This window comes from Paroedura picta, chromosome 17 (assembly GCF_049243985.1).
Source record: "Paroedura picta isolate Pp20150507F chromosome 17, Ppicta_v3.0, whole genome shotgun sequence".
NCBI lineage: Eukaryota > Metazoa > Chordata > Lepidosauria > Squamata > Gekkonidae > Paroedura > Paroedura picta.
This window is the reverse complement of record NC_135385.1, coordinates 15,125,787-15,269,965: the sequence shown is the minus strand read 5'-3', so window position 1 is coordinate 15,269,965 and position 144,179 is coordinate 15,125,787.

Genomic DNA, 144,179 nt, shown 5'->3' with positions numbered 1-144,179 from the left:
TGACATCACAAAGAGCTCACCTCTGTTGCCTGGAGAGGAAGGCATGCCGATTACAGGCCTTGTTATGGGGGGGGGGATCTCTAAGAACATTATAAGTCACGCAGTGGTCCAACCTCCACAGAGAAAGTGGAGAGCAACGGACATGACATCACAAAGAGCTCACCTCTGTTGCCTGGAGAGGAAGGCATGCCGCTTACAGGCCTTGTTATGGGGGTGGGGGATCTCTAAAAACATTATAAGTCAGACAGTGTGCATACCTCCACAGAGAAAGTGGGGAGCGACAGACATGACATCACAAAGAGCTCACTGCTGTTGCCTGGAGAGGAAGGGATGCCGCTTACAGGCCTTGTTATGAGGGGGCGGTATCTCTAAAAATATTATAAGTCAGACAGTGGTCCAACCTCCACAGAGAAAGTGGAGAGCAACGGACATGACATCACAAAGAGGTCACCTCTGTTGCCTGGAGAGGAAGGGATGCCGCTTACAGGGCTTGTTAAGGAGGGGGCGGACTCTAAAAACATTATAATTCAGACAGTGGGCCTACCTCCACAGAGAAAGTGGAGAGCAACGGACATGACATCAGAAAGAGCTCACCTCTGTTGCCTGGAGAGGAAGGGATGACGCTTACAGGCCTTGTTATGGGGGGGGGGGATCTCTAAAAACATTATAAGTCAGACAGTGGGCCTACCTCCACAGAGAAAGTGGAGAGCAACGGACATGACATCACAAAGAGCTCACCTATGTTGCCTGGAGAGGAAGGGATGCCGCTTACAGGCCTTGTTAAGGAGGGGGGGGGGACTCTAAAAACATTATAATTCAGACAGTGGGCCTACCTCCACAGAGAAAGTGGAGAGCAACGGACATGACATCACAAAGAGCTCACCTCTGTTGCCTGGAGAGGAAGGCATGCCGCTTACAGGCCTTGTTATGGGGGGGGGGATCTCTAAGAACGTTATAAGTCACGCAGTGGTCCAACCTCCACAGAGAAAGTGGAGAGCAACGGACATGACATCACAAAGAGCTCACCTCTGTTGCCTGGAGAGGAAGGCATGCCGCTTACAGGCCTTGTTATGGGGGTGGGGGATCTCTAAAAACATTATAAGTCAGACAGTGTGCATACCTCCACAGAGAAAGTGGGGAGCGACAGACATGACATCACAAAGAGCTCACTGCTGTTGCCTGGAGAGGAAGGGATGCCGCTTACAGGCCTTGTTATGAGGGGGGAGGTATCTCTAAAAATATTATAAGTCAGACAGTGGTCCAACCTCCACAGAGAAAGTGGAGAGCAACGGACATGACATCACAAAGAGCTCACCTCTGTTGCCTGGAGAGGAAGGGATGACGCTTACAGGCCTTGTTATGGGGGGGGGGGATCTCTAAAAACATTATAAGTCAGACAGTGGGCCTACCTCCACAGAGAAAGTGGAGAGCAACGGACATGACATCACAAAGAGCTCACCTCTGTTGCCTGGAGAGGAAGGGATGCCGCTTACAGGCCTTGTTATGAGGGGGGGGGGACTCTAAAAACATTATAATTCAGACAGTGGACCTACCTCCACAGAGAAAGTGGAGAGCAACGGACATGACATCACAAAGAGCTCACCTCTGTTGCCTGGAGAAGAAGGGATGCCGCTTATAGGCCTTGTTAAGGAGGGGGGGGACTCTAAAAACATTATAATTCAGACAGTGGGCCTACCTCCAAAGAGAAAGTGGAGAGCAACGGACATGACATCACAAAGAGCTCACCTCTGTTGCCTGGAGAGGAAGGGATGCCGCTTACAGGCGTTGTTAAGGAGGGGGGGGGACTCTAAAAACATTATAAGTCAGACAGTGGTCCAACCTCCACAGAGAAAGTGGAGAGCAACGGACATGACATCACAAAGAGCTCACCTCTGTTGCCTGAAGAGGAAGGGATGCCGCTTACAGGCCTTGTTAAGGAGGGGGGGGACTCTAAAAACATTATAATTCAGACAGTGGGCCTACCTCCACAGAGAAAGTGGAGAGCAACGGACATGACATCAGAAAGAGCTCACCTCTGTTGCCTGGAGAGGAAGGGATGACGCTTACAGGCCTTGTTATGGGGGGGGGGGATCTCTAAAAACATTATAAGTCAGACAGTGGGCCTACCTCCAAAGAGAAAGTGGAGAGCAACGGACATGACATCACAAAGAGCTCACCTCTGTTGCCTGGAGAGGAAGGGATGCCGCTTACAGGCCTTGTATGAGGGGGGGGGACTCTAAAAACATTATAAGTCAGACAGTAGGCCTACCTCCACAGAGAAAGTGGAGAGCAACGGACATGACATCACAAAGAGCTCACCTCTGTTGCCTGGAGAGGAAGGGATGCCGCTTACAGGCCTTGTTATGAGGGGGGGGGACTCTAAAAACATTATAATTCAGACAGTGGGCCTACCTCCACAGAGAAAGTGGAGAGCAACGGACATGACATCAGAAAGAGCTCACCTCTGTTGCCTGGAGAGGAAGGCATGCCGATTACAGGCCTTGTTATGGGGGGGGGGGATCTCTAAGAACATTATAAGTCACGCAGTGGTCCAACCTCCACAGAGAAAGTGGAGAGCAACGGACATGACATCACAAAGAGCTCACCTCTGTTGCCTGGAGCGGAAGGCATGCCGCTTACAGGCCTTGTTATGGGGGTGGGGGATCTCTAAAAACATTATAAGTCAGACAGTGTGCATACCTCCACAGAGAAAGTGGGGAGCGACAGACATGACATCACAAAGAGCTCACTGCTGTTGCCTGGAGAGGAAGGGATGCCGCTTACAGGCCTTGTTATGAGGGGGGCGGTATCTCTAAAAATATTATAAGTCAGACAGTGGTCCAACCTCCACAGAGAAAGTGGAGAGCAACGGACATGACATCACAAAGAGCTCACCTCTGTTGCCTGGAGAGGAAGGGATGCCGCTTACAGGCCTTGTTATGAGGGGGGGGGGACTCTAAAAACATTATAATTCAGACAGTGGACCTACCTCCACAGAGAAAGTGGAGAGCAACGGACATGACATCACAAAGAGCTCACCTCTGTTGCCTGGAGAAGAAGGGATGCCGCTTATAGGCCTTGTTAAGGAGGGGGGGGACTCTAAAAACATTATAATTCAGACAGTGGGCCTACCTCCAAAGAGAAAGTGGAGAGCAACGGACATGACATCACAAAGAGCTCACCTCTGTTGCCTGGAGAGGAAGGGATGCCGCTTACAGGCGTTGTTAAGGAGGGGGGGGGACTCTAAAAACATTATAAGTCAGACAGTGGTCCAACCTCCACAGAGAAAGTGGAGAGCAACGGACATGACATCACAAAGAGCTCACCTCTGTTGCCTGAAGAGGAAGGGATGCCGCTTACAGGCCTTGTTAAGGAGGGGGGGGACTCTAAAAACATTATAATTCAGACAGTGGGCCTACCTCCACAGAGAAAGTGGAGAGCAACGGACATGACATCAGAAAGAGCTCACCTCTGTTGCCTGGAGAGGAAGGGATGACGCTTACAGGCCTTGTTATGGGGGGGGGGGATCTCTAAAAACATTATAAGTCAGACAGTGGGCCTACCTCCAAAGAGAAAGTGGAGAGCAACGGACATGACATCACAAAGAGCTCACCTCTGTTGCCTGGAGAGGAAGGGATGCCGCTTACAGGCCTTGTATGAGGGGGGGGGACTCTAAAAACATTATAAGTCAGACAGTAGGCCTACCTCCACAGAGAAAGTGGAGAGCAACGGACATGACATCACAAAGAGCTCACCTCTGTTGCCTGGAGAGGAAGGGATGCCGCTTACAGGCCTTGTTATGAGGGGGGGGGACTCTAAAAACATTATAATTCAGACAGTGGGCCTACCTCCACAGAGAAAGTGGAGAGCAACGGACATGACATCAGAAAGAGCTCACCTCTGTTGCCTGGAGAGGAAGGCATGCCGATTACAGGCCTTGTTATGGGGGGGGGGGGGATCTCTAAGAACATTATAAGTCACGCAGTGGTCCAACCTCCACAGAGAAAGTGGAGAGCAACGGACATGACATCACAAAGAGCTCACCTCTGTTGCCTGGAGCGGAAGGCATGCCGCTTACAGGCCTTGTTATGGGGGTGGGGGATCTCTAAAAACATTATAAGTCAGACAGTGTGCATACCTCCACAGAGAAAGTGGGGAGCGACAGACATGACATCACAAAGAGCTCACTGCTGTTGCCTGGAGAGGAAGGGATGCCGCTTACAGGCCTTGTTATGAGGGGGGCGGTATCTCTAAAAATATTATAAGTCAGACAGTGGTCCAACCTCCACAGAGAAAGTGGAGAGCAACGGACATGACATCACAAAGAGCTCACCTCTGTTGCCTGGAGAGGAAGGGATGCCGCTTACAGGCCTTGTTATGAGGGGGGGGGGACTCTAAAAACATTATAATTCAGACAGTGGACCTACCTCCACAGAGAAAGTGGAGAGCAACGGACATGACATCACAAAGAGCTCACCTCTGTTGCCTGGAGAAGAAGGGATGCCGCTTATAGGCCTTGTTAAGGAGGGGGGGGGACTCTAAAAACATTATAATTCAGACAGTGGGCCTACCTCCAAAGAGAAAGTGGAGAGCAACGGACATGACATCACAAAGAGCTCACCTCTGTTGCCTGGAGAGGAAGGGATGCCGCTTACAGGCGTTGTTAAGGAGGGGGGGGGACTCTAAAAACATTATAAGTCAGACAGTGGTCCAACCTCCACAGAGAAAGTGGAGAGCAACGGACATGACATCACAAAGAGCTCACCTCTGTTGCCTGAAGAGGAAGGGATGCCGCTTACAGGCCTTGTTAAGGAGGGGGGGGACTCTAAAAACATTATAATTCAGACAGTGGGCCTACCTCCACAGAGAAAGTGGAGAGCAACGGACATGACATCAGAAAGAGCTCACCTCTGTTGCCTGGAGAGGAAGGGATGACGCTTACAGGCCTTGTTATGGGGGGGGGGATCTCTAAAAACATTATAAGTCAGACAGTGGGCCTACCTCCAAAGAGAAAGTGGAGAGCAACGGACATGACATCACAAAGAGCTCACCTCTGTTGCCTGGAGAGGAAGGGATGCCGCTTACAGGCCTTGTATGAGGGGGGGGGACTCTAAAAACATTATAAGTCAGACAGTAGGCCTACCTCCACAGAGAAAGTGGAGAGCAACGGACATGACATCACAAAGAGCTCACCTCTGTTGCCTGGAGAGGAAGGGATGCCGCTTACAGGCCTTGTTATGAGGGGGGGGGACTCTAAAAACATTATAATTCAGACAGTGGGCCTACCTCCACAGAGAAAGTGGAGAGCAACGGACATGACATCAGAAAGAGCTCACCTCTGTTGCCTGGAGAGGAAGGCATGCCGATTACAGGCCTTGTTATGGGGGGGGGGGGATCTCTAAGAACATTATAAGTCACGCAGTGGTCCAACCTCCACAGAGAAAGTGGAGAGCAACGGACATGACATCACAAAGAGCTCACCTCTGTTGCCTGGAGCGGAAGGCATGCCGCTTACAGGCCTTGTTATGGGGGTGGGGGATCTCTAAAAACATTATAAGTCAGACAGTGTGCATACCTCCACAGAGAAAGTGGGGAGCGACAGACATGACATCACAAAGAGCTCACTGCTGTTGCCTGGAGAGGAAGGGATGCCGCTTACAGGCCTTGTTATGAGGGGGGCGGTATCTCTAAAAATATTATAAGTCAGACAGTGGTCCAACCTCCACAGAGAAAGTGGAGAGCAACGGACATGACATCACAAAGAGCTCACCTCTGTTGCCTGGAGAGGAAGGGATGCCGCTTACAGGCCTTGTTAAGGAGGGGGGGGACTCTAAAAACATTATAATTCAGACAGTGGGCCTACCTCCACAGAGAAAGTGGAGAGCAACGGACATGACATCAGAAAGAGCTCACCTCTGTTGCCTGGAGAGGAAGGGATGACGCTTACTGGCCTTGTTATGGGGGGGGGGGATCTCTAAAAACATTATAAGTCAGACAGTGGGCCTACCTCCACAGAGAAAGTGGAGAGCAACGGACATGACATCACAAAGAGCTCACCTATGTTGCCTGGAGAGGAAGGGATGCCGCTTACAGGCCTTGTTAAGGAGGGGGGGGGGACTCTAAAAACATTATAATTCAGACAGTGGGCCTACCTCCACAGAGAAAGTGGAGAGCAACGGACATGACATCACAAAGAGCTCACCTCTGTTGCCTGGAGAGGAAGGCATGCCGCTTACAGGCCTTGTTATGGGGGGGGGGATCTCTAAGAACGTTATAAGTCACGCAGTGGTCCAACCTCCACAGAGAAAGTGGAGAGCAACGGACATGACATCACAAAGAGCTCACCTCTGTTGCCTGGAGAGGAAGGCATGCCGCTTACAGGCCTTGTTAAGGAGGGGGGGGGGACTCTAAAAACATTATAATTCAGACAGTGGGCCTACCTCCAAAGAGAAAGTGGAGAGCAACGGACATGACATCACAAAGAGCTCACCTCTGTTGCCTGGAGAGGAAGGGATGCCGCTTACAGGCGTTGTTAAGGAGGGGGGGGGGACTCTAAAAACATTATAAGTCAGACAGTGGTCCAACCTCCACAGAGAAAGTGGAGAGCAACGGACATGACATCACAAAGAGCTCACCTCTGTTGCCTGAAGAGGAAGGGATGCCGCTTACAGGCCTTGTTAAGGAGGGGGGGGACTCTAAAAACATTATAATTCAGACAGTGGGCCTACCTCCACAGAGAAAGTGGAGAGCAACGGACATGACATCACAAAGAGCTCACCTCTGTTGCCTGGAGAAGAAGGGATGCCGCTTATAGGCCTTGTTAAGGAGGGGGGGGACTCTAAAAACATTATAATTCAGACAGTGGGCCTACCTCCAAAGAGAAAGTGGAGAGCAACGGACATGACATCACAAAGAGCTCACCTCTGTTGCCTGGAGAGGAAGGGATGCCGCTTACAGGCGTTGTTAAGGAGGGGGGGGGACTCTAAAAACATTATAAGTCAGACAGTGGTCCAACCTCCACAGAGAAAGTGGAGAGCAACGGACATGACATCACAAAGAGCTCACCTCTGTTGCCTGAAGAGGAAGGGATGCCGCTTACAGGCCTTGTTAAGGAGGGGGGGGACTCTAAAAACATTATAATTCAGACAGTGGGCCTACCTCCACAGAGAAAGTGGAGAGCAACGGACATGACATCAGAAAGAGCTCACCTCTGTTGCCTGGAGAGGAAGGGATGACGCTTACAGGCCTTGTTATGGGGGGGGGGATCTCTAAAAACATTATAAGTCAGACAGTGGGCCTACCTCCAAAGAGAAAGTGGAGAGCAACGGACATGACATCACAAAGAGCTCACCTCTGTTGCCTGGAGAGGAAGGGATGCCGCTTACAGGCCTTGTATGAGGGGGGGGGGACTCTAAAAACATTATAAGTCAGACAGTAGGCCTACCTCCACAGAGAAAGTGGAGAGCAACGGACATGACATCACAAAGAGCTCACCTCTGTTGCCTGGAGAGGAAGGGATGCCGCTTACAGGCCTTGTTATGAGGGGGGGGGACTCTAAAAACATTATAATTCAGACAGTGGGCCTACCTCCACAGAGAAAGTGGAGAGCAACGGACATGACATCAGAAAGAGCTCACCTCTGTTGCCTGGAGAGGAAGGGATGACGCTTACAGGCCTTGTTATGGGGGGGGGGGGATCTCTAAAAACATTATAAGTCAGACAGTGGGCCTACCTCCACAGAGAAAGTGGAGAGCAACGGACATGACATCACAAAGAGCTCACCTATGTTGCCTGGAGAGGAAGGGATGCCGCTTACAGGCCTTGTTAAGGAGGGGGGGGGACTCTAAAAACATTATAATTCAGACAGTGGGCCTACCTCCACAGAGAAAGTGGAGAGCAACGGACATGACATCACAAAGAGCTCACCTCTGTTGCCTGGAGAGGAAGGCATGCCGCTTACAGGCCTTGTTATGGGGGGGGGGATCTCTAAGAACGTTATAAGTCACGCAGTGGTCCAACCTCCACAGAGAAAGTGGAGAGCAACGGACATGACATCACAAAGAGCTCACCTCTGTTGCCTGGAGAGGAAGGCATGCCGCTTACAGGCCTTGTTAAGGAGGGGGGGGGGACTCTAAAAACATTATAATTCAGACAGTGGGCCTACCTCCAAAGAGAAAGTGGAGAGCAACGGACATGACATCACAAAGAGCTCACCTCTGTTGCCTGGAGAGGAAGGGATGCCGCTTACAGGCGTTGTTAAGGAGGGGGGGGGACTCTAAAAACATTATAAGTCAGACAGTGGTCCAACCTCCACAGAGAAAGTGGAGAGCAACGGACATGACATCACAAAGAGCTCACCTCTGTTGCCTGAAGAGGAAGGGATGCCGCTTACAGGCCTTGTTAAGAAGGGGGGGGACTCTAAAAACATTATAATTCAGACAGTGGGCCTACCTCCACAGAGAAAGTGGAGAGCAACGGACATGACATCAGAAAGAGCTCACCTCTGTTGCCTGGAGAGGAAGGGATGACGCTTACAGGCCTTGTTATGGGGGGGGGATCTCTAAAAACATTATAAGTCAGACAGTGGGCCTACCTCCAAAGAGAAAGTGGATAGCAACGGACATGACATCACAAAGAGCTCACCTCTGTTGCCTGGAGAGGAAGGGATGCCGCTTACAGGCCTTGTATGAGGGGGGGGACTCTAAAAACATTATAAGTAAGACAGTAGGCCTACCTCCACAGAGAAAGTGGAGAGCAACGGACATGACATCACAAAGAGCTCACCTCTGTTGCCTGGAGAGGAAGGGAGGCCGCTTACAGGCCTTGTTATGAGGGGGGGGGGAATCTAAAAACATTATAATTCAGACAGTGGGCCTACCTCCACAGAGAAAGTGGAGAGCAACGGACATGACATCACAAAGAGCTCACCTCTGTTGCCTGGAGAGGAAGGCATTCAGCTTACAGGCCTTGTTATGGGCAGCGGGATCTCTAAAAACATTATAAGTCAGACAGTGGTCCAACCTCCACAGAGAAAGTGGAGACCAACGGACATGACATCACAAAGAGCTCACCTGTGTTGCCTGGAGAGGAAGGCATGCCGCTTACAGGCCTTGTTATGGGGGGCGGGATCTCTAAAAACATTATAAGTCAGACAGTGGTCCAACCTCCACAGAGAAAGTGGAGAGCAACGGACATGACATCACAAAGAGCTCACCTCTGTTGCCTGGAGAGGAAGGCATGCCGCTTACAGGCCTTGTTATGGGGGGGGGGGAATCTCTAAAAACATTATAAGTCACACAGTGTGCATACCTCCACAGAGAAAGTGGAGAGCAACGGACATGACATCACAAAGAGCTCACCTCTGTTGCCTGGAGAGGAAGGGATGCCGATTACACGCCTTGTTAAGGAGGGGGGGGGGACTCTAAAAACATTATAATTCAGACAGTGGGCCTACCTCCACAGAGAAAGTGGAGAGCAACGGACATGACATCACAAAGAGCTCACCTCTGTTGCCTGGAGAGGAAGGGATGCCGATTACACGCCTTGTTAAGGAGGGGGGGGGACTCTAAAAACATTATAATTCAGACAGTGGGCCTACCTCCACAGAGAAAGTGGAGAGCAACGGACATGACATCACAAAGAGCTCACCTCTGTTGCCTGGAGAGGAGGGGATGCCGCTTACAGGCCTTGTTATGGGGGGGGGGGGACTCTAAAAACATTATAATTCAGACAGTGGGCCTACCTCCACAGAGAAAGTGGAGAGCAACGGACATGACATCACAAAGAGCTCACCTCTGTTGCCTGGAGAGGAAGGCATTCCGCTTACAGGCCTTGTTATGGGGAGCGGGATCTCTAAAAACATTATAAGTCAGACAGTGGTCCAACCTCCACAGAGAAAGTGGAGACCAATGGACATGACATCACAAAGAGCTCACCTCTGTTGCCTGGAGAGGAAGGCATGCCGCTTACAAGCCTTGTTATGGGGGGCGGGATCTCTAAAAACATTATAAGTCAGACAGTGTGCATACCTCCACAGAGAAAGTGGGGAGCGACAGACATGACATCACAAAGAGCTCACTGCTGTTGCCTGGAGAGGAAGGGATGCCGCTTACAGGCCTTGTTATGAGGGGGGCGGTATCTCTAAAAATATTATAAGTCAGACAGTGGTCCAACCTCCACAGAGAAAGTGGAGAGCAACGGACATGACATCACAAAGAGCTCACCTCTGTTGCCTGGAGAGGAAGGGATGACGCTTACAGGCCTTGTTCTGGGGGGGGGGGATCTCTAAAAACATTATAAGTCAGACAGTGGGCCTACCTCCACAGAGAAAGTGGAGAGCAACGGACATGACATCACAAAGAGCTCACCTCTGTTGCCTGGAGAGGAAGGGATGCCGCTTACAGGCCTTGTTATGAGGGGGGGGGGACTCTAAAAACATTATAATTCAGACAGTGGACCTACCTCCACAGAGAAAGTGGAGAGCAACGGACATGACATCACAAAGAGCTCACCTCTGTTGCCTGGAGAAGAAGGGATGCCGCTTATAGGCCTTGTTAAGGAGGGGGGGGACTCTAAAAACATTATAATTCAGACAGTGGGCCTACCTCCAAAGAGAAAGTGGAGAGCAACGGACATGACATCACAAAGAGCTCACCGCTGTTGCCTGGAGAGGAAGGGATGCCGCTTACAGGCGTTGTTAAGGAGGGGGGGGGGACTCTAAAAACATTATAAGTCAGACAGTGGTCCAACCTCCACAGAGAAAGTGGAGAGCAACGGACATGACATCACAAAGAGCTCACCTCTGTTGCCTGAAGAGGAAGGGATGCCGCTTACAGGCCTTGTTAAGGAGGGGGGGGACTCTAAAAACATTATAATTCAGACAGTGGGCCTACCTCCACAGAGAAAGTGGAGAGCAACGGACATGACATCAGAAAGAGCTCACCTCTGTTGCCTGGAGAGGAAGGGATGCCGCTTACAGGCCTTGTTATGAGGGGGGGGGACTCTAAAAACATTATAATTCAGACAGTGGGCCTACCTCCACAGAGAAAGTGGAGAGCAACGGACATGACATCACAAAGAGCTCACCTCTGTTGCCTGGAGAGGAAGGCATTCCGCTTACAGGCCTTGTTATGGGCAGCGGGATCTCTAAAAACATTATAAGTCAGACAGTGGTCCAACCTCCACAGAGAAAGTGGAGACCAACGGACATGACATCACAAAGAGCTCACCTGTGTTGCCTGGAGAGGAAGGCATGCCGCTTACAGGCCTTGTTATGGGGGGCGGGATCTCTAAAAACATTATAAGTCAGACAGTGGTCCAACCTCCACAGAGAAAGTGGAGAGCAACGGACATGACATCACAAAGAGCTCACCTCTGTTGCCTGGAGAGGAAGGCATGCCGCTTACAGGCCTTGTTATGGGGGGGGGGGAATCTCTAAAAACATTATAAGTGACACAGTGTGCATACCTCCACAGAGAAAGTGGAGAGCAACGGACATGACATCACAAAGAGCTCACCTCTGTTGCCTGGAGAGGAAGGGATGCCGATTACAGGCCTTGTTAAGGAGGGGGGGGACTCTAAAAACATTATAAGTCAGACAGTGGTCCAACCTCCACAGAGAAAGTGGAGAGCAACGGACATGACATCACAAAGAGCTCACCTCTGTTGCCTGGAGATGAAGGCATGCCGATTACAGGCCTTGTTAAGGAGGGGGGGGACTCTAAAAACATTATAAGTCAGACAGTGGTCCAACCTCCACAGAGAAAGTGGAGAGCAACGGACATGACATCACAAAGAGCTCACCTCTGTTGCCTGGAGATGAAGGGATGCCGATTACAGGCCTTGTTAAGGAGGGGGGGGGGACTCTAAAAACATTATAAGTCAGACAGTGGTCCAACCTCCACAGAGAAAGTGGAGAGCAACGGACATGACATTACAAAGAGCTCATCTCTGTTGCCTGGAGAGGAAGGGATGCCGCTTACAGGCCTTGTTATGAGGGGGGCGGGATCTCTAAAAACATTATAAGTCAGACAGTGGTCCAACCTCCACAGAGAAAGTGGAGAGCAACGGACATGACATCACAAAGAGCTCACCTCTGTTGCCTGGAGAGGAAGGGATGCCGATTACAGGCCTTGTTAAGGGGGGGGGGACTCTAAAAACATTATAAGTCAGACAGTGGTCCAACCTCCACAGAGAAAGTGGAGAGCAACGGACATGACATCACAAAGAGCTCACCTCTGTTGCCTGGAGAGGAAGGGATGCCGCTTAGAGGCCTTGTTATGAGGGGGGCGGGATCTCTAAAAACATTATAAGTCAGACAGTGGTCCAACCTCCACAGAGAAAGTGGAGAGCAACGGACATGACATCACAAAGAGCTCACCTCTGTTGCCTGGAGAGGAAGGGATGCCGCTTACAGGCCTTGTTATGAGGGGGGGGGGAACTCTAAAAACATTATAATTCAGACAGTGGGCCTACCTCCACAGAGAAAGTGGAGAGCAACGGACATGACATCACAAAGAGCTCACCTCTATTGCCTGGAGAGGAAGGCATGCCGATTATAGGCCTTGTTATGGTGGGGGGGATCTCTAAAAACATTATAAGTCAGACAGTGGGCCTACCTCCACAGAGAAAGTGGAGAGCAACGGACATGACATCACAAAGAGCTCACCTCTGTTGCCTGGAGAGGAAGGGATGCCGCTTACAGGCCTTGTTATGAGGGGGGGGGGACTCTAAAAACATTATAATTCAGACAGTGGGTCTACCTCCACAGAGAAAGTGGAGAGCAACGGACATGACATCACAAAGAGCTCACCTCTGTTGCCTGGAGAGGAAGGCATTCCGCTTACAGGCCTTGTTATGGGGAGCGGGATCTCTAAAAACATTATAAGTCAGACAGTGGTCCAACCTCCACAGAGAAAGTGGAGACCAACGGACATGACATCACAAAGAGCTCACCTCTGTTGCCTGGAGAGGAAGGCATGCCGCTTACAGGCCTTGTTAAGGAGGGGGGGGGACTCTAAAAACATTATAAGTCAGACAGTGGTCCAACTTCCACAGAGAAAGTGGAGAGCAACGGACATGACATCACAAAGAGCTCACCTCTGTTGCCTGGAGAGGAAGGGATGCCGATTACAGGCCTTGTTAAGGAGGGGGGGGGGGACTCTAAAAACATTATAAGTCAGACAGTGGTCCAACCTCCACAGAGAAAGTGGAGAGCAACGGACATGACATTACAAAGAGTTCATCTCTGTTGCCTGGAGAGGAAGGGATGCCGCTTACAGGCCTTGTTATGAGGGGGGCGGGATCTCTAAAAACATTATAAGTCAGACAGTGGTCCAACCTCCACAGAGAAAGTGGAGAGCAACGGACATGACATCACAAAGAGCTCACCTCTGTTGCCTGGAGAGGAAGGGATGCCGATTACAGGCCTTGTTAAGGGGGGGGGGACTCTAAAAACATTATAAGTCAGACAGTGGTCCAACCTCCACAGAGAAAGTGGAGAGCAACGGACATGACATCACAAAGAGCTCACCTCTGTTGCCTGGAGAGGAAGGGATGCCACTTACAGGCCTTGTTATGAGGGGGGCGGGATCTCTAAAAACATTATAAGTCAGACAGTGGTCCAACCTCCACAGAGAAAGTGGAGAGCAACGGACATAACATCACAAAGAGCTCACCTCTGTTGTCTGGAGAGGAAGGGATGCCGCTTTCAGGCCTTGTTATGGCGGGCGGGATCTCTAAAAACATTATATGTCAGACAGTGGTCCAACCTCCACAGAGAAAGTGGAGAGCAACGGACATTACATCACAAAGAGCTCACCTCTGTTGCCTGGAGAGGAAGGGATGCCGATTACAGGCCTTTTTATGAGGGGGGCGGGATCTCTAAAAACATTATAAGTCAGACAGTGGTCCAACCTCCACAGAGAAAGTGGAGAGCAACGGACATGACATCATAAAGAGCTCACCTCTGTTGCCTGGAGAGGAAGGCATGCCGCTTACAGGCCTTGTTATGGGGGCGGGGGATCTCTAAAAACATTATAAGTCACACAGTGTGCATACCTCCACAGAGAAAGTGGAGAGCAACGGACATGACATCACAAAGAGCTCACCTCTGTTGCCTGGAGAGGAAGGGATGCCGATTACACGCCTTGTTAAGGAGGGGGGGGGGCTCTAAAAACATTATAATTCAGACAGTGGGCCTACCTGCACAGAGAAAGTGGAGAGTAACGGACATGACATCACAAAGAGCTCACCTCTGTTGCCTGGAGAGGAAGGCATGCCGATTACAGGCCTTGTTATGGGGGGGATCTCTAAAAACATTATAAGTCAGACAGAGGTCCAACCTCCACAGAGAAAGTGGAGAGCAACGGACATGACATCACAAAGAGCTCACATCTGTTGCCTGGAGAGGAAGGGATGCCGCTTACAGGCCTTGTTATGAGGGGGGGGGGACTCTAAAAACATTATAATTCAGACAGTGGGCCTACCTCCACAGAGAAAGTGGAGAGCAACGGACATGACATCACAAAGAGCTCAACTCTGTTGCCTGGAGAGGAAGGAATGCCGCTTACAGGCCTTGTTATGGGGGGGGGGATCTCTAAAAACATTATAATTCAGACAGTGGACCTACCTCCACAGAGAAAGTGGAGAACAACGGACATGACATCACAAAGAGCTCACCTCTGTTGCCTGGAGAGGAAGGGATGCCGCTTACAGGCGTTGTTAAGGAGGGGGGGGACTCTAAAAACATTATAAGTCAGACAGTGGTCCAACCTCCACAGGGAAAGTGGAGAGCAACGGACATGACATCACAAAGAGCTCACCTCTGTTGCCTCGAGAGGAAGGGATGCCGCTTACAGGCCTTGTTAAGGAGGGGGGGACTCTAAAAACATTATAATTCAGACAGTGGGCCTCCCTCCATAGAGAAAGTGGAGAGCAACGGACATGACATCAGAAAGAGCTCACCTCTGTTGCCTGGAGAGGAAGCGATGACGCTTACAGGCCTTGTTATGGGGGGGGGGATCTCTAAAAACATTATAAGTCAGACAGTGGGCCTACCTCCACAGAGAAAGTGGAGAGCAACGGACATGACATCATAAAGAGCTCACCTATGTTGCCTGGAGAGGAAGGGATGCCGCTTACAGGCCTTGCTAAGGAGGGGGGGGGGACTCTAATAACATTATAATTCAGACAGTGGGCCTACCTCCACAGAGAAAGTGGAGAGCAACGGACATGACATCAGAAAGAGCTCACCTCTGTTGCCTGGAGAGGAAGGGATGCCGCTTACAAGCCTTGTTATGAGGGGGGCGGGATCTCTAGAAACATAATAAGTCATACAGTGGTCCAACCTCCACAGAGAAAGTGGAGAGCAACGGACATGACATCACAAAGAGCTCACCTCTGTTGCCTGGAGAGGAAGGGATGCCGCTTACAGGCCATGTTATGAGGGGGGGGGGACTCTAAAAACATTATAATTCAGACAGTGGGCCTACCTCCACAGAGAAAGTGGAGAGCAACGGACATGACATCACAAAGAGCTCACCTCTGTTGCCTGGAGAGGAAGGCATTCCGCTTACAGGCCTTGTTATGGGGAGCGGGATCTCTAAAAACATTATAAGTCAGACAGTGGTCCAACCTCCACAGAGAAAGTGGAGACCAACGGACATGACATCACAAAGAGCTCACCTCTGTTGCCTGGAGAGGAATGCATGCCGCTTACAGGCCTTGTTATGGGGGGCGGGATCTCTAAAAACATTATAAGTCAGACAGTGGTCCAACCTCCACAGAGAAAGTGGAGAGCAACGGACATGACATCACAAAGAGCTCACCTCTGTTGCCTGGAGAGGAAGGGATGCCGATTACAGGCCTTGTTAAGGAGGGGGGGGGACTCTAAAAACATTATAAGTCAGACAGTGGTCCAACCTCCACAGAGAAAGTGGAGAGGAACGGACATGACATCACAAAGAGCTCACCTCTGTTGCCTGGAGAGGAAGGGATGCCGCTTACAGGCCTTGTTATGAGGGGGGCGGGATCTCTAAAAACAATATAAGTCAGACAGTGGTCCAACCTCCACAGAGAAAGTGGAGAGCAAGGGACATAACATCACAAAGAGCTCACCTCTGTTGCCTGGAGAGGAAGGGATGCCGCTTACAGGCCTTGTTATGGGGGGCGGGATCTCTAAAAACATTATAAGTCAGACAGTGGGCCTACCTCCACAGAGAAAGTGGAGAGCAACGGACATTACATCACAAAGAGCTCACCTCTGTTGCCTGGAGAGGAAGGGATGCCGATTACAGGCCTTTTTATGAGGGGGGCGGGATCTCTAAAAACATTATAAGTCAGACAGTGGTCCAACCTCCACAGAGAAAGTGGAGAGCAACGGACATGACATCACAAAGAGCTCACCTCTGTTGCCTGGAGAGGAAGGGATGCCGATTACAGGCCTTGTTAGGGGGGGGGGGGGACTCTAAAAACATTATAAGTCAGACAGTGGTCCAACCTCCACAGAGAAAGTGGAGAGCAACGGACATGACATCACAAAGAGCTCACCTCTGTTGCCTGGAGAGGAAGGGATGCCGCTTACAGGCCTTCTTATGAGGGGGGCGGGATCTCTAAAAACATTATAAGTCAGACAGTGGTCCAACCTCCACAGAGAAAGTGGAGAGCAACGGACATAACATCACAAAGAGCTCACCTCTGTTGCCTGGAGAGGAAGGGATGCCGCTTTCAGGCCTTGTTATGGCGGGCGGGATCTCTAAAAACATTATATGTCAGACAGTGGTCCAACCTCCACAGAGAAAGTGGAGAGCAACGGACATTACATCACAAAGAGCTCACCTCTGTTGCCTGGAGAGGAAGGGATGCCGATTACAGGCCTTTTTATGAGGGGGGCGGGATCTCTAAAAACATTATAAGTCAGACAGTGGTCCAACCTCCACAGAGAAAGTGGAGAGCAACGGACATGACATCATAAAGAGCTCACCTCTGTTGCCTGGAGAGGAAGGCATGCCGCTTACAGGCCTTGTTATGGGGGCGGGGGATCTCTAAAAACATTATAAGTCACACAGTGTGCATACCTCCACAGAGAAAGTGGAGAGCAACGGACATGACATCACAAAGAGCTCACCTCTGTTGCCTGGAGAGGAAGGGATGCCGATTACACGCCTTGTTAAGGAGGGGGGGGGGCTCTAAAAACATTATAATTCAGACAGTGGGCCTACCTGCACAGAGAAAGTGGAGAGTAACGGACATGACATCACAAAGAGCTCACCTCTGTTGCCTGGAGAGGAAGGCATGCCGATTATAGGCCTTGTTATGGGGGGGATCTCTAAAAACATTATAAGTCAGACAGAGGTCCAACCTCCACAGAGAAAGTGGAGAGCAACGGACATGACATCACAAAGAGCTCACATCTGTTGCCTGGAGAGGAAGGGATGCCGCTTACAGGCCTTGTTATGAGGGGGGGGGGACTCTAAAAACATTATAATTCAGACAGTGGGCCTACCTCCACAGAGAAAGTGGAGAGCAACGGACATGACATCACAAAGAGCTCAACTCTGTTGCCTGGAGAGGAAGGAATGCCGCTTACAGGCCTTGTTATGGGGGCGGGATCTCTAAAAACATTATAATTCAGACAGTGGACCTACCTCCACAGAGAAAGTGGAGAACAACGGACATGACATCACAAAGAGCTCACCTCTGTTGCCTGGAGAGGAAGGGATGCCGCTTACAGGCGTTGTTAAGGAGGGGGGGGACTCTAAAAACATTATAAGTCAGACAGTGGTCCAACCTCCACAGGGAAAGTGGAGAGCAACGGACATGACATCACAAAGAGCTCACCTCTGTTGCCTCGAGAGGAAGGGATGCCGCTTACAGGCCTTGTTAAGGAGGGGGGGGGACTCTAAAAACATTATAATTCAGACAGTGGGCCTCCCTCCATAGAGAAAGTGGAGAGCAACGGACATGACATCAGAAAGAGCTCACCTCTGTTGCCTGGAGAGGAAGCGATGACGCTTACAGGCCTTGTTATGGGGGGGGGGATCTCTAAAAACATTATAAGTCAGACAATGGGCCTACCTCCACAGAGAAAGTGGAGAGCAACGGACATGACATCACAAAGAGCTCACCTATGTTGCCTGGAGAGGAAGGGATGCCGCTTACAGGCCTTGTTAAGGAGGGGGGGGGGGACTCTAATAACATTATAATTCAGACAGTGGGCCTACCTCCACAGAGAAAGTGGAGAGCAACGGACATGACATCAGAAAGAGCTCACATCTGTTGCCTGGAGAGGAAGGGATGCCGCTTACAAGCCTTGTTATGAGGGGGGCGGGATCTCTAGAAACATAATAAGTCATACAGTGGTCCAACCTCCACAGAGAAAGTGGAGAGCAACGGACATGACATCACAAAGAGCTCACCTCTGTTGCCTGGAGAGGAAGGGATGCCGCTTACAGGCCTTGTTATGAGGGGGGGGGGACTCTAAAAACATTATAATTCAGACAGTGGGCCTACCTCCACAGAGAAAGTGGAGAGCAATGGACATGACATCACAAAGAGCTCACCTCTGTTGCCTGGAGAGGAAGGCATTCCGCTTACAGGCCTTGTTATGGGGAGCGGGATCTCTAAAAACATTATAAGTCAGACAGTGGTCCAACCTCCACAGAGAAAGTGGAGACCAACGGACATGACATCACAAAGAGCTCACCTCTGTTGCCTGGAGAGGAATGCATGCCGCTTACAGGCCTTGTTATGGGGGGCGGGATCTCTAAAAACATTATAAGTCAGACAGTGGTCCAACCTCCACAGAGAAAGTGGAGAGCAACGGACATGACATCACAAAGAGCTCACCTCTGTTGCCTGGAGAGGAAGGGATGCCGATTACAGGCCTTGTTAAGGAGGGGGGGGACTCTAAAAACATTATAAGTCAGACAGTGGTCCAACCTCCACAGAGAAAGTGGAGAGGAACGGACATGACATCACAAAGAGCTCACCTCTGTTGCCTGGAGAGGAAGGGATGCCGCTTACAGGCCTTGTTATGAGGGGGGCGGGATCTCTAAAAACAATATAAGTCAGACAGTGGTCCAACCTCCACAGAGAAAGTGGAGAGCAAGGGACATAACATCACAAAGAGCTCACCTCTGTTGCCTGGAGAGGAAGGGATGCCGCTTACAGGCCTTGTTATGGGGGGCGGGATCTCTAAAAACATTATAAGTCAGACAGTGGGCCTACCTCCACAGAGGAAGTGGAGAGCAACGGACATTACATCACAAAGAGCTCACCTCTGTTGCCTGGAGAGGAAGGGATGCCGATTACAGGCCTTTTTATGAGGGGGGCGGGATCTCTAAAAACATTATAAGTCAGACAGTGGTCCAACCTCCACAGAGAAAGTGGAGAGCAACGGACATGACATCACAAAGAGCTCACCTCTGTTGCCTGGAGAGGAAGGCATGCCGCTTACAGGCCTTGTTATGGGGGGGGGGATCTCTAAAAACATTATAAGTCACACAGTGTGCATACCTCCACAGAGAAAGTGGAGAGCAACGGACATGACATCACAAAGAGCTCACCTCTGTTGCCCGGAGAGGAAGGGATGCCGATTACACGCCTTGTTGAGGAGGGGGGGGGGACTCTAAAAACATTATAATTCAGACAGTGGGCCTACCTCCACAGAGAAAGTGGAGAGCAACGGACATGACATCACAAAGAGCTCACCTCTGTTGCCTGGAGAGGAAGGGATGCCGATTACACGCCTTGTTAAGGAGGGGGGGGGACTCTAAAAACATTATAATTCAGACAGTGGGCCTACCTCCACAGAGAAAGTGGAGAGCAACGGACATGACATCACAAAGAGCTCACCTCTGTTGCCTGGAGAGGAAGGCATGCCGATTATAGGCCTTGTTATGGGGAGGGGGATCTCTAAAAACATTATAAGTCAGACAGTGGGCCTACCTCCACAGAGAAAGTGGAGAGCAACGGACATGACATCACAAAGAGCTCACCTCTGTTGCCTGGAGAGGAAGGGATGCCGCTTACAGGCCTTGTTATGAGGGGGGGGGGACTCTAAAAACATTATAATTCAGACAGTGGGCCTACCTCCACAGAGAAAGTGGAGAGCAACGGACATGACATCACAAAGAGCTCACCTCTGTTGCCTGGAGAGGAAGGCATTCCGCTTACAGGCCTTGTTATGGGGAGCGGGATCTCTAAAAACATTATAAGTCAGACAGTGGTCCAACCTCCACAGAGAAAGTGGAGACCAACGGACATGACATCACAAAGAGCTCACCTCTGTTGCCTGGAGAGGAAGGCATGCCGCTTACAGGCCTTGTTATGGGGGGCGGGATCTCTAAAAACATTATAAGTCAGACAGTGGTCCAACCTCCACAGAGAAAGTGGAGAGCAACGGACATGACATCACAAAGAGCTCACCTCTGTTGCCTGGAGAGGAAGGGATGCCGATTACAGGCCTTGTTAAGGAGGGGGGGGGACTCTAAAAACATTATAAGTCAGACAGTGGTCCAACCTCCACAGAGAAAGTGGAGAGCAACGGACATGACATCACAAAGAGCTCACCTCTGTTGCCTGGAGAGGAAGGAATGCCGCTTACAGGCCTTGTCATGGGGGGGGGGGATCTCTAAAAACATTATAATTCAGACAGTGGACCTACCTCCACAGAGAAAGTGGAGAACAACGGACATGACATCACAAAGAGCTCACCTCTGTTGCCTGGAGAGGAAGGGATGCCGCTTACAGGCGTTGTTAAGGAGGGGGGGGACTCTAAAAACATTATAAGTCAGACAGTGGTCCAACCTCCACAGGGAAAGTGGAGAGCAACGGACATGATATCACAAAGAGCTCACCTCTGTTGCCTGGAGAGGAAGGGATGCCGCTTACAGGCCTTGTTAAGGAGGGGGGGGGACTCTAAAAACATTATAATTCAGATAGTGGGCCTCCCTCCATAGAGAAAGTGGAGAGCAACGGACATGACATCAGAAAGAGCTCACCTCTGTTGCCTGGAGAGGAAGCGATGACGCTTACAGGCCTTGTTATGGGGGGGGGGATCTCTAAAAACATTATAAGTCAGACAGTGGGCCTACCTCCACAGAGAAAGTGGAGAGCAACGGACATGACATCACAAAGAGCTCACCTATGTTGCCTGGAGAGGAAGGGATGCCGCTTACAGGCCTTGTTAAGGAGGGGGGGGGGGACTCTAATAACATTATAATTCAGACAGTGGGCCTACCTCCACAGAGAAAGTGGAGAGCAACGGACATGACATCAGAAAGAGCTCACCTCTGTTGCCTGAAGAGGAAGGGATGCCGCTTACAAGCCTTGTTATGAGGGGGGCGGGATCTCTAGAAACATAATAAGTCATACAGTGGTCCAACCTCCACAGAGAAAGTGGAGAGCAACGGACATGACATCACAAAGAGCTCACCTCTGTTGCCTGGAGAGGAAGGGATGCCGCTTACAGGCCTTGTTATGAGGGGGGGGGGGGACTCTAAAAACATTATAATTCAGACAGTGGGCCTACCTCCACAGAGAAAGTGGAGAGCAACGGACATGACATCACAAAGAGCTCACCTCTGTTGCCTGGAGAGGAAGGCATTCCGCTTACAGGCCTTGTTATGGGGAGCGGGATCTCTAAAAACATTATAAGTCAGACAGTGGTCCAACCTCCACAGAGAAAGTGGAGACCAACGGACATGACATCACAAAGAGCTCACCTCTGTTGCCTGGAGAGGAATGCATGCCGCTTACAGGCCTTGTTATGGGGGGCGGGATCTCTTAAAACATTATAAGTCAGACAGTGGTCCAACCTCCACAGAGAAAGTGGAGAGCAACGGACATGACATCACAAAGAGCTCACCTCTGTTGCCTGGAGAGGAAGGGATGCCGATTACAGGCCTTGTTAAGGAGGGGGGGGACTCTAAAAACATTATAAGTCAGACAGTGGTCCAACCTCCACAGAGAAAGTGGAGAGGAACGGACATGACATCACAAAGAGCTCACCTCTGTTGCCTGGAGAGGAAGGGATGCCGCTTACAGGCCTTGTTATGAGGGGGGCGGGATCTCTAAAAACAATATAAGTCAGACAGTGGTCCAACCTCCACAGAGAAAGTGGAGAGCAAGGGACATAACATCACAAAGAGCTCACCTCTGTTGCCTGGAGAGGAAGGGATGCCGCTTACAGGCCTTGTTATGGGGGGCGGGATCTCTAAAAACATTATAAGTCAGACAGTGGGCCTACCTCCACAGAGAAAGTGGAGAGCAACGGACATTACATCACAAAGAGCTCACCTCTGTTGCCTGGAGAGGAAGGGATGCCGATTACAGGCCTTTTTATGAGGGGGGCGGGATCTCTAAAAACATTATAAGTCAGACAGTGGTCCAACCTCCACAGAGAAAGTGGAGAGCAACGGACATGACATCACAAAGAGCTCACCTCTGTTGCCTGGAGAGGAAGGCATGCCGCTTACAGGCCTTGTTATGGGGGGGGGGATCTCTAAAAACATTATAAGTCACACAGTGTGCATACCTCCACAGAGAAAGTGGAGAGCAACGGACATGACATCACAAAGAGCTCACCTCTGTTGCCCGGAGAGGAAGGGATGCCGATTACACGCCTTGTTGAGGAGGGGGGGGGGACTCTAAAAACATTATAATTCAGACAGTGGGCCTACCTCCACAGAGAAAGTGGAGAGCAACGGACATGACATCACAAAGAGCTCACCTCTGTTGCCTGGAGAGGAAGGGATGCCGATTACACGCCTTGTTAAGGAGGGGGGGGGGACTCTAAAAACATTATAATTCAGACAGTGGGCCTACCTCCACAGAGAAAGTGGAGAGCAACGGACATGACATCACAAAGAGCTCACCTCTGTTGCCTGGAGAGGAAGGCATGCCGATTATAGGCCTTGTTATGGGGAGGGGGATCTCTAAAAACATTATAAGTCAGACAGTGGGCCTACCTCCACAGAGAAAGTGGAGAGCAACGGACATGACATCACAAAGAGCTCACCTCTGTTGCCTGGAGAGGAAGGGATGCCGCTTACAGGCCTTGTTATGAGGGGGGGGGACTCTAAAAACATTATAAGTCAGACAGTGGTCCAACCTCCACAGAGAAAGTGGAGACCAACGGACATGACATCACAAAGAGCTCACCTCTGTTGCCTGGAGAGGAATGCATGCCGCTTACAGGCCTTGTTATGGGGGGCGGGATCTCTAAAAACATTATAAGTCAGACAGTGGTCCAACCTCCACAGAGAAAGTGGAGAGCAACGGACATGACATCACAAAGAGCTCACCTCTGTTGCCTGGAGAGGAAGGGATGCCGATTACAGGCCTTGTTAAGGAGGGGGGGGACTCTAAAAACATTATAAGTCAGACAGTGGTCCAACCTCCACAGAGAAAGTGGAGAGGAACGGACATGACATCACAAAGAGCTCACCTCTGTTGCCTGGAGAGGAAGGGATGCCGCTTACAGGCCTTGTTATGAGGGGGGCGGGATCTCTAAAAACAATATAAGTCAGACAGTGGTCCAACCTCCACAGAGAAAGTGGAGAGCAAGGGACATAACATCACAAAGAGCTCACCTCTGTTGCCTGGAGAGGAAGGGATGCCGCTTACAGGCCTTGTTATGGGGGGCGGGATCTCTAAAAACATTATAAGTCAGACAGTGGGCCTACCTCCACAGAGAAAGTGGAGAGCAACGGACATTACATCACAAAGAGCTCACCTCTGTTGCCTGGAGAGGAAGGGATGCCAATTACAGGCCTTTTTATGAGGGGGGCGGGATCTCTAAAAACATTATAAGTCAGACAGTGGTCCAACCTCCACAGAGAAAGTGGAGAGCAACGGACATGACATCACAAAGAGCTCACCTCTGTTGCCTGGAGAGGAAGGCATGCCGCTTACAGGCCTTGTTATGGGGGGGGGGATCTCTAAAAACATTATAAGTCACACAGTGTGCATACCTCCACAGAGAAAGTGGAGAGCAACGGACATGACATCACAAAGAGCTCACCTCTGTTGCCCGGAGAGGAAGGGATGCCGATTACACGCCTTGTTGAGGAGGGGGGGGGACTCTAAAAACATTATAATTCAGACAGTGGGCCTACCTCCACAGAGAAAGTGGAGAGCAACGGACATGACATCACAAAGAGCTCACCTCTGTTGCCTGGAGAGGAAGGGATGCCGATTACACGCCTTGTTAAGGAGGGGGGGGGACTCTAAAAACATTATAATTCAGACAGTGGGCCTACCTCCACAGAGAAAGTGGAGAGCAACGGACATGACATCACAAAGAGCTCACCTCTGTTGCCTGGAGAGGAAGGCATGCCGATTATAGGCCTTGTTATGGTGAGGGGGATCTCTAAAAACATTATAAGTCAGACAGTGGGCCTACCTCCACAGAGAAAGTGGAGAGCAACGGACATGACATCACAAAGAGCTCACCTCTGTTGCCTGGAGAGGAAGGGATGCCGCTTACAGGCCTTGTTATGAGGGGGGGGGACTCTAAAAACATTATAATTCAGACAGTGGTCCAACCTCCACAGAGAAAGTGGAGACCAACGGACATGACATCACAAAGAGCTCACCTCTGTTGCCTGGAGAGGAAGGCATGCCGCTTACAGGCCTTGTTATGGGGTGCGGGATCTCTAAAAACATTATAAGTCAGACAGTGGTCCAACCTCCACAGAGAAAGTGGAGAGCAACGGACATGACATCACAAAGAGCTCACCTCTGTTGCCTGGAGAGGAAGGGATGCCGATTACAGGCCTTGTTAAGGAGGGGGGGGGACTCTAAAAACATTATAAGTCAGACAGTGGTCCAACCTCCACAGAGAAAGTGGAGAGCAACGGACATGACATCACAAAGAGCTCACCTCTGTTGCCTGGAGAGGAAGGAATGCCGCTTACAGGCCTTGTTATGGGGGGGGGGATCTCTAAAAACATTATAATTCAGACAGTGGACCTACCTCCACAGAGAAAGTGGAGAACAACGGACATGACATCACAAAGAGCTCACCTCTGTTGCCTGGAGAGGAAGGGATGTCGCTTACAGGCGTTGTTAAGGAGGGGGGGGACTCTAAAAACATTATAAGTCAGACAGTGGTCCAACCTCCACAGGGAAAGTGGAGAGCAACGGACATGATATCACAAAGAGCTCACCTCTGTTGCCTGGAGAGGAAGGGATGCCGCTTACAGGCCTTGTTAAGGAGGGGGGGGGACTCTAAAAACATTATAATTCAGACAGTGGGCCTCCCTCCATAGAGAAAGTGGAGAGCAACGGACATGACATCAGAAAGAGCTCACCTCTGTTGCCTGGAGAGGAAGCGATGACGCTTACAGGCCTTGTTATGGGGGGGGGGGGATCTCTAAAAACATTATAAGTCAGACAGTGGGCCTACCTCCACAGAGAAAGTGGAGAGCAACGGACATGACATCACAAAGAGCTCACCTATGTTGCCTGGAGAGGAAGGGATGCCGCTTACAGGCCTTGTTAAGGAGGGGGGGGTGACTCTAATAACATTATAATTCAGACAGTGGGCCTACCTCCACAGAGAAAGTGGAGAGCAACGGACATGACATCAGAAAGAGCTCACCTCTGTTGCCTGGAGAGGAAGGGATGCCGCTTACAAGCCTTGTTATGAGGGGGGCGGGATCTCTAGAAACATAATAAGTCATACAGTGGTCCAACCTCCACAGAGAAAGTGGAGAGCAACGGACATGACATCACAAAGAGCTCACCTCTGTTGCCTGGAGAGGAAGGGATGCCGCTTACAGGCCTTGTTATGAGGGGGGGGGGACTCTAAAAACATTATAATTCAGACAGTGGGCCTACCTCCACAGAGAAAGTGGAGAGCAACGGACATGACATCACAAAGAGCTCACCTCTGTTGCCTGGAGAGGAAGGCATTCCGCTTACAGGCCTTGTTATGGGGAGCGGGATCTCTAAAAACATTATAAGTCAGACAGTGGTCCAACCTCCACAGAGAAAGTGGAGACCAACGGACATGACATCACAAAGAGCTCACCTCTGTTGCCTGGAGAGGAATGCATGCCGCTTACAGGCCTTGTTATGGGGGGCGAGATCTCTAAAAACATTATAAGTCAGACAGTGGTCCAACCTCCACAGAGAAAGTGGAGAGCAACGGACATGACATCACAAAGAGCTCACCTCTGTTGCCTGGAGAGGAAGGGATGCCGATTACAGGCCTTGTTAAGGAGGGGGGGGACTCTAAAAACATTATAAGTCAGACAGTGGTCCAACCTCCACAGAGAAAGTGGAGAGGAACGGACATGACATCACAAAGAGCTCACCTCTGTTGCCTGGAGAGGAAGGGATGCCGCTTACAGGCCTTGTTATGGGGGGCGGGATCTCTAAAAACATTATAAGTCAGACAGTGGGCCTACCTCCACAGAGAAAGTGGAGAGCAACGGACATTACATCACAAAGAGCTCACCTCTGTTGCCTGGAGAGGAAGGGATGCCGATTACAGGCCTTTTTATGAGGGGGGCGGGATCTCTAAAAACATTATAAGTCAGACAGTGGTCCAACCTCCACAGAGAAAGTGGAGAGCAACGGACATGACATCACAAAGAGCTCACCTCTGTTGCCTGGAGAGGAAGGCATGCCGCTTACAGGCCTTGTTATGGGGGGGGGGATCTCTAAAAACATTATAAGTCACACAGTGTGCATACCTCCACAGAGAAAGTGGAGAGCAACGGACATGACATCACAAAGAGCTCACCTCTGTTGCCCGGAGAGGAAGGGATGCCGATTACACGCCTTGTTGAGGAGGGGGGGGGGACTCTAAAAACATTATAATTCAGACAGTGGGCCTACCTCCACAGAGAAAGTGGAGAGCAACGGATATGACATCACAAAGAGCTCACCTCTGTTGCCTGGAGAGGAAGGGATGCCGATTACACGCCTTGTTAAGGAGGGGGGGGGACTCTAAAAACATTATAATTCAGACAGTGGGCCTACCTCCACAGAGAAAGTGGAGAGCAACGGACATGACATCACAAAGAGCTCACCTCTGTTGCCTGGAGAGGAAGGCATGCCGATTATAGGCCTTGTTATGGGGAGGGGGATCTCTAAAAACATTATAAGTCAGACAGTGGGCCTACCTCCACAGAGAAAGTGGAGAGCAACGGACATGACATCACAAAGAGCTCACCTCTGTTGCCTGGAGAGGAAGGGATGCCGCTTACAGGCCTTGTTATGAGGGGGGGGACTCTAAAAACATTATAATTCAGACAGTGGGCCTACCTCCACAGAGAAAGTGGAGAGCAACGGACATGACATCACAAAGAGCTCACCTCTGTTGCCTGGAGAGGAAGGCATGCCGCTTACAGGCCTTGTTATGGGGGGGGGATCTCTAAGAACATTATAAGTCACGCAGTGGTCCAACCTCCACAGAGAAAGTGGAGAGCAACGGACATGACATCACAAAGAGCTCACCTCTGTTGCCTGGAGAGGAAGGCATGCCGCTTACAGGCCTTGTTATGGGGGTGGGGGATCTCTAAAAACATTATAAGTCAGACAGTGTGCATACCTCCACAGAGAAAGTGGGGAGCGACAGACATGACATCACAAAGAGCTCACTGCTGTTGCCTGGAGAGGAAGGGATGCCGCTTACAGGCCTTGTTATGAGGGGGGCGGTATCTCTAAAAATATTATAAGTCAGACAGTGGTCCAACCTCCACAGAGAAAGTGGAGAGCAACGGACATGACATCACAAAGAGCTCACCTCTGTTGCCTGGAGAGGAAGGGATGACGCTTACAGGCCTTGTTATGGGGGGGGGGGATCTCTAAAAACATTATAAGTCAGACAGTGGGCCTACCTCCACAGAGAAAGTGGAGAGCAACGGACATGACATCACAAAGAGCTCACCTATGTTGCCTGGAGAGGAAGGGATGCCGCTTACAGGCCTTGTTAAGGAGGGGGGGGGACTCTAAAAACATTATAAGTCAGACAGTGGTCCAACCTCCACAGAGAAAGTGGAGAGCAACGGACATGACATCACAAAGAGCTCCCCTCTGTTGCCTGGAGAGGAAGGGATGCCGCTTACAGGCCTTGTTATGAGGGGGGGGGGACTCTAAAAACATTATAATTCAGACAGTGGACCTACCTCCACAGAGAAAGTGGAGAGCAACGGACATGACATCACAAAGAGCTCACCTCTGTTGCCTGGAGAAGAAGGGATGCCGCTTATAGGCCTTGTTAAGGAGGGGGGGGACTCTAAAAACATTATAATTCAGACAGTGGGCCTACCTCCAAAGAGAAAGTGGAGAGCAACGGACATGACATCACAAAGAGCTCACCTCTGTTGCCTGGAGAGGAAGGGATGCCGCTTACAGGCGTTGTTAAGGGGGGGGGGGGACTCTAAAAACATTATAAGTCAGACAGTGTGCATACCTCCACAGAGAAAGTGGAGAGCAACAGACATGACATCACAAAGAGCTCACTGATGTTGCCTGGAGAGGAAGGGATGCCGCTTACAGGCCTTGTTATGAGGGGGGCGGGATCTCTAAAAACATTATAAGTCAGACAGTGGTCCAACCTCCACAGAGAAAGAGGAGAGCAACGGACATGACATCACAAAGAGCTCACCTCTGTTGCCTGGAGAGGAAGGGATGACGCTTACAGGCCTTGTTATGGGAGGGGGGGGATCTCTAAAAACATTATAAGTCAGACAGTGGGCCTACCTCCACAGAGAAAGTGGAGAGCAACGGACATGACATCACAAAGAGCTCACCTATGTTGCCTGGAGAGGAAGGGATGCCGCTTACAGGCCTTGTTAAGGAGGGGGGGGGACTCTAAAAACATTATAAGTCAGACAGTGGTCCAACCTCCACAGAGAAAGTGGAGAGCAACGGACATGACATCACAAAGAGCTCACCTCTGTTGCCTGGAGAGGAAGGGATGCCGCTTACAGGTCTTGTTATGAGGGGTGGGGGGGACTCTAAAAACATTATAATTCAGACAGTGGACCTACCTCCAAAGAGAAAGTGGAGAGCAACGGACATGACATCACAAAGAGCTCACCTCTGTTGCCTGGAGAGGAAGGGATGCCGCTTACAGGCGTTGTTAAGGAGGGGGGGGGACTCTAAAAACATTATAAGTCAGACAGTGGTCCAACCTCCACAGAGAAAGTGGAGAGCAACGGACATGACATCACAAAGAGCTCACCTCTGTTGCCTGGAGAGGAAGGCATGCCGCTTACAGGCCTTGTTATGGGGGTGGGGGATCTCTAAAAACATTATAAGTCAGACAGTGTGCATACCTCCACAGAGAAAGTGGAGAGCAACAGACATGACATCACAAAGAGCTCACTGCTGTTGCCTGGAGAGGAAGGGATGCCGCTTACAGGCCTTGTTATGAGGGGGGCGGGATCTCTAAAAACATTATAAGTCAGACAGTGGTCCAACCTCCACAGAGAAAGAGGAGAGCAACGGACATGACATCACAAAGAGCTCACCTCTGTTGCCTGGAGAGGAATGGATGCCGCTTACAGGCCTTGTTAAGGAGGGGGGGGGACTCTAAAAACATTATAAGTCAGACAGTGGTCCAACCTCCACAGAGAAAGTGGAGAGCAACGGACATGACATCACAAAGAGCTCACCTCTGTTGCCTGGAGAGGAAGGGATGCCGCTTACAGGCCTTGTTATGAGGGGGGGGGGGGACTCTAAAAACATTATAATTCAGACAGTGGACCTACCTCCACAGAGAAAGTGGAGAGCAACGGACATGACATCACAAAGAGCTCACCTCTGTTGCCTGGAGAAGAAGGGATGCCGCTTATAGGCCTTGTTAAGGAGGGGGGGGACTCTAAAAACATTATAATTCAGACAGTGGGCCTACCTCCAAAGAGATAGTGGAGAGCAACGGACATGACATCACAAAGAGCTCACCTCTGTTGCCTGGAGAGGAAGGGATGCCGCTTACAGGCCTTGTTAAGGAGGGGGGGGGACTCTAAAAACATTATAATTCAGACAGTGGGCCTACCTCCACAGAGAAAGTGGAGAGCAACGGACATGACATCAGAAAGAGCTCACCTCTGTTGCCTGGAGAGGAAGGGATGACGCTTACAGGCCTTGTTATGGGGGGGGGGATCTCTAAAAACATTATAAGTCAGACAGTGGGCCTACCTCCACAGAGAAAGTGGAGAGCAACGGACATGACATCACAAAGAGCTCACCTATGTTGCCTGGAGAGGAAGGGATGCCGCTTACAGGCCTTGTTAAGGAGGGGGGGGGACTCTAAAAACATTATAATTCAGACAGTGGGCCTACCTCCACAGAGAAAGTGGAGAGCAACGGACATGACATCACAAAGAGCTCACCTCTGTTGCCTGGAGAGGAAGGCATGCCGATTACAGGCCTTGTTATGGGGGGGGGGATCTCTAAGAACATTATAAGTCACGCAGTGGTCCAACCTCCACAGAGAAAGTGGAGAGCAACGGACATGACATCACAAAGAGCTCACCTCTGTTGCCTGGAGAGGAAGGCATGCCGCTTACAGGCCTTGTTATGGGGGTGGGGGATCTCTAAAAACATTATAAGTCAGACAGTGTGCATACCTCCACAGAGAAAGTGGGGAGCGACAGACATGACATCACAAAGAGCTCACTGCTGTTGCCTGGAGAGGAAGGGATGCCGCTTACAGGCCTTGTTATGAGGGGGGCGGTATCTCTAAAAATATTATAAGTCAGACAGTGGTCCAACCTCCACAGAGAAAGTGGAGAGCAACGGACATGACATCACAAAGAGCTCACCTCTGTTGCCTGGAGAGGAAGGGATGCCGCTTACAGGCCTTGTTAAGGAGGGGGCGGACTCTAAAAACATTATAATTCAGACAGTGGGCCTACCTCCACAGAGAAAGTGGAGAGCAACGGACATGACATCACAAAGAGCTCACTGCTGTTGCCTGGAGAGGAAGGGATGCCGCTTACAGGCCTTGTTATGAGGGGGGCGGTATCTCTAAAAATATTATAAGTCAGACAGTGGTCCAACCTCCACAGAGAAAGTGGAGAGCAACGGACATGACATCACAAAGAGCTCACCTCTGTTGCCTGGAGAGGAAGGGATGCCGCTTACAGGCCTTGTTAAGGAGGGGGCGGACTCTAAAAACATTATAATTCAGACAGTGGGCCTACCTCCACAGAGAAAGTGGAGAGCAACGGACATGACATCAGAAAGAGCTCACCTCTGTTGCCTGGAGAGGAAGGGATGACGCTTACAGGCCTTGTTATGGGGGGGGGGATCTCTAAAAACATTATAAGTCAGACAGTGGGCCTACCTCCACAGAGAAAGTGGAGAGCAACGGACATGACATCACAAAGAGCTCACCTATGTTGCCTGGAGAGGAAGGGATGCCGCTTACAGGCCTTGTTAAGGACTCTAAAAACATTATAATTCAGACAGTGGGCCTACCTCCACAGGGAAAGTGGAGAGCAACGGACATGACATCACAAAGAGCTCACCTCTGTTGCCTGGAGAGGAAGGGATGACGCTTACAGGCCTTGTTATGGGGGGGGGGGGATCTCTAAAAACATTATAAGTCAGACAGTGGGCCTACCTCCACAGAGAAAGTGGAGAGCAACGGACATGACATCACAAAGAGCTCACCTCTGTTGCCTGGAGAGGAAGGGATGCCGCTTACAGGCCTTGTTATGAGGGGGGGGGGACTCTAAAAACATTATAATTCAGACAGTGGACCTACCTCCACAGAGAAAGTGGAGAGCAACGGACATGACATCACAAAGAGCACACCTCTGTTGCCTGGAGAAGAAGGGATGCCGCTTATAGGCCTTGTTAAGGAGGGGGGGGACTCTAAAAACATTATAATTCAGACAGTGGGCCTACCTCCAAAGAGAAAGTGGAGAGCAACGGACATGACATCACAAAGAGCTCACCTCTGTTGCCTGGAGAGGAAGGGATGCCGCTTACAGGCGTTGTTAAGGAGGGGGGGGGACTCTAAAAACATTATAAGTCAGACAGTGGTCCAACCTCCACAGAGAAAGTGGAGAGCAACGGACATGACATCACAAAGAGCTCACCTCTGTTGCCTGAAGAGGAAGGGATGCCGCTTACAGGCCTTGTTAAGGAGGGGGGGGGACTCTAAAAACATTATAATTCAGACAGTGGGCCTACCTCCACAGAGAAAGTGGAGAGCAACGGACATGACATCAGAAAGAGCTCACCTCTGTTTCCTGGAGAGGAAGGGATGACGCTTACAGGCCTTGTTATGGGGGGGGGGGATCTCTAAAAACATTATAAGTCAGACAGTGGGCCTACCTCAACAGAGAAAGTGGAGAGCAACGGACATGACATCACAAAGAGCTCACCTATGTTGCCTGGAGAGGAAGGGATGCCGCTTACAGGCCTTGTTAAGGAGGGGGGGGGACTCTAAAAACATTATAATTCAGACAGTGGGCCTACCTCCACAGAGAAAGTGGAGAGCAACGGACATGACATCACAAAGAGCTCACCTCTGTTGCCTGGAGAGGAAGGCATGCCGCTTACAGGCCTTGTTATGGGGGTGGGGGATCTCTAAAAACATTATAAGTCAGACAGTGTGCATACCTCCACAGAGAAAGTGGAGAGCAACAGACATGACATCACAAAGAGCTCACTGCTGTTGCCTGGAGAGGAAGGGATGCCGCTTACAGGCCTTGTTATGAGGGGGGCGGGATCTCTAAAAACATTATAAGTCAGACAGTGGTCCAACCTCCACAGAGAAAGAGGAGAGCAACGGACATGACATCACAAAGAGCTCACCTCTGTTGCCTGGAGAGGAAGGGATGCCGCTTACAGGCCTTGTTAAGGAGGGGGGGGGACTCTAAAAACATTATAAGTCAGACAGTGGTCCAACCTCCACAGAGAAAGTGGAGAGCAACGGACATGACATCACAAAGAGCTCACCTCTGTTGCCTGGAGAGGAAGGGATGCCGCTTACAGGCCTTGTTATGAGGGGGGGGGGGACTCTAAAAACATTATAATTCAGACAGTGGACCTACCTCCACAGAGAAAGTGGAGAGCAACGGACATGACATCACAAAGAGCTCACCTCTGTTGCCTGGAGAAGAAGGGATGCCGCTTATAGGCCTTGTTAAGGAGGGGGGAGACTCTAAAAACATTATAATTCAGACAGTGGGCCTACCTCCAAAGAGATAGTGGAGAGCAACGGACATGACATCACAAAGAGCTCACCTCTGTTGCCTGGAGAGGAAGGGATGCCGCTTACAGGCCTTGTTAAGGAGGGGGGGGGGACTCTAAAAACATTATAATTCAGACAGTGGGCCTACCTCCACAGAGAAAGTGGAGAGCAACGGACATGACATCAGAAAGAGCTCACCTCTGTTGCCTGGAGAGGAAGGGATGACGCTTACAGGCCTTGTTATGGGGGGGGGGATCTCTAAAAACATTATAAGTCAGACAGTGGGCCTACCTCCACAGAGAAAGTGGAGAGCAACGGACATGACATCACAAAGAGCTCACCTATGTTGCCTGGAGAGGAAGGGATGCCGCTTACAGGCCTTGTTAAGGAGGGGGGGGGGACTCTAAAAACATTATAATTCAGACAGTGGGCCTACCTCCACAGAGAAAGTGGAGAGCAACGGACATGACATCACAAAGAGCTCACCTCTGTTGCCTGGAGAGGAAGGCATGCCGATTACAGGCCTTGTTATGGGGGGGGGGGATCTCTAAGAACATTATAAGTCACGCAGTGGTCCAACCTCCACAGAGAAAGTGGAGAGCAACGGACATGACATCACAAAGAGCTCACCTCTGTTGCCTGGAGAGGAAGGCATGCCGCTTACAGGCCTTGTTATGGGGGTGGGGGATCTCTAAAAACATTATAAGTCAGACAGTGTGCATACCTCCACAGAGAAAGTGGGGAGCGACAGACATGACATCACAAAGAGCTCACTGCTGTTGCCTGGAGAGGAAGGGATGCCGCTTACAGGCCTTGTTATGAGGGGGGCGGTATCTCTAAAAATATTATAAGTCAGACAGTGGTCCAACCTCCACAGAGAAAGTGGAGAGCAACGGACATGACATCACAAAGAGCTCACCTCTGTTGCCTGGAGAGGAAGGGATGCCGCTTACAGGCCTTGTTAAGGAGGGGGCGGACTCTAAAAACATTATAATTCAGACAGTGGGCCTACCTCCACAGAGAAAGTGGAGAGCAACGGACATGACATCAGAAAGAGCTCACCTCTGTTGCCTGGAGAGGAAGGGATGACGCTTACAGGCCTTGTTATGGGGGGGGGGGATCTCTAAAAACATTATAAGTCAGACAGTGGGCCTACCTCCACAGAGAAAGTGGAGAGCAACGGACATGACATCACAAAGAGCTCACCTATGTTGCCTGGAGAGGAAGGGATGCCGCTTACAGGCCTTGTTAAGGAGGGGGGGGGGGGACTCTAAAAACATTATAATTCAGACAGTGGGCCTACCTCCACAGAGAAAGTGGAGAGCAACGGACATGACATCACAAAGAGCTCACCTCTGTTGCCTGGAGAGGAAGGCATGCCGCTTACAGGCCTTGTTATGGGGGGGGGATCTCTAAGAACGTTATAAGTCACGCAGTGGTCCAACCTCCACAGAGAAAGTGGAGAGCAACGGACATGACATCACAAAGAGCTCACCTCTGTTGCCTGGAGAGGAAGGCATGCCGCTTACAGGCCTTGTTATGGGGGTGGGGGATCTCTAAAAACATTATAAGTCAGACAGTGTGCATACCTCCACAGAGAAAGTGGGGAGCGACAGACATGACATCACAAAGAGCTCACTGCTGTTGCCTGGAGAGGAAGGGATGCCGCTTACAGGCCTTGTTATGAGGGGGGCGGTATCTCTAAAAATATTATAAGTCAGACAGTGGTCCAACCTCCACAGAGAAAGTGGAGAGCAACGGACATGACATCACAAAGAGCTCACCTCTGTTGCCTGGAGAGGAAGGGATGCCGCTTACAGGCCTTGTTATGAGGGGGGGGGGACTCTAAAAACATTATAATTCAGACAGTGGACCTACCTCCACAGAGAAAGTGGAGAGCAACGGACATGACATCACAAAGAGCTCACCTCTGTTGCCTGGAGAAGAAGGGATGCCGCTTATAGGCCTTGTTAAGGAGGGGGGGGGACTCTAAAAACATTATAATTCAGACAGTGGGCCTACCTCCAAAGAGAAAGTGGAGAGCAACGGACATGACATCACAAAGAGCTCACCTCTGTTGCCTGGAGAGGAAGGGATGCCGCTTACAGGCGTTGTTAAGGAGGGGGGGGGACTCTAAAAACATTATAAGTCAGACAGTGGTCCAACCTCCACAGAGAAAGTGGAGAGCAACGGACATGACATCACAAAGAGCTCACCTCTGTTGCCTGAAGAGGAAGGGATGCCGCTTACAGGCCTTGTTAAGGAGGGGGGGGACTCTAAAAACATTATAATTCAGACAGTGGGCCTACCTCCACAGAGAAAGTGGAGAGCAACGGACATGACATCAGAAAGAGCTCACCTCTGTTTCCTGGAGAGGAAGGGATGACGCTTACAGGCCTTGTTATGGGGGGGGGGGGGATCTCTAAAAACATTATAAGTCAGACAGTGGGCCTACCTCAACAGAGAAAGTGGAGAGCAACGGACATGACATCACAAAGAGCTCACCTATGTTGCCTGGAGAGGAAGGGATGCCGCTTACAGGCCTTGTTAAGGAGGGGGGGGGGACTCTAAAAACATTATAATTCAGACAGTGGGCCTACCTCCACAGAGAAAGTGGAGAGCAACGGACATGACATCACAAAGAGCTCACCTCTGTTGCCTGGAGAGGAAGGCATGCCGCTTACAGGCCTTGTTATGGGGGTGGGGGATCTCTAAAAACATTATAAGTCAGACAGTGTGCATACCTCCACAGAGAAAGTGGAGAGCAACAGACATGACATCACAAAGAGCTCACTGCTGTTGCCTGGAGAGGAAGGGATGCCGCTTACAGGCCTTGTTATGAGGGGGGCGGGATCTCTAAAAACATTATAAGTCAGACAGTGGTCCAACCTCCACAGAGAAAGAGGAGAGCAACGGACATGACATCACAAAGAGCTCACCTCTGTTGCCTGGAGAGGAAGGGATGCCGCTTACAGGCCTTGTTAAGGAGGGGGGGGGGACTCTAAAAACATTATAAGTCAGACAGTGGTCCAACCTCCACAGAGAAAGTGGAGAGCAACGGACATGACATCACAAAGAGCTCACCTCTGTTGCCTGGAGAGGAAGGGATGCCGCTTACAGGCCTTGTTATGAGGGGGGGGGGACTCTAAAAACATTATAATTCAGACAGTGGACCTACCTCCACAGAGAAAGTGGAGAGCAACGGACATGACATCACAAAGAGCTCACCTCTGTTGCCTGGAGAAGAAGGGATGCCGCTTATAGGCCTTGTTAAGGAGGGGGGGGACTCTAAAAACATTATAATTCAGACAGTGGGCCTACCTCCAAAGAGATAGTGGAGAGCAACGGACATGACATCACAAAGAGCTCACCTCTGTTGCCTGGAGAGGAAGGGATGCCGCTTACAGGCCTTGTTAAGGAGGGGGGGGGACTCTAAAAACATTATAATTCAGACAGTGGGCCTACCTCCACAGAGAAAGTGGAGAGCAATGGACATGACATCAGAAAGAGCTCACCTCTGTTGCCTGGAGAGGAAGGGATGACGCTTACAGGCCTTGTTATGGGGGGGGGGGGATCTCTAAAAACATTATAAGTCAGACAGTGGGCCTACCTCCACAGAGAAAGTGGAGAGCAACGGACATGACATCACAAAGAGCTCACCTATGTTGCCTGGAGAGGAAGGGATGCCGCTTACAGGCCTTGTTAAGGAGGGGGGGGGACTCTAAAAACATTATAATTCAGACAGTGGGCCTACCTCCACAGAGAAAGTGGAGAGCAACGGACATGACATCACAAAGAGCTCACCTCTGTTGCCTGGAGAGGAAGGCATGCCGATTACAGGCCTTGTTATGGGGGGGGGGATCTCTAAGAACATTATAAGTCACGCAGTGGTCCAACCTCCACAGAGAAAGTGGAGAGCAACGGACATGACATCACAAAGAGCTCACCTCTGTTGCCTGGAGAGGAAGGCATGCCGCTTGCAGGCCTTGTTATGGGGGTGGGGGATCTCTAAAAACATTATAAGTCAGACAGTGTGCATACCTCCACAGAGAAAGTGGGGAGCGACAGACATGATATCACAAAGAGCTCACTGCTGTTGCCTGGAGAGGAAGGGATGCCGCTTACAGGCCTTGTTATGAGGGGGGCGGTATCTCTAAAAATATTATAAGTCAGACAGTGGTCCAACCTCCACAGAGAAAGTGGAGAGCAACGGACATGACATCACAAAGAGCTCACCTCTGTTGCCTGGAGAGGAAGGGATGCCGCTTACAGGCCTTGTTAAGGAGGGGGCGGACTCTAAAAACATTATAATTCAGACAGTGGGCCTACCTCCACAGAGAAAGTGGAGAGCAACGGACATGACATCAGAAAGAGCTCACCTCTGTTGCCTGGAGAGGAAGGGATGACGCTTACAGGCCTTGTTATGGGGGGGGGGGATCTCTAAAAACATTATAAGTCAGACAGTGGGCCTACCTCCACAGAGAAAGTGGAGAGCAACGGACATGACATCACAAAGAGCTCACCTATGTTGCCTGGAGAGGAAGGGATGCCGCTTACAGGCCTTGTTAAGGAGGGGGGGGGGACTCTAAAAACATTATAATTCAGACAGTGGGCCTACCTCCACAGAGAAAGTGGAGAGCAACGGACATGACATCACAAAGAGCTCACCTCTGTTGCCTGGAGAGGAAGGCATGCCGCTTACAGGCCTTGTTATGGGGGGGGGGATCTCTAAGAACGTTATAAGTCACGCAGTGGTCCAACCTCCACAGAGAAAGTGGAGAGCAACGGACATGACATCACAAAGAGCTCACCTCTGTTGCCTGGAGAGGAAGGCATGCCGCTTACAGGCCTTGTTATGGGGGTGGGGGATCTCTAAAAACATTATAAGTCAGACAGTGTGCATACCTCCACAGAGAAAGTGGGGAGCGACAGACATGACATCACAAAGAGCTCACTGCTGTTGCCTGGAGAGGAAGGGATGCCGCTTACAGGCCTTGTTATGAGGGGGGCGGTATCTCTAAAAATATTATAAGTCAGACAGTGGTCCAACCTCCACAGAGAAAGTGGAGAGCAACGGACATGACATCACAAAGAGCTCACCTCTGTTGCCTGGAGAGGAAGGGATGACGCTTACAGGCCTTGTTATGGGGGGGGGGGATCTCTAAAAACATTATAAGTCAGACAGTGGGCCTACCTCCACAGAGAAAGTGGAGAGCAACGGACATGACATCACAAAGAGCTCACCTCTGTTGCCTGGAGAGGAAGGGATGCCGCTTACAGGCCTTGTTATGAGGGGGGGGGGACTCTAAAAACATTATAATTCAGACAGTGGACCTACCTCCACAGAGAAAGTGGAGAGCAACGGACATGACATCACAAAGAGCTCACCTCTGTTGCCTGGAGAAGAAGGGATGCCGCTTATAGGCCTTGTTAAGGAGGGGGGGGACTCTAAAAACATTATAATTCAGACAGTGGGCCTACCTCCAAAGAGAAAGTGGAGAGCAACGGACATGACATCACAAAGAGCTCACCTCTGTTGCCTGGAGAGGAAGGGATGCCGCTTACAGGCGTTGTTAAGGAGGGGGGGGACTCTAAAAACATTATAAGTCAGACAGTGGTCCAACCTCCACAGAGAAAGTGGAGAGCAACGGACATGACATCACAAAGAGCTCACCTCTGTTGCCTGAAGAGGAAGGGATGCCGCTTACAGGCCTTGTTAAGGAGGGGGGGGACTCTAAAAACATTATAATTCAGACAGTGGGCCTACCTCCACAGAGAAAGTGGAGAGCAACGGACATGACATCAGAAAGAGCTCACCTCTGTTGCCTGGAGAGGAAGGGATGACGCTTACAGGCCTTGTTATGGGGGGGGGGATCTCTAAAAACATTATAAGTCAGACAGTGGGCCTACCTCCAAAGAGAAAGTGGAGAGCAACGGACATGACATCACAAAGAGCTCACCTCTGTTGCCTGGAGAGGAAGGGATGCCGCTTACAGGCCTTGTATGAGGGGGGGGGACTCTAAAAACATTATAAGTCAGACAGTAGGCCTACCTCCACAGAGAAAGTGGAGAGCAACGGACATGACATCACAAAGAGCTCACCTCTGTTGCCTGGAGAGGAAGGGATGCCGCTTACAGGCCTTGTTATGAGGGGGGGGGACTCTAAAAACATTATAATTCAGACAGTGGGCCTACCTCCACAGAGAAAGTGGAGAGCAACGGACATGACATCACAAAGAGCTCACCTCTGTTGCCTGGAGAGGAAGGCATGCCGATTACAGGCCTTGTTATGGGGGGGGGGGATCTCTAAGAACATTATAAGTCACGCAGTGGTCCAACCTCCACAGAGAAAGTGGAGAGCAACGGACATGACATCACAAAGAGCTCACCTCTGTTGCCTGGAGAGGAAGGCATGCCGCTTACAGGCCTTGTTATGGGGGTGGGGGATCTCTAAAAACATTATAAGTCAGACAGTGTGCATACCTCCACAGAGAAAGTGGGGAGCGACAGACATGACATCACAAAGAGCTCACTGCTGTTGCCTGGAGAGGAAGGGATGCCGCTTACAGGCCTTGTTATGAGGGGGGCGGTATCTCTAAAAATATTATAAGTCAGACAGTGGTCCAACCTCCACAGAGAAAGTGGAGAGCAACGGACATGACATCACAAAGAGCTCACCTCTGTTGCCTGGAGAGGAAGGGATGCCGCTTACAGGCCTTGTTAAGGAGGGGGGGGACTCTAAAAACATTATAATTCAGACAGTGGGCCTACCTCCACAGAGAAAGTGGAGAGCAACGGACATGACATCAGAAAGAGCTCACCTCTGTTGCCTGGAGAGGAAGGGATGACGCTTACAGGCCTTGTTATGGGGGGGGGGGATCTCTAAAAACATTATAAGTCAGACAGTGGGCCTACCTCCACAGAGAAAGTGGAGAGCAACGGACATGACATCACAAAGAGCTCACCTATGTTGCCTGGAGAGGAAGGGATGCCGCTTACAGGCCTTGTTAAGGAGGGGGGGGACTCTAAAAACATTATAATTCAGACAGTGGGCCTACCTCCACAGAGAAAGTGGAGAGCAACGGACATGACATCAGAAAGAGCTCACCTCTGTTGCCTGGAGAGGAAGGGATGACGCTTACAGGCCTTGTTATGGGGGGGGGGGATCTCTAAAAACATTATAAGTCAGACAGTGGGCCTACCTCCACAGAGAAAGTGGAGAGCAACGGACATGACATCACAAAGAGCTCACCTATGTTGCCTGGAGAGGAAGGGATGCCGCTTACAGGCCTTGTTAAGGAGGGGGGGGGACTCTAAAAACATTATAATTCAGACAGTGGGCCTACCTCCACAGAGAAAGTGGAGAGCAACGGACATGACATCACAAAGAGCTCACCTCTGTTGCCTGGAGAGGAAGGCATGCCGCTTACAGGCCTTGTTATGGGGGGGGGGATCTCTAAGAACGTTATAAGTCACGCAGTGGTCCAACCTCCACAGAGAAAGTGGAGAGCAACGGACATGACATCACAAAGAGCTCACCTCTGTTGCCTGGAGAGGAAGGGATGCCGCTTACAGGCGTTGTTAAGGAGGGGGGGGGGACTCTAAAAACATTATAAGTCAGACAGTGGTCCAACCTCCACAGAGAAAGTGGAGAGCAACGGACATGACATCACAAAGAGCTCACCTCTGTTGCCTGAAGAGGAAGGGATGCCGCTTACAGGCCTTGTTAAGGAGGGGGGGTACTCTAAAAACATTATAATTCAGACAGTGGGCCTACCTCCACAGAGAAAGTGGAGAGCAACGGACATGACATCAGAAAGAGCTCACCTCTGTTGCCTGGAGAGGAAGGGATGACGCTTACAGGCCTTGTTATGGGGGGGGGATCTCTAAAAACATTATAAGTCAGACAGTGGGCCTACCTCCAAAGAGAAAGTGGAGAGCAACGGACATGACATCACAAAGAGCTCACCTCTGTTGCCTGGAGAGGAAGGGATGCCGCTTACAGGCCTTGTATGAGGGGGGGGACTCTAAAAACATTATAAGTAAGACAGTAGGCCTACCTCCACAGAGAAAGTGGAGAGCAACGGACATGACATCACAAAGAGCTCACCTCTGTTGCCTGGAGAGGAAGGGAGGCCGCTTACAGGCCTTGTTATGAGGGGGGGGGAATCTAAAAACATTATAATTCAGACAGTGGGCCTACCTCCACAGAGAAAGTGGAGAGCAAAGGACATGACATCACAAAGAGCTCACCTCTGTTGCCTGGAGAGGAAGGCATTCAGCTTACAGGCCTTGTTATGGGCAGCGGGATCTCTAAAAACATTATAAGTCAGACAGTGGTCCAACCTCCACAGAGAAAGTGGAGACCAACGGACATGACATCACAAAGAGCTCACCTGTGTTGCCTGGAGAGGAAGGCATGCCGCTTACAGGCCTTGTTATGGGGGGCGGGATCTCTAAAAACATTATAAGTCAGACAGTGGTCCAACCTCCACAGAGAAAGTGGAGAGCAACGGACATGACATCACAAAGAGCTCACCTCTGTTGCCTGGAGAGGAAGGCATGCCGCTTACAGGCCTTGTTATGGGGGGGGGAATCTCTAAAAACATTATAAGTCACACAGTGTGCATACCTCCACAGAGAAAGTGGAGAGCAACGGACATGACATCACAAAGAGCTCACCTCTGTTGCCTGGAGAGGAAGGGATGCCGATTACACGCCTTGTTAAGGAGGGGGGGGGGACTCTAAAAACATTATAATTCAGACAGTGGGCCTACCTCCACAGAGAAAGTGGAGAGCAACGGACATGACATCACAAAGAGCTCACCTCTGTTGCCTGGAGAGGAAGGGATGCCGATTACACGCCTTGTTAAGGAGGGGGGGGGACTCTAAAAACATTATAATTCAGACAGTGGGCCTACCTCCACAGAGAAAGTGGAGAGCAACGGACATGACATCACAAAGAGCTCACCTCTGTTGCCTGGAGAGGAGGGGATGCCGCTTACAGGCCTTGTTATGAGGGGGGGGGGACTCTAAAAACATTATAATTCAGACAGTGGGCCTACCTCCACAGAGAAAGTGGAGAGCAACGGACATGACATCACAAAGAGCTCACCTCTGTTGCCTGGAGAGGAAGGCATTCCGCTTACAGGCCTTGTTATGGGGAGCGGGATCTCTAAAAACATTATAAGTCAGACAGTGGTCCAACCTCCACAGAGAAAGTGGAGACCAACGGACATGACATCACAAAGAGCTCACCTCTTGCCTGGAGAGGAAGGCATGCCGCTTACAGGCCTTGTTATGGGGGGCGGGATCTCTAAAAACATTATAAGTCAGACAGTGTGCATACCTCCACAGAGAAAGTGGGGAGCGACAGACATGACATCACAAAGAGCTCACTGCTGTTGCCTGGAGAGGAAGGGATGCCGCTTACAGGCCTTGTTATGAGGGGGGCGGTATCTCTAAAAATATTATAAGTCAGACAGTGGTCCAACCTCCACAGAGAAAGTGGAGAGCAACGGACATGACATCACAAAGAGCTCACCTCTGTTGCCTGGAGAGGAAGGGATGACGCTTACAGGCCTTGTTATTGGGGGGGGGATCTCTAAAAACATTATAAGTCAGACAGTGGGCCTACCTCCACAGAGAAAGTGGAGAGCAACGGACATGACATCACAAAGAGCTCACCTCTGTTGCCTGGAGAGGAAGGGATGCCGCTTACAGGCCTTGTTATGAGGGGGGGGGACTCTAAAGACATTATAATTCAGACAGTGGACCTACCTCCACAGAGAAAGTGGAGAGCAACGGACATGACATCACAAAGAGCTCACCTCTGTTGCCTGGAGAAGAAGGGATGCCGCTTATAGGCCTTGTTAAGGAGGGGGGGGACTCTAAAAACATTATAATTCAGACAGTGGGCCTACCTCCAAAGAGAAAGTGGAGAGCAACGGACATGACATCACAAAGAGCTCACCTCTGTTGCCTGGAGAGGAAGGGATGCCGCTTACAGGCGTTGTTAAGGAGGGGGGGGGACTCTAAAAACATTATAAGTCAGACAGTGGTCCAACCTCCACAGAGAAAGTGGAGAGCAACGGACATGACATCACAAAGAGCTCACCTCTGTTGCCTGAAGAGGAAGGGATGCCGCTTACAGGCCTTGTTAAGGAGGGGGGGGACTCTAAAAACATTATAATTCAGACAGTGGGCCTACCTCCACAGAGAAAGTGGAGAGCAACGGACATGACATCAGAAAGAGCTCACCTCTGTTGCCTGGAGAGGAAGGGATGCCGCTTACAGGCCTTGTTATGAGGGGGGGGGACTCTAAAAACATTATAATTCAGACAGTGGGCCTACCTCCACAGAGAAAGTGGAGAGCAACGGACATGATATCACAAAGAGCTCACCTCTGTTGCCTGGAGAGGAAGGCATTCCGCTTACAGGCCTTGTTATGGGCAGCGGGATCTCTAAAAACATTATAAGTCAGACAGTGGTCCAACCTCCACAGAGAAAGTGGAGACCAACGGACATGACATCACAAAGAGCTCACCTGTGTTGCCTGGAGAGGAAGGCATGCCGCTTACAGGCCTTGTTATGGGGGGCGGGATCTCTAAAAACATTATAAGTCAGACAGTGGTCCAACCTCCACAGAGAAAGTGGAGAGCAACGGACATGACATCACAAAGAGCTCACCTCTGTTGCCTGGAGAGGAAGGCATGCCGCTTACAGGCCTTGTTATGGGGGGGGGCGGAATCTCTAAAAACATTATAAGTCACACAGTGTGCATACCTCCACAGAGAAAGTGGAGAGCAACGGACATGACATCACAAAGAGCTCACCTCTGTTGCCTGGAGAGGAAGGGATGCCGATTACACGCCTTGTTAAGGAGGGGGGGGACTCTAAAAACATTATAATTAAGACAGTGGGCCTACCTCCACAGAGAAAGTGGAGAGCAACGGACATGACATCACAAAGAGCTCACCTCTGTTGCCTGGAGAGGAAGGGATGCCGATTACACGCCTTGTTAAGGAGGGGGGGGGACTCTAAAAACATTATAATTCAGACAGTGGGCCTACCTCCACAGAGAAAGTGGAGAGCAACGGACATGACATCACAAAGAGCTCACCTCTGTTGCCTGGAGAGGAGGGGATGCCGCTTACAGGCCTTGTTATGAGGGGGGGGGGACTCTAAAAACATTATAATTCAGACAGTGGGCCTACCTCCACAGAGAAAGTGGAGAGCAACGGACATGACATCACAAAGAGCTCACCTCTGTTGCCTGGAGAGGAAGGCATGCCGCTTACAGGCCTTGTTATGGGGAGCGGGATCTCTAAAAACATTATAAGTCAGACAGTGGTCCAACCTCCACAGAGAAAGTGGAGAGCAACGGACATGACATCACAAAGAGCTCACCTCTGTTGCCTGGAGAGGAAGGCATGCCGATTACAGGCCTTGTTAAGGAGGGGGGGGACTCTAAAAACATTATAAGTCAGACAGTGGTCCAACCTCCACAGAGAAAGTGGAGAGCAACGGACATGACATCACAAAGAGCTCACCTCTGTTGCCTGGAGATGAAGGGATGCCGATTACAGGCCTTGTTAAGGAGGGGGGGGGGACTCTAAAAACATTATAAGTCAGACAGTGGTCCAACCTCCACAGAGAAAGTGGAGAGCAACGGACATGACATTACAAAGAGCTCATCTCTGTTGCCTGGAGAGGAAGGGATGCCGCTTACAGGCCTTGTTATGAGGGGGGCGGGATCTCTAAAAACATTATAAGTCAGACAGTGGTCCAACCTCCACAGAGAAAGTGGAGAGCAACGGACATGACATCACAAAGAGCTCACCTCTGTTGCCTGGAGAGGAAGGGATGCCGATTACAGGCCTTGTTAAGGGGGGGGGGACTCTAAAAACATTATAAGTCAGACAGTGGTCCAACCTCCACAGAGAAAGTGGAGAGCAACGGACATGACATCACAAAGAGCTCACCTCTGTTGCCTGGAGAGGAAGGGATGCCGCTTAGAGGCCTTGTTATGAGGGGGGCGGGATCTCTAAAAACATTATAAGTCAGACAGTGGTCCAACCTCCACAGAGAAAGTGGAGAGCAACGGACATGACATCACAAAGAGCTCACCTCTGTTGCCTGGAGAGGAAGGGATGCCGCTTACAGGCCTTGTTATGAGGGGGGGGGGGACTCTAAAAACATTATAATTCAGACAGTGGGCCTACCTCCACAGAGAAAGTGGAGAGCAACGGACATGACATCACAAAGAGCTCACCTCTATTGCCTGGAGAGGAAGGCATGCCGATTATAGGCCTTGTTATGGTGGGGGGGATCTCTAAAAACATTATAAGTCAGACAGTGGGCCTACCTCCACAGAGAAAGTGGAGAGCAACGGACATGACATCACAAAGAGCTCACCTCTGTTGCCTGGAGAGGAAGGGATGCCGCTTACAGGCCTTGTTATGAGGGGGGGGGACTCTAAAAACATTATAATTCAGACAGTGGGTCTACCTCCACAGAGAAAGTGGAGAGCAACGGACATGACATCACAAAGAGCTCACCTCTGTTGCCTGGAGAGGAAGGCATTCCGCTTACAGGCCTTGTTATGGGGAGCGGGATCTCTAAAAACATTATAAGTCAGACAGTGGTCCAACCTCCACAGAGAAAGTGGAGATCAACGGACATGACATCACAAAGAGCTCACCTCTGTTGCCTGGAGAGGAAGGCATGCCGCTTACAGGCCTTGTTAAGGAGGGGGGGGGACTCTAAAAACATTATAAGTCAGACAGTGGTCCAACCTCCACAGAGAAAGTGGAGAGCAACGGACATGACATCACAAAGAGCTCACCTCTGTTGCCTGGAGAGGAAGGGATGCCGATTACAGGCCTTGTTAAGGAGGGGGGGGGGACTCTAAAAACATTATAAGTCAGACAGTGGTCCAACCTCCACAGAGAAAGTGGAGAGCAACGGACATGACATTACAAAGAGTTCATCTCTGTTGCCTGGAGAGGAAGGGATGCCGCTTACAGGCCTTGTTATGAGGGGGGCGGGATCTCTAAAAACATTATAAGTCAGACAGTGGTCCAACCTCCACAGAGAAAGTGGAGAGCAACGGACATGACATCACAAAGAGCTCACCTCTGTTGCCTGGAGAGGAAGGGATGCCGATTACAGGCCTTGTTAAGGGGGGGGGGACTCTAAAAACATTATAAGTCAGACAGTGGTCCAACCTCCACAGAGAAAGTGGAGAGCAACGGACATGACATCACAAAGAGCTCACCTCTGTTGCCTGGAGAGGAAGGGATGCCACTTACAGGCCTTGTTATGAGGGGGGCGGGATCTCTAAAAACATTATAAGTCAGACAGTGGTCCAACCTCCACAGAGAAAGTGGAGAGCAACGGACATAACATCACAAAGAGCTCACCTCTGTTGTCTGGAGAGGAAGGGATGCCGCTTTCAGGCCTTGTTATGGCGGGCGGGATCTCTAAAAACATTATATGTCAGACAGTGGTCCAACCTCCACAGAGAAAGTGGAGAGCAACGGACATTACATCACAAAGAGCTCACCTCTGTTGCCTGGAGAGGAAGGGATGCCGATTACAGGCCTTTTTATGAGGGGGGCGGGATCTCTAAAAACATTATAAGTCAGACAGTGGTCCAACCTCCACAGAGAAAGTGGAGAGCAACGGACATGACATCATAAAGAGCTCAGCTCTGTTGCCTGGAGAGGAAGGCATGCCGCTTACAGGCCTTGTTATGGGGGCGGGGGATCTCTAAAAACATTATAAGTCACACAGTGTGCATACCTCCACAGAGAAAGTGGAGAGCAACGGACATGACATCACAAAGAGCTCACCTCTGTTGCCTGGAGAGGAAGGGATGCCGATTACACGCCTTGTTAAGGAGGGGGGGGGGCTCTAAAAACATTATAATTCAGACAGTGGGCCTACCTGCACAGAGAAAGTGGAGAGTAACGGACATGACATCACAAAGAGCTCACCTCTGTTGCCTGGAGAGGAAGGCATGCCGATTATAGGCCTTGTTATGGGGGGGATCTCTAAAAACATTATAAGTCAGACAGAGGTCCAACCTCCACAGAGAAAGTGGAGAGCAACGGACATGACATCACAAAGAGCTCACATCTGTTGCCTGGAGAGGAAGGGATGCCGCTTACAGGCCTTGTTATGAGGGGGGGGGGACTCTAAAAACATTATAATTCAGACAGTGGGCCTACCTCCACAGAGAAAGTGGAGAGCAACGGACATGACATCACAAAGAGCTCAACTCTGTTGCCTGGAGAGGAAGGAATGCCGCTTACAGGCCTTGTTATGGGGGGGGGGATCTCTAAAAACATTATAATTCAGACAGTGGACCTACCTCCACAGAGAAAGTGGAGAACAACGGACATGACCTCACAAAGAGCTCACCTCTGTTGCCTGGAGAGGAAGGGATGCCGCTTACAGGCGTTGTTAAGGAGGGGGGGGACTCTAAAAACATTATAAGTCAGACAGTGGTCCAACCTCCACAGGGAAAGTGGAGAGCAACGGACATGACATCACAAAGAGCTCACCTCTGTTGCCTCGAGAGGAAGGGATGCCGCTTACAGGCCTTGTTAAGGAGGGGGGGACTCTAAAAACATTATAATTCAGACAGTGGGCCTCCCTCCATAGAGAAAGTGGAGAGCAACGGACATGACATCAGAAAGAGCTCACCTCTGTTGCCTGGAGAGGAAGCGATGACGCTTACAGGCCTTGTTATGGGGGGGGGGATCTCTAAAAACATTATAAGTCAGACAGTGGGCCTACCTCCACAGAGAAAGTGGAGAGCAACGGACATGACATCATAAAGAGCTCACCTATGTTGCCTGGAGAGGAAGGGATGCCGCTTACAGGCCTTGCTAAGGAGGGGGGGGGGGGACTCTAATAACATTATAATTCAGACAGTGGGCCTACCTCCACAGAGAAAGTGGAGAGCAACGGACATGACATCAGAAAGAGCTCACCTCTGTTGCCTGGAGAGGAAGGGATGCCGCTTACAAGCCTTGTTATGAGGGGGGCGGGATCTCTAGAAACATAATAAGTCATACAGTGGTCCAACCTCCACAGAGAAAGTGGAGAGCAACGGACATGACATCACAAAGAGCTCACCTCTGTTGCCTGGAGAGGAAGGGATGCCGCTTACAGGCCATGTTATGAGGGGGGGGGGACTCTAAAAACATTATAATTCAGACAGTGGGCCTACCTCCACAGAGAAAGTGGAGAGCAACGGACATGACATCACAAAGAGCTCACCTCTGTTGCCTGGAGAGGAAGGCATTCCGCTTACAGGCCTTGTTATGGGGAGCGGGATCTCTAAAAACATTATAAGTCAGACAGTGGTCCAACCTCCACAGAGAAAGTGGAGACCAACGGACATGACATCACAAAGAGCTCACCTCTGTTGCCTGGAGAGGAATGCATGCCGCTTACAGGCCTTGTTATGGGGGGCGGGATCTCTAAAAACATTATAAGTCAGACAGTGGTCCAACCTCCACAGAGAAAGTGGAGAGCAACGGACATGACATCACAAAGAGCTCACCTCTGTTGCCTGGAGAGGAAGGGATGCCGATTACAGGCCTTGTTAAGGAGGGGGGGGACTCTAAAAACATTATAAGTCAGACAGTGGTCCAACCTCCACAGAGAAAGTGGAGAGGAACGGACATGACATCACAAAGAGCTCACCTCTGTTGCCTGGAGAGGAAGGGATGCCGCTTACAGGCCTTGTTATGAGGGGGGCGGGATCTCTAAAAACAATATAAGTCAGACAGTGGTCCAACCTCCACAGAGAAAGTGGAGAGCAAGGGACATAACATCACAAAGAGCTCACCTCTGTTGCCTGGAGAGGAAGGGATGCCGCTTACAGGCCTTGTTATGGGGGGCGGGATCTCTAAAAACATTATAAGTCAGATAGTGGGCCTACCTCCACAGAGAAAGTGGAGAGCAACGGACATTACATCACAAAGAGCTCACCTCTGTTGCCTGGAGAGGAAGGGATGCCGATTACAGGCCTTTTTATGAGGGGGGCGGGATCTCTAAAAACATTATAAGTCAGACAGTGGTCCAACCTCCACAGAGAAAGTGGAGAGCAACGGACATGACATCACAAAGAGCTCACCTCTGTTGCCTGGAGAGGAAGGGATGCCGATTACAGGCCTTGTTAAGGGGGGGGGGACTCTAAAAACATTATAAGTCAGACAGTGGTCCAACCTCCACAGAGAAAGTGGAGAGCAACGGACATGACATCACAAAGAGCTCACCTCTGTTGCCTGGAGAGGAAGGGATGCCGCTTACAGGCCTTCTTATGAGGGGGGCGGGATCTCTAAAAACATTATAAGTCAGACAGTGGTCCAACCTCCACAGAGAAAGTGGAGAGCAACGGACATAACATCACAAAGAGCTCACCTCTGTTGCCTGGAGAGGAAGGGATGCCGCTTTCAGGCCTTGTTATGGCGGGCGGGATCTCTAAAAACATTATATGTCAGACAGTGGTCCAACCTCCACAGAGAAAGTGGAGAGCAACGGACATTACATCACAAAGAGCTCACCTCTGTTGCCTGGAGAGGAAGGGATGCCGATTACAGGCCTTTTTATGAGGGGGGCGGGATCTCTAAAAACATTATAAGTCAGACAGTGGTCCAACCTCCACAGAGAAAGTGGAGAGCAACGGACATGACATCATAAAGAGCTCACCTCTGTTGCCTGGAGAGGAAGGCATGCCGCTTACAGGCCTTGTTATGGGGGCGGGGGATCTCTAAAAACATTATAAGTCACACAGTGTGCATACCTCCACAGAGAAAGTGGAGAGCAACGGACATGACATCACAAAGAGCTCACCTCTGTTGCCTGGAGAGGAAGGGATGCCGATTACACGCCTTGTTAAGGAGGGGGGGGGGGCTCTAAAAACATTATAATTCAGACAGTGGGCCTACCTGCACAGAGAAAGTGGAGAGTAACGGACATGACATCACAAAGAGCTCACCTCTGTTGCCTGGAGAGGAAGGCATGCCGATTATAGGCCTTGTTATGGGGGGGATCTCTAAAAACATTATAAGTCAGACAGAGGTCCAACCTCCACAGAGAAAGTGGAGAGCAACGGACATGACATCACAAAGAGCTCACATCTGTTGCCTGGAGAGGAAGGGATGCCGCTTACAGGCCTTGTTATGAGGGGGGGGGGACTCTAAAAACATTATAATTCAGACAGTGGGCCTACCTCCACAGAGAAAGTGGAGAGCAACGGACATGACATCACAAAGAGCTCAACTCTGTTGCCTGGAGAGGAAGGAATGCCGCTTACAGGCCTTGTTATGGGGGCGGGATCTCTAAAAACATTATAATTCAGACAGTGGACCTACCTCCACAGAGAAAGTGGAGAACAACGGACATGACATCACAAAGAGCTCACCTCTGTTGCCTGGAGAGGAAGGGATGCCGCTTACAGGCGTTGTTAAGGAGGGGGGGGACTCTAAAAACATTATAAGTCAGACAGTGGTCCAACCTCCACAGGGAAAGTGGAGAGCAACGGACATGACATCACAAAGAGCTCACCTCTGTTGCCTCGAGAGGAAGGGATGCCGCTTACAGGCCTTGTTAAGGAGGGGGGGGGACTCTAAAAACATTATAATTCAGACAGTGGGCCTCCCTCCATAGAGAAAGTGGAGAGCAACGGACATGACATCAGAAAGAGCTCACCTCTGTTGCCTGGAGAGGAAGCGATGACGCTTACAGGCCTTGTTATGGGGGGGGGGATCTCTAAAAACATTATAAGTCAGACAGTGGGCCTACCTCCACAGAGAAAGTGGAGAGCAACGGACATGACATCACAAAGAGCTCACCTATGTTGCCTGGAGAGGAAGGGATGCCGCTTACAGGCCTTGTTAAGGAGGGGGGGGGGGACTCTAATAACATTATAATTCAGACAGTGGGCCTACCTCCACAGAGAAAGTGGAGAGCAACGGACATGACATCAGAAAGAGCTCACCTCTGTTGCCTGGAGAGGAAGGGATGCCGCTTACAAGCCTTGTTATGAGGGGGGCGGGATCTCTAGAAACATAATAAGTCATACAGTGGTCCAACCTCCACAGAGAAAGTGGAGAGCAACGGACATGACATCACAAAGAGCTCACCTCTGTTGCCTGGAGAGGAAGGGATGCCGCTTACAGGCCTTGTTATGAGGGGGGGGGGGACTCTAAAAACATTATAATTCAGACAGTGGGCCTACCTCCACAGAGAAAGTGGAGAGCAATGGACATGACATCACAAAGAGCTCACCTCTGTTGCCTGGAGAGGAAGGCATTCCGCTTACAGGCCTTGTTATGGGGAGCGGGATCTCTAAAAACATTATAAGTCAGACAGTGGTCCAACCTCCACAGAGAAAGTGGAGACCAACGGACATGACATCACAAAGAGCTCACCTCTGTTGCCTGGAGAGGAATGCATGCCGCTTACAGGCCTTGTTATGGGGGGCGGGATCTCTAAAAACATTATAAGTCAGACAGTGGTCCAACCTCCACAGAGAAAGTGGAGAGCAACGGACATGACATCACAAAGAGCTCACCTCTGTTGCCTGGAGAGGAAGGGATGCCGATTACAGGCCTTGTTAAGGAGGGGGGGGACTCTAAAAACATTATAAGTCAGACAGTGGTCCAACCTCCACAGAGAAAGTGGAGAGGAACGGACATGACATCACAAAGAGCTCACCTCTGTTGCCTGGAGAGGAAGGGATGCCGCTTACAGGCCTTGTTATGAGGGGGGCGGGATCTCTAAAAACAATATAAGTCAGACAGTGGTCCAACCTCCACAGAGAAAGTGGAGAGCAAGGGACATAACATCACAAAGAGCTCACCTCTGTTGCCTGGAGAGGAAGGGATGCCGCTTACAGGCCTTGTTATGGGGGGCGGGATCTCTAAAAACATTATAAGTCAGACAGTGGGCCTACCTCCACAGAGAAAGTGGAGAGCAACGGACATTACATCACAAAGAGCTCACCTCTGTTGCCTGGAGAGGAAGGGATGCCGATTACAGGCCTTTTTATGAGGGGGGCGGGATCTCTAAAAACATTATAAGTCAGACAGTGGTCCAACCTCCACAGAGAAAGTGGAGAGCAACGGACATGACATCACAAAGAGCTCACCTCTGTTGCCTGGAGAGGAAGGCATGCCGCTTACAGGCCTTGTTATGGGGGGGGGGATCTCTAAAAACATTATAAGTCACACAGTGTGCATACCTCCACAGAGAAAGTGGAGAGCAACGGACATGACATCACAAAGAGCTCACCTCTGTTGCCCGGAGAGGAAGGGATGCCGATTACACGCCTTGTTGAGGAGGGGGGGGGGACTCTAAAAACATTATAATTCAGACAGTGGGCCTACCTCCACAGAGAAAGTGGAGAGCAACGGACATGACATCACAAAGAGCTCACCTCTGTTGCCTGGAGAGGAAGGGATGCCGATTACACGCCTTGTTAAGGAGGGGGGGGGGACTCTAAAAACATTATAATTCAGACAGTGGGCCTACCTCCACAGAGAAAGTGGAGAGCAACGGACATGACATCACAAAGAGCTCACCTCTGTTGCCTGGAGAGGAAGGCATGCCGATTATAGGCCTTGTTATGGGGAGGGGGATCTCTAAAAACATTATAAGTCAGACAGTGGGCCTACCTCCACAGAGAAAGTGGAGAGCAACGGACATGACATCAAAAAGAGCTCACCTCTGTTGCCTGGAGAGGAAGGGATGCCGCTTACAGGCCTTGTTATGAGGGGGGGGGACTCTAAAAACATTATAATTCAGACAGTGGGCCTACCTCCACAGAGAAAGTGGAGAGCAACGGACATGACATCACAAAGAGCTCACCTCTGTTGCCTGGAGAGGAAGGCATTCCGCTTACAGGCCTTGTTATGGGGAGCGGGATCTCTAAAAACATTATAAGTCAGACAGTGGTCCAACCTCCACAGAGAAAGTGGAGACCAACGGACATGACATCACAAAGAGCTCACCTCTGTTGCCTGGAGAGGAAGGCATGCCGCTTACAGGCCTTGTTATGGGGGGCGGGATCTCTAAAAACATTATAAGTCAGACAGTGGTCCAACCTCCACAGAGAAAGTGGAGAGCAACGGACATGACATCACAAAGAGCTCACCTCTGTTGCCTGGAGAGGAAGGGATGCCGATTACAGGCCTTGTTAAGGAGGGGGGGGGACTCTAAAAACATTATAAGTCAGACAGTGGTCCAACCTCCACAGAGAAAGTGGAGAGCAACGGACATGACATCACAAAGAGCTCACCTCTGTTGCCTGGAGAGGAAGGAATGCCGCTTACAGGCCTTGTTATGGGGGGGGGGATCTCTAAAAACATTATAATTCAGACAGTGGACCTACCTCCACAGAGAAAGTGGAGAACAACGGACATGACATCACAAAGAGCTCACCTCTGTTGCCTGGAGAGGAAGGGATGCCGCTTACAGGCGTTGTTAAGGAGGGGGGGGGACTCTAAAAACATTATAAGTCAGACAGTGGTCCAACCTCCACAGGGAAAGTGGAGAGCAACGGACATGATATCACAAAGAGCTCACCTCTGTTGCCTGGAGAGGAAGGGATGCCGCTTACAGGCCTTGTTAAGGAGGGGGGGGGACTCTAAAAACATTATAATTCAGACAGTGGGCCTCCCTCCATAGAGAAAGTGGAGAGCAACGGACATGACATCAGAAAGAGCTCACCTCTGTTGCCTGGAGAGGAAGCGATGACGCTTACAGGCCTTGTTATGGGGGGGGGATCTCTAAAAACATTATAAGTCAGACAGTGGGCCTACCTCCACAGAGAAAGTGGAGAGCAACGGACATGACATCACAAAGAGCTCACCTATGTTGCCTGGAGAGGAAGGGATGCCGCTTACAGGCCTTGTTAAGGAGGGGGGGGGGGACTCTAATAACATTATAATTCAGACAGTGGGCCTACCTCCACAGAGAAAGTGGAGAGCAACGGACATGACATCAGAAAGAGCTCACCTCTGTTGCCTGGAGAGGAAGGGATGCCGCTTACAAGCCTTGTTATGAGGGGGGCGGGATCTCTAGAAACATAATAAGTCATACAGTGGTCCAACCTCCACAGAGAAAGTGGAGAGCAACGGACATGACATCACAAAGAGCTCACCTCTGTTGCCTGGAGAGGAAGGGATGCCGCTTACAGGCCTTGTTATGAGGGGGGGGGGGACTCTAAAAACATTATAATTCAGACAGTGGGCCTACCTCCACAGAGAAAGTGGAGAGCAACGGACATGACATCACAAAGAGCTCACCTCTGTTGCCTGGAGAGGAAGGCATTCCGCTTACAGGCCTTGTTATGGGGAGCGGGATCTCTAAAAACATTATAAGTCAGACAGTGGTCCAACCTCCACAGAGAAAGTGGAGACCAACGGACATGACATCACAAAGAGCTCACCTCTGTTGCCTGGAGAGGAATGCATGCCGCTTACAGGCCTTGTTATGGGGGGCGGGATCTCTAAAAACATTATAAGTCAGACAGTGGTCCAACCTCCACAGAGAAAGTGGAGAGCAACGGACATGACATCACAAAGAGCTCACCTCTGTTGCCTGGAGAGGAAGGGATGCCGATTACAGGCCTTGTTAAGGAGGGGGGGGACTCTAAAAACATTATAAGTCAGACAGTGGTCCAACCTCCACAGAGAAAGTGGAGAGGAACGGACATGACATCACAAAGAGCTCACCTCTGTTGCCTGGAGAGGAAGGGATGCCGCTTACAGGCCTTGTTATGAGGGGGGCGGGATCTCTAAAAACAATATAAGTCAGACAGTGGTCCAACCTCCACAGAGAAAGTGGAGAGCAAGGGACATAACATCACAAAGAGCTCACTTCTGTTGCCTGGAGAGGAAGGGATGCCGCTTACAGGCCTTGTTATGGGGGGCGGGATCTCTAAAAACATTATAAGTCAGACAGTGGGCCTACCTCCACAGAGAAAGTGGAGAGCAACGGACATTACATCACAAAGAGCTCACCTCTGTTGCCTGGAGAGGAAGGGATGCCGATTACAGGCCTTTTTATGAGGGGGGCGGGATCTCTAAAAACATTATAAGTCAGACAGTGGTCCAACCTCCACAGAGAAAGTGGAGAGCAACGGACATGACATCACAAAGAGCTCACCTCTGTTGCCTGGAGAGGAAGGCATGCCGCTTACAGGCCTTGTTATGGGGGGGGGGTCTCTAAAAACATTATAAGTCACACAGTGTGCATACCTCCACAGAGAAAGTGGAGAGCAACGGACATGACATCACAAAGAGCTCACCTCTGTTGCCCGGAGAGGAAGGGATGCCGATTACACGCCTTGTTGAGGAGGGGCGGGGGACTCTAAAAACATTATAATTCAGACAGTGGGCCTACCTCCACAGAGAAAGTGGAGAGCAACGGACATGACATCACAAAGAGCTCACCTCTGTTGCCTGGAGAGGAAGGGATGCCGATTACACGCCTTGTTAAGGAGGGGGGGGGACTCTAAAAACATTATAATTCAGACAGTGGGCCTACCTCCACAGAGAAAGTGGAGAGCAACGGACATGACATCACAAAGAGCTCACCTCTGTTGCCTGGAGAGGAAGGCATGCCGATTATAGGCCTTGTTATGGGGAGGGGGATCTCTAAAAACATTATAAGTCAGACAGTGGGCCTACCTCCACAGAGAAAGTGGAGAGCAACGGACATGACATCACAAAGAGCTCACCTCTGTTGCCTGGAGAGGAAGGGATGCCGATTACAGGCCTTGTTAAGGAGGGGGGGGACTCTAAAAACATTATAAGTCAGACAGTGGTCCAACCTCCACAGAGAAAGTGGAGAGGAACGGACATGACATCACAAAGAGCTCACCTCTGTTGCCTGGAGAGGAAGGGATGCCGCTTACAGGCCTTGTTATGAGGGGGGCGGGATCTCTAAAAACAATATAAGTCAGACAGTGGTCCAACCTCCACAGAGAAAGTGGAGAGCAAGGGACATAACATCACAAAGAGCTCACCTCTGTTGCCTGGAGAGGAAGGGATGCCGCTTACAGGCCTTGTTATGGGGGGCGGGATCTCTAAAAACATTATAAGTCAGACAGTGGGCCTACCTCCACAGAGAAAGTGGAGAGCAACGGACATTACATCACAAAGAGCTCACCTCTGTTGCCTGGAGAGGAAGGGATGCCGATTACAGGCCTTTTTATGAGGGGGGCGGGATCTCTAAAAACATTATAAGTCAGACAGTGGTCCAACCTCCACAGAGAAAGTGGAGAGCAACGGACATGACATCACAAAGAGCTCACCTCTGTTGCCTGGAGAGGAAGTCATGCCGCTTACAGGCCTTGTTATGGGGGGGGGGTCTCTAAAAACATTATAAGTCACACAGTGTGCATACCTCCACAGAGAAAGTGGAGAGCAACGGACATGACATCACAAAGAGCTCACCTCTGTTGCCCGGAGAGGAAGGGATGCCGATTACACGCCTTGTTGAGGAGGGGCGGGGGACTCTAAAAACATTATAATTCAGACAGTGGGCCTACCTCCACAGAGAAAGTGGAGAGCAACGGACATAACATCACAAAGAGCTCACCTCTGTTGCCTGGAGAGGAAGGGATGCCGATTACACGCCTTGTTAAGGAGGGGGGGGGACTCTAAAAACATTATAATTCAGACAGTGGGCCTACCTCCACAGAGAAAGTGGAGAGCAACGGACATGACATCACAAAGAGCTCACCTCTGTTGCCTGGAGAGGAAGGCATGCCGATTATAGGCCTTGTTATGGGGAGGGGGATCTCTAAAAACATTATAAGTCAGACAGTGGGCCTACCTCCACAGAGAAAGTGGAGAGCAACGGACATGACATCACAAAGAGCTCACCTCTGTTGCCTGGAGAGGAAGGGATGCCGCTTACAGGCCTTGTTATGAGGGGGGGGGACTCTAAAAACATTATAAGTCAGACAGTGGTCCAACCTCCACAGAGAAAGTGGAGACCAACGGACATGACATCACAAAGAGCTCACCTCTGTTGCCTGGAGAGGAATGCATGCCGCTTACAGGCCTTGTTATGGGGGGCGGGATCTCTAAAAACATTATAAGTCAGACAGTGGTCCAACCTCCACAGAGAAAGTGGAGAGCAACGGACATGACATCACAAAGAGCTCACCTCTGTTGCCTGGAGAGGAATTGATGCCGATTACAGGCCTTGTTAAGGAGGGGGGGGACTCTAAAAACATTATAAGTCAGACAGTGGTCCAACCTCCACAGAGAAAGTGGAGAGGAACGGACATGACATCACAAAGAGCTCACCTCTGTTGCCTGGAGAGGAAGGGATGCCGCTTACAGGCCTTGTTATGAGGGGGGCGGGATCTCTAAAAACAATATAAGTCAGACAGTGGTCCAACCTCCACAGAGAAAGTGGAGAGCAAGGGACATAACATCACAAAGAGCTCACCTCTGTTGCCTGGAGAGGAAGGGATGCCGCTTACAGGCCTTGTTATGGGGGGCGGGATCTCTAAAAACATTATAAGTCAGACAGTGGGCCTACCTCCACAGAGAAAGTGGAGAGCAACGGACATTACATCACAAAGAGCTCACCTCTGTTGCCTGGAGAGGAAGGGATGCCGATTACAGGCCTTTTTATGAGGGGGGCGGGATCTCTAAAAACATTATAAGTCAGACAGTGGTCCAACCTCCACAGAGAAAGTGGAGAGCAACGGACATGACATCACAAAGAGCTCACCTCTGTTGCCTGGAGAGGAAGGCATGCCGCTTACAGGCCTTGTTATGGGGGGGGGGATCTCTAAAAACATTATAAGTCACACAGTGTGCATACCTCCACAGAGAAAGTGGAGAGCAACGGACATGACATCACAAAGAGCTCACCTCTGTTGCCCGGAGAGGAAGGGATGCCGATTACACGCCTTGTTGAGGAGGGGGGGGGGACTCTAAAAACATTATAATTCAGACAGTGGGCCTACCTCCACAGAGAAAGTGGAGAGCAACGGACATGACATCACAAAGAGCTCACCTCTGTTGCCTGGAGAGGAAGGGATGCCGATTACACGCCTTGTTAAGGAGGGGGGGGGACTCTAAAAACATTATAATTCAGACAGTGGGCCTACCTCCACAGAGAAAGTGGAGAGCAACGGACATGACATCACAAAGAGCTCACCTCTGTTGCCTGGAGAGGAAGGCATGCCGATTATAGGCCTTGTTATGGGGAGGGGGATCTCTAAAAACATTATAAGTCAGACAGTGGGCCTACCTCCACAGAGAAAGTGGAGAGCAACGGACATGACATCACAAAGAGCTCACCTCTGTTGCCTGGAGAGGAAGGGATGCCGCTTACAGGCCTTGTTATGAGGGGGGGGGACTCTAAAAACATTATAATTCAGACAGTGGGCCTACCTCCACAGAGAAAGTGGAGAGCAACGGACATGACATCACAAAGAGCTCACCTCTGTTGCCTGGAGAGGAAGGCATTCCGCTTACAGGCCTTGTTATGGGGAGCGGGATCTCTAAAAACATTATAAGTCAGACAGTGGTCCAACCTCCACAGAGAAAGTGGAGACCAACGGACATGACATCACAAAGAGCTCACCTCTGTTGCCTGGAGAGGAAGGCATGCCGCTTACAGGCCTTGTTATGGGGGGCGGGATCTCTAAAAACATTATAAGTCAGACAGTGGTCCAACCTCCACAGAGAAAGTGGAGAGCAACGGACATGACATCACAAAGAGCTCACCTCTGTTGCCTGGAGAGGAAGGGATGCCGATTACAGGCCTTGTTAAGGAGGGGGGGGACTCTAAAAACATTATAAGTCAGACAGTGGTCCAACCTCCACAGAGAAAGTGGAGAGCAACGGACATGACATCACAAAGAGCTCACCTCTGTTGCCTGGAGAGGAAGGAATGCCGCTTACAGGCCTTGTTATGGGGGGGGGATCTCTAAAAACATTATAATTCAGACAGTGGACCTACCTCCACAGAGAAAGTGGAGAACAACGGACATGACATCACAAAGAGCTCACCTCTGTTGCCTGGAGAGGAAGGGATGCCGCTTACAGGCGTTGTTAAGGAGGGGGGGGACTCTAAAAACATTATAAGTCAGACAGTGGTCCAACCTCCACAGGGAAAGTGGAGAGCAACGGACATGATATCACAAAGAGCTCACCTCTGTTGCCTGGAGAGGAAGGGATGCCGCTTACAGGCCTTGTTAAGGAGGGGGGGGGACTCTAAAAACATTATAATTCAGACAGTGGGCCTCCCTCCATAGAGAAAGTGGAGAGCAACGGACATGACATCAGAAAGAGCTCACCTCTGTTGCCTGGAGAGGAAGCGATGACGCTTACAGACCTTGTTATGGGGGGGGGATCTCTAAAAACATTATAAGTCAGACAGTGGGCCTACCTCCACAGAGAAAGTGGAGAGCAACGGACATGACATCACAAAGAGCTCACCTATGTTGCCTGGAGAGGAAGGGATGCCGCTTACAGGCCTTGTTAAGGAGGGGGGGGGGACTCTAATAACATTATAATTCAGACAGTGGGCCTACCTCCACAGAGAAAGTGGAGAGCAACGGACATGACATCACAAAGAGCTCACCTCTGTTGCCCGGAGAGGAAGGGATGCCGATTACACGCCTTGTTGAGGAGGGGGGGGGGACTCTAAAAACATTATAATTCAGACAGTGGGCCTACCTCCACAGAGAAAGTGGAGAGCAACGGACATGACATCACAAAGAGCTCACCTCTGTTGCCTGGAGAGGAAGGGATGCCGATTACACGCCTTGTTAAGGAGGGGGGGGGACTCTAAAAACATTATAATTCAGACAGTGGGCCTACCTCCACAGAGAAAGTGGAGAGCAACGGACATGACATCACAAAGAGCTCACCTCTGTTGCCTGGAGAGGAAGGCATGCCGATTATAGGCCTTGTTATGGGGAGGGGGATCTCTAAAAACATTATAAGTCAGACAGTGGGCCTACCTCCACAGAGAAAGTGGAGAGCAACGGACATGACATCACAAAGAGCTCACCTCTGTTGCCTGGAGAGGAAGGGATGCCGCTTACAGGCCTTGTTATGAGGGGGGGGGACTCTAAAAACATTATAATTCAGACAGTGGGCCTACCTCCACAGAGAAAGTGGAGAGCAACGGACATGACATCACAAAGAGCTCACCTCTGTTGCCTGGAGAGGAAGGCATTCCGCTTACAGGCCTTGTTATGGGGAGCGGGATCTCTAAAAACATTATAAGTCAGACAGTGGTCCAACCTCCACAGAGAAAGTGGAGAGGAACGGACATGACATCACAAAGAGCTCACCTCTGTTGCCTGGAGAGGAAGGGATGCCGCTTACAGGCCTTGTTATGAGGGGGGCGGGATCTCTAAAAACAATATAAGTCAGACAGTGGTCCAACCTCCACAGAGAAAGTGGAGAGCAAGGGACATAACATCACAAAGAGCTCACCTCTGTTGCCTGGAGAGGAAGGGATGCCGCTTACAGGCCTTGTTATGGGGGGCGGGATCTCTAAAAACATTATAAGTCAGACAGTGGGCCTACCTCCACAGAGAAAGTGGAGAGCAACGGACATTACATCACAAAGAGCTCACCTCTGTTGCCTGGAGAGGAAGGGATGCCGATTACAGGCCTTTTTATGAGGGGGGCGGGATCTCTAAAAACATTATAAGTCAGACAGTGGTCCAACCTCCACAGAGAAAGTGGAGAGCAACGGACATGACATCACAAAGAGCTCACCTCTGTTGCCTGGAGAGGAAGGCATGCCGCTTACAGGCCTTGTTATGGGGGGGGGGATCTCTAAAAACATTATAAGTCACACAGTGTGCATACCTCCACAGAGAAAGTGGAGAGCAACGGACATGACATCACAAAGAGCTCACCTCTGTTGCCCGGAGAGGAAGGGATGCCGATTACACGCCTTGTTGAGGAGGGGGGGGGGACTCTAAAAACATTATAATTCAGACAGTGGGCCTACCTCCACAGAGAAAGTGGAGAGCAACGGACATGACATCACAAAGAGCTCACCTCTGTTGCCTGGAGAGGAAGGGATGCCGATTACACGCCTTGTTAAGGAGGGGGGGGGACTCTAAAAACATTATAATTCAGACAGTGGGCCTACCTCCACAGAGAAAGTGGAGAGCAACGGACATGACATCACAAAGAGCTCACCTCTGTTGCCTGGAGAGGAAGGCATGCCGATTATAGGCCTTGTTATGGGGAGGGGGATCTCTAAAAACATTATAAGTCAGACAGTGGGCCTACCTCCACAGAGAAAGTGGAGAGCAACGGACATGACATCACAAAGAGCTCACCTCTGTTGCCTGGAGAGGAAGGGATGCCGCTTACAGGCCTTGTTATGAGGGGGGGGGACTCTAAAAACATTATAATTCAGACAGTGGGCCTACCTCCACAGAGAAAGTGGAGAGCAACGGACATGACATCACAAAGAGCTCACCTCTGTTGCCTGGAGAGGAAGGCATTCCGCTTACAGGCCTTGTTATGGGGAGCGGGATCTCTAAAAACATTATAAGTCAGACAGTGGTCCAACCTCCACAGAGAAAGTGGAGACCAACGGACATGACATCACAAAGAGCTCACCTCTGTTGCCTGGAGAGGAAGGCATGCCGCTTACAGGCCTTGTTATGGGGGGCGGGATCTCTAAAAACATTATAAGTCAGACAGTGGTCCAACCTCCACAGAGAAAGTGGAGAGCAACGGACATGACATCACAAAGAGCTCACCTCTGTTGCCTGGAGAGGAAGGGATGCCGATTACAGGCCTTGTTAAGGAGGGGGGGGACTCTAAAAACATTATAAGTCAGACAGTGGTCCAACCTCCACAGAGAAAGTGGAGAGCAACGGACATGACATCACAAAGAGCTCACCTCTGTTGCCTGGAGAGGAAGGAATGCCGCTTACAGGCCTTGTTATGGGGGGGGGATCTCTAAAAACATTATAATTCAGACAGTGGACCTACCTCCACAGAGAAAGTGGAGAACAACGGACATGACATCACAAAGAGCTCACCTCTGTTGCCTGGAGAGGAAGGGATGCCGCTTACAGGCGTTGTTAAGGAGGGGGGGGACTCTAAAAACATTATAAGTCAGACAGTGGTCCAACCTCCACAGGGAAAGTGGAGAGCAACGGACATGATATCACAAAGAGCTCACCTCTGTTGCCTGGAGAGGAAGGGATGCCGCTTACAGGCCTTGTTAAGGAGGGGGGGGGACTCTAAAAACATTATAATTCAGACAGTGGGCCTCCCTCCATAGAGAAAGTGGAGAGCAACGGACATGACATCAGAAAGAGCTCACCTCTGTTGCCTGGAGAGGAAGCGATGACGCTTACAGACCTTGTTATGGGGGGGGGGGATCTCTAAAAACATTATAAGTCAGACAGTGGGCCTACCTCCACAGAGAAAGTGGAGAGCAACGGACATGACATCACAAAGAGCTCACCTATGTTGCCTGGAGAGGAAGGGATGCCGCTTACAGGCCTTGTTAAGGAGGGGGGGGGGGACTCTAATAACATTATAATTCAGACAGTGGGCCTACCTCCACAGAGAAAGTGGAGAGCAACGGACATGACATCACAAAGAGCTCACCTCTGTTGCCCGGAGAGGAAGGGATGCCGATTACACGCCTTGTTGAGGAGGGGGGGGGGACTCTAAAAACATTATAATTCAGACAGTGGGCCTACCTCCACAGAGAAAGTGGAGAGCAACGGACATGACATCACAAAGAGCTCACCTCTGTTGCCTGGAGAGGAAGGGATGCCGATTACACGCCTTGTTAAGGAGGGGGGGGGGACTCTAAAAACATTATAATTCAGACAGTGGGCCTACCTCCACAGAGAAAGTGGAGAGCAACGGACATGACATCACAAAGAGCTCACCTCTGTTGCCTGGAGAGGAAGGCATGCCGATTATAGGCCTTGTTATGGGGAGGGGGATCTCTAAAAACATTATAAGTCAGACAGTGGGCCTACCTCCACAGAGAAAGTGGAGAGCAACGGACATGACATCACAAAGAGCTCACCTCTGTTGCCTGGAGAGGAAGGGATGCCGCTTACAGGCCTTGTTATGAGGGGGGGGGACTCTAAAAACATTATAATTCAGACAGTGGGCCTACCTCCACAGAGAAAGTGGAGAGCAACGGACATGACATCACAAAGAGCTCACCTCTGTTGCCTGGAGAGGAAGGCATTCCGCTTACAGGCCTTGTTATGGGGAGCGGGATCTCTAAAAACATTATAAGTCAGACAGTGGTCCAACCTCCACAGAGAAAGTGGAGAGCAACGGACATGACATCACAAAGAGCTCACCTCTGTTGCCTGGAGAGGAAGGGATGCCGATTACAGGCCTTGTTAAGGAGGGGGGGGGACTCTAAAAACATTATAAGTCAGACAGTGGTCCAACCTCCACAGAGAAAGTGGAGAGCAACGGACATGACATCACAAAGAGCTCACCTCTGTTGCCTGGAGAGGAAGGAATGCCGCTTACAGGCCTTGTTATGGGGGGGGGGATCTCTAAAAACATTATAATTCAGACAGTGGACCTACCTCCACAGAGAAAGTGGAGAACAACGGACATGACATCACAAAGAGCTCACCTCTGTTGCCTGGAGAGGAAGGGATGCCGCTTACAGGCGTTGTTAAGGAGGGGGGGGACTCTAAAAACATTATAAGTCAGACAGTGGTCCAACCTCCACAGGGAAAGTGGAGAGCAACGGACATGATATCACAAAGAGCTCACCTCTGTTGCCTGGAGAGGAAGGGATGCCGCTTACAGGCCTTGTTAAGGAGGGGGGGGGACTCTAAAAACATTATAATTCAGACAGTGGGCCTCCCTCCATAGAGAAAGTGGAGAGCAACGGACATGACATCAGAAAGAGCTCACCTCTGTTGCCTGGAGAGGAAGCGATGACGCTTACAGGCCTTGTTATGGGGGGGGGATCTCTAAAAACATTATAAGTCAGACAGTGGGCCTACCTCCACAGAGAAAGTGGAGAGCAACGGACATGACATCACAAAGAGCTCACCTATGTTGCCTGGAGAGGAAGGGATGCCGCTTACAGGCCTTGTTAAGGAGGGGGGGGGGGGACTCTAATAACATTATAATTCAGACAGTGGGCCTACCTCCACAGAGAAAGTGGAGAGCAACGGACATGACATCAGAAAGAGCTCACCTCTGTTGCCTGGAGAGGAAGGGATGCCGCTTACAAGCCTTGTTATGAGGGGGGCGGGATCTCTAGAAACATAATAAGTCATACAGTGGTCCAACCTCCACAGAGAAAGTGGAGAGCAATGGACATGACATCACAAAGAGCTCACCTCTGTTGCCTGGAGAGGAAGAGATGCCGCTTACAGGCCTTGTTATGAGGGGGGGGGGACTCTAAAAACATTATAATTCAGACAGTGGGCCTACCTCCACAGAGAAAGTGGAGAGCAACGGACATGACATCACAAAGAGCTCACCTCTGTTGCCTGGAGAGGAAGGCATTCCGCTTACAGGCCTTGTTATGGGGAGCGGTATCTCTAAAAACATTATAAGTCAGACAGTGGTCCAACCTCCACAGAGAAAGTGGAGACCAACGGACATGACATCACAAAGAGCTCACCTCTGTTGCCTAGAGAGGAATGCATGCCGCTTACAGGCCTTGTTATGGGGGGCGGGATCTCTAAAAACATTATAAGTCAGACAGTGGTCCAACCTCCACAGAGAAAGTGGAGAGCAACGGACATGACATCACAAAGAGCTCACCTCTGTTGCATGGAGAGGAAGGGATGCCGATTACAGGCCTTGTTAAGGGGGGGGGGGACTCTAAAAACATTATAAGTCAGACAGTGGTCCAACCTCCACAGAGAAAGTGGAGAGGAACGGACATGACATCACAAAGAGCTCACCTCTGTTGCCTGGAGAGGAAGGGATGCCGCTTACAGGCCTTGTTATGGGGGGCGGGATCTCTAAAAACATTATAAGTCAGACAGTGGGCCTACCTCCACAGAGAAAGTGGAGAGCAACGGACATTACATCACAAAGAGCTCACCTCTGTTGCCTGGAGAGGAAGGGATGCCGATTACAGGCCTTTTTATGAGGGGGGCGGGATCTCTAAAAACATTATAAGTCAGACAGTGGTCCAACCTCCACAGAGAAAGTGGAGAGCAACGGACATGACATCACAAAGAGCTCACCTCTGTTGCCTGGAGAGGAAGGCATGCCGCTTACAGGCCTTGTTATGGGGTGGGGGGATCTCTAAAAACATTATAAGTCACACAGTGTGCATACCTCCACAGAGAAAGTGGAGAGCAACGGACATGACATCACAAAGAGCTCACCTCTGTTGCCTGGAGAGGAAGGGATGCCGATTACACGCCTTGTTAAGGAGGGGGGGGGGACTCTAAAAACATTATAATTCAGACAGTGGGCCTACCTCCACAGAGAAAGTGGAGAGCAACGGACATTACATCACAAAGAGCTCACCTCTGTTGCCTGGAGAGGAAGGGATGCCGATTACAGGCCTTTTTATGAGGGGGGCGGGATCTCTAAAAACATTATAAGTCAGACAGTGGTCCAACCTCCACAGAGAAAGTGGAGAGCAACGGACATGACATCACAAAGAGCTCACCTCTGTTGCCCGGAGAGGAAGGCATGCCGCTTACAGGCCTTGTTATGGGGGGGGGGATCTCTAAAAACATTATAAGTCACACAGTGTGCATACCTCCACAGAGAAAGTGGAGAGCAACGGACATGACATCACAAAGAGCTCACCTCTGTTGCCCGGAGAGGAAGGGATGCCGATTACACGCCTTGTTGAGGAGGGGGGGGGGACTCTAAAAACATTATAATTCAGACAGTGGGCCTACCTCCACAGAGAAAGTGGAGAGCAACGGACATGACATCACAAAGAGCTCACCTCTGTTGCCTGGAGAGGAAGGGATGCCGATTACACGCCTTGTTAAGGAGGGGGGGGGACTCTAAAAACATTATAATTCAGACAGTGGGCCTACCTCCACAGAGAAAGTGGAGAGCAACGGACATGACATCACAAAGAGCTCACCTCTGTTGCCTGGAGAGGAAGGCATGCCGATTATAGGCCTTGTTATGGGGAGGGGGATCTCTAAAAACATTATAAGTCAGACAGTGGGCCTACCTCCACAGAGAAAGTGGAGAGCAACGGACATGACATCACAAAGAGCTCACCTCTGTTGCCTGGAGAGGAAGGGATGCCGCTTACAGGCCTTGTTATGAGGGGGGGGGGGACTCTAAAAACATTATAATTCAGACAGTGGGCCTACCTCCACAGAGAAAGTGGAGAGCAACGGACATGACATCACAAAGAGCTCACCTCTGTTGCCTGGAGAGGAAGGCATTCCGCTTACAGGCCTTGTTATGGGGAGCGGGATCTCTAAAAACATTATAAGTCAGACAGTGGTCCAACCTCCACAGAGAAAGTGGAGACCAACGGACATGACATCACAAAGAGCTCACTTCTGTTGCCTGGAGAGGAAGGCATGCCGCTTACAGGCCTTGTTATGGGGGGCGGGATCTCTAAAAACATTATAAGTCAGACAGTGGTCCAACCTCCACAGAGAAAGTGGAGAGCAACGGACATGACATCACAAAGAGCTCACCTCTGTTGCCTGGAGAGGAAGGGATGCCGATTACAGGCCTTGTTAAGGAGGGGGGGGGACTCTAAAAACATTATAAGTCAGACAGTGGTCCAACCTCCACAGAGAAAGTGGAGAGCAACGGACATGACATCACAAAGAGCTCACCTCTGTTGCCTGGAGAGGAAGGAATGCCGCTTACAGGCCTTGTTATGGGGGGGGGGATCTCTAAAAACATTATAATTCAGACAGTGGACCTACCTCCACAGAGAAAGTGGAGAACAACGGACATGACATCACAAAGAGCTCACCTCTGTTGCCTGGAGAGGAAGGGATGCCGCTTACAGGCGTTGTTAAGGAGGGGGGGGACTCTAAAAACATTATAAGTCAGACAGTGGTCCAACCTCCACAGGGAAAGTGGAGAGCAACGGACATGATATCACAAAGAGCTCACCTCTGTTGCCTGGAGAGGAAGGGATGCCGCTTACAGGCCTTGTTAAGGAGGGGGGGGGACTCTAAAAACATTATAATTCAGACAGTGGGCCTCCCTCCATAGAGAAAGTGGAGAGCAACGGACATGACATCAGAAAGAGCTCACCTCTGTTGCCTGGAGAGGAAGCGATGACGCTTACAGGCCTTGTTATGGGGGGGGGATCTCTAAAAACATTATAAGTCAGACAGTGGGCCTACCTCCACAGAGAAAGTGGAGAGCAACGGACATGACATCACAAAGAGCTCACCTATGTTGCCTGGAGAGGAAGGGATGCCGCTTACAGGCCTTGTTAAGGAGGGGGGGGGGGACTCTAATAACATTATAATTCAGACAGTGGGCCTACCTCCACAGAGAAAGTGGAGAGCAACGGACATGACATCAGAAAGAGCTCACCTCTGTTGCCTGGAGAGGAAGGGATGCCGCTTACAAGCCTTGTTATGAGGGGGGCGGGATCTCTAGAAACATAATAAGTCATACAGTGGTCCAACCTCCACAGAGAAAGTGGAGAGCAATGGACATGACATCACAAAGAGCTCACCTCTGTTGCCTGGAGAGGAAGGGATGCCGCTTACAGGCCTTGTTATGAGGGGGGGGGGACTCTAAAAACATTATAATTCAGACAGTGGGCCTACCTCCACAGAGAAAGTGGAGAGCAACGGACATGACATCACAAAGAGCTCACCTCTGTTGCCTGGAGAGGAAGGCATTCCGCTTACAGGCCTTGTTATGGGGAGCGGTATCTCTAAAAACATTATAAGTCAGACAGTGGTCCAACCTCCACAGAGAAAGTGGAGACCAACGGACATGACATCACAAAGAGCTCACCTCTGTTGCCTAGAGAGGAATGCATGCCGCTTACAGGCCTTGTTATGGGGGGCGGGATCTCTAAAAACATTATAAGTCAGACAGTGGTCCAACCTCCACAGAGAATGTGGAGAGCAACGGACATGACATCACAAAGAGCTCACCTCTGTTGCATGGAGAGGAAGGGATGCCGATTACAGGCCTTGTTAAGGAGGGGGGGGGACTCTAAAAACATTATAAGTCAGACAGTGGTCCAACCTCCACAGAGAAAGTGGAGAGGAACGGACATGACATCACAAAGAGCTCACCTCTGTTGCCTGGAGAGGAAGGGATGCCGCTTACAGGCCTTGTTATGGGGGGCGGGATCTCTAAAAACATTATAAGTCAGACAGTGGGCCTACCTCCACAGAGAAAGTGGAGAGCAACGGACATTACATCACAAAGAGCTCACCTCTGTTGCCTGGAGAGGAAGGGATGCCGATTACAGGCCTTTTTATGAGGGGGGCGGGATCTCTAAAAACATTATAAGTCAGACAGTGGTCCAACCTCCACAGAGAAAGTGGAGAGCAACGGACATGACATCACAAAGAGCTCACCTCTGTTGCCTGGAGAGGAAGGCATGCCGCTTACAGGCCTTGTTATGGGGTGGGGGGATCTCTAAAAACATTATAAGTCACACAGTGTGCATACCTCCACAGAGAAAGTGGAGAGCAACGGACATGACATCACAAAGAGCTCACCTCTGTTGCCTGGAGAGGAAGGGATGCCGATTACACGCCTTGTTAAGGAGGGGGGGGGGGACTCTAAAAACATTATAATTCAGACAGTGGGCCTACCTCCACAGAGAAAATGGAGAGCAACGGACATGACATCACAAAGAGCTCACCTCTGTTGCCTGGAGAGGAAGGGATGCCGATTACACGCCTTGTTAAGGAGGGGGGGGGACTCTAAAAACATTATAATTCAGACAGTGGGCCTACCTCCACAGAGAAAGTGGAGAGCAACGGACATGACATCACAAAGAGCTCACCTCTGTTGCCTGGAGAGGAAGGGATGCCGCTTACAGGCCTTGTTATGAGGGAGGGGGACTCTAAAAACATTATAATTCAGACAGTGGGCCTACCTCCACAGAGAAAGTGGAGAGCAACGGACATGACATCACAAAGAGCTCACCTCTGTTGCCTGGAGAGGAAGGCATGCCGATTATAGGCCTTGTTATGGGGAGGGGGATCTCTAAAAACATTATAAGTCAGACAGTGGGCCTACCTCCACAGAGAAAGTGGAGAGCAACGGACATGACATCACAAAGAGCTCACCTCTGTTGCCTGGAGAGGAAGGGATGCCGCTTACAGGCCTTGTTATGAGGGGGGGGGGGACTCTAAAAACATTATAATTCAGACAGTGGGCCTACCTCCACAGAGTAAGTGGAGAGCAACGGACATGACATCACACAGAGCTCACCTCTGTTGCCTGGAGAGGAAGGCATTCCGCTTACAGGCCTTGTTATGGGGAGCGGGATCTCTAAAAACATTATAAGTCAGACAGTGGTCCATCCTCCACAGAGAAAGTGGAGACCAACGGACATGACATCACAAAGAGCTCACCTCTGTTGCCTGGAGAGGACGGCATGCCGCTTACAGGCCTTGTTATGGGGGGCGGGATCTCTAAAAACATTATAAGTCAGACAGTGGTCCAACCTCCACAGAGAAAGTGGAGAGCAACGGACATGACATCACAAAGAGCTCACCTCTGTTGCCTGGAGAGGAAGGGATGCCGATTACAGGCCTTGTTAAGGAGGGGGGGGACTCTAAAAACATTATAAGTCAGACAGTGGTCCAACCTCCACAGAGAAAGTGGAGAGCAACGGACATGACATCACAAAGAGCTCACCTCTGTTGCCTGGAGAGGAAGGGATGCCGAATACAGGCCTTGTTAAGGAGGGGGGGGGGAATCTAAAAACATTATAAGTCAGACAGTGGTCCAACCTCCACAGAGAAAGTGGAGAGCAACGGACATGACATCACAAAGAGCTCACCTCTGTTGCCTGGAGAGGAATGCATGCCGCTTACAGGCCTTGTTATGGGGAGGGGGATCTCTAAAAACATTATAAGTCAGACAGTGGGCCTACCTCCACAGAGAAAGTGGAGAGCAACGGACATGACATCACAAAGAGCTCACCTCTGTTGCCTGGAGAGGAAGGGATGCCGCTTACAGGCCTTGTTATGAGGGGGGGGGACTCTAAAAACATTATAATTCAGACAGTGGGCCTACCTCCACAGAGAAAGTGGAGAGCAACGGACATGACATCACAAAGAGCTCACCTCTGTTGCCTGGAGAGGAAGGCATTCCGCTTACAGGCCTTGTTATGGGGAGCGGGATCTCTAAAAACATTATAAGTCAGACAGTGGTCCAACCTCCACAGAGAAAGTGGAGACCAACGGACATGACATCACAAAGAGCTCACCTCTGTTGCCTGGAGAGGAAGGCATGCCGCTTACAGGCCTTGTTATGGGGGGCGGGATCTCTAAAAACATTATAAGTCAGACAGTGGTCCAACCTCCACAGAGAAAGTGGAGAGCAATGGACATGACATCACAAAGAGCTCACCTCTGTTGCCTGGAGAGGAAGGGATGCCGATTACAGGCCTTGTTAAGGAGGGGGGGGGACTCTAAAAACATTATAAGTCAGACAGTGGTCCAACCTCCACAGAGAAAGTGGAGAGCAACGGACATGACATCACAAAGAGCTCACCTCTGTTGCCTGGAGAGGAAGGGATGCCGATTACAGGCCTTGTTAAGGATGGGGGGGGGACTCTAAAAACATTATAAGTCAGACAGTGGTCCAACCTCCACAGAGAAAGTGGAGAGCAACGGACATGACATCACAAAGAGCTCACCTCTGTTGCCTGGAGAGGAATGCATGCCGCTTACAGGCCTTGTTATGGGGGGCGGGATCTCTAAAAACATTATAAGTCAGACAGTGGTCCAACCTCCACAGAGAAAGTGGAGAGCAACGGACATGACATCACAAAGAGCTCACCTCTGTTGCCTGGAGAGGAAGGGATGCCGATTACAGGCCTTGTTAAGGAGGGGGGGGGACTCTAAAAACATTATAAGTCAGACAGTGGTCCAACCTCCACAGAGAAAGTGGAGAGGAACGGACATGACATCACAAAGAGCTCACCTCTGTTGCCTGGAGAGGAAGGGATGCCGCTTACAGGCCTTGTTATGAGGGGGGCGGGATCTCTAAAAACATTATAAGTCAGACAGTGGGCCTACCTCCACAGAGAAAGTGTAGAGCAACGGACATGACATCACAAAGAGCTCACCTCTGTTGCCTGGAGAGGAAGGGATGCCGCTTACAGGCCTTGTTATGAGGGGGGGGGGGACTCTAAAAACATTATAATTCAGACAGTGGGCCTACCTCCACAGAGAAAGTGGAGAGCAACGGACATGACATCACAAAGAGCTCACCTCTGTTGCCTGGAGAGGAAGGCATTCCGCTTACAGGCCTTGTTATGGGGAGCGGGATCTCTAAAAACATTATAAGTCAGACAGTGGTCCAACCTCCACAGAGAAAGTGGAGACCAACGGACATGACATCACAAAGAGCTCACCTCTGTTGCCTGGAGAGGAAGGCATGCCGCTTACAGGCCTTGTTATGGGGGGCGGGATCTCTAAAAACATTATAAGTCAGACAGTGGTCCAACCTCCACAGAGAAAGTGGAGAGCAACGGACATGACATCACAAAGAGCTCACCTCTGTTGCCTGGAGAGGAAGGGATGCCGATTACAGGCCTTGTTAAGGAGAGGGGGGGACTCTAAAAACATTATAAGTCAGACAGTGGTCCAACCTCCACAGAGAAAGTGGAGAGCAACGGACATGACATCACAAAGAGCTCACCTCTGTTGCCTGGAGAGGAAGGGATGCCGATTACAGGCCTTGTTAAGGAGGGGGGGGGGACTCTAAAAACATTATAAGTCAGACAGTGGTCCAACCTCCACAGAGAAAGTGGAGAGCAACGGACATGACATCACAAAGAGCTCACCTCTGTTGCCTGGAGAGGAATGCATGCCGCTTACAGGCCTTGTTATGGGGAGGGGGATCTCTAAAAACATTATAAGTCAGACAGTGGGCCTACCTCCACAGAGAAAGTGGAGAGCAACGGACATGACATCACAAAGAGCTCACCTCTGTTGCCTGGAGAGGAAGGGATGCCGCTTACAGGCCTTGTTATGAGGGGGGGGGGGACTCTAAAAACATTATAATTCAGACAGTGGGCCTACCTCCACAGAGAAAGTGGAGAGCAACGGACATGACATCACAAAGAGCTCACCTCTGTTGCCTGGAGAGGAAGGCATTCCGCTTACAGGCCTTGTTATGGGGAGCGGGATCTCTAAAAACATTATAAGTCAGACAGTGGTCCAACCTCCACAGAGAAAGTGGAGACCAACGGACATGACATCACAAAGAGCTCACCTCTGTTGCCTGGAGAGGAAGGCATGCCGCTTACAGGCCTTGTTATGGGGGGCGGGATCTCTAAAAACATTATAAGTCAGACAGTGGTCCAACCTCCACAGAGAAAGTGGAGAGCAATGGACATGACATCACAAAGAGCTCACCTCTGTTGCCTGGAGAGGAAGGGATGCCGATTACAGGCCTTGTTAAGGAGGGGGGGGGGACTCTAAAAACATTATAAGTCAGACAGTGGTCCAACCTCCACAGAGAAAGTGGAGAGCAACGGACATGACATCACAAAGAGCTCACCTCTGTTGCCTGGAGAGGAAGGGATGCCGATTACAGGCCTTGTTAAGGAGGGGGGGGGGGGGACTCTAAAAACATTATAAGTCAGACAGTGGTCCAACCTCCACAGAGAAAGTGGAGAGCAACGGACATGACATCACAAAGAGCTCACCTCTGTTGCCTGGAGAGGAATGCATGCCGCTTACAGGCCTTGTTATGGGGGGCGGGATCTCTAAAAACATTATAAGTCAGACAGTGGTCCAACCTCCACAGAGAAAGTGGAGAGCAACGGACATGACATCACAAAGAGCTCACCTCTGTTGCCTGGAGAGGAAGGGATGCCGATTACAGGCCTTGTTAAGGAGGGGGGGGGGACTCTAAAAACATTATAAGTCAGACAGTGGTCCAACCTCCACAGAGAAAGTGGAGAGGAACGGACATGACATCACAAAGAGCTCACCTCTGTTGCCTGGAGAGGAAGGGATGCCGCTTACAGGCCTTGTTATGAGGGGGGCGGGATCTCTAAAAACATTATAAGTCAGACAGTGGGCCTACCTCCACAGAGAAAGTGGAGAGCAACGGACATGACATCACAAAGAGCTCACCTCTGTTGCCTGGAGAGGAAGGGATGCCGCTTACAGGCCTTGTTATGAGGGGGGGGGGACTCTAAAAACATTATAATTCAGACAGTGGGCCTACCTCCACAGAGAAAGTGGAGAGCAACGGACATGACATCACAAAGAGCTCACCTCTGTTGCCTGGAGAGGAAGGCATTCCGCTTACAGGCCTTGTTATGGGGGGCGGGATCTCTAAAAACATTATAAGTCAGACAGTGGTCCAACCTCCACAGAGAAAGTGGAGAGCAATGGACATGACATCACAAAGAGCTCACCTCTGTTGCCTGGAGAGGAAGGGATGCCGATTACAGGCCTTGTTAAGGAGGGGGGGGGACTCTAAAAACATTATAAGTCAGACAGTGGTCCAACCTCCACAGAGAAAGTGGAGAGCAACGGACATGACATCACAAAGAGCTCACCTCTGTTGCCTGGAGAGGAAGGGATGCCGATTACAGGCCTTGTTAAGGAGGGGGGGGGACTCTAAAAACATTATAAGTCAGACAGTGGTCCAACCTCCACAGAGAAAGTGGAGAGCAACGGACATGACATCACAAAGAGCTCACCTCTGTTGCCTGGAGAGGAATGCATGCCGCTTACAGGCCTTGTTATGGGGGGCGGGATCTCTAAAAACATTATAAGTCAGACAGTGGTCCAACCTCCACAGAGAAAGTGGAGAGCAACGGACATGACATCACAAAGAGCTCACCTCTGTTGCCTGGAGAGGAAGGGATGCCGATTACAGGCCTTGTTAAGGAGGGGGGGGGACTCTAAAAACATTATAAGTCAGACAGTGGTCCAACCTCCACAGAGAAAGTGGAGAGGAACGGACATGACATCACAAAGAGCTCACCTCTGTTGCCTGGAGAGGAAGGGATGCCGCTTACAGGCCTTGTTATGAGGGGGGCGGGATCTCTAAAAACATTATAAGTCAGACAGTGGGCCTACCTCCACAGAGAAAGTGGAGAGCAACGGACATGACATCACAAAGAGCTCACCTCTGTTGCCTGGAGAGGAAGGGATGCCGCTTACAGGCCTTGTTATGAGGGGGGGGGACTCTAAAAACATTATAATTCAGACAGTGGGCCTACCTCCACAGAGAAAGTGGAGAGCAACGGACATGACATCACAAAGAGCTCACCTCTGTTGCCTGGAGAGGAAGGCATTCCGCTTACAGGCCTTGTTATGGGGAGCGGGATCTCTAAAAACATTATAAGTCAGACAGTGGTCCAACCTCCACAGAGAAAGTGGAGACCAACGGACATGACATCACAAAGAGCTCACCTCTGTTGCCTGGAGAGGAAGGCATGCCGCTTACAGGCCTTGTTATGGGGGGCGGGATCTCTAAAAACATTATAAGTCAGACAGTGGTCCAACCTCCACAGAGAAAGTGGAGAGCAACGGACATGACATCACAAAGAGCTCACCTCTGTTGCCTGGAGAGGAAGGGATGCCGATTACAGGCCTTGTTAAGGAGAGGGGGGGACTCTAAAAACATTATAAGTCAGACAGTGGTCCAACCTCCACAGAGAAAGTGGAGAGCAACGGACATGACATCACAAAGAGCTCACCTCTGTTGCCTGGAGAGGAAGGGATGCCGATTACAGGCCTTGTTAAGGAGGGGGGGGGGACTCTAAAAACATTATAAGTCAGACAGTGGTCCAACCTCCACAGAGAAAGTGGAGAGCAACGGACATGACATCACAAAGAGCTCACCTCTGTTGCCTGGAGAGGAATGCATGCCGCTTACAGGCCTTGTTATGGGGGGCGGGATCTCTAAAAACATTATAAGTCAGACAGTGGTCCAACCTCCACAGAGAAAGTGGAGAGCAACGGACATGACATCACAAAGAGCTCACCTCTGTTGCCTGGAGAGGAAGGGATGCCGATTACAGGCCTTGTTAAGGAGGGGGGGGGACTCTAAAAACATTATAAGTCAGACAGTGGTCCAACCTCCACAGAGAAAGTGGAGAGGAACGGACATGACATCACAAAGAGCTCACCTCTGTTGCCTGGAGAGGAAGGGATGCCGCTTACAGGCCTTGTTATGAGGGGGGCGGGATCTCTAAAAACATTATAAGTCAGACAGTGGTCCAACCTCAACAGAGAAAGTGGAGAGCAACGGACATGACATCACAAAGAGCTCACCTCTGTTGCCTGGAGAGGAAGGGATGCCGATTACACGCCTTGTTAAGGGGGGGGGGGGACTCTAAAAACATTATAAGTCAGACAGTGGTCCAACCTCCACAGAGAAAGTGGAGAGCAACGGACATGACATCACAAAGAGCTCACCTCTGTTGCCTGGAGAGGAAGGGATGCCGCTTACAGGCCTTGTTATGAGGGGGGGCGGGATCTCTTAAAACATTATAAGTCAGACAGTGGTCCAACCTCCACAGAGAAAGTGGAGAGCAACGGACATAACATCACAAAGAGCTCACCTCTGTTGCCTGGAGAGGAAGGGATGCCGCTTACAGGCCTTGTTATGGGGGGCGGGATCTCTAAAAACATTATAAGTCAGACAGTGGTCCAACCTCCACAGAGAAAGTGGAGAGCAACGGACATTACATCACAAAGAGCTCACCTCTGTTGCCTGGAGAGGAAGGGATGCCGATTACAGGCCTTTTTATGAGGGGGGCGGGATCTCTAAAAACATTATAAGTCAGACAGTGGTCCAACCTCCACAGAGAAAGTGGAGAGCAACGGACATGACATCACAAAGAGCTCACCTCTGTTGCCTGGAGAGGAAGGGATGCCGATTACACGCCTTGTTAAGGAGGGGGGGGGGGCTCTAAAAACATTATAATTCAGACAGTGGGCCTACCTCCACAGAGAAAGTGGAGAGCAACGGACATGACATCACAAAGAGCTCACCTCTGTTGCCTGGAGAGGAAGGGATGCCGATTACACGCCTTGTTATGAGGGAGGGGGACTCTAAAAACATTGTAATTCAGACAGTGGGCCTACCTCCATAGAGAAAGTGGAGAGCAACGGACATGACATCACAAAGAGCTCACCTCTGTTGCCTGGAGAGGAAGGGATGCCGCTTACAGGCCTTGTTATGTGGGGGGGGACTCTAAAAACATTATAAGTCAGACAGTGGTCCAACCTCCATAGAGAAAGTGGAGAGCAACGGACATGACATCACAAAGAGCTCACCTCTGTTGCCTGGAGAGGAAGGGATGCCGCTTACAGGCCTTGTTATGGGGGGGGGGGGCTCTAAAAACATTATAATTCAGACAGTGGGCCTACCTCCACAGAGAAAGTGGAGAGCAACGGACATGACATCACAAAGAGCTCACCTCTGTTGCCTGGAGAGGAAGGGATGCCGATTACACGCCTTGTTATGAGGGAGGGGGACTCTAAAAACATTGTAATTCAGACAGTGGGCCTACCTCCATAGAGAAAGTGGAGAGCAACGGACATGACATCACAAAGAGCTCACCTCTGTTGCCTGGAGAGGAAGGGATGCCGCTTACAGGCCTTGTTATGTGGGGGGGGGACTCTAAAAACATTATAAGTCAGACAGTGGTCCAACCTCCACAGAGAAAGTGGAGAGCAACGGACATGACATCACAAAGAGCTCACCTCTGTTGCCTGGAGAGGAAGGGATGCCGCTTGCAGGCCTTGTTATGGGGGGGGGGGATCTCTAAAAACATTATAATTCAGACAGTGGACCTACCTCCACAGAGAAAGTGGAGAGCAACTGACATGACATCACAAAGAGCTCACCTCTGTTGCCTGGAGAGGAAGGGATGCCGCTTACGGCGTTGTTAAGGAGGGGGGGGACTCTAAAAACATTATAAGTCAGACAGTGGTCCAACCTCCACAGGGAAAGTGGAGAGCAACGGACATGACATCACAAAGAGCTCACCTCTGTTGCCTGGAGAGGAAGGGATGCCGCTTAAAGGCCTTGTTAAGGAGGGGGGGGACTCTAAAAACATTATAATTCAGACAGTGGGCCTCCCTCCACAGAGAAAGTGGAGAGCAACGGACATGACATCAGAAAGAGCTCACCTCTGTTGCCTGGAGAGGAAGCGATGACGCTTACAGGCCTTGTTATGGGGGGGGGATCTCTAAAAACATTATAAGTCAGACAGTGGGCCTACCTCCACAGAGAAAGTGGAGAGCAACGGACATGAAATCACAAAGAGCTCACCTATGTTGCCTGGAGAGGAAGGGATGCCGCTTACAGGCCTTGTTAAGGAGGGGGGGGGGACTCTAATAACATTATAATTCAGACAGTGGGCCTACCTCCACAGAGAAAGTGGAGAGCAACGGACATGACATCAGAAAGAGCTCACCTCTGTTGCCTGGAGAGGAAGGGATGCCGCTTACAAGCCTTGTTATGAGGGGGGCGGGATCTCTAGAAACATAATAAGTCATACAGTGGTCCAACCTCCACAGAGAAAGTGGAGAGCAACGGACATGACATCACAAAGAGCTCACCTCTGTTGCCTGGAGAGGAAGGGATGCCGCTTACAGGCCTTGTTATGGGGGGGGGGATCTCTAAAAACATTATAAGTCACACAGTGTGCATACCTCCACAGAGAAAGTGGAGAGCAATGGACATGACATCACAAAGTGCTCACCTCTGTTGCCTGGAGAGGAAGGGATGCCGATTACAGGCCTTGTTATGGGGGGCGGGATCTCTAAAAACATTATAAGTCAGACAGTGGTCCAACCTCCACAGAGAAAGTGGAGAGCAACGGACATGACATCACAAAGAGCTCACCTCTGTTGCCTGGAGAGGAAGGCATGCCGCTTACAGGCCTTGTTATGGGGGGGGGGGGGACTCTAAAAACATTATAAGTCAGACAGTGGGCCTACCTCCACAGAGAAAGTGGAGAGCAACGGACATGACATCACAAAGAGCTCACCTCTGTTGCCTGGAGAGGAAGGGATGCCGCTTACAGGCCTTGTTATGGGGGGCGGGATCTCTAAAAACATTATAAGTCAGACAGTGGTCCAACCTCCACAGAGAAAGTGGAGAGCAACGGACATGACATCACAAAGGGCTCACCTCTGTTGCCTGGAGAGGAAGGGATGCCGCTTACAGGCCTTGTTAAGGAGGGGGGGGACTCTAAAAACATTATAAGTCAGACAGTGGTCCAACCTCCACAGAGAAAGTGGAGAGCAATGGACATGACATCACAAAGAGCTCACCTCTGTTGCCTGGAGAGGAAGGGATGCCAATTACAGGCCTTTTTAAGGAGGGGGGGGGACTCTAAAAACATTATAAGTCAGACAGTGGTCCAACCTCCACAGAGAAAGTGGAGAGCAACGGACATGACATCACAAAGAGCTCACCTGTGCTGCCTGGAGAGGAAGGGATGCCGATTACAGGCCTTGTTAAGGAGGGGGGGGGGGACTCTAAAAACATTATAAGTCAGACAGTGGTCCAACCTCCACAGAGAAAGTGGAGAGCAACGGACGACATCACAAAGAGCTCACCTCTGTTGCCTGGAGAGGAAGGGATGCCGATTACAGGCCTTGTTAAGGAGGGGGGGGGGACTCTAAAAACATTATAAGTCAGACAGTGGTCCAACCTCCACAGAGAAAGTGGAGAGCAACGGACATGACATCACAAAGAGCTCACCTCTGTTGCCTGGAGAGGAAGGCATGCCGCTTACAGGCCTTGTTATGGGGGGGGGGACTCTAAAAACATTATAATTCAGACAGTGGGCCTACCTCCACAGAGAAAGTGGAGAGCTACGGACATGACATCACAAAGAGCTCACCTCTGTTGCCTGGAGAGGAAGGGATGCCGCTTACAGGCCTTGTTAAGGAGGGGGGGGGGACTCTAAAAACATTATAAGTCAGACAGTGGGCCTACCTCCACAGAGAAAGTGGAGAGCAACAGACATGACATCACAAAGAGCTCACCTCTGTTGCCTGGAGAGGAAGGGATGCCGCTTACAGGCGTTGTTAAGGAGGGGGGGGGGACTCTAAAAACATTATAAGTCAGACAGTGGTCCAACCTCCACAGAGAAAGTGGAGAGCAACGGACATGACATCACAAAGAGCTCACCTCTGTTGCCTGGAGAGGAAGGGATGCCGCTTACAGGCCTTGTTATGGGGGGCGGGATCTCTAAAAACATTATAAGTCAGACAGTGGTCCAACCTCCACAGAGAAAGTGGAGAGCAACGGACATGACATCACAAAGAGCTCACCTCTGTTGCCTGGAGAGGAAGGGATGCCGCTTACAGGCCTTGTTAAGGAGGGGGGGGACTCTAAAAACATTATAAGTCAGACAGTGGTCCAACCTCCACAGAGAAAGTGGAGAGCAATGGACATGACATCACAAAGAGCTCACCTCTGTTGCCTGGAGAGGAAGGGATGCCGATTACAGGCCTTGTTAAGGAGGGGGGGGGGACTCTAAAAACATTATAAGTCAGACAGTGGTCCAACCTCCACAGAGAAAGTGGGAGAGCAACGGACATGACATCACAAAGAGCTCACCTGTGTTGCCTGGAGAGGAAGGGATGCCGATTACAGGCCTTGTTAAGGAGGGGGGGGGGGACTCTAAAAACATTATAAGTCAGACAGTGGTCCAACCTCCACAGAGAAAGTGGCGAGCAACGGACGACATCACAAAGAGCTCACCTCTGTTGCCTGGAGAGGAAGGGATGCGCTTACAGGCCTTGTTATGAGGGGGGCGGGGATCTCTAAAAACATTATAAGTCAGACAGTGGTCCAACCTCCACAGAGAAAGTGGAGAGCAACGGACATTACATCACAAAGAGCTCACCTCTGTTGCCTGGGAGGGAAGGGATGCCGATTACAGGCCTTGTTAAGGAGGGGGGGGGGACTCTAAAAACATTATAAGTCAGACAGTGGTCCAACCTCCACAGAGGAAAGTGGAGAGCAACGGACATGACCTCACAAAGAGCTCACCTCTGTTGCCTGGAGAGGAAGGGATGCCGCTTACATGCCTTGTGATGAGGGGGCGGGATCTCTAAAAACATTATAAGTCAGACAGTGGTCCAACATCCACAGAGAAAGTGGAGAGCAACGGACATAACATCACAGAGAGCTCACCTCTGTTGCCTGGAGAGGAAGGGATGCCGCTTACAGGCCTTGTTATGTGGGGGGCGGGATCTCTAAAAACATTATAAGTCAGACAGTGGGCCTACCTCCACAGAGAAAGTGGAGAGCAACGGACATGACATCACAAAGAGCTCACCTCTGTTGCCTGGAGAGGAAGGCATGCCGCTTACAGGCCTTGTTATGGGGGGCGGGATCTCTAAAAACATTATAAGTCAGACAGTGGGCTTACCTCCACAGAGAAAGTGGAGAGGAACGGACATGACATCACAAAGAGCTCACCTCTGTTGCCTGGAGAGGAAGGGATGCCGATTACACGCCTTGTTAAGGAGGGGGGGGGACTCTAAAAACATTATAAGTCAGACAGTGGTCCAACCTCCACAGAGAAAGTGGAGAGCAATGGACATGACATCACAAAGAGCTCACCTCTGTTGCCTGGAGAGGAAGGGATGCCGCTTACAGGCCTTGTTATGAGGGGGGCGGGATCTCTAAAAACATTATAAGTCAGACAGTGGTCCAACCTCCACAGAGAAAGTGGAGAGCAACGGACATGACATCACAAAGAGCTCACCTCTGTTGCCTGGAGAGGAAGGGATGCCGCTTACAGGCCTTGTAATGGGGGGGGGGCTCTAAAAACATTATGGGCCATTTCGCACAGAGCTCAAAGTGGCTATTTGGTTGCTGTTTGTGAAATCGCTACTTTAACTAGCGAAATGTAACTAGCTGTGCCCGTAACGCACAGCTGCGGTTTTTGCGGAATTTAGCACTTTCACTTCTCGTCACTTTCGTAACCCACAGGCTTCCGGTCTCCGTCTTATCGCTACAAAGGAGGTCCCTTTTTAGCGCTTCTGGCCTCCCGTGCCCGTCAATCAAACTGCAGGGACAGTTGGTGGGGTTCCCTTTTTTTTTTTTTAAACCCCGAAATCCCCGTAGCAACGCTTCATCGTCAAATCATTGGCGCCCTCGGAACGGGTTTTATATTGTTTTCTATGAACCAAAGGTTGATGCATTGATATGTTTGATAGGTTAATCCCCGCCCACAGTGCACGCCCACAGATTACCTGCTTATATGCACCTAGGCAGACACGTGGTCAGACTCACTCTTTGTTTGCGTAGCCTACTGCCCGCAGCACAGGTTAACGTTGCGATGGAGAGGATTATTTTTAAATTGTTGGCTCAGATGCTTGCGGTAGTCCAGCGAATCCATACCACCGTGCGGCATAGGAGGGCTGCTATCGAGGACTACCGAGAACGTATTGCCGGAACGATGACCACCAGTAGAAGACGTTCTCTACGGGGAACCATGGCGGCAAAGAAGCACTGGCAAGCTCTGGCAGAGGTCCGGTTCCCCAGACAGTTCTGGGTGGACGAAAGATCCTCTGACTGGTGGGAAAATTTTGTGTGGTCTCGCTGGGATGATGACCACTGGATTGCCAACTTTAGAATGTCTAGGGGAAAATTTTTTGAACTCGTGGAGGCTCTACGTGGCCGCATGAAAAGGCAAGTCACTGGCATGCGGTGCCCCGTTCCAGTGGAAAAAAGGGTGGCAGCCGCCTTGTGGTACTTGGCCACCCCTCAGTACTTACGGACAGTAGCCCAGCAATTCGGACTCGGAGTCACAACGGTTGGCGATATCCTTAGGGAGTTCTGCCTCGCCATGGAGGCGGAATTGTTCAGCAAAGTGGTGTGCCTCGGAGACCGCCTTGGAGCGGTGAGTGTCATTCTATGCCCTTTTCCCTTTTAATTTTTTTTTCTTGTTTGACAGGTGAGCAACGAATACGCGATGCACCCCACACTAACATGCCATGGTTTTTTCCCTTATTCCAGAGTATGGACGGGTTTGCCAGGCTTGGATTCCCGCATTGTTTTGCGTCCGTCGATGGAAGCCACATCCCTATCCGTGCACCCGGGGGGAGCATAAAGGAGTACGGGAACAGGAAGGACTTTTGTTCTGTTCTCCTGCAAGGAACTGTGGACTTCTCCGGACGGTTTATAGATGCCGAGGTGGGGTGGAGTGGCAGGAGGCATGATGCCCTTGTTTTCAGGGAATCTAACCTCAGGAAAGCCATGGACGAAGGGGTCTTTGTTCCAGGAAACCCCACCGCCACCATTGAGGGCGTGCGTGTGCCGGCGTTGGTGCTCGGGGACGGAGCCTACCCATTACGCCGCTGGCTCATGACTCCCTATAAGCGGCCAAGGACAGACGTGCAGAGCCACTACAACCTCAGTCACTCCCGGGCAAGGAATGTAGTGGAGCGTGCCTTTGGACGTTTGAAGTCACGTTTCCGTTGCTTGATGTCACAACTCCATGTGCATATAGACAATGTGACTCCGCTGATCATCGCATGTGTCATTTTGCACAACATCTGCGAGGACAAGGGACATAACATCCCCTTCCCTGTGGATGAACCTGATCCTGTAGTCCTTGAGGACACACAAGACATCCCTGAAGCAAGGAAAAAAAGGATCTATGCGGAGGGGTGCAAGGTTCGGGACGCTATAGCCACCCACATCTACAGAAACAGGAGGCGTGTTTGATTGTTTTTTCTACTCTGGTGTTAAATAAAGTTTTATGTTCTTTGTTTAACCTTGTCTTGTGCGGTTTGTCTACTTAGCCAGCAAAAAAACGGGGATTCTCTGGTCCAAAAGCACTTTGACAGCCCTAAATGCTAACTCCCCGCTGAAATTGACAAACACAATACGGAAGCGCAGAACAGGGAAAGTTTGGGGAGGCGGGTAGCCAGGAAGTATTGGCGACCCCTGTCAAACTGGAGGATCAATCCACTTATGTTCCAAGGAATAATTTCATTGGTGGGCAGCTTTGATACATTTAAAATAGGGGTGGTCGATCGGAGCAACGCATGTTCGTTCCCTAACCGTCATTCCGAAGATGCCGAAGCCACGGAAGGGCTCCTTCTGGCAGCGCGCCGAGGCTGAGGCACTTCTGGAGCTTGTTCTCCATTCAAAAAGTGTTGGCCGCCTTATGGCCAGCACCCACTGCCACACCAAGGGTGCTTACCTGGTGTTGGCATCCAAGCTGAGGGAGAGGGGCTACGTCCGGACCTGGGAGCAGGTCCGGACGAAATTTAAGAGGGTGAAGCTGGACTTCCTAAACAGTCTAGAACAGTGTGGGGGGGGGGTCCCGCAGCCAAGTGGGAGAACGGTCTTCCACGACCTGATGGTCAAGATATGGGAGAAGGCTGGGAAGCCCCCCCTGGAGATGAGGAGGCATATGGGTGAGTGCTGCCCTCGTTGTGTTTTACCCTTAAGCATGCATGGAATGTCTAGATGCCTCTTTCCCCTACTGTCCCCAATGAAATTCGAGAAAGTATTAAGATGCTGTCAACCCCCTCTGACTTAGCCCGCCAGTACTGTAGAACCACTTTGGTAATGCGATTTGGCTCTGATTGTGGTGTGGCCATCAGCTGTGTTTCATCTTTGGTTTGTGTGCTTTTACTTATGATTTCTCTTTTTCTTCGCCCAGCCACACAATCACCATCCAAACTTGCAAAATTACCTGAGCGTGAGGAAGGGGAGGAAGAGGGACCTTCCACCTCAGGACAGGCTGCAGGTGAGAGTTTTATTTCTTTGAGGGAGACCCATGTGTGTGTACTCCCATGGAGCCATAAGGGAGCCTGCTGTGATGCTTCCATTTGAAGTGTGATTGAATTCTTTATTTGATTTCTGTAGCAGAAACTATGGAGGCAAGGATGCGTGCCATGGAGGCCAGGGTGACTTCCTTAGAGGCTGAAGTGGCAGACTTAAAAGGGGAGATGGAGCGGCAAAGGAAGCAGAGGGAGGCGGAAGAACGTAGGTTATGTTCCCCACTGCCCAACTCTTCTCACACTGTGGCTAAGGCCACTAAAAAGTGTATCCATGTAAACTCCAGGTTGGAAAATATGTTTGGCACTAATGTGTACTTTTTCTCCCTCCCCACACAGTTAAGAAGAAGGAGGACGAAGACCTCTTCCGCCGCAAAGTCAGGGGGACCATGGGACGGTTGTGCAGGAGAGTGAGGGAGATGGAAGGGGCTGGGGAGGGGAGCAGTGGGACCTGAGTTTTGTTTTCTGTTTGTGTTGTGGGGTGGGGGGTGTTGGGGGGGTTCCTAGTTACATTGCCCATTTTTCTAGCCCTGTTAAACTGTTTGTTAAAATAAAATGTTGTTGCAAATTTCCTGAAAAAGACTCCAGTGTGACTCCTTACACTCGCACACCTTTCACCCCAAACTCCTAAAACACCTTTAACCTTTAAAACACCCTCCAACCTCCAACCCACACAACGGTACCAGAATAGACACAATCACTAGAGAGGGTACACAGAGACAGAGTCAAAAATATAAACTTTATTTAACAGACAACAGCAAACACAGATAACGTTAAATAGACAAAGTGGCCCAAACTAGGAGGGGGAGAACTTGTCCGCGGGTTTAACTATTCTCTTCCCGAGAACAGTCCTCCTTCTCGTTTGGGTCGAGGCATTCTGAGACGGGGTCGGTGGGGTAGGTGCTGGAGGTGGTGGGGTAGGTGTGGGTGGGGGGGGGACGTGCACGGTAATCTGAGGAGGGTTGGCCGTCTCCATAACCGCGACCGCCCTCTCCATCAGCCTCCTTATCAGTCTCACCTCCTACACGCTTTCGCGTAGGGATTGGTTCGACTCCCTAAGGATTGCCCGCAATTTTTTTCCCTCCTGGGCCACGAGGGAGAGCATCGCCTGGTCTGCGGCAGCGGCACGCCTGGACTCCTCCTGGCAGTGCTCGAGGATCCTTTCTCCCACACTAGTTAAGACGGAGACGCGCCGCAGCCTGCCGCGTTCCCTCGCCAGCCTCTCCTCTGCTTGGAGAGCACCTCTAGGTGGTGAGCCGGCTGGCTCATCGTCTTCTGAAAGGACCTCTGTTGGCAAAAAATGAGAAACAGAACTGTTAGTACCATCGAGACAGTCAAAACCCACTCTGGTGCACATGGTGGCCTTTCTTGGTTACATATTGTTAAACCAAGCCTCAAAACAATGCCAGGGGAGCACATAGTTACTGTTTGTTTGCCCATGGTGGCCTTTTTCCTTTGCCTACTTTCACAGCAAGACTCACAAAAATGAAAAGGAAGCACACGGTTAGTGGCTTGCGACATTGTCCTGCAGCCATGGCTCGAAAGGAACAGTTCATGCACGCTCACCATCTTGGATCTGTACCCGCCTGCGCAGGGCAGCCACCCCACGCTCCTCCTCCTCCTGGGTCCCGGGTATGAAATCTGCAAAAAGGAAAAAAAAACATGATTTAGGACCAAAGTGTGGCAAAGCAAGCTTCAAACCCTAAAGCAGCAACGTAGAGGGACTCTCTTCTGTCTCTTAGCAGTGCTGCTGCCCTGCACAAACAGAAAAGCACAGAGCAGTTAAACCCCCCCCCCCCCTTATTGCAACTGATACTCACCAACATTTGTTGACGCCCCGGAATCACTGTCCTCGGCCACCGCTGCTGGGGACTCGAGGACCACCATCCCAGGCATCTGTGTCTCTGTGGACAAGAGCGGAAAATAGTGAAAAAGGAGCAAGCATACAACCTGAACCACACAGCAAGCTCCCAAAGTAGTGGCTAAAGCACTGCAGAAGGCCTATGGCTGAGGCATGCTGCAAAACTTTTTGGGTTGTTGGTTAAACAGTACCGTTTTAAAAAGCCACCATAGCAAGCAATCCACAAACAGGCTGGCATATTATGCTTTGCAACGAACACAAGGCATACAGTAGTGACAAAGGAGCAAGCATACAACCTGAACCACACAGCAAGCTCCCAAACTAGTGGCTAAAGCACTGCAGAAGGCCTATGGCTGAGGCATGCTGCAAAACTGTTGTTGGTTAAACACAACCGTTTAAAAAAGCCACCAAAAGCAATCCACAAACATCCTAGCATATTATGCGTTGCAACGAACACACGAGAAAACGATTCCCAAACGTCAGAACACACATTAGCTCAAAATGAAATATAAAATTAAAATAAAAGTGCTTACCGGAGGCAAGGGGCGTTTGCTGAGGAATCTCCTCTGGCTCCCCAGGAGCGATGGCCATCAGGTCCAGCGTGACCATGTCCGCGGCTCGTTGCTGGACGGGGGGTGGAGGCCGGACGGTGGACGAGGTGCCCTCGCCGGGATCCTCCTCAGCGGGTGGTTCCTCGACCGGGGCAGCCGGCTTCCGAACCACCTTCAGGCTCCTCCCGACGCGCTTCGGCCTGCCGGCTCCTTCCCCGTCGCCGTACAGCGGACGCTGCTCCTCAAAGTAGGGGCAGGTCACCTTCTCGTTGCCGGAACCCTTATTATGGTTCACGGCACGCATATACTTCGCCCGCATTGTTTTTGTTTTCGACCGGCATTCAAGGCCGGTCCTGTTGTGGCCCAGGGCACGCATCTTGATGGCCACTTGTTCAAAGACCTCCCGATTCCTGTGCGAGGACTGGAAGGCGTCCTGGATTTTCTCTTCCGAGAAAATCGCGATCAGGTCCCTGATCTCAGCGTCCCTCCATGTTGGCCCACGGCCGGTCGCAGGGACGGACGACGCTTGCGAAGAAGATTCCATGGTGCCTTCGCGAGTAGCTGAGCAAAATGGAGGTGCGAGGTGCAGGGTGCAACGGATCATATACCTTCCCGCACACAAAGACAAAGGGACTAGCCGGCTCCTGATTGGTGGAGGGCAGTAGGGGACACGCACATTGGCCACATGAGGTCACATGTCACGTTCAAAACTCCTCGCGCGGGAACAGGATCTGCTCCTAATGGCCAGATTAGCGCCCTTGTTGTTTGACTTCTTGCATGCGCTGATTCGTCCACACGCGAGAAGAGCAGTTTGAACATGCAGCGGGAGCCATTTTACTGAAATGTCCGCCATTACAAAAACGCATGCCGGTCTAAAACCGAGAGCAAGTGCAGCGGTACGCGACAGTTCCCCAATAATATTCACCAACCAAAGCATAAATCAATGACATGTTACTGGCGAACGTTCGTTGGCACGCTCAGCGGAAAGTTTTTTAAAATGAACGGCGGACGGCGACTCCGCTTGCCGGAGGTCTAGCCGCCGATGGAAGGGGTTGTTCGCACCCAAGCACAACCACGCACCCGGAACCACACAAAGACCCACTGCACATAAACCGCCCCTCATGGTATCACCTCGAATCATATCTATTGAACCCCACTAATCTAAACAGGAGACCGCGAGCGGCGAACGTTCGTTGGCACGCTCAGAGGAAAGTTTTTTTTAAATGCTCCCTGTACGTTGACTCCGCTAGTACTGGCTGAAGGTAGACGGGGTTTTAAGCTTTGGGCAAATGTTTGTAACGTGACGGTGTGTGCCACTGTGCTTTTGAAATACTCTTGTGGTGTCTGGGCAGAATTTCCGAAAGTGATCGTGCTTGAAAGCCAGTCGCTGTCTCGTTGCCTCGTAGATCCCCGCTCGCTCGGAGAAAAAAAATGGCGGACAGTTCGCCGGAAGTTTGGAGGAAAGGCTCGGGAGGAGGGACTTTGAAGAACCCGCAACAATGGTAACGCACAAGTCTTTGGCGCTATTGTCGCAGATTGGTTGCAGGAGTGTATCGCTATCCGGAGGGTGAATCCACTTTTCTGGATTCCCCTAGAAGCGCTACAACGAAGCGCTTTTTGCGGGTCGGTTGCAGGACTGTTGCAGATTGTCTACGACGTCGTGGGTTATGGCAAATTAGTAGCGTTTCCAATTGGCAACCATTCTGCTACTTTGAAGCCGTGCGAAATGGCCCTCAGAGTTTCCTCTTCTACCCCTGACTGTGGGAGCCAAAGCTTTGGCCTGGTCGTGCAGCTTCTTTAGCCACGTGCCGTCTCTGGTTTACTTATTTATTTCTCTTTGTTGGCAGCCACACCCGGACCCAGCCGGCTCGTGTTGGTTTACAATAAAACCTTTTGAAAAACCACACAACGCCATGCATACAAAATGGCGGCAAAAAACCCATCTGCAGAGCTCCCTTTTTCCACCTGTGCCCTGCCACCACAGTCTCCATCGCCCCGGGGTGGGGGATCTCGTGTTGATGCCCAGGTCATGGGCCCATGGAGGGAAGGACCCCGTCTTCCTAGCTCGGCCCCAACCAGACGCCTCGCGGAAGAGCTCTGCCTTGCAGGCTCCACGGCAGGGGTAGTCAACCTGTGGTCCTCCAGACGTCCATGGACTACAATTCCCATGAGCCCCTGCCAGCAAACCCCAGTAGCCCATGGACAACTGGAGGACCACAGGTTGACTACCCCTGCTCTACGGAACACGGACAGCTCTGCCAGAGCCCTCAGCTCTTCCAGGAGCTCCTTCCACAGGTCGGGGCCAGGCGTTCCTCCGGGGGCCGGGGAGAACCAGCAAAGTCATACCGGCCGAGCAAAGAGCCCTGCGGGGTCATAAGGAGACAAGCGGTCCCCCAGGTGTGCAGGGCCCTGCAGGCACGAAAGGCCCTGAAGGTAAGAACCGAAACCTTGAGCCTGACCTGGAAGCCCACTGGTAACCGAAGCAGCTGCCTCAGCGTGGACCGGACGGGGGCCCTCCAAGATGACCTCGAGGGGACCCCAGCGGCCGCGTTTTGTACCAACTCCCGTTTCCGGGCAGAAGACGGCAGTTAGTACAAAATGCTGAGCAGGGTTGGAAACATTTTCCAGGTAACTTCATCAAACGACTATCAAAAGGAACTCCTTCATTTTTGGTGTTGTTAGGTGCGAAGTCGTGTCCGACCCATCGCGGCCCCCTGGACAACGATCCTCCAGGCCTTCCTGTCCTCTCCCATTCCCCGGAGTCCTTTTAAGTTTGCACCGACTGCTTCAGGGACTCCATCCAGCCACCTCATTCTCTGTCGCCCCCTTCTTCTTTTGCCCTCGATCGATCCCAGCATCAGGCTCTTCTCCAGGGAGTCCTTCCTTCTCATGAGGGGGCCAAAGGATTTGAGCTTCATCTTCAGGATCTGGCCTTCTAAGGAGCAGGCAGGGCTGATCTCCTCCAGGACTGACCGGTTTGTTCGCCTTGCAGTCCAAGGGACTCGCAAGAGTCTTCTCCAGCACCAGAGTCCAAAAGCCCCAATTCTTTGACGCTCGGCCTTCCTCATGGTCCGACTTTCGCAGCCATACATTGCAAAGAAAAAAAATATCCTTCATTTTAGGAAAGTATAAAAATTGGTAACAGTTCAATGAAGGAATTAAAGCATCCAGAAAAGCCATCAAATTATATGTTTCAATGGACCCTTGCCAATTTTTGAACTTTCCTCAATTTAGGGAGTTTTTCTCTGATTCTAAGGGCCAAACTGAGGGTTTTTCCATATATCTGTTTTCCTCATTCCTAAAGGCCTGGTCTTTTGTAAGGGGGCAGAGGGCTTCTGCCAACACAGCTGCAGGCGGAATCCGAATCCGGAGTGTGGCCTTCTTAAATCACTTTGGATCTTCAGCAGCGTCTCCCCAGTGGCCATGCGGACTCCGCCATGCCTCGTTCAGGCCTCTGACGCCTCAGACGGACACGTCAAACGGTTTGGAGGCTGCTGGGGTGGTGTCAGGCTGCACAGACATGCCTCCAGGCAGAACCATTCCCTGCAGACAGAAAGCTAGCAGTGCCGGAGGAGGGTGGGCAAGCGCCTCTTCTCAGGCCTGGGTTGGGAAATTATCCACTGGGTTGGAATTATACCCCCATGGGGTACAATCCCATAAATTCTGTGCTCCAAAGCAGCCGTCTTCTTCAAGGAAACTAAATTCGAGTGTCTGGAGATGAAGCAGAAGACGAACAGGCTTGTTATACCCGATTTGTCACTACCTGAAGGAGCCCCAAAGCGGCTGACGAGGCCCTTTCCCTTCCTCTCCCCATAACAGACACCCTGCAAGGAAGGTGGGGCTGAGAGAGCTCTAGAAGAACTGACTAGCCCAGGGTCAACAAGCTGTCTGCATGAGGAAGAAGAGTAGGGGATGGAACCCAGTTCTCCAGATGAGTTGTAAATCCAGGAGAGCTCCAGATCTCACTGAGTTGGGAATAGCTGAAGATTTGGGAGGAGGCCCTGGGGAGGTTGGGGAAAGGGGAAAGAAAGGCCAGAAGGGGGAGGGAGGGAGGGAGGCCCAAGTTTTCCATGCAGTGTTTCTTGTCAGCCGGCCTCAGCCATAGGCCTGGCGGAAGAGCTCCGTCTTGCGGGCCCTGCAGATCTAAGAGAGTTCTGGCTTTCTCCCCAGGGGAACTCGAAACTGTTAACAACCTTCTCTCTTCCCTTTGGTCCATACAAGTGTCAGCAAAATTTAAAGGTGCAAAGGAGGGGTGGGGTACAGGCTGCTTCACGAATACTCTTTACTGAGAAGAGACATGACTTTGCAAAAGAAGAGAGGAGAGAGATAGTCCTAACAGTTTAACTGACTAATGGTTGTTGAGGCGATTAGGGAAGACGTGGGCTCAAAACAGCAGGAAGTCACCAGTTGGGCCAATCAGGGCACAGGAGGAGAGTATTTGACAAAATACCAGGAAGCACCTAATCTGAATAAGCTCACTGCATCTCTCCTCCCATGTCCCCCGTTTTTATGCTGGAGACTGGATGGGCCCTCCCTGGTCTGGCCCAGCAGGGCTCTCCGGAGGCTCTTAAGCAGGGGTAGTCAACCTGTGGCCCTCCAGATGTCCATGGACTACAATTCCCATGAGGCCCTGCCTGCATTTGGGGCCCTGTTTGCATAACCCCGCTCCCTGTGACATCACCAACTCCCAGGTCCCTCCCCTTCTGCACATGAGCTCTTTGAGGACCTCCACATGGGCAGAGGTCCCTTGCTGGCTTCCTGGGTCGCTCCCTCTTGTCCGCTGAGCAGCTCCGCTTTGAATCGGGGTCCCCAGAGGGTGCCCCCTTCTCCCCTTCTGCGCAGAACGGCCCCTGGGTAAGAGAGGGACTCGCTGCAAACCCCAACGTCAAACAGCGTTTGGATGGCCACCTTCCCCTTGGCCACAAGCAGGGATTGCGCCGGATGCAGGTTGGGAAGTCCTGGAGATCTGGGGCTGGAGGCTGGGGAGAACAGGGGCCTCAGGAGGGGACAAGGACACAGCGTCCTCCCTCCAAAGCATCCATGTCCTGCGGGGGAACTGATCTCTCTAGGCTGCAGTTCCCCTAATGAGAGCCCTGCTGGGTCAGCCCAGGGAGGGCCCATCCAGTCCAGCCTCCTGTCTCCAATGGGGCCAGCCAGTTCCTCTGCAGGGCCAGCCACAGGGCAGAGAGGCCGAGGCCTTCATAAGAACACCAGAAGGGCCCTGCTGGGTCAGGCCAGGGAGGGCCCATCCAGTCCAGCCTCCTGTCCCCAATGGGGCCAGCCAGTTCCTCTGCAGGGCCAGCCACAGGGCAGAGAAGCCGAGGCCGTCATAGGAATACCAGAAGAGCCCTGCTGGGTCAGGCCAGGGAGGGCCCATCCAGTCCAGCCTCCTGTCTCCAATGGGGCCAGCCAGTTCCTCTGCAGGGCCAGCCACAGGGCAGAGAGGCCGAGGCCTTCATAAGAACACCAGAAGGGCCCTGCTGGGTCAGCCCACGGAGGGCCCATCCAGTCCAGCCTCCTGTCTCCAATGGGGCCAGCCAGTTCCTCTGCAGGGCCAGCCACAGGGCAGAGAAGCCGAGGCCTTCATAGGAATACCAGAAGAGCCCTGCTGGGTCAGGCCAGGGAGGGCCCATCCAGTCCAGCCTCCTGTCTCCAATGGGGCCAGCCAGTTCCTCTGCAGGGCCAGCCACAGGGCAGAGAAGCCGAGGCCTTCATAGGAATACCAGAAGAGCCCTGCTGGGTTAGGCCAGGGAGGGCCCATCCACTCCAGCCTCCTGTCTCCAATGGGGCCAGCCAGTTCCTCTGCAGGGCCAGCCACAGGGCAGAGAGGCCGAGGCCTTCATAAGAACACCAGAAGGGCCCTGCTGGGTCAGCCCACGGTGGGCCCATCCAGTCCAGCCTCCTGTCTCCAATGGGGCCAGCCAGTTCCTCTGCAGGGCCAGCCACAGGGCAGAGAAGCCGAGGCCTTCATAGGAATACCAGAAGAGCCCTGCTGGGTCAGGCCAGGGAGGGCCCATCCAGTCCAGCCTCCTGTCTCCAATGGGGCCAGCCAGTTCCTCTGCAGGGCCAGCCACAGGGCAGAGAGGCCGAGGCCTTCCTAAGAACACCAGAAGGGCCCTGCTGGGTCAGGCCAGGGAGGGCCCATCCAGTCCAGCCTCCTGTCTCCAATGGGGCCAGCCAGTTCCTCTGCAGGGCCAGCCACAGGGCAGAGAGGCCGAGGCCTTCCTAAAAACACCAGAAAGGCCCTGCTGGGTCAGGCCAGGGAGGGCCCATCCAGTCCAGCCTCCTGTCTCCAATGGGGCCAGCCACAGGGCAGAGAGGCCGAGGCCTTCATAAGAATACCAGAAGGGCCCTGCTGGGTCAGCCCAGGGAAGGCCCATCCAGTCCAGCCTCCTGTCTCCAATGGGGCCAGCCAGTTCCTCTGCAGGGCCAGCCACAGGGCAGAGAGGCCGAGGCCTTCATAAGAACACCAGAAGGGCCCTGCTGGGTCAGGCCAGGGAGGGCCCATCCAGTCCAGCCTCCTGTCTCCAAAGGGGCCAGCCAGTTCCTCTGCAGGGCCAGCCACAGGCCAGAGAGGCCGAGGCCTTCATAGGAATACCAGAAGAGCCCTGCTGGGTCAGCCCAGGGAGGGCCCATCCAGCCCAGCCTCCTGTCTCCAATGGGGCCAGCCAGTTCCTTTGCAGGGCCAGCCACAGGGCAGAGAGGCCGAGGCCTCCATAAGAACACCAGAAGGGCCCTGCTGGGTCAGCCCAGGGAGGGCCCATCCAGTCCAGCCTCCTGTCTCCAATGGGGCCAGCCAGTTCCTCTGCAGGGCCAGCCACAGGGCAGAGAGGCCGAGGCCTTCATAAGAACACCAGAAGGGCCCTGCTGAGTCAGGCCAGGGAGGGACCATCCAGTCCAGCATCCTGTCTCCAAAGGGGCCAGCCAGTTCCTCTGCAGGGCCAGCCACAGGGCAGAGAAGCCGAGGCCTTCATAGGAATACCAGAAGAGCCCTGCTGGGTCAGGCCAGGGAGGGCCCATCCAGTCCAGCCTCCTGTCTCCAATGGGGCCAGCCAGTTCCTCTGCAGGGCCAGCCACAGGGCAGAGAGGCCGAGGCCTTCCTAAGAACACCAGAAGGGCCCTGCTGGGTCAGGCCAGGGAGGGCCCATCCAGCCCAGCCTCCTGTCTCCAATGGGTCCAGCCAGTTCCTTTGCAGGGCCAGCCACAGGGCAGAGAGGCCGAGGCCTTCCTAAGAACACCAGAAGGGCCCTGTTGGGTCAGGCCAGGGAGGGCCCATCCAGTCCAGCCTCCTGTCTCCAATGGGGCCAGCCAGTTCCTCTGCAGGGCCAGCCACAGGGCAGAGAGGCCGAGGCCTCCATAAGAATACCAGAAGGGCTCTGTTGGGTCAGCCCAGGGAGGGCCCATCCAGCCCAGCCTCCCGTCTCACACAAGTGGCACAGAGGCCAAGACCTTCCCCCGATGTTGCCTCCAGGCTCTGGGATCCAGAGGCTTAGTGCCTTTGAATGTGGAGATTCCCCTCAGCCCCCATAGCTAGAAGCCATCGCTAGTCTGGTCCTCCATGGATCTATCTAATCCAGGGGTAGTCAAACTGCGGCCCTCCAGATGTCCATGGACTGCAATTCCCAGGAGCCCCTGCCAGCATTCGCTAGCAGAGCCTCCTTGGAATTGTAGTCCATGGACATCTGGAGGGCCCAGTTTGACTACCCCCCCCCCCTTAGGATGGTAAGGCACAGCGGCCATTTTGTGGCAACCATCCTGTGGCTGAAATGCAGGAGGTTCCGGAGGGGCTAAAGGGAATTGTGCATTACAAAGAGAGGGATTAAAATGTGGAGTTTGCTGCCAGAGGGTCTAGTGATGGCCACAGGAAACATCAGCTTGAAAAGTTAGACAGATTTATGGAGGAGACGCCTGTCAATGGCTCTGAATCTCTGAGCCAGCAGGCAACATCAGGGGAAGGCCTCAGCCTCTCTGCCCTGTTGTTGGCCCTGCAGAGGCACTGGCTGGCCCCTGGGTGAAACGGGAGGCTGGACTAGATGGACCCTCACTGGTCTGACCCAGCAGGGCTCTTCGGATACTCTTATGAAGGTTTTGGCCTCCCTGCCCTGTGGCTGGCCCTGCAGAGGAACTGGCTGGCCCCTGGGTGAGACGGGAGGCTGGACTAGATGGACCTTCACTGGTCTGACCCAGCAGGGCTCTTCGGATACTCTTATGAAGGTTTTGGCCTCCCTGCCCTGTGGCTGGCCCTGCAGAGGAACTGGCTGGCCCCTGGGTGAGACGGGAGGCTGGACTAGATGGACCTTCACTGGTCTGACCCAGCAGGGCTCTTCGGATACTCTTATGAAGGTTTTGGCCTCCCTGCCCTGTGGCTGGCCCTGCAGAGGAACTGGCTGGCCCCTGGGTGAGACGGGAGGCTGGACTAGATGGACCCTCACTGGTCTGACCCAGCAGGGCTCTTCGGATACTCTTATGAAGGTTTTGGCCTCCCTGCCCTGTGGCTGGCCCTGCAGAGGAACTGGCTGGCCCCTGGGTGAGACGGGAGGCTGGACTAGATGGACCCTCACTGGTCTGACCCAGCAGGGCTCTTCAGATACTCTTATGAAGGTTTTGGCCTCCCTGCCCTGTGGCTGGCTCTGCAGAGGAACTGGCTGGCCCCTGGGTGAGACGGGAGGCTGGACTAGATGGACCCTCACTGGTCTGACCCAGCAGGGCTCTTCGGATACTCTTATGAAGGTTTTGGCCTCCCTGCCCTGTGGCTGGCTCTGCAGAGGAACTGGCTGGCCCCTGGGTGAGACGGGAGGCTGGACTAGATGGACCTTCACTGGTCTGACCCAGCAGGGCTCTTCGGATACTCTTATGAAGGTTTTGGCCTCCCTGCCCTGTGGCTGGCCCTGCAGAGGAACTGGCTGGCCCCTGGGTGAGACGGGAGGCTGGACTAGATGGACCCTCACTGGTCTGACCCAGCAGGGCTCTTCGGATACTCTTATGAAGGTTTTGGCCTCCCTGCCCTGTGGCTGGCCCTGCAGAGGCACTGGCTGGTCCCTGTGTGATACGGGAGGCTGGACTAGATGGACCTTCACTGGTCTGACCCAGCAGGGCTCTTCGGATACTCTTATGAAGGTTTTGGCCTCCCTGCCCTGTGGCTGGCCCTGCAGAGGAACTGGCTGGCCCCTGGGTGAGACGGGAGGCTGGACTAGATGGACCCTCACTGGTCTGACCCAGCGCTGATATTGTCATGTGACTGTGCCCACTATACTGTGTCAGAATTCCCAAGGTGCCCACTAGTTCAAAAAGGTTGGGGACTTTTGAATGTGGAGACCCCTAGGATCACAGTATCTTTAACTGCTCCTGCGGTTAAATAAAGCCCTAAGGGCTATTGGGGAGGAGTTAGGGTGAGCTCTGTCCGTGATAAAAACTCAGAGGATCTAGTGCCGCTCAAGTGCCACTCAAGGGCCCAGCGGCCAATGGGGAGGCGCGCGAAGCACCTTCCTATTGGCCCCTCACCAGGACAGACCAAAATTCCGTTCACCCAGCCCAGTCTGGCTGCCAGTCTGCTCCTGACCACCGCAGGGAGAGGAGGTCAGCAGGGCTGCCAAGGGGGATGAGAACAGAGGCTGCACCAGCCCTTTTTGCCCCGAGGCTGCCCTGTCAAGTCCAACTGCAGATGGCTCAGAGCCCTGGCAGAGCTGGCCGGAGGTCCCCTTCTCCCTTCAGGCCTGCTGGGAAGGAGCCTCTGACAGCTCCTGATTGAGGGAAGGAGGCCTTTCCAAGAGCAACGAAGGGGAGCCTGAGGGCCTTCCTTTTGAGGGGGGGACTTTCCCCTTCTGCCAAACAGTTGGCTGACAGGGAGGCCACAGAAAAGCCCCTTCTCGCTTAAAATGCTGCTCTGGCCGGGGGTTGGACACAGCCAAGCCATGTGTCTTTCTTCTTTGCAACTCTCTGCAGATTTGAGGCCACTGCACAGCGTTATTCTGCAGAGGAAGCTGGCTCTTTTGTCTCCTGTTTCATCTGCACAACAACCCTGTGCAGTAGGCCTCAAGTCTTTCGATTCAACAACAACCTGTGTGGGAGGCCTTAAATGTTTCTTCTCTACCACAACCCTGTCCAAAGTAGCCCTTTTTGCCTGGGGAGCTAATCTTTATACTCTGCAGGTGAGCTGTAATCCCAGGAGCTCTCCAGGCCCCACCTGGAGGTTGGCTACCCCTGGGATGGAAATATTCCTGGAAGTTTGGAGGTGGGACTTCAAAATCGTGCAATGCTCAGAGTCCAGCCTTCAAAGGAGCCATTTTTGCCTGCAGTTGGGAGGGAGTGGTGCAGGTGTGTCCCTCCTGGGCTATGGGCTATGGCCACCCCTTACCAGCAACTGTTTGTATTCTGGGGTGCACACAGGCAGACCAGCATCAGTCCTGTGAGTCTGGAAAGTGCAGGAAGATCTAAATAAATATTTACAGCCTGAAACTGTAAATAGTGAACAAGTAAATGTCTGGAGACACATCGTCACTGAAATAGTAACTGGCAAATAACCTTGGCCTGGCAAATAAAAAAACAGTATAAAAAACCTTACTAAGGTCAAGACTGCTGTGCACAGACAGTCTTCCTCTTAGGGTTGCCAGCTTCCCTGTGAGGCTCGCTGCCCCACCTCCCTCATGGGGAGTCTGCTATGGGGAGAGAAGGGGAAGACGATTGGAAAATGCTTTGAGACACCTGAGGCCTGCTGGGTCACTGCGGCCCATTCCCAGTTCTCTCAGATCTCTCACAACCCCAGATACCTCACAGGTTGACTATTGTGGAGAGACGAAGGGAAAAGGTGTTTGTAAACCTCTTTGAGACTCCTTTGGGTAGTAAGCAATAGGGTACAAAAATCCGTTCTTCTAAGGAGCAACCATGAAGGAAGCATGTGGGCACATAACATTTTACCAACTGTGAAAATATGGGAGACAGAAGGAACTGGGTGGACACCTGTGTACTGTGACTACCCCATGTGTATTAGGGCAGAGGGGCATTTCAGTGAATGTGGCCTAATTCACACAAGAAGGGAAATGACGCAGAACTGGGGGGAATTGGTTGCCATGTAATCTTCCCCTAAGAAGAGTCTCCAGTCTGATTTTCCCTTCACATATCTGAGGACATGGCTCTGGAAAGCTCATCTGTAACCACTATGCCAAAATTCCCAAAGGTCAGTCCTCTCCCACACTCAACAAACATTCCACACCACAGGTTCTTGACACCCATATCTCCACACCCATGGCCTCATTTGGCACCACAACCTCCCACACAACACACATGACAACCCCATGCCCTTACAGACTGGACAACTCCTCCCCTTCCTCTTCCCACTGCCAAGCTCTAGCGCCCGTTGTATTCTTGGAGACAACGGGCTTTGCCCCTAGTAGGATCATAAAGTTGGAAGGGACGAGATGACCCTCCTGGGTCATCTAGTCCAACCCCCTGTACCATGCAGGACACTCACAGCCCTATCGCTCAGCCCCTGTAACCTGCCACCCCCTTGAGCCTTCACAGAATCAGCCTCTCCATCAGATGGAGGGATAGTTAGGAATTCTGGACGAAACTGAGACCCTCACTTTGCTGAAAATATTTACTGGCATTCTCCTGAACTCTAAACTTCCTTAGGATGCAAAAACAAAAAAACCCGCTGTTGTTTTTGAATGGGAGAATGCTCAGGGCCTGCCATCCTCGCTGAGGGCTGTGATTCCAGTTCCAGAGCATCAGTGTCTCTCCCAGGGAGAATAATATTGCTGCATTTTGACACGACAGGCGTGAGGTTTGTGGATTTTCTCTTTGTGGTTGTCTTACATTTCCCAATGTGTCTTCACCTTAGTGTGTAGGGCTTGTTTCCCCATTTTCTGTTTAGGAAATAGAAACCTTCACCGGAAGTGGAAAGTAAAATTTTAGCACAAAGAAACTTCATAAAACACAAATAAACATTTATTCCTAACTATTTACAAAGGGTTGAACTATTTACATACGAAACAATGTACACAGTGAGCCCAGAGGCGACGGAGGCCCCTCCGCAACCGGCGCCGAAGCCCCACCCAGCACCCCTGGGCCGCTGGCGGGGCGGCCCAGGCAATTCGGGGTGGGGCTGGTGGCAGGCCGGCTGCAGAGGGCTCTGGGCATAAAGTAAGTTGTTCCTCCGCCTCTTCCTTCTCGTCCTCCTTCTCCTCCTCCTGTCCGTTGTCCTTCTCCTCCTCTCCCGCCTCCTCCTCCTCCTCCTCCTCCTCCTCCTCCTCCTCCTCCTCCGACTGCTCCTGCGGGCAAAAGAGAGATGCACAAATCAGCCTCTGATAAAGAGCATGGCCAGAGCAAGGCATTCTGGGAAGGGGCCAAGGAATATGCTCCTTGGAGCAGCGGCCTCCTTGGGAAGCAAGAGGAAGTGGTTGCTGTGGGACTGGGACTGAAGGACTTGGGGGAAGGCCAATCTGGGGGCGATCTGCCTCCTTGCCCTCGTCGGTAGGACGGGGTTCTGGGGGCTGAGCTGGGCGTACCTCAAAAAAGATGCTTGCAGGTGTCCCAGTGGACCCGTCTCCAGAGGATGCCCAACTAGAGACGAATCCACTGGGGGTGGATCCGCGCCCCAAGGATGCTTCTGAATCCTGGAGGAAAGGAGAGAGGAGAGAAAAGTGTCAGACATTATCCCTCTGACACATTAACCTACCTGTGCCCCTGGGGACCAACCCAACATAAACCCCATGGAAAACTTACCACACTCCAGAGTTCCTCTTCAAGAATGTCTTCAAGAACCTGCAGGAAGAAATGGAGATTGGTGAATGTTTTGTCTCTTCTGCCTGGGGTCCACCTGAGGGCATCTAGTCCAACCCCCTGCTCAACGCAGGATCAGCCCAAAGTATCCTAAAGCATCCAAGAAAAGTGTGTATCCAACGTTTGCTTGAAGACTGCCAGTGAGGGGGAGCTCACCACCTCCTTAGGCAGCCTATTCCACTGCTGAGTGTGAAATTTTTTCCCCTGATATCTAGCCTATATTGTTGTAAAGGTAAAGGTATCCCCTGTGCAAGCACCGGGTCATGTCTGACCCCTGGGGTGACGCCATCTAGCGTTTTCATGGCAGACTCAATATGGGGTGGTTTGCCAGTGCCTTCCCCAGTCATTACCGTTTACCCCCCAGCAAGCTGGGTACTCATTTTACCAACCTCAGAAGGATGGAAGGCTGAGTCAACCTTGAGCCGGCTGCTGGGATCGAACTCCCAGCCTCGTGGGCAGAGTTTCAGATAGCATGTCACTGCCTTGCCACTCTGCGCCACAAGAGGCTCATTATTGTTGTACTTGTAGTTTAAACCCATTACTGCGTGTCCTCTGCAGGCAATGGAAACAGCATCCTGCCCTCCTCCAAGTGACAACCTTTTAAATACTTAAAGAGGGCTATCATGTCCCCTCTCACCCTCCTTTTCTCCAGGCTGAACATTCCCAAGTCCCTCAACCCATCTTCATAGGGCTTGGTCCCTTGGCCCCAGATCATCTTCGTCGCTCTCCTCTGTACCCTTTCAATTTTATCTACGTCCTCCTTGAAGTGAGGCCTCCAGAACTGCACACAGAACGCCAGGTGTGGTCTGACCAGTGCCGTATACAATGGGACTATGACTTCTTGTGATTTTAATGTGATGCCCCTGTTGATACAGCCCCAAATGGCATTCGCCACTTTTACCGCTGCATCACACTGCCTGCTCATGTTTAGTTTACAATCCACAAGTACCCCAAGGTCTCGTTCACACACAGTGCTACCTAGAAGCGTATCCCCCATCCAGTAGGCATGCTTTTCATTTTTCTGACCCAGATGCAGAACTTTACACTTATCTTTATTAAATTGTATCTTGTTCTCATTTGCCCATTTTCACATTGTGTTCTGATCTCGTTGAACTCTGTCTCTACCTTCCGGAGTATTTGCCAGTCCTCCCAATTTGGTGTCATCTGCAACCCTGATGAGTAGTCCCTCCACCCCCTCATCTAGATCATTAATAAATATGTTAAAAAGTACTGGACCGAGCCCTGAGCCCTGAGGTACCCCGCTACTCACCTCCCTCCAGTCTGATGAAACACCATTGACAACAACTCTTTGAGTGCGGTTCTCTAACCAATTCCCTATCCACCTGACTATCTGAAAATCCAGATTCCAGTCCTTCAATTTATCCATCAGAACATCATGGGGAACCTTATCAAAAGCTTTATTAAAATTCAAGTAAAAGACAGATTTCTCTACTTACCAGATTACGCTCCATTTTGAGAGATTTCTTGCATCAAATGACCGTTGGACCCTGGGCGCCCAATAGAAAATCCCCGTTCTGAGCCCGCATCACAATGGGTTCTGGAGCTTTCCTCTGGCGGAGAATCCGTCCCTTAAGGGGAGGGGGTTGCTCTGGTGTCCCCAGAACAGAAGGTGGGGGCTGTCCAGCCGCTGACTCTGGAAGGGATGCCAACCGGCCTTTCTGAGGGTTTCATGTTGAGCAGAAATCACTCCCCGATAGATCTCTCTCTAGAACTGATATAATCACACCTTCCTTTGGGCCTGGACCCTGTCCGGGATCCTATTGTCCCCTGCCCACATGCAGGACGCGGGTCCATGCTTGGCCCCTGTGGCCTCTTCTTGCATGCCCAGGGAAATGCCGGGCTGGGGGTGGGCATGGAATTCGGGTCCCTGTGAGTGGGCAGGTAGTTGTGAGTTTGCTGTATTGTGCAGGGGGTTGGTCTAGATGACCCTGGAGGTCCCGTCCAGCTCTACAATTCTATGAGTGAAGAGGGGTTTAATAGGAACATTGATTCAAAACTTTCCCCTCCTTTCATTTTATGCTCAGTGTATCCTGTCTCCCCTTTCTGGTCTCTGGGAGATTTCGACAGGAATACTGACACGGGGCAGGGACATTCCTTTCCACAGTCCATGTCACACTGCACCGCACAATAACATCGACCCTTTCGGCAGGCAGCTGTCCCCTTCCTTGCCCCTTCCCCATTGGCCTCTTCGTTGCCTTTTGCCCACAGTTTCCCCCTCGCCCCCTGCAATATCGTCTCCTTTTCCTGATCAGTATTTGCTCCCTTCCGGTGGATTGCAACGGGAAGGATGCTGAGTGTGAGGACTTCCGGGGCCAGGCCTGGCACAGTCGTATCTCCCCGTGCTCAATATGGTTCAGCCTGCATTCGTAGGACTCCAAAGGCCAAGAGTTTCCGAAATGGGGCATTGTTTTTAAAAAATGAGGGTTTAAATGAGTCTTTGCAAGAAGATGTGCAGTCCGGATTTTGATGAGGAGTCCCAGATTTGTCATAGTTTTCCAATTCAATGCCGTGACTCAAATACGATGTTTGTGTCCCAGTCTAGGGGCATTTGGGCACATTCTGTCTCCCTGCCCCCTTTGGCTGGTTAGGAGAGAGGAGGAAGGTTTTTAAAACCTCTTTTTCTACCCCAAAGGGGGGTTTGCATGCTCAGTGCAGCACTGAACGTGTGACATTGCATTATTCCCAAGGGAGACCATTGCTTTATCTAGCTCAGATTCACCTATTCTGCTTTGCAGCGTTCATCCGGGGTTTTGAGAAGTGGATGGAGACACATCCTGGCTTTAGGGATCAGGGTCTGAAGACAGGTGGCAGAGACCAGAGAGAGAGAGAGAGAGAGAGAGAGAGAGAGCACCTTTTAGAAATGGAACTTTGCCAAGGACACCAAACTGGGAGGAGGAGCAAACATCTCTGAAGAGAGTTCAAGGAGATCTGATCCCGCTGGAAAAGTGGGCAGAGGAGAACAAAGAGAGTTCTACACCTGGGTCAGAAAAATGAGAACAGGGGCAGGGTGGGTGGGATAGGCACGCCCCAAAAAGAAAAAAGTAAACAAAGAATAATCCGGTGAGCTTTGCTATACTAATTTTTGAGTGTTTGGGAGAATATGGAACTGGGGTCGCTGCATGTGGGCAGGGAGTTGTGAATTTCCTAGGGGGTGGACTAGATGACCCTGTAGGTTCCTTCCAACTCTAGGATTCTACGATTCTCTCACCTGATAAGGTCAAAAACTATGCTCTATACATCAGGTTTATCGATTTATATCCAGTTCATTTCTTAAAACTGAAAAGAACATTAATTCTACATTTGTTTTCTTTGGTCTCTGAAGCCAACTCCATCATTCGAAAGCATCTCTTCTCCTCCTGTCTTCCTTCTTCAGGGTCCAGCTTTCACATCCATGGGTTGTTACGGGGAGACAACGGTGTTGACTAGCCGGCACTTTGCAAATATGTGTGTTTCTGGCCCTGCCACCCTCTTGCCAATCATTGGCGTGGGGCTGTGAAGCCACGTATGCAGAAGTGACATCATGCTGTCAGGGTGACACTCTAGGAATGACTCATAGAGGAATGCCATAGAGGTCTGAAAAATTCCTAGAGTGACACCGTGGTATTATTTCCAGGCACCACCTCTAGGAATGAGCCAAATCTCTATGGTATTTTACCACAGAGATTTCAAAAATCCCTAGAACCACACCGTGACCTCATTTCCAGTCACATAGCTGGACGCGACGTGGCAGCACCACACCGTCACAATGCCCCGCCCTTGAAAGCTCCCAGTTGTCAGCTGCCAGCTGGCAACCCCACAATGGAAGCATCCATTTTGGACCCTATTCGAGTTGAGAGGCACACATGTTGCATTGTGGGTAGTGTAGTTTTTCGCTCAGGAACCTGGGGGGCTTTTTGCACGGCTTCAAAATCGCACAATGGTTGCCAATTGGTAACGCTATTGATTTGCCATAACGCACGACGTCGTACACAATCTGCAACACTCCTGAAACCAATCAGCAAAAAGCGCTTCGTTGTAGCGCTTTTAGGGGAATCGCAAAAAGTGGATTCACCCTCCGGATAGCGATACACTCCTGCAACCAATCTGCAACACTAGCGCTAAAGACCTGTGCGTTAACATTGTTGCGGGTTCTTCGAAGTCCCTCCTCCTGAGCCTGTCCTCCAAACTTCCGGCGAACTGTTCGCCATTTTTTTTTCTCGGACCGAGCACAGATCAACGAGGCAACGAGACGGCGCCTGGCTTTCCAGCACGACCACTTTCGGGAATTTTGCCCGGACAGCACAATAGTATTTCAAAAGCACAGTAGCACACACCGTCACGCAAAACATGCCCCAAAGCTTAAAACCCCGTCTACCATCGGCCAGACCTAGCGGAGTAAACGTGCAGGGAGCATTTTAAAAAACTTTCCCCTGAGCGTTGCAACGAACATTCGCCGACCGCAGTCCTGTACAGCTTTGAGGGGTTCAACAGATATGATGCGATGCGATATCATGAGGGGCGGTTTATGTGTAGTGGGTGTTTGTGTGGTTCCAGGTGCGTGGTTGTGCTGGGGTGCGGACAACCCCTTCCATCGGCGGCTAGACCTCCGGCTAGCGGAGTCGCCGTCCCACGTTCATTTTAAAAAACTTTCCCCAGTCAAAAGTCATGTTTGGTTGATTTAAGCTTTGGCTGGCGAATATTGTTGGGGAACTGTCGAGTACTGTTGAACTTGCTCTGGGTGGACACCGGCATGCGTTTGTGTAATGGCGGACATTTCAGTAAAATGGCTCCTGCTGCATGTCCGTACTGCTCTTCCCGCGTGTAAACGCATCAGCGCATGCGAGAAGTCAAACAATAAGAGCGCCAATCTGGCCAGTAGGGGCAGATCCTGTTCCCGCCCGAGGAGTTTTGAACGTGACATGTGACCTCGTGTGGCCAATGAACGTGTCCCCGACTGCCCACCACCAATCAGGAGCCGGCTAGTCCTTTTGTCTTTGTGTGCGGGAAGGTATATGATCCGTTGCACCCTGCACCTCGCACCTCCATTTTGCTTAGCCACTAGCGAAGGCAGTATGGAATCCGGTTCACAGTCGTCGTCCATCCAGGCAACCGGCAGGGGACCAACATGGAGGGACGACGAGATACGGGACCTGATGGCGATTTTCGCCGAAGAGAAAATCCAGGACGCCTTCCAATCCTCACATCGGAATCGGGAGGTGTTCGAGCAAGTGGCCATTAGGATGCGTGCCCTGGGCCACCACAGGACCGGCCTTGAATGCCGGTCCAAAACAAAGACCGTGCGGGCAGAGTACATGCGGGCCGTGAACCACAACAAGGGTTCCGGCAACAAAAAAGTAACCTGCCCGTATTTCGAGCAGCAGCGGGCACTGTACGGAGAGGGGGAAGGAGACGGCCGGCCAAAGCGCGTCGGGAGGAGCCTGAAGGTCGTCCGTAGGCCGGCTGCTCCAGTGGAGGAACCACCCGCTGCGGAGGATCCCGGAGAGGGCACCTCGTCCACCGTCCGGCCTCCACCCTAGGTCCAGCAACGCGGAGAGGACCTCGTAACGCTGGACCTACTTGCCCTCGCACATGGGGAGCAAGAAGACATGTCGCCGCAGACGCCCCTTGCCTCCGGTAAGCACTTTTGATTTTGTTCAAATGTGTTTTCTGACGGTTAGGAATCGTTTTCTCATGTATTCGTTGCAACGCTTAATATGCTAGCCTGTTTGTAGACTGCTTGCTTGTGGTGGCTTTTTAAAACGGTAGTGTTTAACCAACAACCACAAAAGTTTTGCAGCATGCCTCAGCCATAGGCCTTCTGCAGTGCTTTGGCCACTACTTTGGGAGCATGCTGTGTGGTTCAGGTTGTATGCTTGCTCCTTTGTCACTATTGTATGCCGTGTGTTCGTTGCAACCTTTTAGTGAGTGCAGCTTGCCAAGGTGTGACGAATGTGTCGATCACTATTAGACTTGCAAGACCTTGCTGTGGAAAAAGTAGTTTGAGCCAGAATGTAAAGGTAGCGATCCAAAGCCTGGACTGAACGTTGACCAAACCTGTCTCAATCCTAACTGCTACGTTTGAGATGTGGTTTGGTATAGCCAGAATGGCCCTCAGAAATTTAGACTGGACCTTTTCTAGACTGCCCAATCTGCCCGTTCTACTAATTGGGGCCCCATCTGTTAGCTGAGCAAGAGCCTGAGCCTTGGAGATGTCCATGGCTGCTGGAGTGTAGCGGCCTCCTGTCGGCCAGAAGGATTTTTTAATTTCTCCTGCACTTTTCTGTGCATTTCAAGAGATGTTATTAATATGGGCAGATCTTGAACAGGTCGCCTGGAAAATAACGCCAAGATATTTGTACTGTTGGACTTGTTCTATTAGGGCGCCATTGAGTCTGCAAATATGAGATTTAGGTCTCTTACCACATACCATGCACAAGAAGAAAGTTAGGAGTTCCATGAAAGGCCCGTTGGCTCTAATGACATATTAATTGCTGAACTGGGCCAACAGAGACTTGAAAGCAGAGCCTGGTCTCTTACCTTTAGGTACTGGATCAGTCTTCATTTTAGGGCTCATTCAAATAACCTTTTAGATGCCCTGCTAAGCGATCCCCATAACTCCAATTGGTCTCATAGACTCTCTAACAAACTCCTCTCATTGGGCTTAGACATACATTCCTTGATGGATCTCGAGGAGAAAGGTATATATAAGTGTATAGTAAGGAAACTAGAAGACATTGAATATCAATCCTTACTGTCATTCACATCTCCACCTTGCTCTCCCCGTGTATGGAATATTGTCCCGCTATACAAAGTTATCCCCCCCTACCTGACTAGTATTGAAGCTTTCTCTGACAGGAAAGCACTCTTATTTGCTCAGCTGAACTCTTTCCCCTCTAATGTTCTTTTAGGAAGGTTTAACCACATTCATTTAGCGGAGAGACTATGTTTTCACGGCTGTATGGTCCCTGATATCCTTCTGCATATTATTATGTTTTGCCCTAAGTTTTCTTTATACCGTCAGGGGATATCCGATATATTCACATACCACGATCTTGGTCTTCTCGTGGTTAATTACCAGGCTATTCAATTGACAGTAGGAGCTTAGCCCTATGAAGATAGTTTGAGGGACTGGGGAATGTTCAGCCAGGAGAAAAGCCAGTAAGAGATTTTTTTCTTGTCAAAGCAACACAGGTGAGGTCTTTGTGATGTCATGTCAGTAGGTATCCAGTGTCTCTGGCCCTTTTCTGACTTTTAGTCTGTTTAAAGCGCCCCAAAAGCCAGTAAGAGGTTTTTTTCCTGTGAAGGCAACACAGGTGATCTCTTTGTGATGTCATCTCAGTATGCCTTTTAGACTGTTTAAAGTCTAGTTTGGCCCCTTTTCTGACTCCTAGACTGTTTAAGGATCGCCCCAAAAGCCAGTAAGAGGTTTTTTTCTTCTCAACTAAACACAGGTGAGGTCTTTGTGATGTCATGTCAGTAGGTCTTCTGTGTTTTCTGGGGTTTGGCCCCTTATCTTACTTTTAGACTGTTAAAGATAAACCAGTAAGATGTTTTTTTCTTCTCAATTATACACAGGTGAGGTATTTGTCATGTCATGTCAGTAGGCATCCAGTGTCTCTGGCCCTTTTCTGACTCCTAGACTGTTTAAGGATCGCCTCAAAGACAGTAAGAGGTTTTTTTCTTCTCAATTAAACACAGATGAGGTCTTTGTGATGTCATGTCAGTAGGCATCCAGTGTCTCTGGCACTTTTCTGACTCCTAGACTGTTTAAGGATCGCCTCAAAAGACAGTAAGAGGTTTTTTTCTTCTCAATTAAACACAGGTGTGGTCTTTGTGATGTCATGTCAGTAGGTATACAGTCTAGGAGTCAGAAAAGGGCCAGAGACACTGGATGCCTACTGACATGACATCACAAAGACCTCACCTGTGTTTAATTGAGAAGAAAAAAACCTCTTACTGTCTTTTGAAGCGATCCTTAAACAGTCTAGGAGTCAGAAAAGGGCCAGAGACACTGGATGCCTACTGACATGACATCACAAAGACCTCACCTGTGTTTAGTAGACAAGAAAAAAACCTCTTACTGTCTTTTGAAGAGATCCTTAAACAGTCTAGGAGTCAGAAAAGGTCCAGAGACACTGGATGCCTACTGACATGACATCACAAAGACCTCATCTGTGTTTAATTGAGAAGAAAAAAGCCTCTTACTGGCTTTTGGGGCGATCTTTAAACAGACTAAAAGTCAGAAAAGGGCCAGAGACACTGGATACCTACTGAAATGACAAAACAAAGACCTCATCTGTGTTAAATTGAGAAGAAAAAAACCTCTTACTGGCTTTTGGGGCGATCCTTAAACAGTCTAGGAGTCAGAAAAGGGCCAGAGACACTGGAGGCCTACTGACATGACATCACAAAGACCTCACCTGTGTTTAATTGAGAAGAAAAAAACCTCTTACTGTCTTTTGAAGCGATCCTTAAACAGTCTAGGAGTCAGAAAAGGGCCAGAGACACTGGATGCCTACTGACATGACATCACAACGACCTCATCTGTGTTTAATTGAGAAGAAAAACCTCTTACTGTCTTTTGAAGCGATCCTTAAACAGTCTAGGAGTCAGAAAAGGGCCAGAGACACTGGATGCGTACTGACATGACATCACAAAGACCTCATCTGTGTTTAATTGAGAAAAAAAACCTCTTATTGTCTTTTGAAGTGATCCTTAAACAGTCTAGGAGTCAGAAAAGGGCCAGAGACACTGGAGGCCTACTGACATGACATCACAAAGACCTCATCTGTGTTTAATTGAGAAAAAAAACCTCTTACTGTCTTTTAAAGCGATCCTTAAACAGTCTAGGAGTCAGAAAAGGGCCAGAGACACTGGATGCCTACTGACATGACATCACAAAGACCTCACCTGTGTTTAATTGAGAAGAAAAAAACCTCTTACTGTCTTTTGAAGCGATCCTTAAACAGTCTAGGAGTCAGAAAAGGGCCAGAGACACTGGATGCCTACTGACATGACATCACAACGACCTCATCTGTGTTTAATTGAGAAAAAAAACCTCTTACTGTCTTTTGAAGCGATCCTTAAACAGAAAAGGGCCAGAGACACTGGATGCCTACTGACATGGCATCACAAAGACCTCACCTGTGTTTAATTGAGAAGAAAAAAACCTCTTACTGCCTTTTGGGGCGATCTTTAAACAGACTAAAAGTCAGAAAAGGGCCAGAGACACTGGATAACTACTGACATGACATCACAAAGACCTCACCTGTGTTTAATTGAGAAGAAAAAAACCTCTTACTGTCTTTGGGGGCGATATTTAAACAGTCAAAAATTCATAAAAGGGCCAGAGACAATGGATGCCTACTGACATGACATAACAAAGACCTCACCTGTGTTTAATTGAGAAGAAAAAAAGCCTCTTACTGTCTTTTGAAGCGATCCTTAAACAGTCTAGGAGTCAGAAAAGGGCCAGAGACACTGGATACCTAATGACAGGACATCACAAAGACCTCACCTGTGTTTAATTGAGAAGAAAAAAACCTCTTACTGCCTTTTGGGGCGATCTTTAAACAGACTAAAAGTCAGAAAAGGGCCAGAGACACTGGATAACTACTGACATGACATCACAAAGACCTCACCTGTGTTTAATTGAGAAGAAAAAAACCTCTTACTGTCTTTGGGGGCGATATTTAAACAGTCAAAAATTCATAAAAGGGCCAGAGACACTGGATGCCTACTGACATGACATAACAAAGACCTCACCTGTGTTTAATTGAGAAGAAAAAAAGCCTCTTACTGTCTTTTGAAGCGATCCTTAAACAGTCTAGGAGTCAGAAAAGGGCCAGAGACACTGGATGCCTACTGACAGGACATCACAAAGACCTCACCTGTGTTTAATTGAGAAGAAAAAAACCTCTTACTGTCTTTTGCAGCGATTTTTAAACAGTCTAAAACTCATAATAGGGCCAGAGACACATATGCTAGATAAAGGAAGGGAACGGTTTGGTTACAACAGGCTTTCCCCATTCAGCCCCGATCCTTTCAAAGGATTCTGGTGAGGGAAGTTCTTTAAGTTGGTTTGCATCTTAGGAAAATCCCCCACTGCCCTTGGGACCATAACACCTTCTACCCTCCTCCCCGTTCCCTGGCCTCCGTGTCCTCCTCGGAGGGTTCAGGCTGACAATTGGGGGCATGGCAGGGCCTTCTTTTTTGTGCTGCCTTGGTGGGCCATCTAGAGGTGGGACCCAGAGCCAGGGGGCAGGGAGGGGAGCGGGGCCTGGAGGTCCTGGCTGAAGAGGCGAGGCTTGGCTTACACAATCCAGCCATCTCTGCCTCCCCAGAATTCGGCCTGGAGGCAAAGAATTCAGCAGGGGTTTCAAAACCTTCTGCCACAGATTCAGCGTCACCCAGTCCTGTCTCCCCCGTTGTGGACCGTCAGGGTCGGCCGTCTCCTCCGCCGTCTCCCCGCTGAGGAGGTGCCCGGATCAGGCCCTCCCCGTAGCCGCTGAGTCAGAGGGCTTTGGGGGGGGGGGGCCCAGTGCAAAAAGGGCCTTGATCCCGGGGGCCGCTTAAGCCAAGGCTCCTGGGGCCCCAGTGGCCGTGGCATCTCTGGGATCCACTGGCCCTCTTGGCCCCCTGAGAGGGTGGCTCATCCTCAGGTGAAGAACGGCCTTCCCGCCCGCTGGAGGAAAGATAAATGCAAGGAGAGAAGCCAGAAGGGGAGCGACCCAGAATGGCCGCTGCCAACAAGCAGCCCTGTGCTCAGCTCCCTGCTCCAAAGTCCCCCTCGGCTCTTTCTCTCAACCGACCGAGGGGAGGGCGGGAAAGAAAAAAGGAATAGCAGGAGGGAAGGCGAGCAGGAGAGCACGAAAAAACTGTTGGAACAGGGGTTGTAAAGAAAAATTCTCTTCCAAGCAGGGGACTTCTAGCCTGCATGCTCCTTGTTGTTGTTACTTGTTGTTGTTGTGAGGCAGGAAGAAGAACACAAGAGGAGGCCGTTTCCCAACAGGGAGACAGGAAGTTTTCCTTTGACCTGCCTCCCTCAAAGAGAGATGGGAAATCACCCACCAAGCCGTCCTCCTGACCTAGAGGGAGAAAAAAACCTCTTACTGGCTTTTGCGGCGATCTTTAACAGACTGAAATTCAGAAAAGGGCCCCAGACACTGGATACTACTGACAGGACATCACAAAGACCTCACCTGTGTTTAATTGAGAAGAAAGAAACCTCTTACTGGCTTTTGGAATGATCCTTTAACAGTCTAGGAGCCAGAAAGGGGGCCAAACTCCAGAGAGACACTAGTGACCTCCTGACATGACATCACAAAGAGCTCACCTGAGTTGCCTTGACAGGAAAAAAAACCCCTTACTGTCTTTTGAGGTGATCCTTAAACTTTCTAGGAGTCAGAAAAGGACCAGAGACACTGGATGCCTACTGACATGACATCACAAAGACCTCATCTGTGTTTAATTGAGAAGTAAAAAACCTCTTACGGTATTTTGAGGCGATCCTTAAACAGTCTAGGAGTCAGAAAAGGACCAGAGACACTGGATGCCTACTGACATGACATCACAAAGAGCTCACCTGTGTTTAATTGAGAAGTAAAAAACCTCTTACGGTATTTTGAGGCGATCCTTAAACAGTCTAGGAGTCAGAAAAGGACCAGAGACACTGGATGCCTACTGACATGACATCACAAAGAGCTCACCTGTGTTTAATTGAGAAAAAAAACCTCTTACGGTATTTTGAGGCGATCCTTAAACAGTCTAGGAGTCAGAAAAGGACCAGAGACACTGGATGCCTACTGACATGACATCACAAAGAGCTCACCTGTGTTTAATTGAGAAGTAAAAAACCTCTTACGGTATTTTGAGGCGATCCTTAAACAGTCTAGGAGTCAGAAAAGGACCAGAGACACTGGATGCCTACTGACGTGACATCACAAAGACCTCACCTGTGTTTAATTGAGAAGTAAAAAACCTCTAACTGTCTTTTGAAGCGATCCTTAAACAGTCTAGGAGTCAGAAAAGGACCAGAGACACTGGATGCCTACTGACATGACATCACAAAGACCTCATCTGTGTTTAATTGAGAAAAAAAACCTCTTACGGTATTTTGAGGCGATCCTTAAACAGTCTAGGAGTCAGAAAAGGACCAGAGACACTGGATGCCTACTGACATGACATCACAAAGAGCTCACCTGTGTTTAATTGAGAAGTAAAAAACCTCTTACGGTATTTTGAGGCGATCCTTAAACAGTCTAGGAGTCAGAAAAGGACCAGAGACACTGGATGCCTACTGACGTGACATCACAAAGACCTCACCTGTGTTTAATTGAGAAGTAAAAAACCTCTAACTGTCTTTTGAAGCGATCCTTAAACAGTCTAGGAGTCAGAAAAGGACCAGAGACACTGGATGCCTACTGACATGACATCACAAAGAGCTCGCCTGTGTTTAATTGAGAAGACAAAAACCTCTTACTGGCTTTTGGGGGGATCTTTAAAAAGATTAAAAGTCAGAAAAGGGCCAGAGACCAAGGATATCTACTGACATGACATCACCTGTGTTTAATTGAGAAGAAAAACACCTCTTACTGGCTTTGAGGGAGATCTTTGAACAGTCATGGAGTCAGAAAGGGGGACAAACTCCAGAGAGACACTAGAGACCTCCTGAGATGACATAACAAAGAGCTCACCTGTGTTGCCTTGACAGGAAAAAAAGGTCTTCCAAATACTCCGGAAGATAGAGACAGAGTTCAACTAGATCTGAACACAATGGAAAAATGGGCAAATGAGAACAAGATGCAATTTAATAAAGATAAGTGTAAAGTTCTGCATCTGGGTCAGAAAAATAAAAAGCATGCCTACTGGATGGGGGATACGCTTCTAGGTAGCACTGTGTGTGAACGAGACCTTGCGGTACTTGTGGATTGTAAACTAAACATGAGCAAGCAGTGTGATGCAGCGGTAAAAAAGGCGAATGCCATTTTGGGCTGTATCAACAGGGGCATCACATCAAAATCACAAGATGTCATAGTCCCATTGTATACGGCACTGGTCAGACCACACTTGGAGTACTGTGTGCAGTTCTGGAGGCCTCACTTCAAGAAGGACGTAGATAAAATTGAAAGGGTACAGAGGAGAGCGACGAAGATGATCTGGGGCCAAGGGACCAAGCCCTATGAAGATAGGTTGAGGGACTTGGGAATCTTCAGCCTGGAGAAAAGGAGGTTGAGAGGGGACATGATAGCCCTCTTTAAGTATTTGAAAGGTTGTCACTTGGAGGAGGGCAGGATGCTGTTCCCATTGGCTGCAGAGGAGAGGACACACAGTAATGGGTTTAAACTTCAAGTACAACGATATAGGCTAGATATCAGGAAAAGAATTTTCACAGTCAGAGTAGTTCAGCAGTGGAATAGGCTGCCTAAGGAGGTGGTGAGCTCCCCCTCACTGGCAGTCTTCAAGCAAAGGTTGGATACACACTTTTCTTGGATGCTTTAGGATGCTTAGGGCTGATCCTGCGTTGAGCAGGGGGTTGGACTAGATGGCCTGTATGGCCCCTTCCAACTCTATGATTCTATGATTCTATGAATACTGAATTTAAAGGCCTAAAAAGAGTAATCCAAAGTCTAAGAAAGACAAAACTCAGTTCATGGGCCACTTAAACTGCAAAGGTTTTAAACCTAATAACATAAAAGCAAATTAAGTTTAACAGTGCGATTTATCAAAATCACTTGGCTTTAAATTATTTGCTTGCTGCAAATGTGTGTGGTGGTGGTGTGTGTAGAATAATCTCCAGACAAACAGAGACCAAAATATTAGCCCTGTAAGAATACAAACCACTCTCTAACACAGATTCAACTGAAGGAGAAACCATGATAGAAGAAAAATGTTAATGTGTTCCACAAAGAAGAGTTAAAAAAATTAAAAGGGGGGAATTGATATAGATTATATAGATTTGTGGAACACAATGGAGAACACAAATACAGATTTGTGGAACACACTTTAGACACAGTCTGTCTATGGTTTATTTTTAGGTAAGGCAGAATGTATCTTGAGTTCATTGTGGCACTATGTGTATAGTTATTTCTTTGTCTCTCAAAGTAACCTTGAATTTGTCAAAAGCAGATAGCTCCTGAATGTAGCATCCCTCCATATAAAGGAATGTATTCTTTGAAACAAAGAGCGAGAAAATTGTAATAAGATATATAGCCATCCGTGATAGGTCAGATTGTACGCCCTTCGTCGTTTACCTGCCTGGTCAAAGGGACAGTGAGGGACGGAGCGTCAGGATACCTCATGATGACGTATCAAGGTCTTAAAAATGAGCTGCCCTGATGCAGACTTCAGAGAAGGCACCAATTAGCTTTCTCTCCCTGCTTGCAAACATGTCTCCTAAATAAATCCTCTTGCTGCTTAGCCGTCTTTGGTGTGGTCTTGTGAATTTTACACGGCATGATCCATAACACCGGCATGTGACACCTACGCTAGATAAAGGAAGGGATCGGGTTGGTTACAACAGGCTTTCCCCATTCAGCCCCGATCCTTTCAAAGGATTCTGGTGAGGGAAGTTCTTTAAGTTGGTTTGCATCTTAGGAAAATCCCCCACGGCCCTTGGGACCATAATAGCTTCTACCCTCCTCCCCGTTCCCTGGCCTCCGTGTCCTCCTCGGAGGGTTCAGGCTGACAATTGGGGGCATGGCAGGGCCTTCTTTTTTGTGCTGCCTTGGTGGGCCATCTAGAGGTGGGACCCAGAGCCAGGGGGCAGGGAGGGGAGCGGGGCCTGGAGGTCCTGGCTGAAGAGGCGAGGCTTGGCTTACACAATCCAGCCATCTCTGCCTCCCCAGAATTCGGCCTGGAGGCAAAGAATTCAGCAGGGGTTTCAAAACCTTCTGCCACAGACTCAGCGTCACCCAGTCCTGTCTCCCCCGTTGTGGACCGTCAGGGTCGGCCGTCTCCTCCGCCGTCTCCCCGCTGAGGAGGTGCCCGGATCAGGCCCTCCCCGTAGCCGCTGAGTCAGAGGGCTTTGGGGGGGGGGCCCAGTGCGAAAAGGGCCTTGATCCCGGGGGCCGCTTAAGCCAAGGCTCCTGGGGCCCCAGTGGCCGTGGCATCTCTGGGATCCACTGGCCCTCTTGGCCCCCTGAGAGGGTGGCTCATCCTCAGGTGAAGAACGGCCTTCCCGCCCGCTGGAGGAAAGATAAATGCAAGGAGAGAAGCCAGAAGGGGAGCGACCCAGAATGGCCGCTGCCAACAAGCAGCCCTGTGCTCAGCTCCCTGCTCCAAAGTCCCCCTCGGCTCTTTCTCTCAACCGACCGAGGGGAGGGCGGGAAAGAAAAAAGGAATAGCAGGAGGGAAGGCGAGCAGGAGAGCACGAAAAAACTGTTGGAACAGGGGTTGTAAAGAAAAATTCTCTTCCAAGCAGGGGACTTCTAGCCTGCATGCTCCTTGTTGTTGTTACTTGTTGTTGTTGTGAGGCAGGAAGAAGAACACAAGAGGAGGCCGTTTCCCAACAGGGAGACAGGAAGTTTTCCTTTGACCTGCCTCCCTCAAAGAGAGATGGGAAATCACCCACCAAGCCGTCCTCCTGACCTAGAGGGAGAAAAAAACCTCTTACTGGCTTTTGCGGCGATCTTTAACAGACTGAAATTCAGAAAAGGGCCCCAGACACTGGATACTACTGACAGGACATCACAAAGACCTCACCTGTGTTTAATTGAGAAGAAAGAAACCTCTTACTGGCTTTTGGAATGATCCTTTAACAGTCTAGGAGCCAGAAAGGGGGCCAAACTCCAGAGAGACACTAGTGACCTCCTGACATGACATCACAAAGAGCTCACCTGAGTTGCCTTGACAGGAAAAAAAACCCCTTACTGTCTTTTGAGGTGATCCTTAAACTTTCTAGGAGTCAGAAAAGGACCAGAGACACTGGATGCCTACTGACATGACATCACAAAGACCTCATCTGTGTTTAATTGAGAAGTAAAAAACCTCTTACGGTATTTTGAGGCGATCCTTAAACAGTCTAGGAGTCAGAAAAGGACCAGAGACACTGGATGCCTACTGACATGACATCACAAAGAGCTCACCTGTGTTTAATTGAGAAGTAAAAAACCTCTTACGGTATTTTGAGGCGATCCTTAAACAGTCTAGGAGTCAGAAAAGGACCAGAGACACTGGATGCCTACTGACATGACATCACAAAGAGCTCACCTGTGTTTAATTGAGAAAAAAAACCTCTTACGGTATTTTGAGGCGATCCTTAAACAGTCTAGGAGTCAGAAAAGGACCAGAGACACTGGATGCCTACTGACATGACATCACAAAGAGCTCACCTGTGTTTAATTGAGAAGTAAAAAACCTCTTACGGTATTTTGAGGCGATCCTTAAACAGTCTAGGAGTCAGAAAAGGACCAGAGACACTGGATGCCTACTGACGTGACATCACAAAGACCTCACCTGTGTTTAATTGAGAAGTAAAAAACCTCTAACTGTCTTTTGAAGCGATCCTTAAACAGTCTAGGAGTCAGAAAAGGACCAGAGACACTGGATGCCTACTGACATGACATCACAAAGACCTCATCTGTGTTTAATTGAGAAAAAAAACCTCTTACGGTATTTTGAGGCGATCCTTAAACAGTCTAGGAGTCAGAAAAGGACCAGAGACACTGGATGCCTACTGACATGACATCACAAAGAGCTCACCTGTGTTTAATTGAGAAGTAAAAAACCTCTTACGGTATTTTGAGGCGATCCTTAAACAGTCTAGGAGTCAGAAAAGGACCAGAGACACTGGATGCCTACTGACGTGACATCACAAAGACCTCACCTGTGTTTAATTGAGAAGTAAAAAACCTCTAACTGTCTTTTGAAGCGATCCTTAAACAGTCTAGGAGTCAGAAAAGGACCAGAGACACTGGATGCCTACTGACATGACATCACAAAGAGCTCGCCTGTGTTTAATTGAGAAGACAAAAACCTCTTACTGGCTTTTGGGGGGATCTTTAAAAAGATTAAAAGTCAGAAAAGGGCCAGAGACCAAGGATATCTACTGACATGACATCACCTGTGTTTAATTGAGAAGAAAAACACCTCTTACTGGCTTTGAGGGAGATCTTTGAACAGTCATGGAGTCAGAAAGGGGGACAAACTCCAGAGAGACACTAGAGACCTCCTGAGATGACATAACAAAGAGCTCACCTGTGTTGCCTTGACAGGAAAAAAAGGTCTTCCAAATACTCCGGAAGATAGAGACAGAGTTCAACTAGATCTGAACACAATGGAAAAATGGGCAAATGAGAACAAGATGCAATTTAATAAAGATAAGTGTAAAGTTCTGCATCTGGGTCAGAAAAATAAAAAGCATGCCTACTGGATGGGGGATACGCTTCTAGGTAGCACTGTGTGTGAACGAGACCTTGCGGTACTTGTGGATTGTAAACTAAACATGAGCAAGCAGTGTGATGCAGCGGTAAAAAAGGCGAATGCCATTTTGGGCTGTATCAACAGGGGCATCACATCAAAATCACAAGATGTCATAGTCCCATTGTATACGGCACTGGTCAGACCACACTTGGAGTACTGTGTGCAGTTCTGGAGGCCTCACTTCAAGAAGGACGTAGATAAAATTGAAAGGGTACAGAGGAGAGCGACGAAGATGATCTGGGGCCAAGGGACCAAGCCCTATGAAGATAGGTTGAGGGACTTGGGAATCTTCAGCCTGGAGAAAAGGAGGTTGAGAGGGGACATGATAGCCCTCTTTAAGTATTTGAAAGGTTGTCACTTGGAGGAGGGCAGGATGCTGTTTATGCTGGCTGCAGAGGAGAGGACACACAGTAATGGGTTTAAACTTCAAGTACAACGATATAGGCTAGATATCAGGAAAAGAATTTTCACAGTCAGAGTAGTTCAGCAGTGGAATAGGCTGCCTAAGGAGGTGGTGAGCTCCCCCTCACTGGCAGTCTTCAAGCAAAGGTTGGATACACACTTTTCTTGGATGCTTTAGGATGCTTAGGGCTGATCCTGCGTTGAGCAGGGGGTTGGACTAGATGGCCTGTATGACCCCTTCCAACTCTATGATTCTATGATTCTATGAATACTGAATTTAAAGGCCTAAAAAGAGTAATCCAAAGTCTAAGAAAGACAAAACTCAGTTCATGGGCCACTTAAACTGCAATGGTTTTAAACCTAATAACATAAAAGCAAATTAAGTTTAACAGTGCGATTTATCAAAATCACTTGGCTTTAAATTATTTGCTTGCTGCAAATGTGTGTGGTGGTGGTGTGTGTAGAATAATCTCCAGACAAACAGAGACCAAAATATTAGCCCTGTAAGAATACAAACCACTCTCTAACACAGATTCAACTGAAGGAGAAACCATGATAGAAGAAAAATGTTAATGTGTTCCACAAAGAAGAGTTAAAAAAATTAAAAGGGGGGAATTGATATAGATTATATAGATTTGTGGAACACAATGGAGAACACAAATACAGATTTGTGGAACACACTTTAGACACAGTCTGTCTATGGTTTATTTTTAGGTAAGGCAGAATGTATCTTGAGTTCATTGTGGCACTATGTGTATAGTTATTTCTTTGTCTCTCAAAGTAACCTTGAATTTGTCAAAAGCAGATAGCTCCTGAATGTAGCATCCCTCCATATAAAGGAATGTATTCTTTGAAACAAAGAGCGAGAAAATTGTAATAAGATATATAGCCATCCGTGATAGGTCAGATTGTACGCCCTTCGTCGTTTACCTGCCTGGTCAAAGGGACAGTGAGGGACGGAGCGTCAGGATACCTCATGATGACGTATCAAGGTCTTAAAAATGAGCTGCCCTGATGCAGACTTCAGAGAAGGCACCAATTAGCTTTCTCTCCCTGCTTGCAAACATGTCTCCTAAATAAATCCTCTTGCTGCTTAGCCGTCTTTGGTGTGGTCTTGTGAATTTTACACGGCATGATCCATAACACCGGCATGTGACACCTACGCTAGATAAAGGAAGGGATCGGGTTGGTTACAACAGGCTTTCCCCATTCAGCCCCGATCCTTTCAAAGGATTCTGGTGAGGGAAGTTCTTTAAGTTGGTTTGCATCTTAGGAAAATCCCCCACTGCCCTTGGGACCATAACACCTTCTACCCTCCTCCCCGTTCCCTGGCCTCCGTGTCCTCCTCGGAGGGTTCAGGCTGACAATTGGGGGCATGGCAGGGCCTTCTTTTTTGTGCTGCCTTGGTGGGCCATCTAGAGGTGGGACCCAGAGCCAGGGGGCAGGGAGGGGAGCGGGGCCTGGAGGTCCTGGCTGAAGAGGCGAGGCTTGGCTTACACAATCCAGCCATCTCTGCCTCCCCAGAATTCGGCCTGGAGGCAAAGAATTCAGCAGGGGTTTCAAAACCTTCTGCCACAGACTCAGCGTCACCCAGTCCTGTCTCCCCCGTTGTGGACCGTCAGGGTCGGCCGTCTCCTCCGCCGTCTCCCCGCTGAGGAGGTGCCCGGATCAGGCCCTCCCCGTAGCCGCTGAGTCAGAGGGCTTTGGGGGGGGGCCCAGTGCGAAAAGGGCCTTGATCCCGGGGGCCGCTTAAGCCAAGGCTCCTGGGGCCCCAGTGGCCGTGGCATCTCTGGGATCCACTGGCCCTCTTGGCCCCCTGAGAGGGTGGCTCATCCTCAGGTGAAGAACGGCCTTCCCGCCCGCTGGAGGAAAGATAAATGCAAGGAGAGAAGCCAGAAGGGGAGCGACCCAGAATGGCCGCTGCCAACAAGCAGCCCTGTGCTCAGCTCCCTGCTCCAAAGTCCCCCTCGGCTCTTTCTCTCAACCGACCGAGGGGAGGGCGGGAAAGAAAAAAGGAATAGCAGGAGGGAAGGCGAGCAGGAGAGCACGAAAAAACTGTTGGAACAGGGGTTGTAAAGAAAAATTCTCTTCCAAGCAGGGGACTTCTAGCCTGCATGCTCCTTGTTGTTGTTACTTGTTGTTGTTGTGAGGCAGGAAGAAGAACACAAGAGGAGGCCGTTTCCCAACAGGGAGACAGGAAGTTTTCCTTTGACCTGCCTCCCTCAAAGAGAGATGGGAAATCACCCACCAAGCCGTCCTCCTGACCTAGAGGGAGAAAAAAACCTCTTACTGGCTTTTGCGGCGATCTTTAACAGACTGAAATTCAGAAAAGGGCCCCAGACACTGGATACTACTGACAGGACATCACAAAGACCTCACCTGTGTTTAATTGAGAAGAAAGAAACCTCTTACTGGCTTTTGGAATGATCCTTTAACAGTCTAGGAGCCAGAAAGGGGGCCAAACTCCAGAGAGACACTAGTGACCTCCTGACATGACATCACAAAGAGCTCACCTGAGTTGCCTTGACAGGAAAAAAAACCCCTTACTGTCTTTTGAGGTGATCCTTAAACTTTCTAGGAGTCAGAAAAGGACCAGAGACACTGGATGCCTACTGACATGACATCACAAAGACCTCACCTGTGTTTAATTGAGAAGTAAAAAACCTCTTACGGTATTTTGAGGCGATCCTTAAACAGTCTAGGAGTCAGAAAAGGACCAGAGACACTGGATGCCTACTGACATGACATCACAAAGAGCTCACCTGTGTTTAATTGAGAAGTAAAAAATCTCTTACGGTATTTTGAGGCGATCCTTAAACAGTCTAGGAGTCAGAAAAGGACCAGAGACACTGGATGCCTACTGACGTGACATCACAAAGACCTCACCTGTGTTTAATTGAGAAGTAAAAAACCTCTAACTGTCTTTTGAAGCGATCCTTAAACAGTCTAGGAGTCAGAAAAGGACCAGAGACACTGGATGCCTACTGACGTGACATCACAAAGACCTCACCTGTGTTTAATTGAGAAGTAAAAAACCTCTAACTGTCTTTTGAAGCGATCCTTAAACAGTCTAGGAGTCAGAAAAGGACCAGAGACACTGGATGCCTACTGACATGACATCACAAAGACCTCATCTGTGTTTAATTGAGAAAAAAAACCTCTTACGGTATTTTGAGGCGATCCTTAAACAGTCTAGGAGTCAGAAAAGGACCAGAGACACTGGATGCCTACTGACATGACATCACAAAGAGCTCACCTGTGTTTAATTGAGAAGTAAAAAACCTCTTACGGTATTTTGAGGCGATCCTTAAACAGTCTAGGAGTCAGAAAAGGACCAGAGACACTGGATGCCTACTGACGTGACATCACAAAGACCTCACCTGTGTTTAATTGAGAAGTAAAAAACCTCTAACTGTCTTTTGAAGCGATCCTTAAACAGTCTAGGAGTCAGAAAAGGACCAGAGACACTGGATGCCTACTGACATGACATCACAAAGAGCTCGCCTGTGTTTAATTGAGAAGACAAAAACCTCTTACTGGCTTTTGGGGGGATCTTTAAAAAGATTAAAAGTCAGAAAAGGGCCAGAGACCAAGGATATCTACTGACATGACATCACCTGTGTTTAATTGAGAAGAAAAACACCTCTTACTGGCTTTGAGGGAGATCTTTGAACAGTCATGGAGTCAGAAAGGGGGACAAACTCCAGAGAGACACTAGAGACCTCCTGAGATGACATAACAAAGAGCTCACCTGTGTTGCCTTGACAGGAAAAAAAGGTCTTCCAAATACTCCGGAAGATAGAGACAGAGTTCAACTAGATCTGAACACAATGGAAAAATGGGCAAATGAGAACAAGATGCAATTTAATAAAGATAAGTGTAAAGTTCTGCATCTGGGTCAGAAAAATAAAAAGCATGCCTACTGGATGGGGGATACGCTTCTAGGTAGCACTGTGTGTGAACGAGACCTTGCGGTACTTGTGGATTGTAAACTAAACATGAGCAAGCAGTGTGATGCAGCGGTAAAAAAGGCGAATGCCATTTTGGGCTGTATCAACAGGGGCATCACATCAAAATCACAAGATGTCATAGTCCCATTATATACGGCACTGGTCAGACCACACTTGGAGTACTGTGTGCAGTTCTGGAGGCCTCACTTCAAGAAGGACGTAGATAAAATTGAAAGGGTACAGAGGAGAGCGACGAAGATGATCTGGGGCCAAGGGACCAAGCCCTATGAAGATAGGTTGAGGGACTTGGGAATCTTCAGCCTGGAGAAAAGGAGGTTGAGAGGGGACATGATAGCCCTCTTTAAGTATTTGAAAGGTTGTCACTTGGAGGAGGGCAGGATGCTGTTCCCATTGGCTGCAGAGGAGAGGACACACAGTAATGGGTTTAAACTTCAAGTACAACGATATAGGCTAGATATCAGGAAAAGAATTTTCACAGTCAGAGTAGTTCAGCAGTGGAATAGGCTGCCTAAGGAGGTGGTGAGCTCCCCCTCACTGGCAGTCGTCAAGCAAAGGTTGGATACACACTTTTCTTGGATGCTTTAGGATGCTTAGGGCTGATCCTGCGTTGAGCAGGGGGTTGGACTAGATGGCCTGTATGGCCCCTTCCAACTCTATGATTCTATGATTCTATGAATACTGAATTTAAAGGCCTAAAAAGAGTAATCCAAAGTCTAAGAAAGACAAAACTCAGTTCATGGGCCACTTAAACTGCAAAGGTTTTAAACCTAATAACATAAAAGCAAATTAAGTTTAACAGTGCGATTTATCAAAATCACTTGGCTTTAAATTATTTGCTTGCTGCAAATGTGTGTGGTGGTGGTGTGTGTAGAATAATCTCCAGACAAACAGAGACCAAAATATTAGCCCTGTAAGAATACAAACCACTCTCTAACACAGATTCAACTGAAGGAGAAACCATGATAGAAGAAAAATGTTAATGTGTTCCACAAAGAAGAGTTAAAAAAATTAAAAAGGGGGAATTGATATAGATTATATAGATTTGTGGAACACAATGGAGAACACAAATACAGATTTGTGGAACACACTTTAGACACAGTCTGTCTATGGTTTATTTTTAGGTCAGGCAGAATGTATCTTGAGTTCATTGTGGCACTATGTGTATAGTTATTTCTTTGTCTCTCAAAGTAACCTTGAATTTGTCAAAAGCAGATAGCTCCTGAATGTAGCATCCCTCCATATAAAGGAATGTATTCTTTGAAACAAAGAGCGAGAAAATTGTAATAAGATATATAGCCATCCGTGATAGGTCAGATTGTACGCCCTTCGTCGTTTACCTGCCTGGTCAAAGGGACAGTGAGGGACGGAGCGTCAGGATACCTCATGATGACGTATCAAGGTCTTAAAAATGAGCTGCCCTGATGCAGACTTCAGAGAAGGCACCAATTAGCTTTCTCTCCCTGCTTGCAAACATGTCTCCTAAATAAATCCTCTTGCTGCTTAGCCGTCTTTGGTGTGGTCTTGTGAATTTTACACGGCATGATCCATAACACCGGCATGTGACACCTACGCTAGATAAAGGAAGGGATCGGTTTGGTTACAACAGGCTTTCCCCATTCAGCCCCGATCCTTTCAAAGGATTCTGGTGAGGGAAGTTCTTTAAGTTGGTTTGCATCTTAGGAAAATCCCCCACGGCCCTTGGGACCATAATAGCTTCTATCCTCCTCCCCGTTCCCTGGCCTCCGTGTCCTCCTCGGAGGGTTCAGGCTGACAATTGGGGGCATGGCAGGGCCTTCTTTTTTGTGCTGCCTTGGTGGGCCATCTAGAGGTGGGACCCAGAGCCAGGGGGCAGGGAGGGGAGCGGGGCCTGGAGGTCCTGGCTGAAGAGGCGAGGCTTGGCTTACACAATCCAGCCATCTCTGCCTCCCCAGAATTCGGCCTGGAGGCAAAGAATTCAGCAGGGGTTTCAAAACCTTCTGCCACAGACTCAGCGTCACCCAGTCCTGTCTCCCCCGTTGTGGACCGTCAGGGTCGGCCGTCTCCTCCGCCGTCTCCCCGCTGAGGAGGTGCCCGGATCAGGCCCTCCCCGTAGCCGCTGAGTCAGAGGGCTTTGGGGGGGGGCCCAGTGCGAAAAGGGCCTTGATCCCGGGGGCCGCTTAAGCCAAGGCTCCTGGGGCCCCAGTGGCCGTGGCATCTCTGGGATCCACTGGCCCTCTTGGCCCCCTGAGAGGGTTGCTCATCCTCAGGTGAAGAACGGCCTTCCCGCCCGCTGGAGGAAAGATAAATGCAAGGAGAGAAGCCAGAAGGGGAGCGACCCAGAATGGCCGCTGCCAACAAGCAGCCCTGTGCTCAGCTCCCTGCTTCAAAGTCCCCCTCGGCTCTTTCTCTCAACCGACCGAGGGCCCTTTTCGCCCCGAGGCTGCCCTCACTGTCAGGCCCAACTGCAGATGGCCTCAGAGCCCTGCAGAGCTGGCCGGAGGTCCCCCCTTCTCCCTCCCTCCAGGCCTGCTGGGAAGGAGCCTCTGCCAGGCCCTGACTGAGGGGAGGGGGGCATTTTCCTTCAGAGAGCAACGCAGGGGAGCCTGAGGGCCTCCCTTTTGAGGGGGGGGGGACGACCTTCCCCTTCTGCCAAACAGTTGGCTGACAGGGAGGCCACAGAAAAGCCCCTTCTCGCTTAAAATGCTGCTCTGGCCGGGGGTTGGACACAGCCAAGCCATGTGTCTTTCTTCTTTGCAACTCTCTGCAGATTTGAGGCCACTGCACAGCGTTATTCTGCAGAGGAAGCTGGCTCTTTTGTCTCCTGTTTCATCTGCACAACAACCCTGTGCAGTAGGCCTCAAGTCTTTCGATTCAACAACAACCTGTGTGGGAGGCCTTAAATGTTTCTTCTCTACCACAACCCTGTCCAAAGTAGCCCTTTTTGCCTGGGGAGCTGATCTTTACACTCTGCAGGTGAGCTGTAATTCCAGGAGCTCTCCAGGCCCCATCTGGAGGTTGGCTACCCCTGGGATGGAAATATTCCTGGAGGTTTGGAGGTGGGACTTCAAAATCGTGCAATGCCTCAGAGTCCAGCCTTCAAATGAGCCATTTTTGCCTGCAGTTGGGAGGGAGTGGTACAGGTGTGTCCCTCCTGGCCTTTGGGTTATGGCCAGCCCTTACCAGCAACTGTTTGTATTCTGGGGCGCAGACAGGCAGACCAGCATCAGTCCTGTGAGTCTGGAAAGTGCAGGAAGATCTAAATAAATATTTACAGCCTGAAACTAAATAGAGAACAAGTAAATGTCTGGAGACACATCGTAACTGAAATAGTAACTGGCAAATAACCTTGGCCTGGCAAATAAAAAACCAGTATAAAAAAACCTTACTAAGGTCAAGACTGCTGTGCACAGAGAGTCTTCCTCTTAGGGTTGCCAGCTTCCCTGTGAGGCTCGCTACCCCACCTCCCTCATGGGGAGTCTGCTATGGGGAGAGAAGGGGAAGACGATTGGAAAATGCTTTGAGACACTTCAGGCCTGCTGGGTCACTGCGGCCCATTCCCAGTTCTCTCAGATCTCTCACAACCCCACATACCTCACAGGTTGACCTTTGTGGAGAGACGAATGGAAAAGGTGTTTGTAAACCTTTTGAGACTCCTTTGGGTAGTAAGCAATAGGGTACAAAAATACGTTCTTCTTAGGAGAAACCATGAAAGAAGCATGTGGGCACATAACATTTTACCAACAGTGAAAGAATGGAAAAGAAGGAACAGGGTGGACACCTGCGTACTGTGACTACCCTATGTGTATTAGGGCAGAGGGGCATTTCGGTGAATGTGGCCTAATTCACACAAGAAGGGAAATGACGCAGAACTGGGGGGAATTGGTTGCCATGTAATCTTCCCCTAAGAAGAGTCTCCAGTCTGATTTTCCCTTCACATATCTGAGGACATGGCTCTGGAAAGCTCATCTGTAACCACTATGCCAAAATTCCCAAAGGTCAGTCCTCTCCCACACTCAACAAACATTCCACACCACAGGTTCTTGACACCCATATCTCCACACCCATGGCCTCATTTGCCACCACAACCTCCCACACAACACACATGACAACCCCATGCCCTTACAGACTGGACAACTCCTCCCCTTCCTCTTCCCACTGCCAAGCTCTAGCACCCGTTGTATTCTTGGAGACAACGGGCTTTGCCCCTAGTAGGATCATAAAGTTGGAAGGGACGAGATGACCCTCCTGGGTCATCTAGTCCAACCCCCTGTACCATGCAGGACACTCACACAGCCCTATCACTCAGCCCCTGTCACCTGCCACCCCCTTGAACCTTCACAGAATCAGCCTCTCCATCAGATGGAGGGATAGTTAGGAATTCTGGACGAAACTGAGACCCTCACTTTGCTGAAAATATTTACTGGCATTCTCCTGAACTCTAAACTTCCTTAGGATGCAAAAACAAAAAAACCCGCTGTTGTTTTTGAATGGGAGAATGCTCAGGGCCTGCCATCCTCGCTGAGGGCTGTGATTCCAGTTCCAGAGCATCAGTGTCTCTCCCAGGGAGAATAATATTGCTGCATTCTGACACGACAGGCGTGAGGTTTGTGGATTTTCTCTTTGTGGTTGTCTTACATTTCCCAATGTGTCTTCACCTTAGTGTGTAGGGCTTGTTTCCCCATTTTCTGTTTAGGAAATAGAAACCTTCACCGGAAGTGGAAAGTAAAATTTTAGCACAAAGAAACTTCATAAAACACAAATAAACATTTATTCCTAACTATTTACAAAGGGTTGAACTATTTACATACGAAACAATGTACACAGTGAGCCCGGAGGCGACGGAGGCCCCTCCGCAACCGGCGCCGAAGCCCCACCCAGCACCCCTGGGCCACTGGCGGGGCGGCCCAGGCAATTCGGGGTGGGGCTGGTGGCGGGCCGGCTGCGCAGGGCTCCGGGCATAAAGTAAGTTGTTCCTCCGCCTCTTCCTTCTCGTCCTCCTTCTCCTCCTCCTGTTCGTTGTCCTTCTCCTCCTCTCCCGCCTCCTCCTCCTTCACCTTCTCCTCCTCCTCCTCCTCCTCCTCCGACTGCTCCTGCGGGCAAAAGAGAGATGCCCAAATCAGCCTCTGATAAAGGGCATGGCCAGAGCAAGGCATTCTGGGAAGGGGCCAAGGAATATGCTCCTTGGAGCAGCGGCTTCCTTGGGAAGCAAGAGGAAGTGGTTGCTGTGGGACTGGGACTGAAGGACTTGGGGGAAGGCCAATCTGGGGGCGATCTGCCTCCTTGCCCTCGTGGGTAGGACGGGGGTCTGGGGGCTGAGCTGGGCGTACCTCAAAAAAGATGCTTGCAGGTGTCCCAGTGGACCCGTCTCCAGAGGATGCCCAACTAGAGACGAATCCACTGGGGGTGGATCCGCGCCCCAAGGATGCTTCTGAATCCTGGGGGAAAGGAGAGAGGAGAGAAAAGTGTCAGACATTATCCCTCTGACACATTAACCTACCTGTGCCCCTGGGGACCATCCCAACATAAACCCCATGGAAAACTTACCACACTCCAGAGTTCCTCTTCAAGAATGTCTTCAAGAACCTGCAGGAAGAAATGGAGATGGGTGAATGTTTTGTCTCTTCTGCCTGGGGTCCACCTGAGGGCATCTAGTCCAACCCCCTGCTCAACGCAGGATCAGCCCAAAGCATCCTAAAGCATCCAAGAAAAGTGTGTATCCAACGTTTGCTTGAAGACGGCCAGTGAGGGGGAGCTCACCACCTCCTTAGGCAGCCTATTCCACTGCTGCACTACTCTGAGTGTCAAATTTTTTCCCCTGATATCTAGCCTATATTGTTGTAAAGGTAAAGGTATCCCCGGTGCAAGCACCGGGTCATGTCTGACCCTTGGGGTGATGCCTTCTAGCATTTTCATGGCAGACTCAATGCGGGGTGGTTTGCCAGTGCCTTCCCCAGTCATTACCGTTTACCCCCCAGCAAGCTGGGTACTCATTTTACCAACCTCGGAAGGATGGAAGGCTGAGTCAACCTTGAGCCGGCTGCTGGGATCGAACTCCCAGCCTCATGGGCAGAGTTTCAGATAGCATGTTGCTGCCTTGCCACTCTGCGCCACAAGAGGCTCATTATTGTTGTACTTGTAGTTTAAACCCATTACTGCGTGTCCTCTCCTCTGCAGCCAATGGAAACAGCATCCTGCCCTCCTCCAAGTGACAACCTTTCAAATACTTAAAGAGGGCTATCATGTCCCCTCTCACCCTCCTTTTCTCCAGGCTGAACATTCCCAAGTCCCTCAACCTATCTTCATAGGGCTTGGTCACTTGGCCCCAGATCATCCTCGTCGCTCTCCTCTGTACCCTGTCAATTTTATCTACGTCCTCCTTGAAGTAAGGCCTCCAGAACTGCACACAGTACTCCAGGTGTGGTCTGACCAGTGCCGTATACAATGGGACTATGGCATCTTGTGATTTTAATGTGATGCCCCTGTTGATACAGCCCAAAATGGCATTCGCCCCTTTTACCGCTGCATCACACTGCCTGCTCATGTTTAGTTTACAATCCACAAGTACCCCAAGGTCTCGTTCACACACAGTGCTACCTAGAAGCGTATCCCCCATCCAGTAGGCATGCTTTTCATTTTTCTGACCCAGATGCAGAGCTTTACACTTATCTTTATTAAATTGCATCTTGTTCTCATTTGCCCATTTTCCCATTGTGTTCAGATCTCGTTGAACTCTGTCTCTACCTTCCGGAGTATTTGCCAGTCCTCCCAATTTGGTGTCATCTGCAACCCTGATGAGTAGTCCCTCCACCCCCTCATCTAGATCATTAATAAATATGTTAAAAAGTACTGGACCGAGCCCTGAGCCCTGAGGTACCCCGCTACTCACCTCCCTCCAGTCTGATGAAACACCATTGACAACAACTCTTTGAGTGCGGTTCTCTAACCAATTCCCTATCCACCTAACAATCTGAAAATCCAGATTGCAGTCCTTCAACTTATCCATCAGAACATCATGGGGAACCTTATCAAAAGCTTTACTAAAATTCAAGTAAACGACAGATTTCTCTACTTACCAGATTACGCCCCATTTTGAGAGATTTCTTGCATCAAATGACCGTTGGACCCTGGGCGCCCAATAGAAAATCCCCGTTCTGAGCCCGCATCACAATGGGTTCTGGAGCTTTCCTCTGGCGGAGAATCCGTCCCTCAAGGGGAGGGGGTTGCTCTGGTGTCCCCAGAACAGAAGGTGGGGGCTGTCCAGCCGCTGACTCTGGAAGGGATGCCAACCGGCCTTTCTGAGGGTTTCATGTTGAGCAGAAATCACTCCCCGATAGATCTCTCTCTTGAACTGATATAATCACACCTTCCTTTGGGCCTGGACCCTGTCCGGGATCCTATTGTCCCCTGCCCACATGCAGGACGCGGGTCCATGCTTGGCCCCTGTGGCCTCTTCTTGCATGCCCAGGGAAATGCCGGGCTGGGGGTGGGCATGGAATTCGGGTCCCTGTGAGTGGGCAGGTAGTTGTGAGTTTGTTGTATTGTGCAGGGGGTTGGTCTAGATGACCCTGGAGGTCCCGTCCAGCTCTACAATTCTATGAGTGAAGAGGGGTTTAATAGGAACATTGATTCAAAACTTTCCCCTCCTTTCATTTTATGCTCAGTGTATCCTGTCTCCCCTTTCTGGTCTCTGGGAGATTTCGACAGGAATACTGACATGGGGCGGGGACATTTCTTTCCACAGTCCATCTTGTGTCCCACAGCTCCAGTGGCTGTAGAGCTGCTTCCGGAAAGTGTTCAACTCAAACCAAAGTTTTAGATCACTTTAATTAGGCATCACTTACACAATTGCAAAGGTTCGCCTAAAGTAAAAGTGAATATAAGTTCGGGTAGGTGAAAAGAGTGAGGCGTCCATCTGCTGGGTATGGCTGAAGACTAAGAAAATAGTTTGCAAAGAAAGAGGAAGGGGTATTTTCCCGCCTTGGCTGTTACCAGGAAATTGGGCTTAAGTTCCAATCGCATTTGAGGAACACAGGAAAGAGCAAGCCTACTACAATACCCAGAATCCCTTTTCTTAAAGCGACAGGGGAGAATATCTCCTGTTTCTCAGAACTCCAGCCAATAGCTGTCTGGCTGGACAGAACACTCCCCGCCTGGAATTACTAAATTCCACTCACTGCTTGTCTGTATGAACACTACGTGTGAAACTGAATGTCATGCAATTAACATGCTACACTGCTAAACTAACCAATTACATAAGCAAACTTGGTCTTCATTGCTGTTTGAACGGGTCTTTGGGGATAGAGTCTTCTGGAGGTGTTGTCCGGACTCTTGACTTCTGAGCCAATGAGGCAGCTGGTGTCATTTTGATAAGCTTTCTTCTTTTTTTCAATGACTTTGGTGTGAAAGGCTTCCTCCCCGCCGTAGACTCCGATTGGCACAGCCGATGCTATTGTCTCGACGACTGTGTCAGACTTGCCTGGGTCGGTGTCTTCCGACGGTTCTCATGCCTGTTCCCGATGATGACCCACCCAAGCTCTAACCCCTGGGCATGCGGCTGCCCCGTGGGCCAGTCACTTGTTCTAGACACACCAGCAGGTCTGGAATGTCCGTTCCGCGGAGGAGCAGGGTGTCTGCTTCAGGATCCAGAGCAGGAATGTCTTTTGCACCTTGCCCCAGGTGAGGATGATAGCTCGCTACTTCAGGTGTAGGGATCTGGCTGCGATCGTCTGGGAGTGTGTCACATTCTAACAGTGGTGGTAGACGGAACCGAGCATTTCCATCTAATGCCTCGATCTCAAACCCAACGGCTCTCCTCCCGGCCACGCTCTGGACTCCAGCACACGTTCCCAGAGAGTGAGGTGTCTCTTTGCCTTTGATTCCGAAGAGTTTGAAGAAGGCAGGACTTGCGAGTGAGTGAGTGCTTTGGCCGTCAAGGATCACGTACATTTTTACGGCCCGCTCTGGTTGGCTGACAGATAGACCTTGGCCAAGCAGATCCGATGGCAAGATCTCTGATGAAGAGTGGTGTCGCAGGCCTTTATGCAATGGGTGCTAATGGTGGTTTGGGGAGTTGTCCCAGGGCTGGTCCGAGCCTCTGTCGTGGCAGAAGGGCTGGAAGGCCGATGTGGTGAGGCAGAGTCTGGATGCAGAGCGGCTGGATGCAGAGCGGCTGATGATGGCACTGCAGTCTCTCGCCATAGGTGTGTTGGAGTCACAGCACTTGAAGCAGAACCTATACTCTTTAAGCAAAGCCTTGCGTCGCTCCAGAGATTGTGCTCTGAACTCTCTGCACTTGTTCAGGGCATGGGAGCTTTTGTGAAAGGGACAAGTCGACTTTTTCTTCATCCCTGTGGCCTCTGATTCCACCTGTTCTGCTGACTGAGTGTCTCTGCACCCTACTGTTGACCCGGATACATCAGTCTTTCTGATAGACACGATTGGTTTGACCCTGTTGTCTGACCCGTCATCTTGGACATCCATGACTGCATGCCAGTATGGAGTGGAGCGTGAGGTAGCATGCTCAGCAACACAGTCAACGAAGACAGGAAAAGGTGGGGACTGGTCCCCATTCGCGTTTCCGTACTTGGTGGTCTTTGAAAGCCACTTGTGCTCCCAATCGTCAGGTAGCTTCTTGATGACTGGTCATTGCGATGAAAGACCTGGTAGGGCAGGGCCGGCCTTTGCCCTTGCTGCCTCGATGTGCAGGGCTGATAACTTCCACAGACGATAGGTTTCCTTGGGACCCAACTTGGGAAAGTTGCGTAACCGTCGCAGAAGTGAGGTTTCCACCCCCACCGACGTACCGTACCGCCGGTCCAACCGAGTCCAGGCCAGCTCCAGAGCTGATACAGGATCTGCCAGGTTGGCCCTCTAAATGCCCTTTACGTCATCAGCAGATTCCGTTCCTGACCAAGACATCAATAGGGTAAGCTCTTCATCAGCGCGCAGGTCCTTGTCATTGATGGCTGTTTTGAAGGTGTGCTTCCACATGATGTAGTCGTCTCCTTTATCGTTGAACTTCTGTAAGCCTCTCTTCTCCAAGTCCATCCTTTCCCAACGGGTGGTTAATTTCGTCTCTAGTCGTTCACAGGTGGGAGGGTTAGTAGCGGCCACAGGGATGGTTCCCATGATGCCAGGAGGAGGGACAATGCAACCATGTGCACAGAAATGTTGTGTAGTCCCAGGTGGGTTGCTTGAGGATGTGACCGGTGGTAGGATAGCTGCTGGTGCATGAGTGGACGATGACAGAGGAGAGCTGTAGTCTTCTGGTACTTGCAGTGTTAGCCCATTTGATTGGAGAGTCCCAACGGGATGCATAGACGTGACAGCTGGGCATGTGGGTGCAAGGTGAGGCAGCGCCCCGGTGCGTGCCACACTGCTAGACGAGGCTGCTGGCACCGAAGGTTGGGAAATCTCTGAAGTTCTAGGTATGAACTCCTTGGCACTTGCGTGGAGCTGGACTGCTGAGGTTTGATGAGCCATGATAGGAGGCGAGGTCATTGGGATGGTTATCTGACCTTTGCTGGTTGGGGGTGATTCCAGTTTCATCTCATTGCTATTCTTGAGGAGGTTCTGAAACTGCACATACTCTTGGATACGAACTCCAGACTCTTCCTCCGCTATTCCTGAAGGGTCAAAGTCTGGATTCCTTTTTTGGAGTTCCTTGTCTAGGACCATGGCACGAGCTTCGTGCTCTGCGGCTTCCTGGCGGCACTTGAGCGTTTCCAACTTGGCCCGAAGAGTTTCTTCTTCTTGTTCCCTTGCAATCATCTCTCGTGCCTTTGGGGCTTTTACCGCCGCCAGCTCTGCTCGGAGGGCCTCTTCCTCTTGTGCCTTTTGGGCTTTCCCCATTGCCACTGCGACATCCATCTTGGCTCGCACTGCTTCATCTGCCAGGGATGAGTTCCTCGAACTTCGTGATGTGTGGCTTGCACTGCTTGAGCGTTCGGTGTACTTTTTCTTTGAGTGATGAGACAGCACAACTCTTGAAGCCGATGAATGGTGTGATGAAGCAGGAGGAGAGGATGCAGGTTTCGAATGGTAAGATGCTGACCTGGAATGATGCGAGGATGTGTGCTCAGACACCAGGGATGGCGTGCTTCGCTGTGGGGAAGCTGCCTGGTCCGTGCCTGCCAGCTGCATACGATTGAAGAGGGTCTTCAAGGTTTTTTCATAAGCTCCTGTGCGCGCTTGGTTCCTCGCCTGGATGTCTTCCGCCTTTTTGTGAGCATCCGGGTCATTCAATCGATGTAGCATGGAGAGAAGTTTCTCCTCTAGCTGCTTTCCCTTCTTGAAACGCTCTTCTAACGCCCTTTTTGCATGATGCAGGGAGTCAGAAGTGGCCTCTGCGTCTCTGCACAGGATTTCTAGCGCTGAGCATGTGGATTCATGGCGTACGTTGAGCTTGCTAACCTCCTCGATGAGGTACTTTTCCATAATGGCCGTAAGAGGCTGGGTGTCTCGCAGGGCATAGGGGGCCGCCCCTATCTCAACACTGCCCTCTACTAGAGGGGCTGATGGATTTTGGCTCGATGCAGGTACACCTGGCACTGCATCAGGACCCCTGTTTTGCCTGTCCTCCTGCATTGAATCTGGGGGAGGATGTTTTGCATGGTCTGAGGATCCGGCCATCTTTTGTCACGTGGGGGGGGGGGGGGGAGCTTGCTGGCAGTTTGCAGAGAGCCATGAGTTTACGTTGTTTTCAGCCACTCAGGCTGCTTCTGAGAGGAAGGGGTTTTTGCCAGCTCCGAGGCAACTTCCCTGTGTACTCTATATAGAAAGCAGTCCTTTAAGACTGGATTTTACGCAGACCCCTAAGATTTGCATGCAGAGGCAAGCATTAAGGAGCAGTAGCTGGCTGAATCAATCCTTCCCTTTGCTCAGCAGACAGAAAGGAACCCTCTTTTTCACTCTTCTGTCCCACAGCTCCAGGGGCTGCAGAGCCGCTTCCGGAAAGTGTTCAACTCAAACCAAAGTTTTAGATGACTTTAATTAGGCATCACTTACACAATTGCAAAGGTTCTTCTACAGTAAAAGTGAATCTTTATAAGTTCGGGTAGGAGAAAAAGAGTGAGGCGTCCATCTGCTGGGTATGGCCGAAGACTAACAAAGAGTTTGCAAAGAAAGAGGAAGGGGTATTTTCCCGCCTTGGCTGTTACCAGGAAATGGGGCTTAAGTTCCAATTGCATTTGAGGAACACAGGAAAGAGCAAGCCTACTACAATACCCAGAATGCTTTCTCTTAAAGCGACAGGGGAGAATATCTCCTGTTTCTCAGAACTCCAGCCATGTCCATGTCACACTGCACCGCACAATAACATTGCCCCTTTCGGCAGGCAGCTGTCCCCTTCCTTGCCCCTTCCCCATTGGCCTCTTCGTTGCCTTTTGCCCACAGTTTCCCCCTCGCCCCCTGCAATATCGTCTCCTTTTCCTGATCAGTATTTGCTCCCTTCCGGTGGATTGCAACGGGAAGGATGCTGAGTCTGAGGCCTTCCGGGGCCAGGCCTGGCACGCTCGTATCTCCCCGTGCTCAATGTGGTTCAGCCTGCATTCGTAGGACTCCAAAGGCCAAGAGTTTCCGAAATGGGGCATTGTTTTAAAAAATGAGGGTTTAAATGAGTCTTTGCAAGAAGATGTGCAGTCCGGATTTCGATGAGGAGTCCCAGATTTGTCATAGTTTTCCAATTCAATGCCGTGACTCAAATACGATCTTTGTGTCCCAGTCTAGGGGCATTTGGGCACATTCTGTCTCCCTGCCCCCTTTGGCTGGTTAGGAGAGAGGAGGAAGGTTTTTAAAACCTCTTTTTCTACCCCAAAGGGGGGTTTGCATGCTCAGTGCAGCACTGAACGTGTGACATTGCATTATTCCCAAGTGAGACCATTGATTTATCTAGCTCAGATTCACCTATTCTGCTTTGCAGCCTTCATCCGGGGTTTTGGGAAGTGGATGGAGACACATCCTGGCTTTAGGGATTAGGGTCTGAAGACAGGTGGCAGAGACCAGAGAGAGAGAGAGAGAGAGAGAGAGAGAGAGAGAGCACCAACACCTTTTAGAAATGGAACTTTGCCAAGGACACCAAACTGGGAGGAGAAGCAAACATCTCTGAAGAGAGTTCAAGGAGATCTGATCCCGCTGGAAAAGTGGGCAGAGGAGAACAAAGAGAGTTCTACACCTGGGTCAGAAAATTGAGAACAGGGGCAGGGTGGGTGGGATAGGCACGCCCCAAAAAGAAAAAAGTAAACAAAGAATAATCCGGTGAGCTTTGTTATACTAATTTTTGAGTGTTTGGGAGAATATGGAACTGGGGTCGCTGTATGTGGGCAGGGAGTTGTGAATTTTCCTAGGGGGTGGACTAGATGACCCTGTAGGTTCCTTCCAACTCTAGGATTCTACGATTCTCTCACCTGATAAGGTCAAAAACTATGCTCTATACATCAGGTTTATCAATTTATATCCAGTTCATTTCTTAAAACTGAAAAGAACATTAATTCTACATTTGTTTTCTTTGGTCTCTGAAGCCAACTCCATCATTGGAAAGCATCTCTTCTCCTCCTGTCTTCCTTCTTCAGGGTCCAGCTTTCACATCCATGGGTTGTTACGGGGAGACAACGGTGTTGACTAGCCGGCACTTTGCAAATATGTGTGTTTCTGGCCCTGCCACCCTCTTGCCAATCACTGGCGTGGGGCTGTGAAGCCACCTATGCAGAAGTGACATCATGCTGTCAGGGTGACGCTCTAGGAATGACTCATAGAGGAATGCCATAGAGGTCTGAAAAATTCCTAGAGTGACACCGTGGTATTATTTCCAGGCACCACCTCTAGGAATGAGCCAAATCTCTATGGTATTTTGCCACAGAGATTTCAAAAATCCCTAGAACCACACCGTGACCTCATTTACAGTCACATAGCTGGAAGCGACGTGGCAGCACCACACCGTCACAATGCCCCGCCCTTGAAAGCTCCCAGTTGTCAGCTGCCAGCTGGAAACCCCACAATGGAAGCATCCATTTCGGACCCTATTTGAGTTGAGAGGCACACATGTTGCATTGTGGGTAGTGTAGTTTTTCACTCACAACCCCACAATGGAAGCATCCATTTCGGACCCTATTTGAGTTGAGAGGCACACATGTTGCATTGTGGGTAGTGTAGTTTTTCACTCACAACCCCACAATGGAAGCATCCATTTCGGACCCTATTCGAGTTGAGAGGCACACATGTTGCATTGTGGGTAGTGTAGTTTTTCACTCACAACCCCACAATGGAAGCATCCATTTCGGACCCTATTCGAGTTGAGAGGCACACATGTTGCATTGTGGGTAGTGTAGTTTTTCACTCACAACCCCACAATGGAAGCATCCATTTCGGACCCTACTCGAGTTGAGAGGCACACATGTTGCATTGTGGGTAGTGTAGTTTTTCGCTCAGGAACCTCAGAGTTTCCTCTTCTACACCTGACTGTGGGAGCCAAAGCTTTGGCCTCGTCGTGCAGCTTCTCTAGCCACGCGCCGTCTCTGGTTTACTTATTTATTTCTCTTTGTTGGCAGCCGCGCCCGGACCCAGCCGGCTCGTGTTGGTTTACAATAAAACCTTTTGAAAAACCACACAACGCCATGCATACAAAATGGCGGCGAAAAACCCATCTGCAGAGCTCCCCTTTTCCACCTGTGCCCTGCCACCACAGTCTCCATCGCCCCGGGGTGGGGGATCTCGTGTTGATGCCCAGGTCATGGGCCCATGGAGGGAAGGACCCCGTCTTCCTAGCTCGGCCCCAACCAGACGCCTCGTGGAAGAGCTCTGTCTTGCAGGCTCCACGGCAGGGGTAGTCAACCTGTGGTCCTCCAGATGTCCATGGACTACAATTCCCATGAGCCCCTGCCAGCAAACCCCAGTAGTCCATGGACAACGGGAGGGCCACAGGTTGACTACCCCTGCTCTACGGAACACGGACAGCTCTGCCAGAGCCCTCAGCTCTTCCAGGAGCTCCTTCCACAGGCCGGGGCCAGGCGTTCCTCCGGGGGCCGGGGAGAACCAGCATAGAGCCCTGCGGGGTCATAAGGAGACAAGCGGCCCCTCAGGTGTGCAGGGCCCTGCAGGCACGAAAGGCCCTGAAGGTAAGAACCGAAACCTTGAGCCTGACCTGGAAGCCCACTGGTAACCGAAGCAGCTGCCTCAGCGTGGACCGGACGGGGGCCCTCCAAGATGACCTCAAGGGGACCCCAAAGGCCGCGTTTTGTACCAACTCCCGTTTCCGGGCAGAAGACGGCAGTTGGTACAAAATGCTGAGCAGGGTTGGAAGCATTTTCCAGGTAACTTCATCAAACGACTATCAAAAGGAACTCCTTCATTTTTGGTGTTGTTAGGTGCGAAGTCGTGTCCGACCCATCGCGGCCCCCTGGACAATGATCCTCCAGGCCCTCCTGTCCTCTCCCATTCCCCGGAGTCCATTTAAGTTTGCACCTACTGCTTCAGTGACTCCATCCAGCCACCAAATTCTCTGTCGCCCCCTTCTTCCTTTGCCCTCGATCGCTCCCAGCATTAGGCTCTTCTCCAGGGAGTCCTTCCTTCTCATGAGGGGGCCAAAGTATTGGAGTTTCATCTTCAGGATCTGGCCTTCTAAGGAGCAGGCAGGGCTGATCTCCTCCAGGACTGACCGGTTTGTTCGCCTTGCAGTCCAAGGGACTTGCAAGAGTCTTCTCCAGCACCAGAGTCCAAAAGCCTCAATTCTTTGACGCTCGGCCTTCCTCATGGTCCGACTTTCGCAGCCATACATTGCAAAGAAAAAAAATCCTTCATTTTAGGAAAGTATAAAAATTGGTAACAGTTCAATGAAGGAATTAAAGCATCCAGAAAAGCCATCAAATTATATGTCTCAATGGACCATTGCCAATTTTTGTACTTTCCTCAATTTAGGGAGTTTTTCTCTGATTCTAAGGGCCAAACTGAGGGTTTTCCCATATATCTGTTTTCCTCATTCCTAAATGCCGGGTCTTTTGTAAGGGGGCAGAGGGCTTCTGCCAACACAGCTGCAGGCGGAATCCGAATCCGGAGTGTGGCCTTCTTAAATCACTTTGGATCTTCAGCAGCGTCTCCCCAGTGGCCATGCGGACTCCGCCATGCCTCGTTTAGGCCTCTGACGCATCAGACGGACACGTCAAACGGTTTGGCGGCTGCTGGGGTGGTGTCAGGCTGCACAGACATGCCTCCAGGCAGAACCATTCCCTGCAGACAGAAAGCTAGCAGTGCCGGAGGAGGGTGGGCGAGCGCCTCTTCTCAGGCCTGGGTTGGGAAATTATCCACTGGGTTGGAATTATACCCCCGTGGGGTACAATCCCATAAATTCTGTGCTCCAAAGCAGCCGTCTTCTTCAAGGAAACTACATTCGAGTGTCTGGAGATGAAGCAGAAGACGAACAGGTTTGTTATACCCGACTTGTCACTACCTGAAGGAGCCCCAAAGCGGCTGACGAGGCCCTTTCCCTTCCTCTCCCCATAACAGACACCCTGCAAGGAAGGTGGGGCTGAGAGAGCTCTAGAAGAACTGACTAGCCCAGGGTCAACCAGCTGTTTGCATGAGGAAGAAGAGTAGGGGGTGGAACCCTGTTCTCCAGATGAGTTGTAAACCCAGGAGAGCTCCAGATCTCACTGAGTTGGGAATAGCTGAAGATTTGGGAGGAGGCCCTGGGGAGGTTGGGGAAAGGGGAAAGAAAGGCCAGAAGGGGGACGGAGGGAGGGAGGGAGGGAGGCCCAAGTTTTCCATGCAGTGTTTCTTGTCAGCCGGCCTCAACCATAGGCCTGGCGGAAGAGCTGCGTCTTGCGGGCCCTGCAGATCTAAGAGAATTCTGCCCTTCTCCCCAGGGGAACTCGAAACTGTTAACAACCTTCTCTCTTCCCTTCTGTCCATACAAGTGTCAGCAAAATTTAAAGGTGCAAAGGAGGGGTGGGGTACAGGCTGCTTCACGAATACTCCTTACTGAGAAGAGACATGACTTTGCAAAAGAAGAGAGGAGAGAGATAGTCCTTAACTGACTAATGGTTGTTGAGGCGATTAGGGAAGACGTGGGCTCAAAACAGCAGGAAGTCACCAGTTGGGCCAATCAGGGCACAGGAGGAGAGTATTTGACAAAATACCAGGAAGCACCTAATCTGAATATGCTAACTGCATCTCTCCTCCCATGTCCCCCGTTTTTATGCTGGAGACTGGATGGGCCCTCCCTGGTCTGGCCCAGCAGGGCTCTCCGGAGGCTCTTAAGCAGGGGTAGTCAACCTGTGGCCCTCCAGATGTCCATGGACTACAATTCCCATGAGCCCCTGCCTGCATTTGGGGCCCTGTTTGCATAACCCCGCCCCCTGTGACATCACCAACTCCCGGGTCCCTCCCCTTCTGCACATGAGCTCTTTGAGGACGTCCACATGGGCAGAGGTCCCTTGCTGGCTTCCTGGGTCGCTCCCTCTTGTCCGCTGAGCAGCTCCGCTTTGAATCGGGGTCCCCAGAGGGTGCCCCCTTCTCCCCTTCTGCGCAGAACGGCCCCTGGGTAAGAGAGGGACTCGCTGCAAACCCCAACGTAAAACAGTGTTTGGATGGCCACCTTCCCCTTGGCCACAAGCAGGGACTGAGCCGGATTCAGGTTGGGAAGTCCTGGAGATCTGGGGCTGGAGGCTGGGGAGAACAGAGACCTCAGGAGGGGACAAGGACACAGCGTCCTCCCTCCAAAGCATCCATGTCCTGCGGGGGAATTGATCTCTCTAGGCTGCAGTTCCCCTAATGAGAGCCCTGCTGGGTCAGCCCAGGGAGGGCCCATCCAGTCCAGCCTCCTGTCTCCAATGGGGCCAGCCAGTTCCTCTGCAGGGCCAGCCACAGGGCAGACAGGCCGAGGCCTTCATAAGAACACCAGAAGAGCCCTGCTGGGTCAGGCCAGGGAGGGCCCATCCAGCCCAGCCTCCTGTCTCCAATGGGGCCAGCCAGTTCCTCTGCAGGGCCAGCCACAGGGCAGAGAGGCCGAGGCCTCCATAAGAACACCAGAAGGGCCCTGTTGGGTCAGCCCAGGGAGGGCCCATCCAGTCCAGCCTCCCGTCTCCAATGGGGCCAGCCAGTTCCTCTGCAGGGCCAGCCACAGGGCAGAGAGGCTGAGGCCTTCATAAGAATACCAGAAGGGCCCTGTTGGGTCAGGCCAGGGAGGGCCCATCCAGTCCAGCCTCCCGTCTCACACAGGTAGCACAGAGGCCAAGACCTTCCCCCGATGTTGCCTCCAGGCTCTGGGATCCAGAGGCTTAGTGCCTTTGAATGTGGAGGTTCCCCTCAGCCCCCATAGCTAGAAGCCATCGCTAGTCTGGTCCTCCATGGATCTATCTAATCCAGGGGTAGTCAAACTGCGGCCCTCCAGATGTCCATGGACTACAATTCCCAGGAGCCACTGCCAGCTGGCGGGGGCTCCTGGGAATTGTAGTCCATGGACATCTGGAGGGCCGCAGTTTGACTACCCCCCCCTTTCTTAGGATGGTAAGGCACAGCGGCCATTTTGTGGCAACCATCCTGTGGCTGAAATGCAGGAGGTTCCGGAGGGGCTAAAGGGAATTCTGCATTACAAAGAGAGGGATTAAAATGAGGAATTTTCTGCCAGAGGCTCTAGTGATGGCCACAGGAAACATCAGTTTGAAAAGTTAGATTTATGGAGGAGACGCCTGTCAATGGCTCTGAATCTCTGAGCCAGCAGGCAACATCAGGGGAAGGCCTCAGCCTCCCTGCCCTGTTGTTGGCCCTGCAGAGGCACTGGCTGGTCCCTGTGTGAGATGGGAGGCTGGACTAGATGGACCCTCACTGGTCTGACCCAGCAGGGCTCTTCGGATACTCTTATGAAGGTTTTGGCCTCCCTGCCCTGTGGCTGGCCCTGCAGAGGCACTGGCTGGTCCCTGGCTGGACTAGATGGACCCTCACTGGTCTGACCCAGCAGGGCTCTTTGGATACTCTTATGAAGGTTTTGGCCTCCCTGCCCTGTGGCTGGCCCTGCAGAGGACCTGGCTGGCCCCTGGGTGAGATGGGAGGCTGGACTAGATGGACCCTCACTGGTCTGACCCAGCAGGGCTCTTCGGATACTCTTATGAAGGTTTTGGCCTCCCTGCCCTGTGGCTGGCCCTGCAGAGGCACTGGCTGGTCCCTGGCTGGACTAGATGGACCCTCACTGGTCTGACCCAGCAGGGCTCTTCGGATACTTTTATGAAGGTTTTGGCCTCCCTGCCCTGTGGCTGGCTCTGCAGAGGAACTGGCTGGCCCCTGGGTGAGACGGGAGGCTGGACTAGATGGACCTTCACTGGTCTGACCCAGCAGGGCTCTTTGGATACTCTTATGAAGGTTTTGGCCTCCCTGCCCTGTGGCTGGCTCTGCAGAGGAACTGGCTGGCCCCTGGGTTTGACGGGAGGCTGGACTAGATGCACCCTCACTGGTCTGACCCAGCGCTGATATTGTCATGTGACTGTGCCCACTATACTGTGTCAGAATTCCCAAGGTGTCCACTAGTTCAAAAAGGTTGGGGACTTTTGAATGTGGAGACCCCTAGAATCACAGTATCTTTAACTGCTCCTGCGGTTAAATAAAGCCTTAAGGGCTATTGGGGAGGAGTTAGGGCGGGCTCTGTCCATGATAAAAACTCAGAGGATCTAGTGCCACTCAAGTGCCACTCAAGGGCCCAGCGGCCAATGGGGAGGCGCGCAAAGTGCCTTCCTATTGGCCCCTCACCAGGACAGACCAAAATTCCATTCACCCCGCCCAGTCTGGCTGCCAGTCTACTCCTGACCACCGCAGGGAGAGGAGGTCAGCAGGGCTGCCAAGGGGGATGAGAACAGAGGCTGCGCCAGACCTTTTCGCCCCAAGGCTGCCCTAACTGTCAGGCCCAACTGCAGATGGCCTCAGAGCCTGGGCAGAGCTGGCAGGAGGTCCCCCCTTCTCCCTTCAGGCCTGCTGGGAAGGAGCCTCTGACAGGCCCTGACTGAGGGGAGGGGGGCATTTTCCTTCAGAGAGCAACGCAGGGGAGCCTGAGGGCCTTCCTTTTGAGGGGGGGGACTTTCCCCTTCTGCCAAACAGTTGGCTGACAGGGAGGCCACAGAAAAGCCCCTTCTCACTTAAAATACTGCTCTGGCCGGGGGTTGGACACAGCCAAGCCATGTGTCTTTCTTCTTTGCAACTCTCTGCAGATTTGAGGCCACTGCACAGCATTATTCTGCAGACGAAACTGGCTCTTTTGTCTCCTGTTTCATCTGCACAACAACCCTGTGTAGTAGGCCTCAAGTCTTTCAATTCAACAACAACCTGTGTGGGAGGCCTTAAATGTTTCTTCTCTACCACAACCCTGTCCAAAGTCGCCCTTTCTGCCTGGGGAGCTGATCTTTATACTCTGCAGGTGAGCTGTAGAGTATGATACCTCACAGGTTGACTATTGTGGAGAGACTAATGGAAAAGGTGTTTGTAAACTGCTTTGTATTCTGGGGCGCAGACAGGCAGACCAGCATCTGTGAGTCTGGAAAGTGCAGAAAGATCTAAATAAATATTTACAGCCTGAAACTGTGAATAGAGAACAAGTAAATGTCTGGAGACACATGGTAACTGAAATGACTTTTTGGCCTGGCGAATAACCTTTGGCCTGGCAAATAAAAAAAACAGTATAAAAAACCTTACTAAGGTCAGGACTGCTGTGCACAGAGAGTCTTCCTCATAGAGTTGCCAGCTTCCCTGTGAGGCTTGATACCCCACCTCCCTCATGGGGAGTCTGCTATGGGGAGAGAAAGGGAAGACAATTGGAAAATGCTTTGAGACACCTGAGGCCTGCTGGGTCACTGAGGCCCATTCCAAGTTCTGTCAGATCTCTCACAACCCCAGATACCTCACAGGTTGACTATTGTGGAGAGACAAATGGAAAAGGTGTTTGTAAACTGCTTTGAGGCTCCTTTGGGTAGTAAGCAATAGGGTACAAAAATACGTTTTTCTTAGGAGAAACCATGAAAGAAGCATGTGGGCACATAACATTTTATCAACAGTGAAAAAATGGAAAAGAAGGAACAGGGTGGACACCTGTGTATTAGGGCAGAAGGGCATTTCGGTTAATCTGGCCTAATTCACACAAGAAGGGAAATGACGCAGAAATGGAAGGAATTGGTTGCCATGTAATCTTCCCCTAAGAAGAGTCATCTCAGTAGGTCTTCAGTGTCTCTTTGGAGTTTGGCCCCTTTTCTTACTTTTAGTGTGTTAAAGATCGCCCCATAAGCCTCTAAGAGGATTTTTTCTTCTCACTTAAACAGAGATAAGGTCTTTGTGATATCATGTCGGTAGGCATCCAGTGTCTCTGGCCCTTTTACGAATTTTAGACTGTTTAAAGATCGCCCGACTGTTTAAAGATCTGTTTGTGATGTTATCTCAGTAGGTCTTCTGTGTCTTTCTGGAGTCTTTCTGTGATGTCATATCAGTAGGCATCCAGTGTCTCTGGCCCTTTTATGACTTTTAGACTGCTTAAAGATAGCCCGAAAAGCCAAAAAGACCTTTTTTCCTGTCAAGGCAACACAGGTGAGCTGTTTGTGATGTCATCTCAGTATGTCTCCAGTGTCTCTCTTTAGTTTGGCCCTTTTCTGACTCCTAGACTGTGTAAGGATCGCCTCAAAAGACAGTATGAGTTTTTTTTCTTCTCAATTAAACACAGGTGAGGGCTTTGTGATGTCATATCAGTAGGCATCCAGGGTCTCTGGCCCTTTTATGACTTTTAGACTGTTTAAAGATCGCCTCCAAACCCAGTAAGAGGTTTTTTTCTTCTCAATTAAACACAGGTGAGGTCTTTGTGGTGTCATGTCAGTAGACATCCAGTGTCCGTGGCCCTATTATGAGTTTTAGACTGTTTAAAGATCGCCTCAAAACCCAGTAAGAGTTTTTTTTCTTCTCAATTAAAGACAGGTGAGGTCTTTGTGATGTCATGTCAGTAGGCATCCAGTGTCTCTGGCCCTTTTATGAGTTTTAGACTGCTTAAAGATCGCCCGAGAAGCGAAAAAGACATTTTTTCCTGTCAAGGCAACACAGGTGAGCTCTTTGTGATGTCATCTCAGTATGTCTCCACTGTGTCTCTGTAGTTTGGCCCCCTTTCTGACTCCTAGACTGTTTAAAGATCGCCCCAAAAGCCAGTAAGAGGTTTTTTTCCTGTCACGGCAACTCAGGTGATCTGTTTGTGATGTTTGAGGATGGCCTCAAAAGACAGTATGAGTTTTTTTTCTTCTCAATTAAACACAGGTGAGGGCTTTGTGATGTCATATCAGTAGGCATCCAGTGTCTCTGGCCCTGTTATGAAATTTAGACTGCTTAAAGATCGCCCGAAAAGCCAAAAAGAGTTTTTTTCCTGTCAGGGCAACACCGGTGAGCTCTTTGTGATGTCATATCAGTAGGCATCCAGTGTCTCTGGCCCTTTTATGACTTTTAGACTGTTTAAAGATCGCCTCCAAACCCAGTAAGAGGTTTTTTTCTTCTCAATTAAACACAGGTGAGGTCTTTGTGGTGTCATGTCAGTAGGCATCCAGTGTCTCTGGCCCTTTTATGACATTTAGACTGTTTAAAGATCGCCCCAAAATCCAGTAAGAGGTATTTTTCCTGTCAAGGCAACTCAGGTGATCTGTTTGTGATGTTATCTCAGTAGGTCTTCTGTGTCTTTCTGGAGTCTTTCTGAGATGACATCACAAAGAGCTCACCTGTGTTGCCTTGGCCCCCTTTCTGACTCCTAGACTGTTTAAAGATCGCCCCAAAAGCCAGTAAGAGGTTTTTTTCCTGTCAAGGCAACTCAGGTGATCTGTTTGTGATGTTATCTCAGTAGGTCTTCTGTGTCTTTCTGGAGTCTTTCTGTGATGTCATATCAGTAGGCATCCAGTGTCTCTGGCCCAATTATAAGTTTTAGACTGTTTAAAGATCGCCTCTAAACCCAGTAAGAGGTGTTTTTCTTCTCAATTAAACACAGGTGAGGCCTTTGTGATGTCATGTCAGTAGGCATCCAGTGTTTCTGGCCCTTTTATGAATTGTAGACTCTTTAAAGATCTCAAAACCCAGTAAGAGGTTTTTTTTTCTTCTC